We start from the raw sequence: 144,179 nt of genomic DNA, 5'->3' as shown, positions 1-144,179 counted from the left end.
CAAATCTGGTAATTATCTGGTCACAGATCTTAACTGCAGGTTTTTACTCAAGCAGATTTTATTATGATTTTTGTCATTAAATACATTTGCGGCTTTGCTTCTGTAGAGCGAGAAGTCTAGAAGAGGGTCTGTGCGTGCGTGCGTGTGTGCGTGTGTGTGTGTGTGTGTGTCAGTGGCTAATCCCGCAAACTACTGGACTGATGAGCTCCAAATGTCTTGTGCATGCTGCCAGTAGACCAATGAACTAAATCCCAGAATATCTTTCACATATATTTTATACTTTTTGAAATATTAAAATGTTAAAAAGTCTATGGAGAGGCAAATAACGTCATATTTGGAAGTCAATATGATCTCACATCGATATGATGTCACTGCATTAGTGTGTTAATATCTCGTCATGTCAGAATCAAATCAGAATAAGTGTACATTTTAAACATTCGTAGTTTTCAGATAAGATCTGATGGTAGCTGGGTGGAAAATGTTCAGAAATCTGGTGGTCTCGCCCTTGGTACTGCGGTAGAGCTCCTTTCCCGGCCGCGGTCGTTGTAGCGGTGTGAACGGATTGTGGCTGGAGTGGTGAATGTCCTTGATGACACGGTGTGCTTCGACTACCCACAATTTCTCGGAACAGTTCCTGGAGGGAGGAAAGCTCACCTCCCAGTATGTGTTCGGCCGTCCGCACGACTTGCTGTAGGGTTTCCGTTTGCGGGTGGTACAGTTCCTATACCAGGCGGGGACACAGCCAGAACAAGAGACTGTTAGAACGTCAGAGATCCACATGGAAGCTACGTCTACTTCTGCTTGATCACAGACAATCATTTAAGGACACAGGAATAAGTCATTGGTCTCCTCCTATACCCCATTCAGTGCAATTATAAGTTTATCTTGAGTTCAATTTATACACATTAAAATGCTGAGTACTCATTTAACTCGAAATTGAACAGATAAGGGTTCATTTTAATTAACCCATTGATATTATTCCCCGTGGACGTGGTGTGGGAATAAAAACACATCAGAGCAGTTCTATGTACTGTTGTTGTCACCATTTACATTAAATTAATTATCAGAGGAAATAAAAAAGCATTGAATCCTTGAATAAACTTGAGACTACAGCACCTGAATCGTTATGTCTTTCTACAATATGTGACTGTGGGTGTCCGTGTTGCCTTTGAGAGTTTATGTGTATTAATAGCTTCGTGGAAGAGTTGATAGATGCTACTGTAGGCGTGAGATCATGAGCATGGGCCTTTTCATTACAACTTTCACAGACATCCTTTCATTTCTGCTTATGTCGCTGTTTATTATTTTCAGATAATAGTATGCTGTCAGCCTCTCATTGTGGACAGTCCCTCTCAGCAGTTTATTTGATTTATTGGAGGCAAATTTGATGCCAGGTTTTCAATATTTGTCCCATGTGTGTTTACTGTAAGATAATTACTATGGTCATTGAATGCAAAGTCCACCTGGCTATTCCCTCCAGCACTCAGCTAATTATGTTATGATAGGACATAGTGACACAGAGATGGTTTATTGCTACGATGGTCTTTTGTAAACATACATTTATTTGACCAATATGAGGAAGAGAAACCTTGTCTCTGCCAATATCCCATCAAGTCTATTCCAGACTCCTGGCATTCATCCACTTCTACCATCTCTTTGAGGGATTCAGGATATTTTGAATGAAGGCTTTTTTATGTGATTCATTTAAAAATGGGAATAGTTTTCAATGTGCTTGCTCAAAATAATTCCCTGCTGAATTTGTGTGTATTTTTCTATTTTGCGTGCAACCAACTAGAGAGTTCTTTTTCTTTTCTAATATATTTACTAAAGTCCATATTCTTTTTGGAAATGGTCCTTCTAATTCATAGGCTAGTACGAGTGGGGCTAATACATAGAGTTGATCCTTTAAGTTGTTCTAACTTTGACATTTTGACATTTTGACCAAGTGATGGTCAAACAACCTCTAGGAAACAGGCATACAATACATTATGAGAGAGAGGTATGATGTTTGCGTTTATGATATGTGCAATTATGTTCTACTCCATTGTCCTGTTATTCAGAAATGTTGGAATTATATTCAAGAAGTTGATTGGCTGGCAGAAATTAAATTGGACATTTGGGCATGTTTGAGCGGGTATATGATGATAACTGGCATAAGGCTCATGCGTGATTAAAAGATATGATATGCACTTTGTGTTTGTTTATTTTACTGGTATGCCAGGGACAAACTTTCAGCCATCCTGCTAATTTATCCAGGATCAGTTCATTAATTTGTTTCCCCCATTAAATCATGTGAAATTTATTGAAACTAGAAAAAGTGCTCCTCGGAGCACAGTTCTCCGCCAGGACAGGTGTGGGGCAGCAATGTTCGGAATTCGCCAATCAAGATGGAATATGAAAAGTAGGACAGATCCGTCTTGATCACTTGACTATAGAGATGTTGTGTGATGTTTGGATTTTTTTTGTGCAAAAGATTAAGTAGTCCTGCAAACTTTGGAAGCCATTCTTAGCCAATAAGGATGGAATATGAGAAATCTGAAAGATCCGTTTCGTTTAATGACTATAGAGATACTGTGTAACGATTTGCGTGACGTTTGGACAAAATCTGTAGGAGTACTGTCAAAATTTTTTTTTTTGCAAAAAGCGGCCTCCTGGTGGCGCTATAACAGGCCCATTATAACAGGAAAAATATGGGGCAAAGGTTCGGCTCTGGCATCCAGGGAGTGTGTGTGCACAGTTTTGCTGCGATCAAGCTGTCCACAGACGGAGAGGGCACAGGACGGACGGACGGACACACGGACGGACGGACAGCTTTAGCTCAAAGCAATAGGTTTTGATGATATGTCAGTGAACTGGATGAGATCCTACCTGGAAGGGAGGGAGCAAGTGGTGGAAGTAAACGGCACCCAGTCCCCCCCCCTCCCTGTGACTTGTGGTGTCCCACAAGGAAGTATACTAGGACCTTTACTGTTCCTGATATATGTGAATGACATGTCATCGGCCTGCGAATGCAAGCTGTTCCTGTTCGCAGATGACTCGGCCCTGCTAGTCTCGGACAGGGACAGGCTGCAGGTTGAGAAAACTCTCAGCTCCGAACTCAACAAGATCTGCATCTGGCTCTCTGACAACAAACTTTCATTACACCTGGGTAAAACTGAATCCATCCTCTTTGGGTCCAGTCCTAACCTTAGCAAGGCAGAGAGTTTCACGATCAAAGTGGGTGATAATGTCATCAAAAGAAAGGATGAAATTACCTACCTGGGCTCCATCTTGGAGGCAAACATCTCTGGTAACAAAAACGCAGAAAAAGTGATCAAAAATGTCAACCGAACAACACGCTATTTGTGGAGGATTGATCGCCTAGTCAGTAAGAATACTCTGAAGATTCTTGCAGGGGCCCTCATTCAAGGTCATTATGATTATGCATGCACTTCATGGTATCACAACACCTCCAAGGCCTTAAAAACAAGGCTCCAAACATCCCAAAACAAACTTGTAAGGCTACTTCTTGGCCTCAATCACAGAACCCATCTAACCCCTGCTCATTTTGCTAGGATTGGATGGCTTAGGGTTGAGGACAGAGTACAGCAACTTGCTATGGGCCTGGTCTTCAAGATACACCACAACATTGGGATCCCCCTGTATTTGTCAAAATACTTCAAAAATGTTAATGAAGTCCATGATCATAACACCAGAGGCAGCTCCACTGATCATGTTCAACCCAGATTTGGCTCAACTAAGGGTATGAACTCGTTCTCATGCTATTCATCAAAAATGTGGAATGCCCTACCAAAAGGAGTAAAGGAGTGTAAAACCCTACTCACTTTCAAAACTGCCCTAAAGATACACCTTCAGGAGGCTGCAATTCGAAAATGGCCCCTGTCTAAGTCTTAACCTACCCCTCCCTACCCCCCCCCCCCTCCTTCATTTTCCTCTTTTGTATATATATATATATTTTGTTTTTTTCTCTCGTCATACCAGTAACCTGAAAGCTGATTGTATGACATTCTGTATAGTAGTGTGTATATCTGCCTGCCTCTTATATTTCATCATGATTTGTGTGCATGGGGTTCTCATCTTAAACAAGCGTAATGCTTAATGAGGGTTTCCAGTTTAGTAGACCTTGTATTGTGAATTTGTACTTCCATGTACTGTTATGTACTGTCATGTACTATTCTCATGTCTTTCTAAATAAACTACATCAATCAATCAATCAATCAAACAGACAGGGTGCAAAACATAGTCTCGGCCATGCCTTTCGGCCTGGTGGAGACAATAATTCAAGAGGGGCTGGATCACTGAGTAAGAGTGCATTCCACATAAATAAGGCTATAGTCCTTCCCACGTATTTGAGTAATGTAGTCTACATACTGTACTAATTTGTGAATAATTATGCTATGTGAGGCATTAGCCTATTTCCATACAGGCTACTGAAATCTTGCATGCAACAGAGTAGCCTTACATTATGTCAAGAAGCTGACAGCCTCATCTGCTGACAGGTTATGCATTAAAATGTAGAAGTCGGTTAGACTCAGAGTGAGTGGTAGTAAAGCACATTAAAGTTCGGGTTAGATTTATAGACAGCGGAAAGTTTGTATCAATGTAGCCTACTGTTGTCAATCACCTGTAGTTCAACTCCAAGTTTGAACGTTTTTTTAATTTCTTTTAGGTGAACCGTGAGCCAATAATAAAAATAAAAAAAGTATTCGGTTGACGTTGGAGTCTCTGAATATATTTGAAGAGGGTCGGGCCGAGTACTGTCTGATCAGATGCGGTCAGATGCAGCTTTAAGTACTGCGGGTGCGGGCGGGTGCAGTTTTCCAAAACAGGACCCGTGCAGGACTCTGCTTGGGTTCTTGTGTGTTGCTAGTGGGACCAACAAAGGAAGGATTGTTGAGACTCTGATGCTGTCAAACTCCCATGCATTTACATTTAGCTTTACACAGTAAAATATATTTATTAAAATGGAGCCCTTTTACTCTTACTGAGGACTTTGCTGTGGCTGTAGGCTTGAGACCTGAACTTGAATGAACTCAACAAGTTTCATGGCAATCTGACTAGTATATTTGTAACATTTTGTGCGCAAGTGGATTTTTTGGCCCAATAGTGGCGCTAGTCATTACTAATCACCAAAATCTTTATTACTAATATTAGTATTTTTCACTAAATAGTTAACGTCTTAAAACCTATATATTTAGTTGACCGGGGTCCCCCAGGGCTCTATAATTGGTCCTCTCTTTTTTCTCTCTCCTTTTTTCCCTCTACAGATACACAAGCTCAAAGCGTGTTGCGTTGCTTGCGACACATTGTGAGCTTGTAGATCTGCATTCGCCCCCAGAATAGGGACGCCAGGGTTCATGTGGTTAAGAGAAAATGAAAGCGAGAAAAAGATTAGGTGGTAACAGTGTAGTTTAGAGAGACAGGAAAGCAAGGGCAGAGACGGCAAAACTCATAGCAGAATCAGTTGAACTGTGTTCTAGCCTGTGTTCCAGACTGTGTTCATATGTTTTCCCCATGTTTGAGCATGTGTTCCAGAATGTATTCATATGATTTCACCGTGTTTTAGCCTGTATTCCAGAATGTATTATGATTTCCTAAACGGGTGACTGCAGATTATGATGCATTTCCCTGGTTTCCCACGGTATCAGTGTTTGCCAACTGTAGCCAATTCTCTGGCACTACCTAATCTCATGCATTTCATTGTGAACTCATCCATTCCCTTGCATGCCCATTTTGATAACATCGGCAGTGCAGAGATAAATGCTCTTTAACCCATTCAATCCGGGAAAGGCATCTGGTTAATTTTAAGATTTCTTTGGCTATTAAAAAAATAGCAGATATACAAGCTCATAGCGTGCCACAGAGTGCCGCGCTATTAGCTTGTAGATCTGTAATATTTTGAAAAATCATGAAAATGTGTGCAAATATTAGATTTTTTTCTTTTTTATATATATATTTTTGTTTGTACATTTATAACTCAATTCTTTGTTTCTGGGGGTCCCTGGAACTAAATATTTTACAAATGTTTGCTTAAAAAATATATATATTCCAAGATTTGCAAAAATGTTCATGATTTAAAAAAAATTGCAGATCTACAAGCTCATAGCGCGGCAGCTTGTATATCTTGCTATTTTTGAATAGCCAAAGAAATCTAAAATGGCACAGATACTTCCCCGGTCCAAATGGCTTAAAGGGGTACACAAACATAAAGTGGTTTTCCCAGTCCCCCCCCCCCCCCCCCTCCCCTCCTGAGCAAGTGGATAGCTGGGACAGCTAACGTGCATAAGAAATGTGCAACTCTATAGCTCCCTTAGGACATCAGGAATAAAATGAGTTACAATGGTGTCCTGTTGAAACACAGTTTGCATTGTTGTATTGAGCTCGCAATGCTGTGGGAGCTGGCTAGGGGAAAGTGTTGGATATCCATGTCACCAAAAAACCCACACAGACACCATACTAAACACTAGATTTCATATTCATATGCCTGTGTGCTGCCTTTGCTCTTCTGTGATGATAATGTTGCTCCATCAATCCTTTTATTATTCTCTCAGATCTCAGTGGAGTGTTTACTTACCCCGCCCTCTCTTTCTAATTGGCATTATCTGCTCTCCGTTGTGCCAGAGGCAGAACAAGTTAATTAGCGGGGAGATTTTTCATGAGTTTGGAAACAAAACATGAATGGAGATTAAAGGTAGGTAGCTCAGTTTCCCTACAGGCCCTTATCTAGAGGCTTGTCTAATGAAGTGCTCTGTTTCTAATCTAAAGACGGAGCATGTTCAGTCGTGATGAGATGACTGCAGGTGCAGAACCAAACTGGCCAAGTCAGATGGTGCTACAAACCAACCTTGTGATCCTATAACTGACCTAATGCTATTTCGTTTCATTTAATTTCCTTGATCCTTTTAATCTGAGAGGTGTTCGTGTTGATTGCTGGGTTACAGTATTTTACTTCTCCACTACGATATACTGTAGGTCCTTGAATCAGCTCCAGAATTACATTAATCTGGAGCACTTAAAGCAAAGTTACATTTCAATAGTTGCACTGTTGCGCTGATTATAAATTGACAATCCAAAATAATCTCCTCATAGCACAGTTAAACAGTTTCACCCATTTATGAAAGAAAACAAAGCAGATTATTACAATTTATAGTGAAATGTGGCATTTCAAAGACTTATTCCTTCATTAACCCTATGAAATAAAATAAAAGTTTACCGCTGTCTTCTATGTTGAGAAGTGTGGTCATGGAGTGCTTGAATTTCTTTCCTCTCTCTCTCTCTCCCTCTCTCTCTCCCTCTCTCTCTCTCTCTCCCTATCTGATCTATAAGTTGTAGATCAGCTTGTAGATCAGCTTGTAGATCAGATATTTTCAAAGCAGCTCTAGCAGATAGAAAATGCAGAACAATCCCTGCACTCAAGCATTCTGGAGAGCTTAGGATGAGGACAGAGTCTGTCACGCTCAATACAGCCTATGTGAGGAAGAATAATCTCTTCATGCATCTGATAAATATCCTCAAATAGCCTACCGTGATGTCGTGAATCCGTAGGGTATTATGCCATGCCATGTCTGTCTCTGTATACAGTAAAAGACAGAAATTAAATTGGACATTTGGGCATGTTTGAGCGGGTATATGATGATAACTCTCAGAACGCTCATGGATACTGGACAGCGTGATTAAAAGATATGATATGCACTTTGTGTTTGTTTATTTTACAGGTATGCCAGGGACAAAAGTCTTCCTCACACCTAATTCTCAACGGGTCTCTGTGATTCAAATTGTCCTATGATCAGCAGAAGTGAGAGTGTCTTGTGCCAATTGTGTTTATATAAGATTTTGGTTGATTCAAAGACAATGCATTGCGCTGTGCAGTGGCATTCGCTCCAAGTTGTACAAGTTGTACAATGTCCTGCCGGCTGCAACCTATGACTGATACAGAGTAGGCCTGGGTTGGCAACACGGCCTGGCGGAGATCTGTGCTCTGAGGAGCGCAATTTTCTAAGAATAAATGTCTTCACCTGTCATCTCATATCTTTGACGCTTGATTATGAATCCCACCAACGTTACAGGATATAGACCCGCCTTACCCAGCTGATTGGCTCCCTGTCAGGCATAGTTTTACTGAGGTTAGGGTTAGGGTTAGGTTTAGGCATAGTTGCAAAAACGAGAACTGTCAATCACAGCAATTACTGCCCAATCACAGCGGGTTCTGCCTAGAACTGAAGTGGGATCCATAATAAGGCATCTTTGACAGCAAATACTGGCTTTTGAACTGTTCCCTGAGTGAGGAAGAACTTTGCTTATCACTTTGTACTGTTCCATTTTAAGTGAGACGACTTGACCCGCACCTTTCACTTTAAAACTGTCCTTTCATCCCGGTGACAAATCTTTTGAGTCTTCATCATACAGTAGTAAACTAAATGGCTGGCATATTTGGCATATAAATGGAGACCTATTTGATGTATTCACCACCTCCGCATTGAACGTTTTGCATCTCACGCACGCACGCACGCACATATAATTACTTGTGTCAAGGGCCTTGAATTTGACATTTAATTTAATCCTCAGTGTCACAAAAGTGTATTATACCAGTTTGATAGGCCTTACGGACATCAGTCTGGTCTTCTTTTGAGGACTGCATGTAAGACAGTTTTGACTGCATTGCATTTGCTCAGCAACCACATGTTTGTACCAAGGACCATGGATGTGAGGGAGGATTGATTTGGCATCAGATATTACTGTGTCAAGTGCCAGGGGAAGTGATGAAAGGAGAGTGATAAGATACATGTCAGTGAATACTAATCAGAAAGCTCTCTTGCCCCAGCCAGTGGACAGATTGGAGAACTGTTCCCGTGTTTTGTGTGCCAGTGAGGCAGAGGTGCAGTAGTTCTTAGGCAGGTGTAGAAACAACCCAAATGGCTCTCTCTCAAGTACATCTTGAAGAGAGGGAAAGTCTTTAAATGTCTGGCTTTTTTTGTGTGGCTAATATAGGGCTAATTAGTTTTTTTTTAAAATGTTTATTTGACAGGGACAATACAAAAAACAATGTATCAAGTGCTCACAACAAAACAAAACATATATTTTGTTTGTTTTTATAACTTGATACATTGTTTTTTGTATTGTCCCTGTCAAATAAACATATTTTTTTATTTTATTTATTTGAATATTAATGTTCATATTCGAATATACATATTTCCCCAATATTCGAATAATATTTGAATATCGAATATTCGTTTACCAGCCCAAACATGGACAGAGGCTTTAATAAACTTAAACTGAACTATTGATCGTCCTTGCTGTGTTTAATTTACCACTTTTATCTGGCATACCTATTTTGGGCATGTCATTATAAGCAAAATAAAATCCAAAATGTTAAACACTTAAAACACACAAAAATAGCCACACCACATAGTATGACAAGCTTGTAAATAATACATTTTCGCTATACGTCGTGTGACTAAGTATATAGGGCTTAACGCTTACATGAGCTTGCTTTTCTGAGCTTTTGTTTAAACATAGTCAAGTGGACCTCTCCTGCTAGCTGTTAGTTGACGCACTGATATGACCTTCAGCTGACATTAAGTATTCTGAGACAGTTTGTCTTTGAGACATAGGCACTGATTTAAGGTAAGCCTACTGCAGGTAGATATGCCCTCTGCTGCTTTGAGGTGTGCTGCATGTTCTACGTGTCCTCCCACTTAATATATACTGTTACTGTCCTATGTTTAGGCATGTGGTCATTTTGTTGTGAAGCTTCGAAGGTCGTTTTTCGCTCTGTTTTGGTCCCTTTGTCGTCAGGATAAACCCCAGAGTCTCCTCAGCTGTGAATTCTACCAAACCATCTGCCGCAACAGTGTTTCGCGGCAGTGTTTAGTTCCTTCCACAGCAAGGTCGCTCATGGTTACTCTTCAGCATGTGGTGGAACTTCAGCTTGCGCTGATTGGTCATCTGGCCGAATCAGCCCTCTGCCTCTTAACTGTTATCTGGCAGATATGGCTTATCACCCTCTCAGTCCTTCTATCACTCTTCTCACACAGGTTATAGCTTGTATCACTCTCTTCATCCAGGACAAATGAAGAAGGCTGGGTATGTGGTAAAAGGCTTTATTGCTATACTGTACCAACACAGTTGTTAGGAATTTGTCTCAGTGTGCTTAATATAATAATTTAAAAAACAGATGCGCCACATAATAACTGCGCCAGTAATAAATCCTAAGTAGAAAAGCAGTTAAAAAGCACAACTATAACTACATTATAAATTAGCTGACCTCCACCCTCCCACCCCATCCCGCCCACTGCTTCATTGTACAGTCTAATATTGGCCCTTGGGATAAAGGAGTTCTTAAATCTGTCTGTGCTACACTTCTGTGATCGAAACCTATTACTGAACGCTCCTCTGTGAGGAAAGGGCTGTGTGCAGTGGGTGGCTGGCATCATCCAGTATGGATACTGTCTTAGCCAAAGTTCTCTTCTCTTCACAGAGTCGAGCTCAATCCCTATCACCTTGTCAGCCCGCCTATCAATCTGTGTCCCTCTGTCTAGCGTTGCCTAACCAGCACACCACAACATAGAAAAGGACGCTGGAAACCACTGATGGAACATCTGCAGTAGCTTCGTGCAGATTTTGAAAGAAGCCAATCTCCTGAAGAAATACAGCCCCCTGTCCCTTCCTGTAAAGACAGTCTGTGTTTTCTGACCAGTCCAGTTTGTAGTCAAGCTCCACCCCAGGTACATTTATGACTCGACCACCTCAACCGGGCCGGGAGGAGTGGTGCGAAGGCTCAACGACCTCCCGGGCTCCTCACTGGTAGGTGAGTCAATAGGATACAACAGCAGTGACAACACAGAAATGTGTGTGGGGACTGGGAAGGAATCAATTGGCATAACGACTAAATTGGGGAGAAAAAGCTAAAAAAAAAGAAATTTAGATACTGACCAAGACTGAACTTCTCCTATTTCTCCATCATCTTCATCTCCTTCTGAAATTCGTCTCTATCCTCATCATCTTCCTCTTCATTTTCTCATAGTCATGAGTCATCCCCTTCTAGTGAAAGCAAGGGTGCAGATCTCATTACAACTTCATGGTAGGAGGGGACCACATGGAATTTTCAAAATCGCTCACTGCATAAAAAAAAGAAGAAATGAAAAAAAAAAGAGCTGCAAACACAGTGGCAGCCTTTTCCATTCGGAAACCCGTTTCAGAAACCAATTGGAGCACAATGCTCTCTTTTGACACATAATTACATGAACCCTATAATCACAATGTATACTGTAGGTCCCTTACTCTTAAGCACCATGGACAGCAACACCACGGGCAGCAAATTACTAGCATATACTTTTGACAAAAAAATACAGTAGGCATTGTTTTGTTTTTTTATAAGACGGATAATAACAATAAATCACCTGGTCCTCTCTCTCTCTCTCTCTCTGTCTCTGTCTCTGTCTCTGTCTCTGTCTCTGTCTCTGTCTCTGTCTCTCTCTGTCTCTCTCTCTCTCTGTGTGTCTGTCTCGTGCAGGATTGTGAATGTAGTGTGTAGGCAGTGAAAGGCATGCGTTGTACACACATGCTGCAATGCATTTTGCATTATAACATTGTTGTACATGATTGTGTATCTATCACAGTGATTGATACGTAATGTTTAAGATTCCTCTAAGCACCTTAACGTCCATTGTCTATCATGCACAGTATAAGTATAACATGCACAGTATACAATACATTGCTGCTATGCTCAGGCACCTTAGTTTAGTTTTTTTTTAGTTTTTATTATCTCAGGTAATTTGTAAATATGTAGATAACTTGTCTGGCCTTCTGTTGCTCTCTTGTTTTGATCTCCTTCCCACTTACCCCCCACCCTCTTCTTCTCCCCCCCCCTCTTCTTTCTATGGAACTAACGTTGCGATGGGAACGATGTACAAAAAAGAATTTCACCCACTTTTTACCTTGTAAACCTGTGATGTGACAATAAAACTGATTCTGATTCTGATTACAATGTTAAAATACATAGGTTTACTGTATAACATAAAAAAGACATAACTAGCCATGAGACCGGCGCGCAAAAAGTGTTGTGTTTATGTATGAATGAATTAAAAAGTCGGATTCTACATATATGTTTTCAATTACTTAATTTTTTAATAAGTAATTTAATGGGGGAACAACTTCATGTCTTCATGAGTTGGATAGACTTCCCTGCGACCCCCTAAGTTCCATTTTGTTTATCAATCAGATTCTACCCATTCATAACATGCACTACAAAGTCATGGAAAAGAAATACAATTTACAAGAAGAATATGTTAGTGAATAAAAAAACACAAAACACAAGATACATAAAACATAAAAAGGTTAAAAGGGTAGGTCACTGTTGCTTAAAAACCTTTCCTGAATTAGCCTTCAGATCCCCTACAAGGCTGTTCCAGGTGTTAATATTTTACGTAATTAAGTAATTAATTTAATTAGATATGAATTAAAATGACAGGAGTCCATGGACCTGAATGTTCTACCTGGAATATATCTTGGCAGCATGTCAGTAATATTCTCTGGTCCAGTGCCACGAATGAATAATAAAACAAAAAAACTTACCAATGAGCTTATAAAGGGTGTGGCTCAGCACATATAAAGGCCAAATTCAACAACCGTGGGGCAAATCATCACAACACTTGCAGGATATGTACTTTAATTCATATTAATTAAAAGATAGGTGTCCATGGATCTGAGTGTGCTACCTGGAGTATATCTTGGCAGCATGTCAGTACTCTGGTACAATGCCATGAATGGTGAGCATTGGTCTCTATCGCCCTATAGTCACTGGAAATCTGCTCGCAAAGCCAAGTACTTCTCCGTACATGTACAAAAAACATATAAAGTGCTGACCCTGTAGCCACAGATGTTAACTCGACATAATAGGAACCTGTGTGCACTGTATTTGTCCGTATTATTTAATAGATATTGTTTTAATCCCGTCTGTGCCTGAACACCGTTTTATTTCCACGTTTACATCCTGTTTACATCTAGTGTCATTTGATGCGCCCGCCACTATCACCCATTGAGGAATACAGGGAATTTCCAACAGAATTCGACACTAACTCGATAAAATACGTCTTGATCCAAGGCTACTAATTACCATGATGAATGCCTATTAAATTGACAAACTTCCACTGCTACACAAACCTAATAAGAGATCTGCATAAGGATGTGTTATTAATAACGTAAAGTCTTAGCTTACAAATTACATAAAAGTTTGCAGTGGCATGAGGTTTCAAAGTTCCATCTCACTTGCTCCATAGTTTCAATTCCAGTTTATGAATATGTATTTTAGAAGCACCCTTGAGGTAGGGTTATTGACTAGAAATGAAGACATTTACTGCCGTTGCTGTCTTCCTGTCATCTTGTCAAATTTGAATGGCCTTGCTGAAGCTACAGTATTATTGCAGCTCTATTTATTGTAGTGCTATTGCCTCAAGTTCAAGGCACAGATTCAGGCAATGACAACCCTTTTATTGTGACAAGACTTCTTAATGATTTTCTTTCCTCATATGGAAACAGTTGCTAGGGGTGTGGCAAACTATTAGGAAAGCTATCTCTAAGTAGGCGTTGTTGTTAAATGTTATTTTTTTGTGTCAGTTTTAATTCTTTATTGTTGTTATTTCCTATATTATTGTACAAGACCATGTACGACATGGATCAAAGACATGGATCAAAGAAAAACAAAAACAAAAAGTTAACATAGCAAAATAACAAATATAGTAAATACAAAATTCGAAACAAATTCACACCATCACATATTTCAAACCAGTAACTTTTAATAATTTAGTAGTTTATCTCTGAACTACAGGTCTGTGTTGTAAGATCCCCCTGTATCTTCCAATTGTGGGTCACTGACAGCATTGTGTGTATGCCCTGTTGGTCTTTGACATTTTGTGAGGGAGAAGGATTGCCTGGAGATGTGACTAGAGTGCCCTGTGATTTTCTGACTGGGGGAGGTTATGGTGTGTGGGTGGAGGGTGAATGGGTTGTCAACCACTTTTATGTTGAGGGGGTCAGTTTGGTGGTGTTCGGCTGTGCCTTTTTCAAAGTTATATAAAATGTTTAAAATGCTTATTTTGGCTTATTGCCTTCTGTCCTTGTCCAGTCTGCCACATTGGCACAAGGCTTAGATGTTACGCTTCATCAAGTTCATCATCTGGCATAGGCAGTGTGGGAATTGGCTCTTGTAAAATGGACTTCAGCTGCTTCCCGGTGTCTGTGCTCCTTGTGTCTTTTGTAGCACATTATTCCACTGCTGGTCTGGACCTAGGGGGCCTTTCCTTCTCCCCGGAGGTTGTGGGTACGGGAAGGGATGGGGCCGGACTTGCAGATGTAGTCCTTTTGTATGCTGAGGAACCAATTGGATAGTTCCTCAGATCCAGATAGTGATAGTAGGGTACCAGATCTCTTTATGTCTGCCATATCCACTCTTGGTGGAAGTTGCTTTTTGAACTATAGGAAAGCAAACGACAGCAAATAATTTGCATATAGGCCTACTGTATATTTATCATCTCTCACCACCATTGCATTGGACCATGAAAAGTATAGTGTTGCTGTAGTCAGCAACAATACTGTTATCACATTGGTACAGACATGAATTCACATTAAACATTAAACTAATCTTTCTTCCCTCACAGGTACTTCTGGGTACTCACTGGTGAGCCTAACTTTTAGCTATATATCGCTAAGGCGCACAAATTTGCTAGTTAAATGGTGCAAAATAAGGCACAAGGTGCAAAGGGTTGTATTTAATATCTTAATTAATCATGGGTGGGTTTGGGTTGTAACATGAATTAAACCAATCAGAGTGTCATTTCCCATTGCCTTGAAGAGACAGGTGTGCATTTGCCTGCACCTTGCGCGTTGCTAAAATAGCGGATTCAGCCCGTTGGACTAGAAGCAAATGATTTTCTGCTGAGAAAACAGGTCGGCTTGTGCGCATGTCCGTATCGTCTGGCATGACCAGAATGGCTGCACAATGCTGAAAGTGGAACAATGATGCCAGGAGACAGGGACAACTAAAGCTTGCCAAAAGCATCAAGTGGAAACGGGAGGTGGTCCACTCTCAGTAGCCGTGCTGTTGTTGGCATATTTGGGCATCCTGTAATTTGTCCTCATTTACTTCCAAAAGATATCTGTGATATCTTAACATATCGACTTCATCATTATGTTCAATCTCATAGTTATTAGGTTCTTTATTTTGATTGATTGATTGATGTAGTTTATTTAGTAAGACATGAGAATAGTACATGACAGTACATAACAGTACATGGAAGTACAAATTCACAATACAAGGTCTACTAAACTGGAAACCCTCATTAAGCATAACGCTTGTTTAAGATGAGAACCCCATGCACACAAATCATGATGAAATATAAGAGGCAGGCAGATATACACACTACTATACAGAATGTCATACAATCAGCTTTCAGGTTACTGGTATGACGAGAGAAAAATAATAATATATATATATATATATATATATAAATATATACAACAGAACAGAGGAAAATGAAGGAGGGGGGGGGGGTAGGGGGGGGTAGGTTAAGACTTAGACAGGGGCCATTTTCGAAGTGCCATTTAAGCACAGCACAGCCGAGCAGCACAAAGAAAGAAAAAGAAAACCAGAAGGGCATGTGTTCACAAAATTCTTCAAGGACGAGAGGTCCTTGAACATATTTTCTATCAGCAATAAATTGTAGCCTACTTATTGAAATTAACAGCATCTCTGTCACTTCACCACTCTCCTTGTGTCCATGGTGCTGAAAGACACCACGGACACCACTGCTATTAATAATGTATTCATTTTATTTTTTAACCTCAATGATGGTGAGTCTCGCAGCAATGTCATCTGCCATGTTTAACATGAGTGATGTGTTGAACGTGATGTCCTGTAAATCCAGCAGAATCTTGATTGCAAGCAGAGTGTATGTACGTTGTGAACCCACTTATGTAGGTGCATCTTAGTAATCGCTTTCTGCTCCCTTTTTAGATAGCAATGCATCAACAATTTGCCTGGCCACACCTCATTTTAAAACCAACAAACCCATGGGCATACCGATGATTGCAAGAACTTTTGCTTCTTATGTGAAAATGACAACTGCATTGGTTGTAAACTAGCAATGGCACTTGGTTGCGCTGTGCTCCGTTTTGCACCAGTTGTATTGATAGGGCCCTTTGTGTTTAAAATGAACCTCTTGTAATGGTGCAAATCCTCTGACCAGTTAACGTTTTTGTTTTGTTTATTTATTTATTTAAAAAGTTTATGTTTTGTTTATTTTATTGACAAAAGGTTGTTGTTTCGTTTTCATTTTTAATTGACTGGATGCTGTATGCCGTTCCTGTGTTGACTTACTGCCCTGCTAGATCTGCTTTGTGCAACTTGACAGAGGGTAACTCGTATCCTTTGGAAACATCAGCAATGTGCCACCTAACACATTGCTTTAACAGCAGGCCAGCAGGCCAAGAGATGGTGAAACTGATATCAGGATTCATGAAAGAAGAAAGACAGAATAGGTCTATTTGTCCTAGACTGCAGAGTTACGTTTCATTATCAGTAAGTCTTTATGTCATGTGATTGAAATGGCTTCCCAGGTATTTCTTAGCACATAGTAATATACAGTATCTCTCCTTGCCTGTGACTCCCTGGACCTTCAAAGCGATAGTGTTTAGTAACAGAGCGGTCTTGTCCACAGTGACTGATTAGCCAAGAATCGTGTCAGTTAAACAACACATTGTGTTTTGTTGTGAAGTGCGAATTGTCTTGGCAGCCAGCTAAATAAAGGAGGTGAGGACAAAGAGTGGATTGAAGAGCTGACACAATGGGTGACTGTACAATGCGCGGGGAAAAGAGGCATTCCATCAGGCCTCGTCCAGACTTGTGATATCTAACCCAGGAACCTGCAAGGAATGAATACATAAAGAGCTGGCAGGAGGAGACGTGCTTCCTGTGATGATACATACATTATCTAGAATCGGGCCAGTCACAGACAGCCGGAGCTGGAGCTTGGTTGGCCAGTCAGAGCTGGAGCAAGAGTCAGAGCAGACACAGGAGGGAAGGGGACATGTCACATCCAGGATGGGGATCAGCTGCTGTCACTGCCTGCCTCTCAGCCAGCGGCCTGAACACCTGTCTGATCATGAAGCGGTGCTGGCTGTTGACCTGGAGCCCTCGGGACCAGAGAGGGAAGGGAGCCAGGCTGACACAAGGTAACACTGCAGAGGATGAGTTGGCCTAAATATAGAACAGTAGAGTGGGGTTGTTGTCTTTTTGGGGATAAAAGGGACAGTTGTGTATTGTAACATTAGGTAGGATTTCAGGATGCATGCGTTATGCCACGGTAAGGTCTCGCTGGATGCAAATGGAGTTGGTATGCAGAAAACAGCTGACCTGGATGACAGTGTTTAAATAGGATACATCTTTTTTTAAATTTTTATTTTTTACTTATTTTCAACATATTTATCACTCCTTTCATGTCATTAAAAGGAAGTAGCTCTATGTACTCCCATTTATTTTCTCCAGAAGCCTCAGGAGTTAAAATAAAACTGTGTGTTCCCTCCCCTCTGATTAAATTCAGATGATGGCTCATGCTGCCGCATTCTGACATAGCCCCAGTGTGACTTGAGCCACTGCAGATACAAGCAGGTTCCACACAGCTCTTGTCACTACAGACTATACAGTGCAGTGCATTAATAAGCACATTCTAAAATGACTTTTGAATACAATTAAAAAGAGAAAAGAGAACTGAGAGTAGAAAATAAGAATAAGCAATGTATATGTATAAAACTGCAGCAAACAGAAAAGTATTCAGCTTGCTTTGATTGAGTGTTTTGTGGTGTTCAGTTGTTGAGGCACCTGTGCTTGCCTGAAAGTCAGGATATTGCCAATAAAAAGCACCTCAGACCTCAGACCACTTGCTAAAGTGATCACATTGTAAAATGTATGACAAAAGAAAAGTTAGTGGATCTTGAATTTATCCGACATATACAGTAATCTCCAGCAAGTGCCCATCTAGAACAGTGTGAGTTGTGACCAGGCTGAACACACCCACCCTGGCTGTCATCTCCTGTGATTCATTGCTTTGACTTATACCATGCATATGATTTACTACAGTCAGTGTATTTCGATAGCATTATGGCTAATGCCAGCTGCTTAGTGCTCTTTCATTAAAGTTCTTTGATTCAGACCGTGGCCGGAGTGCTCTACTGTTATATATAAGATAATTCTGGCATTGGGTCTTCTGCCTCTAGAGACCCTTTTATACAAGGGAATTAAGTTGAATTTGTTAAGAAAGTTTGAAGCGTTAAATTTCCTTTTCTACTTTCCAATGTAAATTGGATTGGGTTACTAATAATTTCAGGACAGCCTTGGCTGGAGACATATTTTCGGGTTGTCCTCTCATCCGTTTGTCCGTCCCAACCTCGTGAATGCAATATCTCATTTGGCACAAATGTCCACTTGGACTCAAGGATGGACTGATTAGAAGTAGGTGGTCAATGGTGAAGGTTACTGTGACCTCACAAAACACAAGAAATAACAAAGTATGTCATCCCACATCAGGGACTGTCCCCGGATTATAGTGCCTGCTATTATTTGGATTATATTGGCCCTGCCAATCTTAAAGGACCATTCCACTGTCAATACATTTCATCATCTATTCACAACTTTCACCATTTATACATAAAAAGTCGATTTGACTTCTTAAAGTAATACTAGGTAACTTTTTCAACAAAACTAAAGTTAAATTGTATATATTTTGTGAGTGGCAAATGTTTCACAACACCCACTCCATGAATTTCACCCCCGAAAGCCTTTTATAAACTATTTTATATTGAAACGGTGGCTAGGGTGTCATTCCCACAAAAATGACGTCATCCGGCCGGAAAACGGAAACGGAAATGCACCGGTTTCCTGTTTGGCCAGGAACTACCGCACCGGTTTCCTGTTTGGCCAGGAACTACCGCGCTAATAACAAAAAGGAATCTCACGCTGTTTTTAAGAGATTGTAGGATTGGAAGATCGAAAAACAACAGCAAAAGAAAACACAGCTCACGGTAACTAAAGCTCCACTGGCTAAGAGAAACGATCCACAGATAGTATAAAACAATTAAAAGAACGCTTTGTGAAAACAAATGGAATTCTGGGTAACGCAGGAATAAACGAACGACCTGCAGTGACGGTAATGACCAGCAGAGGCTGCTAAAAATCGTTATTTGTGGACCTGCATTGTATTACTTTAACTTCTAATCAGTTCATCATTGAGTTCAAGTGGACGTTTGTGCCACATTCCCTCAAGGCGTTCCTGAAATATAACATTCACAATGTTGGGATGGACGACCCAAAAACGTGGGCATGATTGTCCAACGGCAGAGTCAAATAATGTGGCAATGATGTGGCAATAATAGGGCACTGTGGTGGATTACAGTAAAGTTTCAATGACATCCATTGACTTCCTTGATTAGCAGTAATGTCGAGTGTACAGTGATTTGTTATCAATGGGCTATACATGCCAGACCACCATTATGGACCTTTGTTAGTTTTGGGGCTTTTATCTATGTTCATTTATTTTAACCTCAAATGATTGGCCCTGCTTTATAAGGCCATTTTAGCTCTCCTGGTAGTGGGACTCATAAGGATGGCCATGTCGGTTGGTCCGTCAGTCCGTCCACCACTTTGGTCCCAAACAAGATATCTTGAAAAGTACTGGCTGGATTGCCATGGAATTTGCTGTGGCCTTCATGCTCCATGGAGGATGATCATCCTCATACTGATTTTGGTGACTTCAAGTTCATTCCCCCTATAGTGCCAACCATAGGCCAACATGTCCACTTGCACAAAAAATATGATGAAACGTATTGAGGGTGTATCCATGCTCAGAGGATGAGCCCTAACAATTGAATGACCCGATGACCTTTCCTGTAGCACCATCCTCAGGTCAAAATGTATGTAGTGTATGTATGTCCATTTAGCATACAGTATATGTATCTCATAATCTAATGTGAACATTTCAGTATGAACCTTACTGATTTGAGAACCCATGACCTTTCCTCTAATGCCACCCTTAGGCCATAAGGAACTAATAATTCAATTGATCTTACTTTAAAGCGTTTGCTGTCATCTACAATTATGTGTTAATCCATAAGTGAATATACAATATACCCCCCCCCCTCTCCATTTATGGGACTAGTAATTATCAAAAATGTTCCCTAATTTTTTCTACTTTTCTATTTGGGAACCCAGCATATGAAGCAAAATGCAAAAATGGTCACTGTGTCAATATATTCAGTTACCCATATAGTACTTTTCAATTCAGTAGTTTTATAGTCGGCATCAGTTTAAGTCTGTGGACTGTGAAGGGTGTTACTCTTTGTGGATTACGTGATTGAATTAGCTTGCTCCCATTAATAGGATATTGAGTGTGAAAAAGACAAATGAACAGCCTTGTCTGGTCAATGCTGGTGAGAGCATATATCTGGTGGTCAGGGCAATTTCATTCACTGCGGTATTCATTGAGCACATCGACCACATAACTGAGAGTTTTCACAACTGCTCCATTTTAATTTGCTTCAGACTAAAGACACTAAATTGTTTATTCATGATCCAATTGATTTCACCACTCCTCTACGCTACGTGGGTCTTGTAGTAATTATTATTGTTAACTGTGTACTCTTCCAAGCAAAATGTAAGAATTCATATAACTTGTGCCGAGTATGTATAGTTGTGAGTTTCAATTGTTTATTGAATGTTTTCAAACCAAAGGACCGTGTCACCGGTCAGAAACACATCTGTGAGTATATCACTGTCCTGTTCAGAGCACACACACCCAGGAATAATAAGTAATACATCAGACAAAGGCTTCAGACTGATCAAACAATGGGCTTTCTATTGATTGCTATAATTTATGTGTGTAATTATGGCTGGGGTGAGCAGTGGCTACTTGTCTTGTGGCTAGTTTCCCTCTGGCGTCCGTTATAACTCTGCTCCTCCCTAACTCACTGAGATGAGTGCGGCCGGAGGACAAATAGCACAGAGTTGGGGCCATTGCAGTGTCCTGGGGCATTAAAGACTTGTGAAATATCTGTAGAGGGAGAGTAAAGTCATCTCTGTCTCTATGAATCATCCTCTGATGAGTTGTAGTAAGTGCTTGTGTACTGTAAAAATCCTGAGTGTTTATTTACAGTCTCAGAGTGTACAAATGGATCCTTGCGGGTCCATTTGGTTGGTTCCATTTGTAAACTCTCAGTTACAAATAGATAGGCTACATTAACAGGATTTTTAAGTGTACTGAACCGTTACTGTGTAATCTGTGTATCCTTCTAGGAATTGCTGTTGAATCTTCAACCCCTTCCATCTTCTCTGGTTGTTTACACATTACATCATCGATCAGGTCAAATGCTGTCAGCGTCTTCAATGAATAAGTGTAGGAGCCTTTAAAGCTGCAATCTTTGTGGGATTCGAACCTTGGGTCCCCCACACGGGCACCAACATTTCTACTGCTGAGCTAATACAGATTATCACATGTTCTGTGATGCAGTGCCACCACAAACAATATAGTCTTATCAGTGTTATAATCTTTTAGGTTTTCTGTACGCTTCAATCTATTCAAATCAAGATTATACACATTTTATCATACTGTTCCATTCCCATAAAATGCACTTGATAAACATTTTTTAAATGTATTTATAAATGTAACTTTATTTCTAAATAAAATATTGTAATGAGAAATGTCCATCCATGCCTATGTGAATATGCCCCATATTCTGGAGCCATAGTTGAATATCAACTATGACCATAGTCTTAAAACACTGACCAAACAGTAGCCTATAAAGCAGCCTCGCACACTCGTTTCCTGTCATCTATATGTCTGTCTGTGGCCTATTGACCCAGTGCCTCAGCTCTCAAGTTCATTCTACCATAGTCTCTCTCCCATTCCCGCTCTCCATCCTTTCGTGAGGCAGCACAGAAAAACGTCAATTTCTACTCTGTCAGAGTTAAATTAACACTCAGGTTTTCATGGTTGGAGGGCTCCGGTCGAGACTGGCGAGCTCTAATTGCATGTGGAGACCAAGGTCAGCACTTTTTGCTAATTTGACAAGATAAGGTGTAGACGACCGCCCATCTGTGGTAACTTGAGAGGGAAGGTGGGGGCGGGGGTGGATGGTTGCTGGACAGAGGATGCTGCTAACCCTTCCCTGTTCCTGCTCTTCCATCCTCCACATACAGTAGTGACTAAAACAATGGATCACTATCATTTGCCCTTCCCTGCAGAGACCCAGCAGAGCTAAGTAGGTGCTGACAGTGTTACGTAGGGGGACAGAGAGCAGAGAGGGGGCTGAAACAGCAGTAATATCCTTTTCTTGATGTTGCACTCTGCACCCTTGCCAGAACACACAAACCTAGCTTTCTACGTGCACTCAACACATGCAGATGCTTCGAGTCAAGCAGCGTTGGACAGTGCTATTGTGTATTCCTGGTGGTTGATCTCTCTCCCCTGATAGCCATTGAGATTTGTGCCCGAATTGGATATTTGACTGTTTGAAACCGTCTGAGAGGCTGATTACATCGGGATACATTCTGGTGAGTAGTGAACTAGCAGGCTGAGATTTTGTACAGGAGCTAGCTAACCCAGGATTATGAGGTCAGTAAAGTAGGTGAAGTGCAGAGATGTCAGAAGAGGAGATAGAACATACCGTATTACCTATAGAAACAGGCAATACACAAAGGTATAGCCTAGTTAACAGATTTTTTGTTTAAATTCCGTAGAAAAATTGTTATTTTTACCGGGTGACACGGTTGTACGACAAAGTATGAATTAGGCCTAAGGTGCCTTTGATATGGTAAGGGCTATTTTGCAATAAGAAATTATTTAAATACTCATTTAATATCTTTACTTAACCACTTTAACTCTGGTGACCCTATTTTGTGCGTGTAATTATAGGCAAACTTCTAGAAAGTTATTTGAAAATACCAGATATTAAACCTCACAACCTATTTTTCAAAAAAAAAATTAAAATCTACGCGTCACGCTGCACATGTTGTGAGCTAAGATCGGCTATTTAGAAATAATGTTTTGATTTTCTTTTTTTTTGTGTTTGAAAGATTGTGCTTAAATGGTCAATACTGCCTGAAAGGTGACCTGTGTGATTATGACTGATTGCGTTAGCATCTGTGTTGTACTCATGGATGATAGATGGCCAATGCACTAAGTATCCTCTGCAAACAGATCAATAGCGATATATTATATATTATATCATATTTAGAGAGTCATGTTACTGGCTGTGGGCATGTTCTCATTGATCATATTTTCACCTTTTGAATAGTTGTTTTGTCAAATGGCACACTTTAGGTCATTTGTAGTCTAAAATGAATATTCATTTTCTGTATTATGGCTATTTATTATGACATGGCAACATCATGCATTTGCGAAGAATGTTTCTGCTTTTACATTCATGTCAATCAAAAACATTTTAGGCTTGATTTCAATAAATTGATTTTATCATTGGATCTATTTTTATTGCTCAAATGTATCTCTATTCTACAGCAATAGAAAACCACAGACCATCACCTTTTCTGTTAAGGCATAAGTGGGAGATGTAGGAGGTCTGAACAGCCCTTTAAGAAACCTTTAATGACATGCAAATTAGCAGCAGAGAAGAAGAGCACTGCCGCTGAACTCCCCCTCCTGTCTGTCTGTCTGTCTGTCTCTCTCTCTCTCTCTGTCTCTCTGTCTGTCTGTCTCTGTCTCTCTGTCTCTCTGTCTCTCTGTCTCTGTCTCTGTCTCTCTCTCTCTCTCTCTCTCTCTCTCTCTCTCTCTCTCTCTCTCTCTCTCTCTCTCTCTCTCTCTCTCTCTCTCTCTCTCTCTCTCTCTCTCTCTCTCTCTCTCTCTCTCTCTCTCTCTCTCTCTCTCTCTCTCTCTCTCTCTCTCTCTCTCTCTCTGGAAGCAGTTATGAAATGACCTTCAGAATGTGACATTTTGGTTCGGAGTGACCTCTGGCCTGGACAGATGGGCTGGGGGAGAGGCAGGATGAGGGGAGTGAATGGATGACTACTTTTTACCACCAGCAGCAAAACCGTTTTGGTGGCTGTGATGTCTGTTACATGTCTGATGTTGTTTGATAATGACAAGCATTAATCAATGCCTCCAAGAATCTGCTGATTTGCAATTGCTCAAAATGAACAGTTTCCTCAAATACTGCAGCCTCTCTGCGCCACAGAATGACAAATGGTCTAATCAGAGCGTTTGTCGTCAAGCATATTATTTGTTCTCCCCTTACACATTCATCCTCTGCAAATGGAAACACTGCACTCGCATGTCATTTTTTATCTTGGTATATCCGGTATTTGGTTGTAATAATCACAGGAACACCTGCGGCGCCTGATTAATTATTTGTCTTACTTTTTAGCAGGACAATGATATTATATAGTACTAAACTTAACTGTGTTCATCCCTTATGTTTTGACATAGCAATCTAGTTTTAGTCTCCTGCATAGTAAAGCCTGATTCACAATTCATTGCGATACAATGTTGCTTGTAGAAAATAACAGATTTTTACCCCCCAAAATTGCTTTTATCGTGTGGCTTTGCAAGAGGCTGGCCATCAATGAGAGTGTCTGTGTGTGTGGTGTGTGTCTGTGTGTATGTCTGTCTGTGTGACCGGAGCTGATCTCGCAAACTGCTGGACTCATCAGCACTTTGTATGCATAATGCCGCAAAAGTACCTCCACAAATATTACATTAACATTTTATAATGGAAGCCATGAAGTCTTAGACGTTGGTTCTCAAAGTGGGGTCCGGGGACCCCCAGGGGTCCCCATCAAAATGTGTTAATATAGCGTCACAATCATTTTAACCAATTTATCTATTTATACGTTGGCTTTTAAAAAATAGCAGATATACAAGCTCACAGCTTGTATATATAAAAAAATATTGAAAATGTTTGTAAAATTGTGAATAATTTAGATTTTTCTTTTACATAAATCTTCTCTTCTGGGGGTCCCTGGCACAAAACATTTTCAGATGGGGGTCCGTGGCCAAATATATATCAATTTGGGGGTCCTTGGCATGAAAAAGTTTGAGAACCAAATGGTCTGAGATGCACATTGCAGTCAAGTCCGAGATCCATACTGGAGCCATTCCATCCCAAAAGCCACATGAATTCGATTTCTTTAGTTGGAAATGGAATAAATCTGTTATTTTCTATGAACGACGCTGTCATATGACCAAGTCTAACTTAGGCTTTAATCAGCAAAGCAGGTAAGAACCGAGTGTAAATGAGGATAGGTGGGGGTTAAACCCGGAGAATAGAGTCAAACTGGGATAGCCTACATTGTGCATGTGCAGTATTAACCCATTCAATCCAGGAACGCATCTCTGTCATTTCAGATTTCTTTGGCTATTCAAAAATAGCAGATATACAAGCTCATAGCACGCTTGTAGATCTGCTATTTTTGAGGGAAAAAAATCGTGAAAATGTTTGCAAATCTTTGAATCTCAAATGCTTCTGGGGGGTCCCTGGAACTAAATATTATACAAATCTCAAATGTTCGCTTTTAAAAATAACTATTCAAAGATTTGCACACATTTTCACGATGACATTTTTTTTAGCAGATCTACAAGCTGCCGCGCTATGAGCTTATACATCTGCTATTTTTGAATAGCCAAAGAAATCTAAATGACACATGATGATGCGTTCCCGGTCTTAAAGGGTTAAATAGGATGAATGTGTGTGACTCATGGGATATGCTAATGAGATGTGGTGGACAGTGTAGATGAATGAGGAGGCATAGCAGACTCGTGGGATGGGAGCGCTGCCAGATGGATGTTTAACCACATTAACCCTGGCATCTCTGATTTGGGCATTATAGGCGGAAACGTTTTTTTTTTTTTTCTTTTTATTCTTCCAAGATTTTATTTATTTCAATTTCAATATTTAGTCAATTTTTTTTTGGGGGGGGGGGGGGCGGGGAAAGAAATAGCAGATCTACAATCTGTCGTGATGCGACACATTGTGAGCTGCAGGTAGTAGATTGGCTATTTTTGAATAGTCAATGTATAAAACAGGGCCTGAGTGGTAATAACCTGTGTGTGTGTGTGTGTGTGTGTGTGTGTGTGTGTGTGTGTGTGTGTGTGTGTGTGTGTGTGTGTGTGTGTGTGTGTGTGTGTGTGTGTGTGTGTGTGTGTGTGTGAAAATGTGTCAAGCTGGGGGCTTACTTTGGAGTGTTATTCTCGTTTAAGAAGGCATCGTTCACCTGTATCCCAGCTCCCTCTTCAATCTTTCTCATGTGTTGATATGATGACCTGGGCTGGTCATCAGTCTCGTGGAGTAAAGTACCAAGTCCCGTTCATAGTTTGTTGCACAACCACACTGATCGACATAAGTTATGTGTTTTCACCAGAAAGGTGTTTTCAGTTGATCTTTATCATCTTTATAGAGTGAAACGGTTGTTGTGAGACCGATAGAAATGAGTCTTTTGAGGACATGAAGGATCGTACTTCCTTTGCCTAGGGCCACACCTCACCCAACCCCATCTAGCTATTTCCCCTCAGTCTAACCTCTCTTTACTCTCAGCCCTTCATTCTCTCTCTCACTCTCTCCTCTTACCTTAATTCCTCTTAGTCTCTCAGCACTCCCTCCCTTCCCCTTCGTTTATTTTGTGTGTGTGTGTGTGTGTGTGTGTGTGTGTGTGTGTGTTGCCTCCCTGAGTGCAGCAGGGATGGAGCAGAGAGGATGCCAAGCCCAGGGAAGGGGCTCTGACGTCACAACTTTGCTGAAGAATGCACACAGCAGAGAGGGGAGGAGTGCAGGGGAAAGGGATGGAGATAGAAAGATAGAGAGAGAGAGAGAGAGAGAGACATTCGGGGAAGCAAATATGTGAGAGAAGAAAATGAACAAGGGCATCACAGGTTAGTACTTTGGCTCGCCGTGCTGTCCTGACAGCGTTTCCCTGTGGCTGTTTCCCTTTGCTGCAGTGGCAGAAGCGTCTGTGCTTAATCCTTGCCTCGTCACAACGCCAAAGCCCAACCCCTGCCGATACGGGGAGACCTCTCTATAGGCGTTCCGCTGTCAGGTGTGGGGGCTGGACGTTCTGTCTTTTAGGCCCCGCCCTCTGCTTTTCCCTCTCTCAATGGAAGCGCCGGGTACAGCGGAAGCGGGAAGGGGGATGTTTTGAATGAATCGACGCCACTGGGCTGGGAGGAAGACGTCAGCTGCAGCAGCAGCAGCAGCAGCAGCAGCAGCACTGTGAGCCAGGAAGCGTAGTGTGCTGCACAGCGCAGCACAGCACAGCACAGCACAGAGCCCAGCTGATTGCAGACCTACAGCTAACTTAGCATGTGGGGCCAGCGGGGACCCTCCTCCTCCTCCTCCTCCTCACACGCCCCTCACAAGAGGCAGTCGCTCTACTGTGCAGCTCCCAGGTGTGTATCACAGCCCCTCTCCCCGAGGACCCTCATGTTGTTATGTATTACTTCAGTAGCTGCTCTAAACGCTGTGTTTTGCTAGAGCTTGACGACTTGCTGCAGGGAAAGAGTGACTGCTTCATGCAGCTTACTGTTAAGCATTTGCATACAGGAAATTGGCAGACGGCGACGTTTATGCGAATGCCTAGTGTTTTATCGTCCTTTCTCGTGGCAGAGTAATAGAAAAATGGACTATTAGAGGCATTAAATGCCCGTGGAAAGATCCTTAATCATTTTACAGGGAAAAAGAGGGAGAGAGAGAGGGGGGGGGGGTTGGGAGACTCAGAGAGACAGAGAGAGAGAGAAAGGGGGAGAGATAGAGAAAGGGGGAGAGAGAGAGGAGGAACTCATGATGCTTCATCACAGGTCATTGGCTGCTGTGTTGATGTCAGTAGAACGGCGCTTTCTTGCTGATTGTGCTTGTTTAAAAACAGTACGGGACAGTATTAGAGCGCTGGTCCAGAGGCCCAGGTTGCTGTTTGTTTCACAAAGACAAGAGTGATGCCTTGCATGCTTACCTGGGTCACCTCGGTACACCTCAACACAAACTTCTGCCTCACAGCAAAGAGTGTTAATTTAACTCTCAGAGTCAGACTTAACACTCAGGAGTTTACTGTGTCGGGCCCATCCCACACACACGTCTGCTTGTATTGCACGCTTTCCTCATACACTAATGGACTATTTTATTACTCTGTCTGTCTGCTGAAGTGATCTGTTCCTTGCCTCATTGACTTGAGTAATGGCACTTTTCATCTCTCCCTCACCTGGTGAGTAGAGCTTTGGAGCATAGTGTGGTGTCCATCGTTCACACACAGTATTGTCATGGGTTTAGAAGCAGTTCAAGTCCTAGAATCTGCCATGATTGGGGATATGAAATGAATTTGGCAGCTTGTTATCATTCTTTCGGGGGCCTCGGAGTCAGCCATGGTAATAAGGTTATTTACTCCATTTATCATTCCTGCCGCTGCTTCTCTCATCTGTCAGCCCCCCCATGTGGAGGGCCCCCTCCATAGACCGTCAGTGACAACGCCAGACCACAGATTCTGACCTCCAAGCAGCAGATGACAGGGGAACGGCAGCTCAGCCCGGCTTACAATGAATTGAGATGATTTTCACTGCAGGTTATATAGCTGCTGTTGTTCCCCCAACACGTTCCAGATCAACATCACTCAACCTCTTGGGAGGTTAATCCTGCCCAGTATGCCATGTCTGTTTTAAATCTGATAAATGGCGCCTGTTGGCCCTCTGTTCTCGATAAGGTCTGATCTGGCTCGGGCTTCACTGGTCTATCCGGCCCACTTTTAGCTGGCCCCAGCCAACCCCTGGCCCAGCCAAGACCAGTCCATCTCTCCTTTGACCAAGGGTGACATGAGCGGCTCAGAGCCAGAGCTGTTCATTGGTATGCTTCGCTTGTCATGGTATGCTCATTTTTCAGATTGAAGTGGCCTGGTTTGAGTCTGTCAAAACAGCAGTTAACAAAGACGTGACCTCCCTCTGTACCTGGTTAAATAACGTATAGTGAGTTCATGTCTGTTTTGACCGACTCGACCACACTTCAGTCTGAAAAATTAGAGTGCATGGAAGGTACATGGAGAAATACAAGGCCCATGTTTCCCTTAAATGTGAGACGTGTGCGTTTCCAGGGAGTATTCACTTCTCCCAGAATAGATGTGATGATGATGATATCTAACAGACGGTTGAGGCATTTGCAAAAAAGGAGTACTTTCTTGATGACCTTTTAAATTCCCCTGATTGTGATTTAGATCGACCTGGGTGCGGGAGAGAAATTCCAAGGAAGGGGATTGTTCTCATTTCTCCGGCCAGTTTGGGTTTGACTTCAGGGCCAGATGTGGCTTAGCGTGCTGCTTCAATGCCTGACTTTAAAAGCCTCTTAACTTTTCCTCAGCCTCAGCGTGAGGGAACCTAAAATAGCCCCTGGATATAACACTACTAGCCAAGGGAATGTTAGCCTCTCCTTCCTAATTTACTGAACCTGTCTCTTTCATTACCTTGGTCAAAGTGGCATGTAATAGCCTGTGTATCCTAGGTCCACAGAGCGACACAGATTTTAAATCATACTGTACAATGTATCTATCGTGAATGATGATAAAATTGTGTTGTTCCATTAGAGCAGTGGTTCTGAACATGGGGTACAGAGACCCCAAGGGGTACTCTGAAAGTGTACAATTGGAACCAAATGAACACTTTTGTACACTTTCTGAGTTAAAATAACATTAAGATTGGGGTCCCAGAGACAATAATCTTATCACATTGGGGGTCTGTGGGCCTAATGCATGTCAAACTGAGGGTCCTTCAAATGAAAAAGGTTGAGAATCACTGTATCAGAGGATTATGACATAGTCTACAACACACACGGACAACATAATATAGAGAGAGAGCCACAGACAGTGTTTTGAAAGCTGTGCTGTTTAACTAAAGCAGACATAAAGTCCCCCCCAGTGCTAATGCTCTGCGATACATGACAAACAGGAGCATGTTCGAAGCGTTTAACTGCACCCCGGAACACTTTGTACACTGGCATGCTTTTCCAAGTACTGGGTCATTAGGTCCTGTGTGTGCATTCATGTGTGTGAGAGAGTGTGTGTGAGAGAGTGTGTGTGAGAGTGTGTGTGTGTGTGTATGTTTGTGTGTGTGTCTTGTTGCCATTGAGCATTGCAGTAATAGAGTAGAGCGTCGGCTTAACCATGTGTGGTGCTACCTCCCTGGGGTACGTGTGTTCAGAGACTGCTGGGCCCTGTGGTCTGTGTCTGCTCAGGGATGCTGTAATGAGAACTGCAAGCTCACTCCTCCCAGCTGAGAGCTCATCTCACTCACACTAACACACACGCACACACACACACACACTACTCAAAGAACTGACTCAGTATGCACGGCCAGGAGAGAGAGGAAGGGATAGATTGGGGAACAGAGGAGAGGAAAGTGCTTCGGATAAAGAGAAGAAAGGAAGAGATGAGTGGGAGATGCAGTGTCTCAATGTCAAATGAGTTATCAAAGATGAGTGCATGAATGAGGAAGAATACACTGTAAACCCCCAGGGTTCATTTAGCCACATTTAGGAGAGCCGTGTCCCTGCAGTATTTTGGGCATGTCATTATAGGTGAAGATTTGGAAAAAAAGTCAAACATTTCCAAAGCAAAAATAGCATTACAAAGCACCACGATGCTTTGTGAGCCTGTAGATCGGCTAGTTTTGCTATTCAGTGTATGGCAGAAGTATATAGGGTATAACCTCATGAACCCTATTGTCCCTATTCTGCACACGTCACAATAGGCGAACATTCAGCAAAAACTGGTGAACATTCAGCCAAAGTAGACGATCTACAAGCTCACAACGCCTCACAAGGTGACGCAACGCATATCGTTCAGCTTGTAGATTCAGTGGAAACGGAAAAAGGAAGGGGCCATGTGTGTGTGTGTGTGTGTGTGTGTGTGTGTGTGTGTGTGTGTGTGTGTGTGTGTGTGTGTGTGTGTGTGTGTGTGTGTGTGTGTGTGTGTGTGTGTGTGTGTGTGTGTGTGTGTGTGTGTGTGTGTGTGTGTGTGTGTTGGTCTTGACGCTGAATATGAAGTTTTAGAGATGTTACCTTGATTGCTCCTAGGGGATGTTATAGACAGCGAGAAGAGAGGAGGTAAAATAACAAGTATGCCGCAGTAAACTCTACATGGAGGAGAAAGCATGGAACATTATACAGGCTCTCTCCCTTGATCGTGGAGCCTATATACATAACAGTTCCTCTGGGAAGTTCAGTTCACGGAAGCACAAAGCAGCAGACTAATCAAGTTTTCCTTGTATTATGTGTGTTTTGCTCAAGTACAAGGACCTTAAAATTCACAGCTCGTTTAATGGAGCCTGAACAATATACATTAGGCTAGGAATGTAATTATGGTTCTTGAATACGTTTTAAGCCTTTTCTCTCGAAACTGTGCAGTATGGGGTATTTACCACACACACACACACACACACACACACACACACACACACACACACACACACACACACACACACACACACTCTGATCTGACTTAATATGTCAAGAAAATGATTGAACATATCCGCAGTGTCTTGCTTAGAGAGTACCAGGCAAATTACTGTAGATCTTTACTTTGTGATCCTGAAATGAAAGACATAAATAATGACATAACTTAGATCTCTATAACGTATCATCACTGTCGGGCAGAAACCTTGCATCTCCATATTTCATATTTTTTATTTTTTTATTTTGATTAATGCTCTATTTTATACTTTGTAGTATGACAGTGCAAATTAGTAGCAAAATTAGATGATCTACATTTATTAGCTACAAGCTCACAATGCTTGTAGCTAATATCCATTTGGAACACAGGTTCTGTTTTTCCATTTCCTGAAAAGTAACAGTTTTGTACATACAAGGTTTCTTGAGATGGAACATTTTAGACAGATTTAAACCCATTTGAGTAAATATGTCTTGTCACAGTGTGTGTGTCTGTGTGTGTTTTTAATGCTCCAGTGTGAGAGCAGAACAAGATAATGTGCTCCCATGTTGTAAGGGGATTTGTCGTGTTTCACGGCATGGGGTTCCATAGAATGAATGATTGTTAGGGGATCGAATGGTTCTTCTTTATCTCCCCTTCTCCCTGCCTGAGGACATAAGTGTCAGCAAGTAACATGCCATCCGTGAAATGCTATTGGAAAACAGGGATTACCTGAGATATAGATAACCCCTTTCCTTGGCCTCAGGCACAATGAAATGAAGCTACCCCCCTTACGTGCCTTGCCATTGGTTGAATCTGTAGAGGATTTATTGAGCTGGACTTATACTTCACCATGCCTCACATGCCGAAAATAGCAGATCTACAAGTTCATGATGCAATGCATTTTGAGCTTGCTGTTTTCGCAGCACTGGTAGGAATGAAGCATCAAAAATGGGTTTACTCGCTGTGAGGCATTTCACGTACTGTAATGGCATGTTGGATTAGCATAGCTACTGTACTATGTGCCTTTAATGCCGCATTCAGCAGAGCACAGCGTCGCTGTCGGGCAGAAAATATGGAGAAATCTCCATATTTCAACTTTTTATGTTTTTTGTCACTTATCCCATCATACGAGTGTCAAGCTGAAGTAGTGAAAATAGCCGATCTACACGCTCACAACGTGTCGCATCGTGCCGCATTGTGAGCTTGTAGATCGGCTATTTTCAAAATCTTCGGCCTGAAAAGGATATACAATGTAGACAGGCTATACAAGGTTTCCACCCGACAGCGACGACAAACCGGAATGCTTTCTAAATGATGTGGGAAAACAGTCTCTGGTCTGATATGAGCGATGTGGGATGATAAGAGTCTGCATCATTGTGTCCCCTGAAGCCTAATTCATATTTCGCCTGAATGAAAATAGCTATCTGAAAATAATAAATAATTCATGCCAAAGGTTGTAGATGGTAATGTCACAAGAGACAAGGCCGGAGCCCCATGGCTCACCTATATGCTCCCCTAACGATATAACAACAGGACAGCCTCTTAACAGGCTGCTCTGCCATGTGAACCTGTGTGCTTCCGGCCCTTATTAACCCTTTAAGACCGGTGGGAACGCATCTGTGTCATTTTAGATTTCTTTGGGCTATTCAAAAATAGCAGATCTACAAGCTCATAACGCGGCACCGAGTGCCGCGTTATGAGCTTGTAGATCTGTTATTTTAGAAAAATCGTGAAAATGTGTGCAAATCTTTTAATATATGTATTTTTAAAGCGAACATTTCTTTTCTTCTGGGGGTCCCTGGAACAAAATATTTTTAGATGGGGGTCCGCAGCCAAATACATATCATTTTGGGGGTCCTTGACATGAAAAAGTTTCAGAACCACTGATGCAGCAACATACTTTAGGTTTTTTCAAAAAAATGATTTAGAAGACATTTTGTAGAATCCTCATGTCTTAATGGGTTAAGCAACACCACCAGCCTTCACGTTACACCCACTCCACTACATTTACACATGGTGCTGTCTGTCTGGCACCAACCTGTGGGCCAGGGCCTGTGAGGAGATTGGAATTGGGGCCCCAAATAATTGCCAAAACACTAAGATTTTAATGATAAAAAACAAAAAAAACAAATCAAAAATACATATATATATATATATATATATATATAATGTAAAAAGAAATGTTATGGTATTTTTTTCTTTAAAACCTTGAAATTTTTGTTTTCATTGTGATACCAACAAATAGGAACTTAAAGTTTACTACGTTGGTTCTATTGATCCAAGCCGGCCCGGGAACACAGTCGGGTGATTTATCATTGAAATAATGCTCTGAAAATGCACGTCTGCCTTGGCCAAGATGAATTGGATTGGCTGTTTGAATCATAAAGATGTATGCTGATGAACTTTGGTGTGTGGTGCAGCTCCGACAAAGACTTTTGCACTGTCCTGTCCACCTTAGACCTGTGCTGCACACGCCGCTGTGACCTGTGCTACCGGGCTGGCTGCACTCGCTGTGAGGAGAGGACCATTGATTACATTTCATTGACCACCCATCAGGTCCATTTGTCTCTGCTTTCCCTAACTCTCCAGCCAAGCATAATGGAGGAAACCAATGCAAGAACAACTTTCCCTTTCCCTTCCATGACCTCTGTGGAAAGTTTCACTGATGCTTCGGTTGAGTTGAGGAAAAATACAGGTTAAAGCTCTATATTCTAATAGTAATCATTGCTGTGGGGTGTTTGTTCAGCAACAGGGGTCTCCCTGTCTTTCCAGCTCTTTAAACAGAACATATATTTTCAGGTGGGACACCAATTTCATCCAATCGGGAGAGAGAACCAATTTATCATCTTCAATTTTATAGAATTCCTGTTTGTTTCATCAATTTGTATTTCACTTGTTTATCCTGTATCCTGTATGAGTTCTCTCTACTGATTCGATGAAATTTGGTATCCTGACCCGAAAATGTATTTTCTGTTTACTAAAGAGCTGGAGACCCGGCTGTTACTAAACAAACACTATAGCAGCGCTACTCAACCCGCGGCCCGCGGGCCGCATGCGGCCCGAACGCAGCGTCTTGGCGGCCCCTCATGGTCAAAAAAAAAGAAAAAAGAAAAAAAAAAGAAGTTATTTTTAAGCACAGGATAAAAATATACATTTCCGTTCAAATCTATGGGTTGCTAAAAAAAAATTCAAAAACAAACATCAATTGTTACAGGTATAATGCATAGTTTTCTATGCATTTCGGTTTTTTTGGGGGGTTTGACCCCCATTTTCTTTCGGCCGCGCGGCGCGCCCAGGGTAGGTGTCCCTTTGTTAAATCTCTGGGAGTTGGCAACCCTAACCTTGCCATACCTTAGCTTTTGCGGAACTGATGCCACTGGACATACACACAAAATAAACAGGTACAGTGAAAAGAATATGATGTCAAAATGTACATTTTCTTATAACAATAACAATGCGTAGTGTGTGTTACAAAATCGAAAAATCCAAAATAGGACCGTCATTTTTAGCTTGCGGCCTCTTGGACTTTTGGTATTTTGCTGAGTGGCCCCTGAGCCATCTTAAGTTGAGTAGCCCTGCACTATAGCATGATTACTACGGCATATGTAATACTTAAAAAAATTATAGCGTTCAATACGAGCAGATATCCAACATGCTGTTGTGTTTAGCTTAGTTTATTAGCATTACAAAGGCTAACAGCTACTATTCCTGTTTTGATTTTTACTGTACTCATATTAGGAATATATATGATATTTTTTATCTGTTTTCCTAGTTTTCTTTCTATCTCTATTCTTTTCCTCTTTCTCAAAAACTGCAAATGATGGGAGCTTGTACGACAAAGAATTTCACACACTTTTTGAATGTGTAAACCTGTGATATGACAATCAACTTTAATTTTGGTCTACATAGAACAATACGATATAAATATATAAAATAAACACTGTTGTGTTCATTCTTACAATGATTTTTAGTGTGAACTCTCATCTGCTTGGTCTATCCAATGTTTGGATTTATTTCTTGAACAAACTTCCATCTAAAATGGTCTCAGCCTGTGCCAGCAATGATGACCTCTGTTCAAGGTTATACAGTATTTCTGTTCTGTTGCTGTTTTTGTCTGAGTTTGTAGATCGGCTATCTTCGCTATTTGTCAGACAGACTATATAGGGCTTAAGTGGTTAAGATCAGCCTTAGAGTTTCTAAATGTGAGCATGCAGGTATTGTGTTTGTGTGTTCAATCTGTTTATGTAGATTGCAGTACTTACACAGGGTGAAGGATGAGAGAGTCATGTCTCTGACACAGATCATTCATTTGGTCCTGTGTACAACCCCCTTGCTAGTTGATAGTTCTTTTATGCTTGAAGACACATGCACTAAAAATGCTCAGTCGGTATTGGCAAGTGACGACTGCTGCATGGGATTTCTACCGACAGCCTGCAGGTAGTAAACCTTTTGTTCTGATACGTTTATGTTCTATTCAACATCACATTTATATGTCATGTCTATTGAGATGTTATGGATTAATGCTGACTGCTCAGTCCAGGGAACAAAGATGTTGTAAGTGGTTCTGCTGGATTCTACTTCCCATAAATGAAGTGATGGCCCTTTTTACTGTTTCACTGACATTCAGATTTTTTTTAAAGCACTTATGACCTAAATACATGACGAATATCGCGGTGCGACGTGCTGTGACTTTGTAGAGCTGCTATTTTTGAGATATTTTGAAATTCTCTGAAATATATATATATATATATAGTATATATATTTTATTACATTTGTTTGAATTTCATTTCATTTTGCCTATAATGACATCCCCAAAATATGGACGCCATTCATTCTTTCAGAGTTGAGATATTTATAACTCCTTTAAGTGACTTGCTTTATATTCTGTAGGAAACGTCACCTCTGTGTGACATCTGCGCTGCAGGGCTGCTGTTGTGAATATCTAAGTGGCTTGGGGCTGTTATTTCCATGTTAGAACCGCAGGTTCCCTCAGGCATGAGACAGGACAACCAGCATAGGTAGTTTTATGTCCCACCTTGTTGTGTAGAGACCCAGTAGTGTGAGCTGCCTAAGAGGCTTTGTGGTGGACAACCAACTCCATTAGAAATGTATTGGGCCTGCTGTAAATCTGTTTTAACCCATTCAATCCAGGAACACATCTGTGTCATTTTAGATTTTAGCATTAGATTTTTAATAATAAATAATAATAATAAATAAAGGAAAGAAAGAAAGAAACACTATTTTGTACTTTGGCTATTCAAAAATAGCAGATCTGCTAATTTTTTTTTTATCGTGAAAATGTGTGCAAATCTTTGAATATATATATTTTTAAGGCAAACATTTGTAACTCAAATCTTTGTTTCTGGTGGGTCCCTGGCGCTAAATATTTTGAGATGTGGGTCGGTGGCCAAATACACATCATTTTAGGGTTCCTTGACATGAAAACGTTTGAGCACCGCTGATAATATAGCAACATTCTAGGACTTAGAAGACATTTGTAGATGCGTTCCCGCCCCGGATTGAATGGGTTAACCTGAGGACCATGTTGTGACAAGTGTGCCTGTGTTTTAATCTTAGTGTTCCTCATGTCACCTCTCCTCTCCTCTCCTCTCCTCTCCTCTCCTCTCCTCTCCTCTCCTCTCCTCTCCTCTCCTCTCCTCTCCTCTCCTCATACTGTAGTGCTGACTATGCTCTGGCACTGATCAGAGAAGTGGAGAGAAACATATCTAATCTGATGAGATGAGCAGAAAGATCCTCTGTACTGTGTGTGTGTGTGTGTGTGTGTGTGTGTGTGTGTGTGTGTGTGTACACATGTATTTGTGTGTGCCTGTCTGAGTGCTTTAGTACTCTTGAAGTGCTGTAAGTATAGATCAATAGTGGATTTCCTATAATAGTCCAGACTAGAACACAGAATGGAGGTGATGGAATGAGGAATTGATGCGATGGTGACAATTTGTCACCAATGTGCTCCATATGTGGGGAAAGTGTATACCTGTTTTTGTTGTCGAATATGCTTGTAAATAGCACCTCTTTAACTTGCACTGCTCATCTCAAACAACAAGTACTTTTCTATCTTGATTTTAGAATGGAATAATATTTTAATATTATATATTTCATTTAGATGTATTTATTCAGTGGCGAGGACACTTATCTATGATAGAATTAAAGATAGATAAGACATGTGTATAATGTGTGTCTGTGTCTATGCAGCTTTTGATTGATGTACTTTTATTTAGTAACACATGAGAATCACAGTACATGGAAGTACAAAATTCAGCTAATGTCAGAAATCTCTGGACCAATCATCGGCAAACCTTTCGTGCACACTGTCAGTAGGCTAAGGAAGACACTCCACCCCATTGTTTTGAAATAGGCCTCATCATGGCGATATACCATCAGCCTGCTTTACGTTTTGGATAACTCTTGAACCAAGATATTGCACTCTTTGCATTTATTCCTCCAGATTTTGGCACAAACTCACAGAGATCGCTACACATGAACTCTGGAGTCATGTGATAAACATGCATCATACAGATGTTTCCTATTTCATTCCTTTTGGTTATGAAGTTTGCGGAAGGCCAAAAATCATGAATCATGCATGTGTCCGATCGACCCCAAATTTGAGGCCTCTACACACAGTGTTTTCCAACCTTTTTGGTGCCAAGACACACCTGGCATAGCCAAAAGATCCCAGGGCACACCTAGATATACTACATACATACTGTACATACATGTACAAAATGTGTCACAATGAGCTTAATGTCCTCAAAGTCACGCATCCAACAAGCTTTGAACTGAGTTTTGAAATGTCAGTTGAAATGTCTTTTGTGGGGTAATAGAATTAATTGTTTTCATTTTTTATTCTAAATTTGAAACGGAACACCAAGGCATCTCAGACAGCACACTAAAGGGCCGCGGAACGGCGGTTGGGAAACGCTGCTCTACAGAATGCAGAGCCAAGAGCGATTTCACTTAGTAGTGCCACAGGGATGCCACAAATGCTATAAATGTCACAGTTCTTTTCACCAATTAAAGTTAGCGTGATCTCAGTCAGGAGTCATGTGACAATGAGTGTCAAACAGGTTTTTGATCTTCCATAGTGCTTGCCTGTAATTTGCTTCCAAATTAAGTGGGATGGGCAAAAAAACTGCCACTCCCAAAAATGCTTTCACGTCTCCGTATAGGGTCATGACAGCTACAACCAATGACTTGCCCTGGCTAGGAAACCCAGCCTGGCAGAAATATGCACTCTGTGGAGCACCCCTTTCTAGTTCCACCTAGAGTGTTGACTTTTAATATCATGCCTTTCATGTCTGTGCATAATGAAGATAGTGTATGTAAGTACAGCATTGTGTTGTTGATTTTTACCTCAGGGTTTTATTTGTATCTTCTGTGCTTGTTAAGTGCATGGTCTAAATCTCAGACTTCATCTTATCTTGTTGTAGCAGAATGTACTAGACACTCTGTTTCTGGGACTCAGTGTTTCACTGTCATGGCAAATAAGATTGTCAAAGCTCTTGAGAAAGGCTACAGATCATATCTTTGCATGTTATATTTCAATACAGATCAGCCACAGATATGTACTGTAATCAAAGCCTATATAATCTCAGGGTATAGAGAAAACAAGAATTTGATCCTCTGCCTCATTTCAGATTACTGTACTCTGTTTTTGCTGAGTATGGTCATTATTCATATTTATGTACAGTATATGACAATGACATTTTGTTTAGTGGTGGCGATAGGGTGGCCGTAACGATCTGAGACGAGATGTGGCTGTCACCTCATTACACTGGCAAATAAAACCTGTGCATCAGCCAATCTGATTGGCTGACTGGAGAAGATCACGTCGTGCCACATTTCCCAATTACAGGCTGCAAATAGACTGCAATCAAGATGGAGTGGCCCATCCAAGTGAAAGAATTGAATTTTGGAGCATGCAGTGAGCTAGCATGTATTCCTTCCTGCCTGCCTTCCATTCCAGTGTGTCTGTGAGAAAGGCTATGTCAGCTGAAGAAAGGCCAGGCAAGCAATTATAGTGGGCTGAAAGAGAAACGAATTACACTGATGATGGTACAGTATGAAGAATAGGAAACCAACGTCATGGTGCATTGCATTCTGGGTAGAGGTGCCTTGTGTTGCCCACTTCACAATCCTAGAATCTATGGGCTGTGGTGTACGTGAGCACAGAAAATGTATTAAGACTGAGAAATGTCTGCAATATTGAAATGTAAAAGTACACATTTATTATCTATGGTTTTGTCCGCTTGTTCTCAAAGATGGCATAAACCAATTTCAGTTTTATATATATTCTACAAAATATTTCTGTTTCATTCGAACCCAGGTCTCCCGTGAAGGAAACCAAACATCAAAAAGGGCAATCCTCCTGGCAAATATTAGTCTTCTGATCTTCAATTGGGGCTACTACAAGGGCAACATCAAATGTAGCATTTGCCTCACATTTTTTGTAAATCATTTATGCACAACAGCATTAAAAGCTTTGCTTATTTGTTGTCATGACATCAGAGGTCCTACAGACAATCACAAACATGCACACGCACGCACGTGCATGTGCGCGCGCACACACACACACACACACACACACACACACACACACACACACACACACACACACACACACACACACACACACACACACACACACACACACACACACACACACACACTACAGAAATGGAACTGCAGTTTTTGCTTAGGTTTATAATTTTCCCAAGCCTTTTGTGTTTAATATTTGTTCATTGTGTAGTCCTTGTAGTGTTTTCTTGTGAGAAAGGTGATCGTTTGGTTTAGCTTTATATGTGCCTTCGAGACAGGTGTGGTGCAGTCTATTTTTGGCAGGCAGTCGTTTTTCAGCAAAACACCGCCACTGCGTCATTGGTGAGGTGGGGGTTTACCACCTCACCAATTACTATTTGCTTTTTGGTGTAGATTAGGCAGAAAGGGGTTTACAGTACTTGCTGTCAAAATAATTATGATTGTGTTTGTCTTTACTGGCAAGTAATTACAAGATTAGTGGTACAATCTTTTGGTGATACATTGATATCTCAATGTTTACAATTGCAGATTATTTACATGTCATCAGTTTATTTTCTTTTAATTTAATTGGAATTAAAGAATGTAAACCATTATGGCAGAAATATGATAATCATCATTTAAGATTGTAATAACCCATTCATTATTTTTATTGTCTCCGCCAGGCCGAAAGGCATGGCGAGAGAGTATGTTTTCGCCCCTGTCCGTCCGTCCGTCCGTCCGTCCGTCCGTCCGTCCGTCCGTCCGTCCGTCCGTCCGTCCGTCCGTCCGTCCGTCCGTCCGTCCGTCCGTCCGTCTGTGTGTTAGCAGCTAATCTCTGGCACCGTTGGCCCGGTCGCTCCGAAACTGTGCACACACACTCCCTGGATGCCAATTCAGAACCTCTGCCCCAATTTTTTCACATGGGCCTGTTATAGCGCCACCAGGAGGCCGATTTGTGCAAAACCCTTTTTTTTTTACATTACTCCTACAGATTTTATCCAAACGTCATGCAAATCGGTACACAGTATCTCTATAGTCATGTGATCAACACAAATCTGTCCGATTTCCCATATTCCATCCTCATTGCCTATGGTTGGCTTCCAAAGTTTGCAGGATTGGTCCGTTTTGAACAAAAAGCCTCAAACTATGCACGCAGCTTGCGATTTCCGTGAATTTTCACACGCACATTCCCACTAGGCCGAGGAAGAAATGCCACCCTTTTCACATTGGCCTGTTATAGCGCAACCAGCAGGTCTAATTTAGCAAAACACATTTTTGGAACAAAATGCCTCAAATCATGAATGCAGTGTCTGATTGCCGTGAAAGACCTAAGAATAAATGGCACCCTTTTCACATTGGCCTATTATAGCGCCACCAGGAGGCCACAATAACGTACCTGACCTGGCGGAGACCTGTGCTCCGAGGAGCACTTTTTCTAGTTTAGCACATTCCATGCCAGAGTTTAATCTCATAATGTACTCACCAGTGCCAGCGTTTTATTGTTGTTTTTTTGTTTTTTTCATGTCGCCACAGACCTCGCTAAATAAGTTAAAAGTGCGCGTTCATTTGGTTCTAAACACACGGCGGATCCGTGAGAAACGGCCAGCGAAAATAGTTTCCAAATCCGTGCCGCCATCTTGAAGATACAGCCGATCAACGGTAAACAGTGATCAGCGAGGAGAAAAACAACAACCGAGAAAATCGAGTTTTAAACAGGATCCCAGACAGGAAGCGGATACGATCGAAAAAACCGGAACCCGAATAATTCTGTTTCCGACCGGAAACCGGAAACGGAAATGGATCAAAAAAATTCGGAAAGTGCACCTGGGGCAAAATCAATGGGAATCGGCGGTTCGCGTAGATCTACGCGACTGGCACGCTGCGGCTTTAAATAGGTTCGCGTAGATCTACGCGATTGGCATTCAATGTGTTAAAATGTTTTTGGTTGTCAGTCTCGACTCACGTACCTACATACACCAATGAACATGGTGCTTCTCTTGTCAATGCTCAATGAGCCTCTGGGGCTTGGAGGTCAAACGACATTGTGTTGGTTTAGCAGAGACAAAGTGGTGATTGACTTGGGATTGGCTGAGCCATGATTCGGCGTTAACCTGTGATTGCTTATAAAGGGCCAGCAAGTTGCATCATGTGTGTGAATGACTCAAGCTCTATAATGAGCCCTTCTCTGTAATCGGTATTGATTTGCTGATCACAAAGGGTTGGTGGGCAACGAGCATTAGATGGGGAGCTGGCTGATAGAGGAGAAGGGTGACATGTGACAATCGTTCAAAACACCGGTGACAGCCATGTGATCGGTTAAAGATTAATGCTTGAATTTGCATACGTTTATTTTACATATTCATGAGGGCACAGGGACATTTCTTCAATAAATTAAGGAACTGTTCATTTCGCAGATGCAGTAAGTTCATTCACCACTTTTTTCATGTCAACAGCATACTGTATGTGGAACACATTCTCAGGTGTACGATGCTTCTGCTGATGAGGTTCTTTAGTAGAACGTGATGAGTTTGCTAATCCAAACCTTCAGCCCAGCAGTCAGAGATGCTGGATGAAGTGTGAGTTCAAGGGAACACAAGGGGAAGTGGGCAACAGGACAGAGAATTGTAAGCTGCAGGAAATGTGGAGTTTAATTTTCCATGCTGCTGAAAGGTACATCTGCCAAGCTGGACCAAGGGTCATGGCACTCTAGCAAACTCTGCTCCTGTGTTGTGAGGCTTAGTGATGATGGGGGCTGCTTTTTCAGCACAGTATTTTTCGGCTTGTTGCCAACACTGCAGTTACTGTTCATTTGCTCTCGATTCTTCCAGGAGATATTGTTTTCTTTGAGACTTACAACATATTTAAGACTATTCTCAGAGCTTAAAAATAGCATGTTTTGTGGGAGTGCCTGGTGGCTCAGCCAGTTAGTGCACTGACCATTGCTTGTTGTGGGTTGTGAGGACCCGTTTGAATTCAACCTCTCTCATGTGTCTGCACCCTCTCTGCCCTTGGTTTCCAGTCTCTAAACTCTTATCTAAACTAGATAAGGTCTCAGGTCAGGTAGGTTATTGTGGGCCAGCAATATTTGTAATTCGCCAATCAGTATGGAATATGAAAAATCGGACGGATCCGTTCTGATCACGTGACTATAGAGCACCGAAGTCTGACGTAATTTACACATCCTACCTGGGTCGTGGTTTTTCCCCCCCGTTCTGAATTCCCATAGACGTGTTAATATCGCGTCAAATAAGAACTGTGTTGCAAAAATAAACAAATGACCCCGGCGGTTTTACTCTTATGGATATGAACCATCAACTGACGGTGAGAAAACGCTAATGTTACTTCCGACGAATTAGTTACATTTTCGCCAGAAACAGTCCGTTTCAAATATGAGTGACTGACTATCATAAACGATACAGAGCCACCTCCCTGACAATATCGCCGAGACAGTTTGTTTATTTTTGGACCACAATTCTTATATGAGACGATTCTAAGATGACCCAATGTTATTCTCCATAGCGAAATTACTTTACGAACCAGGGGATGGACGAGTGACGTCAGGACTTCTGTACTCTATAGAGATAATGTGTACCGATTTGCGTGATGTTTGGACAAGATTTGTGTAATATAAAGAATTTGTTTAGCAAAAATCTGCCTCCTGTGTCGTGGCATTTCTTCCTCGGCTTAGTGGGAAAGTGTGTACAAAATTTCATGGAAATCACATGCTGCGTTCATGATTTGACGCATTTTGTTCAAAACGGACCACTTCTGCAAACTTTAGACAATTATAGCCTATCAGGATGGAATATGAAAAATCTGAAAGACTCGTTTTGTTTAATGACTAAAGAGATACTGTGTACCAATTTGCGTGATTGCAAAAATTGACCTCCTGGTGGCACTATAACAGGCCCATGTGAAAAAGTTGGGGCAGAGGTTCTGCTCTGGCATCTAGGGAGTGAATGTGCACAGTTTTGCTGCGAGTGGCCCAACAGTGCCGGAGATTAGATGGTCACAGACAGACGGACACACGCTCACATACGCACGGACGGACGCAAAACATAGTCTAACATAGACAATTAAGCATAAAATGATTTTTCTTTTTTAAATAAATGTTTTTCATACGTTGGTATTGTCCATATTGGTGGATTTGGCTCCATATCTTTACAGAGAAATTGCCACATTTTGAGAGAGAACAGTATTACTAGCCGGGGCTCCAGAGGTAGCACTGTTGGTAACTATAACTTTGTTATTAGTTTGCACCCTATTTTTATTGTGTTGACCGGTAACAAGTTTAGACTTACTTGCACATTCCCTTGTACCGCAACAACAGGTTCTGCGTTAGTCATTGTGGTTGAAAGTAGCTCTTCTTCTTAAAGGAGAATTTCGCCCTAGGCGTTTCCTTACCGTTATTTGAGGTTGTTTACTCATCTTAAAGGAGAAATCCGGACATTTTAAGTGTTATCTTTGATGTGTCGCTTATCACTCACCATCCTTGAAAGGGACGTTGTTATTTCAGAGAAGCTCCTGAGAAGCTAATGCTAATGCCGAACGAGCTAACGCTGTTTGCTTATTTCTCTCCCTGGCAACACCGAGTTGCCAGGTTCTGGGAGAGAAACAAGCAACCAGCGTTAGCTCGTTCGGCATTAGCATTAGCCTCTCAGGAACTTTCAGTGCATGTTTGAGTATCATGAGACTCTACAATGAGTAGTAGTAGTAGAGAAAAAAATAACTTTGCATCGGTTATAATAGACGAATTTCTCTTAGCCACGCGCTCCCATTATGCCAACGGAGGGGGTCGAAAAAATTACGACACGCGACTCTCTGAAATAACTCAACGTCCCTTTCAAGGATGGTGAGTGATAGGCGACACATCAATGATAACACTTAAAATGTCCGGATTTCTCCTTTAAGAGTGGTCCAGGACCCCCAGTTCATAACGAGTGATGTTATCCATTTCGGGGACCCCCCCACAGCAGCTCAGAACGGGAGTCTTTGGTGCTTGGCTAAATCCACTTATTTCTGTCGCTCAAATAGTTTTTTTCTTGTACTGTACATATCTGTCGTGTGTCTGATGTCCGTGCAGGGTCATTGCTACTGGGCAGCCGCCATTCAAGGGACAGAAATAAGTGGATTTAGCCAAGCACCAAAGACTCCCGTTCTGAGCTGCTATGGGGGGGTCCCCGAAATGGAGAACATCGCTCGTTATGAACTGGGGGTCCTGGACCACTCTTAGGATGAGTTAACAACCTCAAATAACGGTAAGAAAACGCCTAGGGTGGAATTCTCCTTTAACTGGCTCAGTCGGTCTCTCCCTGCTTACAGTTGCAGATTCCCTGCAGCCTGCACTCTTATCATCAGTTGAGTTGGTACCTCTCGTTGGCTCTCCCTCTCCACCAGCATCCTCCTCTCTCATCTTTTTTTCCTCCTGAATAATCAGCTATACAGCTTCATCTTTGGAAGGCGGTAACAGACTAAATGGATTGTTTCACACGTTTCATCATCAGTGCCGCTACACGCACGCACACACACACACACACACACACACACACACACACACACACACACACACACACACACACACACACACACACACACACACACACACACACACACACACACACACACACACACACACACACACACACTCTGATGTTGAAAGTGCAGGCAGGGAGCGTGCAGGTAGGGAGAGACCGGCTGATTCAGTGAAGAAGATAAAGTTCTACTTTTAACCGCAATGGTTGACACAGTACCCGTGCCGGAGGGGTACCAAAACAGACTAATGATCATCATGCACCATGACTGAGACCGTGACCATATGTGAACTTTTCAACTTTCAAAACTCTCAAAACATTTTCACAGTTTGGAGCCCTGATTACCAGCAATAATGATGAATAATCTGTGTCGTCTTGCCATCGGCACTGGCAGTATCATGATACTATGTTGGTTATCAGTTTGGTTGTGAATGATTAGAATAAGGCCTAGGCTTGATCTGTGGCATTAAATATTAACCTGAAGCTGCACATCTCTTCATTGATTTTGTCCACCCACCCGCTAAAGTATGTCCTCCTCTGAAAACTTCCTAACTTTTCTTTTGCCACAGCAAATCCCAGTGTCTATTGATCTCCGAGATAGGTACCTTTGAAAGTCCCTTTATTGTGATGGTCGAAGGGGGGATAAAACCGCAGTTTCTTTGATGAATTATCCTTTATAAATATTTATTAGTTGGCTAATTCTGTGCCAATGGAGTAATGGAAGTGCTGATGTGCACACAGTCCTGGATCTCTCCCTCCCTCCCTTCCTCTGGCCATTTACACGCCCTCCCCCTTTTTTTGGAATAGATGCAATGACTGGAACAATGACAAGAGGGAGCAGTCCAGTTGATAAGTGATGAACACCATTTGTAACCAGGAGCAAAGCGTCTCCTCTGCAAGCTGTTAATATGCAGCGAAGTGGACCAGTTGAGGATGGGAGATGGTGTGAGAGGGCCTCTGAGGTAGTGAATCTCAGTAGTGACAATGACATTATTTTATATTGAGCTGATGTGGGAATTAATTGAATTTTTAATATGGAGTAATCAAAATTAGAACAGACTTGGGAAAGCAGAAGTGACCTAATCACCACTTGCAGAATGAAAGGAGGCCAATGTGAGGGGAAATATTTGACACCTCAAACTTTAGCAAGAGCTTAATTAAAAACTCACATGGGGTGAGCCATACAACCATCTCTTGTTCTAGGATGTCTGTTCATTCCTAATATATGGCTAATTATATCATTTTGACCATGACCTTGATTGTGACCTTAGTTGAACTTTATATGTGTATATATTCATATAAATATGACATTTTTGATCCAAAAGTTAATGATCTGCTTCAGGGCAGCCTAGATCATTCCCATCAAGTTTCAATTAATTCGTATCGTAACACAGGGTCATAATGTGTGGCCGCATGTGCTGTGGAAGAACTGAACATATTCATGCTGCTAATTAGGCTCTGTTTCTCTTCATGTGCTCAAAAATATTTCTGCCAGGGATGATATAATTATGTAATATAATTATAGTAGACAACGACAACACCCTCTCCATCTGTTTGGTCTCAGTAGAGCATGTTAAGACCTGTCTGGGTCACTCTCTGCCCTGTGTGCTCAATTAAATTCTAATGTGTTTTTTTACAGACCTTTAAAACGCTCAATATTTAGTCAACTTGACTGTTGGCTCCGTACTTGATCTGCTCTTTTTCCCTCTACACCAACTCTCCGAAAATAGCAGACGTTGCGAGGCGTTGTGAGCTTGTGCTGGGCGTTGTGCTTGGGCGTTGTGCTGCTATTTTCGGCTAATGTTCCCCATCACACAAAGATTTGGCGGACCCCCTGTAGTAACTCTGAGGACCCCCTAGGGGTCACGGACCCCCTGTTGAAGACCCCTGCTTTAGAGGTATATGGAGTTGTTTGGCTGCTGGTTGCTTGGTTACTCAATAGAGCAGTGGTTCTCAACATCATGTCAAAAGACCCTCAAATTGAAATGTATTTGGCCGCAGACCCCCATTTGAAAAAATGTTTGCCAGGGACCCCCTGTAAGAGAAGATTTGTCAACATTTGTCAACATTTTGCGAAAATAGCTCGTCCATAAGTTCACAACGTGTCACATCACGCCGTGTTGTGAGCTTGTAGATCGGCTATTTTCGAAGAGCCAAACATTTTTATAGTTTTAAGTGTTTCAGCTGATACTCATTTAGGTGAGGACCCCCTGCGGATCCCCGGACTCCACTTTGAGAGCCAGTGCAATAGACTTAGGATCACAGTGCTGTCCTGTTTAATTGTAACCTACTCTACATGCATTTTTAAAAAGTATTGGATTATATGAACTTCATTATAATAGAGATTCTATTGCTGACTGTAAGCAACGTCCAAATAGAGCATTATCACACACATAGGTTTGATCAAGCCAGAGCCTTGCAGATGCCCAATTCATAGAATGCACACTGCTCTAGAACGCACACACACACACACACACACACACACACACACACACACACACACACACACACACACACACACACACACACAACCTTATTTTTCACATTTCATAATACATTATGGAGAGATTGTATGGATAATTTCCCTGCAAATGTCAGGAAAATTAAGTAAAGTTGTCTGTTTTAAGAAAACACATGAAGGTCAATGTACTGTATATGTTACATGTTTAGAGAGTACCGATCTCCTTAATAGCTTACTACAGTACTATTTTCTTACAACTTGTGTCAAGATATACTGTTCTCTGCATTGTCAGTGTAGCTAAATTCACATTACGGTATGTTTCTAGAGGACCATGCATGGTAGCTCTTTCTGATTGTGTATGACTGTTTTAAGGTCCTAACACACTCACCCATTCATACTTTCTTAACGGTCTGTCATACAGCCAAATGACAGTCATAAAAGGGCCTTCCCTGGCACCTCATTTGCTTTGTCACAGGCAATATAAAAATGTGTCATCTGTGCAATGCTATTTTCATTTGGTTTCACAATGTGTATCATAGAACAGGGGGGGGGGGGGGGTTAGCAGTGGCTCAGGAGCTAGCACGCCCTCCTGAGAGTTGGAATGTTCCTGGTTCGATCCCCGTGTTCCCGTCGCAAGACACTGATCCCCTAATTGCTCCCTGTGTGCTCGTCCGTGGTGCTGCACACTGCCCCTAATAGGATGGGTCAAATGCAGAAAAGTAATTTCCCCACGGGGATCACTACAAATACCCTTTAGATACTCCACCATTTGCTCTGCAAGCCCTATGAACTTTAAAAAAAATGGATTGGATCAAGTTCCTAACCCAAATGTACATCAAATGATTGCCACAGTGTGTTCTCCAGTGATCAGCAGCATGCAACATTGATGCACAGTTAGTTGGGTGGTACTTTATCCCATTAAAGCCGGGAACGCATCTTTGCCATTTCAGATTTCTTTGGCTATTCAAAAATAGCAGATCTACAAGCTCATAGCTACGAGCTTGTAGATCTGCTATTTTTGAGAAATCTTGAAAATTTGTGCAAATCTTTGAATTTGCTTCTGGGGGTTCCCTGGAACAAAATATTTTGAGATGGGGGTCCGCGGCCAAATGCATATGATTTTGGGGGTCCTTGACATGAAAAAGTTTGAGCACCACTGATATTGCGACATATGTTTTTTCAAAAAACAGAAGACATTTGTAGAATCAGCCTCAGGTCTTAAAGAAAGATGTCTTGATAGTCCAACACTTTTAACAGCATGTCATACATAATTATTGAGACTACAAGGTTTTTAATGTGTGTGCGTTTTCTATACAGTGCTGATTGATATTTCATGAAACTTACATAATGAAGAGCTTGCACCAAAGTGTTCTTCTTGGTTTCTGATTGGGTGGTGGAGTGTCAGCTTCAATATTTACCGTGGGTCAGTGTCAATACCACAGGTTCTACTAGCATTCCATGAGATTAGTTTGATTTCCTTTTAAGGACAGGTCATAGATCAATGTCAACTCAATGTTTAACCATTTTCAACCTGGCTTCCTTATTTCATAAAGGTTCTATGACATTCATTTTCACTTTTTTTTATTTTTTATGTTTTTTGGGGGGTTTTATGACCTCATTTAGGCACAAAAAAACTGTACTTTGAACATTCAGTGGATTTTCTGTGGTCTGGAGTTTTCTGAATACTTGGGCTGAAAAGTATTCTGTGATTGGCCCCTGGACCCCATGTCACAGTCCATTAATCCCGCCCCCTCTCCTCTCCGCCCCTCCCCTCCCTATCCATTCCTTTGGGGGGTGCGGAGCAGAGGCGATGATTGACAGTCAAAATCCCTCAACAGCGACACCCGCAGGCAAAGATTTCTTTTTTCATTGCAGTTGAAAAGGATTTAGAAATCAGAGAGAAAGAATCCTGCCATGGATCACTGGAGTGGATTTTTCAGTTAAAACACTTTTAAAACACGTTTGAAGGACTATGATAAATACTTTTAATGTGTTGTAAAACTGAATGTCATGAAACCTTAAAAAAAAGAAAATAGCAAAAATGGCAGATCTACAACTTCAAGTGTCATGTTGTGAGCTTATAGATGGTATTTTAGCAATTTTTGAAAAAAGTATAAAACATTTTAGTGGTTAACAATGTAGCTCCTACAGTATATGTCACTGAAAGGGTTTCAGAGACTTTCCAGGAGGATTGTTTACTTGTGTAGAATATGTACTATTATTATTACATCCATAAGTTACCCATAGCCTACAATTTGTAACAAGGGCCAAACTATTGGATTGTCTGGTGCGTAACACTGATCCATTGGCATGAATAAAATTGGGAAGCAGCTGCATGAAACTATAATGCAGTGACTCAAGAAGCTATGCAAAAACTTGCTGACAGTTGCATGTGTGTGAGCAACAGTTAAAGGAAAGTTACCTATTCAAAAAGTGAATGTTTCAGCAGCCAATCAACCTGAGCCTCTCGTTTCTCAATTCTCATGGTGAAATGTCAAAGTTCCCTTCTGTATTCACCTACCTCCAGGCTGCCACTCAGAGACCACCAGTGCTACCCTCTGCAGTCTGCACAATTAATCCAGAATAAAGGAAAATCATAAAACTTAGCAATGAATATTATTTGGTCAGCTGTTACTGCTTGTCCTCATATCCTCACCATTACACATGAACCCATTTAGACCTGGAACGCATCTGTGTCATTTTTTGATTTCTTTGGCTATTCAAAAATAGCAGATATACAAGCTCATAGCACGGCACTGAGTGCCGCGCTAAGAGCTTGTAGATCTGCTATTTTTGTAAAATCGTGAACATTTGTGCAAATCTTTGAATATATATGTATTTTTTAAAGCGTTAGGATTTAGAAAACATTTTTTTCATCGGCCTCAGGTCTTAATGGGTTAAAGCTGCAATCTGTAACTTCTTTCATGTCCAACTCGGGCCTCAGCCCCCCATTCATGCACAATTTTATTGTTGAGCTATAATGGAGAGCGCGTTTGGGAAGGCGAGTTATTTCCATTTGATACAATACCTCTTGTCAACCAGTAGCCAACCGGTCAGAGATGTGAGCCTACTGATGACATTAATTCAATATATGGTTCAATAAACAGAGCATTTAAAAAAACTAAATCTAAATCAACTTGCCGCTGGAACAGCGGCAAGAACGGCCGCTGACAGACCAACAAAGACATAAAGAAAATGTTAAAAACATATTTTTCCACCAATAGCATTCATTACAAATCATTGTGATTATTAAGCAAAATAATCAAGATGATCATTTTAGCCTCTTTCCTGCAACCCTAATGCTTGATTTCTACTTTGTCGTACAACGGTGTCACATGCCAAAAATAGACAAGCTCATAAAGCAACGCACTGTGAACTAGTAGATCGGCTATTTTCAGCATTTAAAACCATTTGTACAATGAAGTATAAATTGGGCGCAACCCAGCATATTAAAAATACTACACAGAATGCATTTTTAGGTCCATTTCACAATGTAAGGATTCTTTGAAGATGCAGAAACACACACTGCCCTAGGGGGAAAGTGAAGACCATTGATCTGAGTGGGAAGCAGAACTTGCTGACTACTTTTTACAGTAAGAAGTGGTTGAACTGTTAATTTTTTTTTGTCTCCAGCCAGCCACATAGCCTATAAATAAGGAGGTGTTTCCTCTTACAGCAGCTAGCTAACATTCTGAGCTCGAGCTGAAATTAGGCTAATTTTGATTCAGCGGGACTGGAGGAAGGAGGGCGAGGTAGATGGGGGGAAACAGAGGTAGAGAAAAGGGAGGAGAGGGAGGGAGCCTGATAAGCGATCTGATAAGCGGTGAGGCGTTCCCCGTGATGGTAGTGTGGGCTGCTATCCAGCGCTCCACCCTGCTCCACTAGAGTGGAATCTCCACGAGGCACACAAGGCGCGCTACAGAGGCAGACAAGAGAGGAGATAGAGTTCCCTCTCCCGGCTTTCGTCGCTTTGCTCCACCCAGATGCCAAATGGCTTTGTGCATCCCCCCTGCCCTACCTCTTGTATGCTGCTACTGCCAGGGAGAATCTCTTATGACCTGCAGCTCGACAGTCCTCCGAGGAGCAAGTACGTGATTCCCACTGCAGGTGAGAACTTTGTCAGAGAAGCAGCGGAGAAGAGTGATAGGGGAGGAACTGCATCTGCAGTTAGTTCACGCAAGAATGCTGCACAGGGGAAATCATTGAATATGAGTTCAATTAACACCAAGGATGTGTAGGTTTGTTAGTTTTTACTGTTTGCTGAAATGTTTATTTGGGTTATAAGAGGATGTTGTGTTTTTTTGCCTTTATTTATATATATATATATATATATATATATATATATATATATATATATATATATATATATATATATATATATATATATATATATTAAAGTGTGTGTGTGTGTGTGTGTGTGTGTGTGTGTGTGTGTGTGTGTGTGTGTGTGTGTGTTCTCTCACTGCCTTCCGTCCTGTGTGCACGCTGCCGTCCTGTGTGCACGCTGCCAGGTCTCAGTCCCATCATTGGAAGAGGGATTGCCATGTTGTTACCGGCCTGTTGTTTTTGCTGAATTGCTCTGGGATGCCAGAGCTGAACCATCTACTCCAGAATGTTCCATTTGAGTAACAGTGAGGGAGCGGGAGGGAGGGAGGGAGAGAGAGAGAGAGGGAAAGAGGCAGAATGTTTGGGAGTTGAGTTAGAGTGCTTCTACAGCGCTCTCAGAAGAAAGAATTTCTAAGCTGAGAAAATACCTTGAGAAGGAAGAGATTTGACTGAAATCAAGGCTTTGCATTCTTTTCAGCTGGCTTTATATGAAATTCAAGTTCTCACGTCATTTCTCATCTCTATTAAGTTACTACTGTAGCCTGTCGCTGTATCACAAAGACATTTATAAGGCATAACCCAAACTATCGATGCACTGATTTGGATGAACAATTTCTACAAATATTTGTTTTGGAAGGTGATTTCTGTGGAGGAGTTGTTCTTCCATTTAGGCAGCATAACAGGGATGTTCTTTTTCCACTTGTGTGTCTAACCTGGGCTGGTTTACACTGTGGTGACACTTCTATGTAAACACTGCTACATGGAGAAGTGTTCGCCTGAGGCACTCTGCGAGGAGAGCTGCCAGTCATTCTCTTCCCTATCAGCATGGATATAAACAGAAACATGACTTGACCTCAAGGGTGATGTTTTACTTTCCTGACAAACACACTGTAAACGTTTGGGAGGATCCGTCGTTGGCCAGCCTGGATTTCCCCAGAAACCTGGATGCTTTCCCCTGTGAATAAAGCAGTGCAGCTCTCCCATTGGTTTCCTATATTTCAGCCTAAAGGTCATTACACACCGGCGATTATGCGTATATACGCAAAATTCGGACTCGTTCCGAATAAATAAAAGACGCTTTTTTCGCTTCGCTTTTTCGCTCCGTGGAAGCTTGCATTGACTTTATACGGTTTTAAAATAAAACGTATTATTCGCATGGAAAAATCGCCCCCGGTTTGTAAGGAGCTTAATTGCACTTAAAGGACCATACTGGAATCAATACATTTACTGTCTATTCACAGCTTTGGCCATATATCATACTGTAAACATAGAGACCATTTTCATATTAATGGCTTCATTTTTAGAGTTTGTGTTTGTTTACATTTTCTCCCAAGTCATTAAAATATTACTGAACATACCTGAATAATTTTGTTCGTAAATCAATGTTTTCTCCAGGGACTATTCTCAGCTATGCTTAACAATCAGTCAGTGCTTTAACAATTTAAACCCTATATATTTATATATTTTTCACAGTCCCCCAGGGGTCTATTCATGGCCCTTTCCTTTGCCCCTATACTATACACCATATCTCTTCGTCAAAAATTGCCGATCTACAAGCTCAGAAGATGTAATGTCGGAACATGTTGTGAGCTTTTAGAACGCCCACTGTATTTTCACAGAATGTTGGCCTATTTTTGCTGAATGTTCACCCATTATTACATGCACAGAATTGGGATGCTAGGGTTCATGTGGCTAAAAATAATTAAAATGCAACAATAAGTTAACATAACTTTGACAATAAATAGGCTCTGTGCATAACTGTAGTCTCAGTTTTTCAGAAGGTAGCATATCTATTTACTGTTCCAGTTCATTTTCCCATAGTTTCGTTGGACCGGCTTAGCGGCAGATTTGAACTGGAAACACATGTGAAGGTCTCATATTTCCGGTTTAAATCTGCTGCTGAGCCAATCAAACAAAGCTATGGGAAAATTAACTGAAATAGTTATGCACAGACACGATTGCTGTGCATTTATTTAGCGTGTTGGATTACCATCTCATGCAAGTTTAAAGTCTCTGCAAGTGCTCTGCAACAATCCAAAAGCTTATAATACTGAGCTCCTGCACTTAAAGGCACTGAATAGCTGAGTGGAGCTATTATATGCCGACAATTTTATGATGTCACAAAAACATACTGTATGGGCCAAAAAGAATGACGTGGGCACAGTCACACATGCGTAAATTAAACATTTGCCTCCCGTTCACTTTTGGTGCATGTCATTTGACTGGACCTCAACCAATAGCAAATACGTAATTTTCGCACTATAAGCCGCACCTGAGTATAAGCCGCAGCAGCTAAATTGAATGATTTGTACATATATAAGCCGCACTGGACTATAAGCCGCAGGTGTAAAATCCATAGATTTAGGAGGTCCCCTAGTGGCCGTTAGCTGTAAAAATCCATAGATAAGCCGCACCGTTATATAAGCCGCAGGGTCGAAAAATGGGAAAAAAGTCGCGGCTTATAGTCCGAAATTTACGGTAGGTGTGGTTGGCCCCACTTGGCTGTCACTGGCTGTAGTTTTCTGTGAGCCAAGATGCAGGAGACAACCACAACCACTCAAACGGACAACCCAGCAAACTGATTTCCGTGTGCATTTACATCCTGCACCACCCACATTCAGCATGACAAGATAGGAATTACACCTCGACAGGCAATGGTCATTTGCCTAGATTCAAATGCACGTGAAGGTGCCCTAACAACTTCAATTGTCCTGCAGAGGTGCAACACAACGTACTTGAGTGTGAGGGAGATGTCATTCAAACAGATCGAATGACAAGGGCCTCGGGTCGGATTCAAACCCATGTGGGCTGCACAAGGACTGAGCCTTAATGGTATGCACTCTGCCAGGTGAGCCACTGTGGCACCCCCTTTTTAAATAATGAGCTTGTTGACCAACTGCACAAGACCGTTTCTTTCTAGGCTAGATTAAAGACGCACTGCCATGATTTTGTTACTTTTTCTGTTTTTCATCAATCTCAAGAGACAATATTACTCATGTATGTATTTTCATTGTAAGCAGCAAGCTTCTCTGGCAAACACGCGACGCTGTATCAGTGCCATCTATCTACCTCCCGCTCCCATCACTTTGAATTAATACTGAATCGCATCGCTAATAATACTAATCATGTCGCGCCTGATGTGAATGCACCTCGACAACCTGGTAATGTATAGTCAAGAGAATGTGGAACTTCTTGATAATTTATGTAATCCATATACGTTTTTTTCCCCAGCCATTTCTAATACTAAGAGAAGTGTTTCAAAAGATCATGTCCACTTGGCAAAGGAGACAGATGAGTTGAGAGATAAGTGTTTTGGGTGAGACTACAAGTGGACAAAGTCAAAGCCAGCTTTTGGATGTGTCCACAGAAATACACTTTTTTAACAGTGTATTTTTTTTTCTCCAGTTCTGGAGAAAAAAATCACACCCAGTGTGAAGTGGGCGGTGTGGTCATCACAGTGGTCATCATAGTGATGGAAGCTCACTTCCAAAAAAAATGATTTTTGGAAGTGCATAATCCTATTTATAGGTTATTAATGTCATCGTGTGTCTCGCTAGCCAATCACAGTGCTGAATAGAGTCAGCCAATAGAGTCAGCCAATCACAGTACAGCTAGGGGTCTACTAATGGGCCAATCACAGTGCAGGAAACTAATACTAATGAGGTGTCCCAACCCCACTTATAGGGGCGGCTACACCGCCCAAAAATGGATATATAACAATAATACCTAATCATCATCATTACGGGGTAATAGGCTTGTGACACTATTTATAAAAAATACTATACATTTCTGTGGTGGTATATACTGTAAGAGATGATGTGAATACATGGGTTTTCACCTAATCACTCAATTTCATAGATTATAAGGATGAATACAAGATGTTGTTGCTTCATATATGCTTTAGAAGAAAATACATTAAATTGAAGAACCATGGTAGAGAAACCTTCAACATGCTGGAATTTACATGTGGGAGACTTAAAAAGCTTGTCTGTAGCAGGAGTTCATTACCCCTGTAAGAAGAATGTAGTCGGCACTGTGGGTAGAAATGGCATCTCTTGAAACAAACACATCTACTGTACTGTGCTGCGGTATTTGTTCACTAAGTGGGGATGCCGTGAATTCCATGACAAATAGTTCAGAAGTAATGCAGCTGAAACAAAAGACTCCGAAAGAATGCAGAATCCTAATTAACAAGGGATGCTGGTGCATTGCTGTATGGGACCAATGCAGCTCAGCAAATCACACGCTGTTACTGGGAACAAAGCCCAGGCCAGGCCATGCCACTGATGCCAGGCCAGGCCAGGCCAGGCCTCTGTGTGTGTGTGTGTGCACACATACATGTGCGTGTATGTACACACATACATGTGCGTGTATATACACACATACATGTGCGTGTATGTACACACATACATGTGCATGTATGTACACACATACATGTGCGTGTATGTACACACATACATGTGCGTGTATACACACTGAAGTGTGAATGTTTTGCACTGATTGTTTATGTTCCTTGTCATGTTAAGTGTGCGTAGGTGCAGAATAATGTCGGACACTTTACACCCATTCCCGTTCTACCCACCCTGTGAACTTTGGAGAAATGTCAAGTCATAAATCTCTTTGATTGGCTTCCTCTGCCTTTGCTGCATGATGATGCAATGAAGCAGCATATTCATTCGTCCCTGGACCCTGCACCTTTTCAGTAGCAAGGCTCTGCAGCTGTCCTTCAAGAAATGCATCCTTCAATGTCATTTATTGATGTTTGATATAAATGAGGATGTTTAGCACAACTATTTGTGTGTGTGTGTGTGTGTGTGTGTGTGTGTGTGTGTGTGTGTGTGTGTGTGTGTGTGTGTGTGTGTGTGTGTGTGTGTGTGTGTGTGTGTGTGTGTGTGTGTGTGTGTGTGTGTGTGTGTGTGTGTGTGTGTGTGTGTGTGTGTGTGTGTGTGTGTGTGATAGAGCAGTGTGAATTGGGCATCTGCAAGGCTCCGGCTTCATCAAACCTGCATTGCAGTATTTACTCTGTGCCATTTTGCAACTTGTGTACAGTATTCATCATGCATATGTCTTGGTTTCTTTCAAGATTAGTTTCATGGCGTTTCTGCCTTTATTGGGAAGTACACAGGGAAGTGTGAGACTTAAAAAGGAAATAGGGAATTATAATTATGTTATATGTATATTATGTATCTTACACGCAACACAAGCATTGTAAGCATAATTCAGTAGCACTAGCCTGCCGCTCCCCTAAATGTTGTACTTAGTGATGAATATTAAAGTACAAAAAATAATGAATTATTTAAGTCATCCGTCGGTTCATCTATTGAATATGGAATCAAAAGTATTGTACACAGTAAAATCCTCGGTGTTAATTTATCCATTTGTACACTCTCTGAGTTAAATGAACACTGAGGATTTTACTGTTTAGTGCTACTCCCCAAACAGCTCTATTATCCCAGCCAGAGTGGGAGGACTCATTCAGTACCTTAGCATATTGTCGCTGTCAGGTCGAAACCTTGTATGTCCATGACTTTTCAGGAAATGGAAAAAAGAACGCTGTGTTCCAAATGGATCCAATGTTGACATGTACTGTAGGTACTGTAGCTCTTGTTAATGCTTTTCATTGGTTAATATTTATAAAAACTCACAGACAGACTTGACGTCCCTATTTTAGGCATGTCGTTATTGTAGGTGAAAGTTTTCAATTCCTTGTTCAAAATGTTTCTTTTTTAAATATAGCGAATATAGCATCTCTTCAAGTTCAAGCTTATAGATGGGCTATTTTTGCTACTTTTGCACAACATGTCATACAGTGTGTAGAAGTATAACATAGGGCATTCATTTATGAAAAAAAGAAACATTAAAAGATGAATTATGGAGATACTGTACACGTTTTCTGCCTGACAGCGACGATTTGACATCTCTCCTGCTACAACTGAGACAAATGGTCCTGCCTCCTCACCTGCTACGCTTGAGTAGTGAGTTTAGGAAGACCTGGACATTAGCAACCACCAGACATAAGTACACTGTCAAATCCTCAGTATTCATTTAGAGAGTGTAACTGTGCTTTACAGTTTGGCCCAGCACCAATATAGGGCCATGTTCATAGTGCATTAAATTGTAAAGCGTAAAAATGAGACACTTGTGGACCTTCTCAGAGTTTATTTAACACACTGAGAACATTTATTCAGTGACGACTATGCTGCTCTGACAATGAACTTGTAGAACGGCTATTTTCCGCAAAGAGATTTGGAGGGAAGAAAGAAGGGGGCCAAGCACAGACCCTGCTCTATTAAGTATAGGGTTTATAGGGTGGTTAATGATGCCTTAGCCACAACACATGGAATCCTGTGGGTGTAAGATTGGTGCTGTGACCCAAAATGGGTTTCCCGGTGTGGGGAAGAGGTCAATGGGAGGCGAATGTAAATTACCCTGCCCGCTCATAAGCCTAATATGTCCCCTGGGCAAGGGGGATTCCCCTTTGACTGAGAAATGGACGCTTGGTTTCCCACTCTGGAGACCCGGGTTCAAATCCTGGGTGTAAATGAGCAGTTAATCTGTTTGTCTCCTGACCCATGATAAACCTTTTGCTGTTATTGTACTGAATGATCAGAAGTTAAGTGCATTTTTGTGACAGGCCATGTCCACTGACATACCCTTTTGGCCATCAATAGAAAACCAAGACTGCCCAGCTCGCTTTACTTCCTGTATCTGTGTGACGAAGGTGGCCTCCCCTTTAGGAGACCAGAAGTAGGTTGTGAGAAGTGAACGGGGTGCGGGGGGTGGGGAGATGAGGGGATGGAGGCAGAGGAGAAGCAACAACGCCCACATAGGAGACCATTTGTATACCATGATTTCTTATCTAGTGGTGGAGCGTGGGATGGGTTATCTGAATTAGTGATGTTTGGTAAAAGTTCATCAGTTCTTCGTTGGGCCAGAAACAACCTTTCCACTGAGTTTTTTTTTATATCATCCTCATAAACAGATGGACACAGTCAGATGGACAGACGGGTCAAAACATTTGTGGAGATAACAAGAACTCTACCACTCAATTGCAGGACACACCAATAAACAAACAAAAAAGTAATTTAAACTTGAATGTTGTGATGTTATACATTAATGTATGTTAATGTAAGATGTGCAGTCCCTTATAATAAATGATTATTGTCTTCGCCAGGCCAAAGGCGTGGCCGAGACTGTTTTCGCCTCTGTCCGTCCGTCCGTCCGTCCGTCCGTCCGTCCGTCCGTCCGTCCGTGTGTCATTCTGTCTCCAGCTAATCTTTGGAAGCTAATCTTTGGCACCGTTGGACTGATCGGTGTGACACTTTGCATGCACACTGCCTGGAGGCAGTGTGCTTAGCATTTCCCTTTGCCCTGGTTCGTTCTGGTTCTTGTCAGATCATTCATGTACCTGATTGTACATGGAAAGAAGCTTTTTTGCGGTCTATTGCTAGTAGCTTTGAGACTGCGTAGGTGTTTTCCATGCGGCAACATCTCAAACAGTCTGTGGTTGGGATGGTTTTGATCTTTGATGATTCCTCGTGCTTTGCTGACACAGCGTTCGCCGTACAGGGCTTGGATGGGGGGGAAATCACATCCGCTGATGCGTTCGGCTGTCCGCACAACCCTCTGCATTGCCTTGCGGTTGAGCTCGGTGCAGCTGCCATACCAGGCAGTGAAGCAGCCAGTCAGGATGTTCTGTGGTGCCTCTGTAGAAAGCTCTTAGGACTTTTTTACCCATGCCAGCTTTCTTCAGTTTCCTGAGAAAGTAGAGGCGTTGTTGTGCTTTCTTCACCACTCGCTCTGTCTGTACTGCCCAGGTGAGATCTTCAGTGATGTATACCCCCAGGAATTTGAACTTTCTGACCCTCTCCACTGCAGCACTCCCGATCTGGATGATGATTTGTTGATATTACTCCTACAGATTTTGTCCAAACCTCCCCCAAATTAGTACACCATATCTCTATAGTCATGTGATCATGTATAATGTCAGATGTTTCCGATTCCATTCCGACAGTAACTTATACACAAAACTACATACAGTCCTGCAGGCACGTACCTTCATATAGCATTTTCTACTAAACACACTTGTGCTGCTCGTACAGATTTTGTACACTCCCGCAAATCAACATATTGTGTCACAAAATGTTCTGCCCTGTCGGAGACCTGTGCTCCGAGGAGCACATTTTTCTAGTTTACAGTATTTTGTTTTCTGCATTTCTGATTTATTTCCGATAGTGACAGTGTTATAAAAACCCTTCAGGGTCTAGGTTTGGGTTTGTAACAAGGATGGAAAACAGGTTGTTGAGCAAAGGTGTGCAAATAAGGGAGGCCACACAATGGTTTGAGCAAAAGGTGCTGGGTGCTTTTACTCTTCAAGCAGTATTATTTACAATATGTACATTTCGGTATGCACAGGGCATAAGGTTTAACCAAAACAAAAGTAAGCCACTACCAGGGACTCGGGTGTTGCCAAAATAACAAACAAAACAGCTAGGGAACAAAAGACAGCTTAACTACCTGACTAAATTGTAACTAGTACAAAACAAAAGACTGCCTACCTAACTACACTAACAATGACCAGTGTCAAAATACATAGGTGGCAAACACCCCTTACCTAGTGTGCTTAATGTTCTTCCTACGTGATGGCTATGTACAGAGGCCTCTGTCTTTCCTGTCCCAAGGCAGCAGCATACACATATCAGGTTAACTGTAGAACACTTTCAGTAGCTTCTAAGGTTATAGTCAGGGGATATTAAAAAAATCTTGGAATAAATTCCTTACCAAAAAAAATCTTCACCAATGTGTTTGTAAAGGTGTCTAGTAACACATCTCACAAAGACTGAAATGCAGTTTCCCTAGGAGAATTTTTGACAGCTGCTGAAAGTTGGGGTACCCACCATTTCCCTGCAGGGGAAAAAAAAGCAAATTTTAATTCTGTTTTAAGTAGCATGTGAGGGGTCAAACTAGGGTGTTTTTATGATTCTGAATCCATTGCAAGCATTTGTTTTGCACTAAAACCACTCCTTGGGCTAAAAACGGCCATAGCCATCCTTTTCCAGGTATACTTTTTGTGTTAAGGAGAATTCCGGACAAATTAAGTGTTATCTTTCATGTCTCGTTACTCACCTAGCGACGTAAAAAGTGGCGTTCTTTTTTTCCATATATTACCTGTCGTCATTTTTTAAACACCCTCCGTTGTTATAATGGGAGCGCGTGGCTTAGTGAAGTTCGTCTATTATAACCGACGCAATGTTATTTTTTTCTCTACTACGATTCATTGTAGAGTCTCATGATAGTCAAACATGCGCTGAAAATTCCTGCGAGCCTGCCGTTAATGGCGAACGATTTAACACTGGTTGCTTGTTTCCAGAATCTGGCAACACGAGTTGCCAGGTTCTGGAAAGAAACAAGCATCCAGTGTTAAATCGTTCGCCATTAACGGCAGGCTCGCAGGAATTTTCAGCGCATGTTTGACTATCATGAGACTCTACAATGAATCGTAGTAGAGAAAAAAATAACATTGCGTCGGTTATAATAGACGAACTTCACTAAGCCACGCGCTCCCATTATAACAACGGAGGGTGTTTAAAAAATGACGACAGGGGAATATATGGAAAAAAAGAACGCCACTTTTTACGTCGCTAGGTGAGTAACGAGACATGAAAGATAACACTTAATTTGTCCGGAATTCTCCTTTAAAAGCCCATTGAGATTGGGCTGTTTTTAGCCCAAGGAGTGGTTTTGGTGCAAAACAAATGCTTGCAATGGATTCAGAATCATAAAAACACCCTAGTTTGACCCCTCACATGCTACTTAAAACAGAATTAAAATTTGATTTTTTTTCCCCTGCATGGAAATGCAGGGAAATGGTGGGTACCCCAACTTTCAGCAGCTGTCAAAAATTCTCCTAGGGAAACTGCATTTCAGTCTTTGTGAGATGTGTTACTAGACACCTTTACAAACACATTGGTGAAGATTTTTTTTGGTAAGGAATTTATTCCAAGATTGGAAATTCTTCTGCTAATATCCCCTGACTATTAGCTCTGGGCATATAGATGCATTCAGGTGAAATGTTGGTGAGAGAGTGAGCTGAGGTGGAACCCAGCCTTTTATAGGCAGCAGCTGGTGGTGATTGGATGAAGGTGGGGCCAGGTAACAGTTTGATTGACAGCTGATGGGTTGGTGACTTCAGACCTGTAGTGAGTGACAGAGGGGAGAGATAGACAGGACAAAACCACAGTAGCAACCATAGTGGAACATAACAGAAAGTGAATGAGACACAAGAAAGGCAAGAGAGAGAGAGAGGGAATGACATGCAGCAAAGTGTCGGCTCCTAACCTACGCCAGCTGCACAAAGGTCTAGAGCAGGGTTTTTTCAGCCCAAGGACCCTCTAACTGAGAGACAGATGAAGCAGGGACCCCCACTACATATTGTATAAATTTGTGTTGCAGATTAAAACATTTCATAGATTTCATAGACTACGTTATCTTTTCTATTAATATGTTTGATTCGTGCTAATGTGTATGTTCAGACAGTTAATCTTTCAAACCCTCAATATTTAGTCAACTTGACTGTTGGCTCTGTACTTGGTCTGCTCTTTTCCCCTCTACACCAACTTTCCGAAAATAGCGATCTACAAGCTACAAGTTCACAACGCCTCGCAGCGCAAGGCGTTGTGTTCCCCATCACACAAAGATCTGGCGGACCCTCTAGGGGTCCCGGACCCCCTGTTGAAGACCCCTGATCTATAGCCTTATTTATGTGGTATATATGCTCTTACCAGGTGTGCCATTAAATATTATCTTTCAAAACGATTCCTCTGAACCGACTGTGCTGCCGAATTTCCATGAAGGTACAGTATAGTATCAGTTTTGTACCACTGGTTGTTGTTGGTTTGGTGACATCATGCTCACAGTGAATTTACCAATGCAGTATTTCTCACCGACTGTTGAATTTGTTGGTGCAGTGTGAAAGATGCCCTCTCTGTTGTGTCTCATCACAGTCCATCAGACTGTATTCTGCATGATCTCAGATCCTAGGAACATAGAGTACACGCACGTTTACTTAGTGTAGGTGATTACTCTTCAACACAGCCATTGGGAACTCAGATCTTTGATGTTTCTTAATTTATGAAAACTTGTTGGAATTAATAAAAAAAAAGGTTTTGGATGTATTTGCAAGTATAGAAGCAAGTTATCTATACATTGGTCTTTCACAAGCTACAGGAATTGTCTGTTTACTAATGGAGTGTGTGTGTGAGAGTGTACATATTCCATCTTGGCACTATAATGGAATTACTCTCCAATGGCATGTGTTGCTAAGTTCATTCAGCAACCAGATCTTTTCTAGTACATCAGAAACTTAACAGATGATTCATTTGATCCATGGTTGGTTGACCTTGAGAGCATTAGATTAGCACCATATTATATAATCAGTCATAGTTATAGTAATAATCATAGTTTATCGTACATCAGTCAAAAAGAGACATCTTGTTTTCATTTGCTCCCCAATTTAGTGATCATCACCAATTTCCCCATGTGTAGGCCTACTGCACAACCACCAGACATACTGTCTGATATTGTCCTGGGGAGGGTGTAGACTACAACATGCATCCTCTAGCCGCCGCTGTTGTCCTGGGGAGGGTGGAGACTACTGGGTAGGGTGTAATTATAACTGTGTAGGGTGTAGACTCCAACATGACTCCTCTATCCCCCCCACTGTTGTCCTGGGGAGATTTTAGACTACACTGTAGTCACTACAACATGCCTCCTCTGATAGACCACCTGCTGCTTTTCACAGCAAGGAGAGCTAATACAGGAAGTGGGGCGACCTGGTTGCCAAGTGTTTAGGGCTCATATGGACGCAAAATGCCCTTATCAGCGATTCCCTGGTTAGATTCCTGCCCGGCCTGACCACATGCTGTATGTCATTCCCCTACTCTCTCTCCACATTTCCTGTCTCTATCAGCTGTTTCTATCAATTAAGGTTTAAAAATGTTAAAAAGAAAAAGAACAAGAGAAAAAAGGCTAAAAGAAAGTGCCAGAGAGTGGTTTCATATTGTACAGTATGTTCTATTATGGAACCTGGGTAACCTATTGTTGAGGTGAATGCAGTTGACAGGACCTATCGCTCATAGCCACTAAACCAGAACACACCATGGAATTACGCTTGCATGGGACAGGTATGTCAATAAGTGCAGTAGGGGGAAACCATTTTCTAGGATGATGTTTGTGCTCTTCTGAACACAAATAGTCAACACCTGTCTTTTTCTCTTATTTTATCCTGTGAAACTGAAGCATTACATGCTTTAATGTCCTTGTTAACGCAATGAATGGTCCCACATAATTCAAATCAATAAAGCCTGGAGAGCTGGCTAATGGAGAGCGCTGAATCTGAAGCTTTTCAGTTTCTACACGCGTTTTGGACCAGCCAAGAAAAATCCTGTATAATTTAGAAGTGATTTAAAACGTAATTAAAAAAGTACATTTTTTTTTTTCTCCAATAATATTTGTATAGATTTTTTCATTTTATGACAAAGACAACACAAACACAGACAGCTCAGCTCAGACACGTAACAAGTTGCAAAACAAAGGACACAGATACATGCATACACTGTGCTTGACAATCTATAGATGGGTGAACAACTACACCAAAAAGAAAACATTAACAGTATTAATAACCACAACAATACTTTATTTTGTATCGATCTTATCGATCAAGGTTAGCTGTGTCAGCTAATTGAGGACCAATAAATTGCAAATATGGGTCCCAGATTTTATAGAAAGCATCAGGTGTGTAGCAGGCAGATTAGAAATTCCAACGGCATGCACTGCATGATTATTTTTGTGCCAATCTTTCTTTTTTTGTGGTTTCTAATTAATCCAAGACAACAAATCATTTTTCCTTGCGGCATAAATTTAAATATTAAACAAACGTCTATGGAACAATCTTTTTATCAGGAAGACCCTGAATCAGACACATTCAACACCCAACCAATACCGTTCATCTTATTACATGACCATACAGTGAATATAGTCTCCCTCTTCAATCTTACACTTAAGACAAAGAGGTGATAGACTAGGGTTCATTTTATGGTGAAGGCTAGGTGAGATCTGTAATCGTTATATGGTTCTCAGCTGAATCGACCAGGCTCTATTACACACAGAGAGTATTTCACACCAAACCTCGTCTGCAATTTCAACCCCAAGATCTCTTTTCCATTTCCTCTTAGAATCATGGGTGTTAACAGTTGCATTGGATCTTAACAGGCCATAGCAAATGCTAATAAAACCCCTTGTAAAATCCATTGTCAGTGCTCTCTCAAGAGAGGCATCTATATTAGTTGATAGTGTTGTGCACCGGAGAATGAAATGAAAAACATAAAAAAAAATCTGAAAAGAAGATTACTGCGAAATAGATCATATTTTTGTTGTATTTGATCTTGCTGTTATACCACCATCTCTCCAAGAATTTAACCGAGGGTCATTAAAGTAATACTAGGTAACTTTTTTTTCCACCAAAACTAAAGTTAAATTGTATATCTTTTGTGAGTGGCAAATGTTTCACAACACCCACTCCATGAATTTCACCCCCGAAAGCCTTTTCTATTATAATTTATATTGAAAATGTGGCTCTGTGAGCCTTTCCCGCGAAAATGACGTCATCCGGCCGGAAAACGGAAAAGGAAATGCACCGATTTCCTGTTTGGCCAGGAACTACCGCACTGGTTTCCTGTTTGGCCAGGAACTACCGCGCTAATAACAAAAGGGAAACTCACGCTGATTTTAAGAGATTGTATGATTTGAAGGTCGAAAAACAACAGAAAAAGAAAACGCAGCTCACGGTAACTAAAGCTCCACTGGCTAAGAGAAACGATCCACAGATCGTATAAAACAATTAAAAGAACGCTTTTTGAAACGCTTCCGTCTTCCGGTGAAAACAAATGGAATTCTGGGTAACAGAGGAATAAGCAAACGGCCTGCAGTGACGGTAATGACCAGCAGAGGCTGCTAAAAATCGTTATTTGTGGACCTGCACTGTATAACTTTAAGGCCAGGAGGGAAATCTGGATTCCATTGAATTGAGGTGAAAAAAGTTAATCTTAATTTGACTCTAGTCATATACCACAAGTTAGGCCTTGTACTGGAAATCAAGAAACTTGACAGGTTCTTTTAGTAAACCCGATCTACTTCTAAGAATGAGTGCAGGTGCATGGCGATGCGGCCATCTCATCAAGCAGAGACGTGAGTAAATGCCTTGATACTAATTTTGTTTTCTTTGAATCCTTTTCTCTTCTCCCTACCTCTGTTCTTGCAGCCACAACCAGAGGTCTACGTCGTTTCGACATCCTGTGACCGGACAGATATCCCCTGAAAACACAGAATACACACTTCAGGACAGGTGAGTGTATCTTTTTTCTCCGGCCCGGAATGATGTTTATAATAGAGCGTGCTGCGGATTAGTGAGGTTAGCCCAAGGTCACGCAGTGGGAGTCTGAAAATAGACAGGGAAATAGCCTGCCATTCTCCCTGACGGGGCAGATCAGGGAGAAAGATAGTGGTCTTGTCTGCAGGAATTTGCAGCATGAAAAAGGGGGGCATGGACCTGGAGAAGGCTTTCTATTAACTTCAATGCAATGAGCAGTGGTGAAAGTCGTAACACTAAAGGATGAGCGGTCTGATTTTTTTTTAATGGAAATGGATTTATTCATGACTGCCATGATATATAACCACCATGACGTGCGCTTGCACCTCCTCAGCTTTCAATCCGGGGACACTTTTCAAGTGTTTTTCTTTAGCTTAACAACCTTAATAGAATTTATGGTAATGAGCCAACTATCACTCACATATGTCTCTGAGTGTATTCATGGCACGCCTGAAGCTGTAAATCTGTAACATGCATTAGAAAGTCATTCTAATGATGGTATTATTATTATTATTATAATTATTATAGTTTAGTTTTTTTTGAGTGGCACAAATTTTCTTCATGCGGCAGAGGAACCTGACTAAGAAAGTGATGAGCTTCATATTTGGCTTTATACTATACAAATGTATATACATTTCACAGCAGCATGGCTGTGGGCCAAGCCGCCTAGAAAAGGGTTTGTCTGTATGTGTGTCCCCTCAAATGTAAACCAATCATTAAGTGCATGATGTCACGAAACAGAAGCACCTCCAGCCATGAAAGTCTGAAATGCCTGGTGAAGTTTATTGTTTAAACATGCAACTTGTTTAAACAATACACCTGGTGAAGTAGAAGGCAAACTTAAAAAAGAGTGGGAATGCAAATGACCACTGTCTTTAGTGTCTTAATTACTCAGCTTTTGTTGTTCTTTGTGAAGCATTTATAAAGATTGCTATATCCATTTTCCCAAATGAGGCGTAGACTGTCACCACACTAAGACATCCATGCACACAAGCAGCCAGCCTGTGTATAGGGTGGCTTCGCCACAGTCCATGTTCTGAATCTACATTCAACCTTTACACCGCCGATCCAACTGATATGCCCATATATGGGCATGCCAATATATGGGCATATACTGATGACATCAGGGATCTCCATACAGTATATGGGCATAAAGAAACACAGGTAGACAGACAGATACAGAGATCTCCATATATAGGCACAAAAGGGACACAGACAACACTATGACTCAGACATCTGGGTCATAGTGTTGTCTGTGTCCCTTTTGTGCCCATATAAGGAGATCTCTGTATCTGTCTGTTTTTACCTACAGTATATAGGTTGGATTGGCAGTGCGACGTAGGTGTGAGGGCTGTGTAGCGCCCCAGACATCTAGTGCTAGATTGATTCCCATACCACTAAGAGGGATACAAAGTGAATAGTGTAAATTAGGCTATGGGTATGTGATGAACATACCCCCCCCCCCCCTGAGGGCCACGCCCAAACGTGTGGCCCTCAGTTTACACACATTTACACTCAAAGGACCACAGTGGAGAAATAAGGTCTAAAGCTTTTGTGTTTTAGCCTTTAGACAGATCATGTACAAATATATGTTTTTGTCATATATATATATATATTTTTTGTCAATACAAATGTCAGTCAATCAATCAAACATACAGTAACACATACCACCTGATATGCCTAACCGCGGTTGGATGAATGCCTGGGTGATGAGGTTGTTTTCATATTTTCAAGACTGACACGCCCTGTTAAATCCAGAGACACACAATTGTACCAGCATTTACTATGTTTCTTCTATAGCATAATATTTCTGATAATTCTTTACGATGAAAGAGCTTGTTATAGTCTCATAATTGTATTGTTATTCTTTAGAAACAACAACTAACTTGTGAAAGATTATGACAGCTTTACAGTGGAATTGAAGCAGCAGGTGTGTGGTTGTATTTAAGTTAGCTGGTGTTTGATCATTGCATTGCGATAGCTAAAGCCCAATTTTTACTTTCTCATACGACAGAGTATTTAAATTAGGCATAACCCAGATTCCACGTGCAGGCCAAGGGGCAGGTTGAGAGACAAGCATTTGAACTCTGCATTCTCCAAGGTGTTTTGGTAAGACAATGCAAAGCTGGGTGTGAACTTGTGATTCATCTCCACACTCCACCGCATTCCCCTCTCACCCTCCATCATCCTCTGTTCGGTACTGTTGAGCCGGGATTTGTACCGCATCAGGGGTTTAAAAGTTAGAATGCCCATACTTGCATATTTCCAGCAGTAACAGAACTCTGTAAATATACACCTAATCCCGTTAAACTTGCCTGAGAATAGCATGCAGCCATATGCCCTTCCCACAAGGATATGAGAAGACTCCTGTGTTTACTTAGAGAGCTTCACTAAGCCCCCTCAACTTTGCATATGTGTACAATTTACCAATTACAATTTAGGCATGTAGCAGAGCGACTTACACTAAGCAAGGACAAGTACTAAAGGACTAAAGTTTAGTGCATATTTGTAAACATATATACATTACTAAATAATTCATACATTCAATTACATACAAATAAATAATAATAACAATAATAGCATTCATTAATTCAATGAAAGTTAAATGTCATCTTTCAAGCTGCCCCTCTATAATAAAGTCAAACGCTCTAAATACAAGAAATACAACTGGGACAAAGGGACATTGTGCCTAAAACATTTTTTAGAAGAGGGTCTGTGTGTCCTGGTTACTTGTGCATGCGGCTAGTAGACCAGGAAAGTAAATCCCTGAATATTTTCCTGTTTTATACTTTTTGAAATATTAATAACAACAATAATAACTTTTTATAACTTAAAGGATTTTCATGACATTTGGCACAAACTTCCACTTGGACTGAAGGATGAACTGATTAGAAGTAGTTGGTCGGGGGCACGGTGGCGCAGATGGTAGCGCTGTTGCCTCACAGCTAGAAGGTCCTGGGTTCGATTCCTGCCGGGGACGCTGTGGCTGCTGGGGCTGTGTCCTATCCTCCGCGTCATCAGTGCCCATACCCTAGGTGGGGTTGGTGAAAGGGCCTCTCTGTGTGGAGTTTGCATGTTCTCCCCGTGTCTCCAAGGGTAGGTACTCTCACAAAAACATGCAGTAATCCTGGTTGCTATACCGCCTCCCCCTGGTCAGCCTCCATCAGCGCCTGATGGAGGGGAAAGGAACTGGTTGGAATAACGTGTTCCTTCCACGCGCTACGTCCTACCGGGGAAACTCCCCCATGTCGGGTGATAAGAAGGCTTGTTAGCTCTCATGCATTGAAGGAGGCATCTCCCTAGGCTGGCAGAGTTAGTGTAGCGCCCAGGATTACTTAGACAATTGGCACTGGGTGAAAAAATGGGGTTGCAAAATCGTGGGATAAAATTTAAATTAAAAAGTAGTTGGTCAAAGGTCAAGGTCACTTTGACCTTATGTCTGTCCCAAACTCATGCATGTGATATCTCAGGAATGTCTTGCGGGAATTTCATGACATTTGGCCCAAACGTCCACTTGGACTGATGGATGAACTTATTTGAAAACACCTCACAAACAACTCACAAATTGATTCACAACATAATATACTATATAAGTCTGGACAGACATGGATGTATATGGCAAGTGGTTGGCAGAGGCAACCACGATGCAGTACAGTATGTCTTGTTCATTTGAATAGAAAGGGGCATTTTTAGCACCAAATGTACGCATACTACCCAATTTAAATATGTGCTGCAAATAGCACCTGAGTACCAAGACGCTATTAGCTTGGCAGTGTATTTAAAGGTGCATTTCTTTTTGTCTTATTTGCGCAGGATTAGTGGCCGCAAAAGCCACGCAATCCATTTGTGAATTCCAGTGGTGGAAAGTAACTAAGTACATGTACTGTACTTAAGTACAAATTTGAGGTACTTTTACTTTACTTCTAGATCTGCTATTTTCAAAAGATTTTTATACATTCTAGACATGATAACTTGTGAAACAGGATATTCTGCATAATGAGTACTTTTACTTTTGGTACATTAAGTATATTTTGATGCCAATACTTTTGTACTTTCAAGTAAATCTTTAATACCGAACTTGTACTTGTAACGGACTATTTCTACAATAGGGTATTGATACTTTTACATAAGTAAGAAATGCGAGTACTTCTTCCAACACTGTTGAATTCTCCCCTAAGATGGTAAACAAAATGTATCTTTATCTCTCTGCATTTGACTGTGTAGTAGTCTGGGTTCCAGGGTCAGGCGGGGGGGGGGGGCATCTGCACGCTAGTTCAGGTTACTTTTGTTTATACTGCTGCTGTAACCTCTGTCAACCCTTTTGCTTTGCATGGTGACTCTTGTCCATGTCCTTGTCACAGTTCAGTTGGAGGATTAAAATAAGCAGCAGCTGCAGTCATGATGAGGAACGTTTGCTATGCGCTGATGAATTTCACACAGTATTACTGTGTTTTCTATTACTGCCGCTGACTGTCATTGTGGTGGTTTGGGTTTCACTGTGTTTAGACCCAGATCTAAATGAGATAATACAGAAGTAGGTCCCACCCCTTCCCCCTCATCACAACGTCTCACTCTGAAGCATGTAGAGCCCTCTCTCTTCCCAGGAGACAGGTGTTGTATTTAGCCCGGCTGAGGCCAACCAAGTAGTAGTAGTGTTGTTGTAATGAGGACAGCGGGAACAGATGCTGTCAACCACTCTCTCCCCCTTATGACATAACAGAACAATGGCTGCCGTGGACAGGGCGATATGGACAAAAACAAATAACACAATATTTCTACCTCAATATTGACATTCTCCTCGATATACTATTGATGCTGTCACAAAATCTTTACACAATGAGATTTTTGCTAGTCATCAGTAAGGTGACTATCAACGGTAAGTTCAGAAAATGACAGCACTTTACTGTAATGCAGACTTTAAAACCAGGAAGAGACAACACTTATATTACAGTGTTGATATTACGATGTCCAAAATCAGAAACAATATTTAATCTCATATCACAGTATTATATCAATATTGATACCCAGCCCGAGCCACTTGTGACAAAGACGGCTGTCTATCTCTCTCAGGTGGTACCCTACTCTCTCTCTTTGTCTCTGTCTCTATCCTCTCCCCCTTTCTCTGTCATATGCACTTTGCAAGGTGAAACATCAAGCCTGATTTCTACTTAGTTGTACTCTGGTGTCGCATGCCGGAAATAGCTGATCTACAAGCTATTGGCTTGTAGACAAGCAGATTGGCTACAAGCAGATTGGCTATTTTCGGAGGGTGACACCGTGCAACGACATATATATCAAAGCCTCACTCCTCTCCTCCACATCCTCACAGCAAATCTCCCAGGGAACTGCTCGAATGACAGTGCGAATAAACACCATGAAAGCTTCACATAAAACAGTAGAGGATCCCCTAGGTGCTGTGGAAACATCCTGTAAAAATGTTGGCTCGGTTCCAGACCGAGGCGCCGAGGAGCTGTGCTTTATTTTAACTGTGGTCCTGTTTTTCTTTCTTCTTTTTTTTTGCTTCAGTGACACACATCCGCAGCTCCTCTTCTGTAGCTTCATAGGACTGCTGCAAGGCAGGAACAATGCTCCTTTCTATCCCCCTCACAGGACAATGGGTGGAGGTGGGGGTGGGAGGGTGTTGGTCAGTGTTTTTGTCACTGGTTGACCTCGTAAGTTGATTAGTTAGCTGTGGAAAACTGGTAAATCACCAACAGCACTTGTTAGCTTTAAAATTCCCGCCTGTTTCTTCTGTTAAACCAAGCTGCCTCTGTCCTATGTTCTGATATTGGGTCTTCATGGAGCGTACGAGTAAAACTTTTTTTTTGCCATTTTGACCTGGGAGAAGCTGTTGCTTGTCTTCATTACTATGTTTTGGCCCGAGACTATGTTTTGGCCCCTGTCCGAGTGTCCGTCCATCCGTATGTGTGAGTGTATGTGTGAGTGTGTGTGTGAGTGTGTGTGTGTGTGTGTGTGTGTGTGTGTCTGTCTGTCTGTGTGTATTTGTTGGACCGATCGGCGTGAAACTGTGCACACACATTCCCTGGAGGCCTGAGCAGAACCTCTGCCCCAAAGTTTTCACATTGGCCTGTTATAGCGCCATCAGGAGGCCTATTTTTGCTAAACTTTTTTTTTTTATATCACTCCTACAGGTTTTGTCCAAACATCACTCAAATTGGTACACATTATCTCTATAGGCATGTGATCAAGACAGATCTGTCAGATCTTTCATATTCCATCCTTATTGGCTAAGATTGGCTTCCAAAGTTTGCAGGAGTGGCTCGTTTTGAACAAAATGCCTCAAATCATGAACGCAGCGTCCGATTGCCGATTCCCACTAGGCAGAGGAAGAAATGCCACCCTTTTCACATTGGCCTATTAAAGTGCCACCAGGAGGCCTATTTCTGCTAAACAAATGTTTTGCTATTACTCCTACAGATTTTGTCCAAACATCACGCAAATCGGTAGACAGTATCTAGTCATCTGATGATAGTAGTCTGATTTTTCATATTTCTACTACCTGGCCTGGCGGAGAGCTGTGCACATTTTTCTAGTCTTTAATCTATATATATATTTTTTTACATTGAGGCTCCCTTCCAGGACAGGCTTCAGACTTCAGATTTTATAATGTAACTTTTGTTTAATATAACTACTAATCTGGAAGGATGCTAGCCGGGAATGATGCATATTGTAAATGCATGCCCCACCCAGTTATGCAATACCTGTTGTACTGTTGTTGTCGTTGTACCCGTTGCCAGGGTACCCATCACCCATAATACGTAGACTACTACTCTATGATGTTGGTACTATGATGTCATATTGATGACCTCAGGGATCTCCATATATGGGTACAAAAAGCACACAGACGGACTTGCCAGACGCCTGCGCTTGCATCACTCGCTCCCCCCGTCCTCACGTGAGTCGTACATGCAGCAGCGTACACATCTCTGGCAAGCAGCTCAGCTGCATGTTAACAAAGTTTTGTGGTGCGCTTTCGATTCTGGTCGGTAAGAATATCTTTAGACATGTTATAATCTCTTCTTTTCTGGCAAATAATTGTAGAGAATGTTCATTCTGTCTTGTCAAACTGCATATTTAATATGGGATGGCAGGGCCCTTTTGGTCCTCAACACAACAGTTTTTTTATGACATCAGGGATCCTCATATCTCCCTATCTAGTCGATTGGTCAAACAGTTTCAGAGAAACTTTTTTTCATATTAGTAAAATTTCCAATTTCCAGCGTCCTCTTTAAGCTGCTTTGACATCTTATGAGTTCCACTTAAGGGTTCACTTCAAGGACAAGCAATACACTTAATGCTAACCCATATACAAAACCATATTGCACTGTTGCAATTTATTGTACATTTGAGCCACGTATAACTGTTGACCCCCCCCCCATGCATTATGCATTATGGGCCTCACAGCCCATAATGCAATGCTGTGAGAATTGTATAGGACCTGACGTTGACTCCAGCTTCCTAGATACATTTAATGAGCATGCTCATTCGCCCAAAGTAGAGCTAGGGAGACAGCTCTCTCTTTAATTAGGCTAATAGCAGTTTTATCTGTGAAGCATCATTGAACACACTTGCACAATAGCAATGCCCTGTGTCCCACTGCGGTGCAAACGTAGATTTGTCCCAATCCAGTATTTCAAATGTCCCTTACCCTTAACACTGCATCCATAATGCATGCTTGTTTGCTTACTTACGTACTTACTCTTTATCTGCATGGAGTACGAATATAACTGCCAGTGTACTGGAATGGAAATGATCTTCAATGGCAATTTGAGGCCAGAAAGACTGTGATGAAAGCTTGGCTAGGTATGAGAAAGGCAATTCAAAGACATTATTTGATTTTAACCACTCAGTGAGCTAGAAAAGGTCATATTTCTTCCACGTAGATTTAACTGGATCCATTGTGTGTGTGTGTGTGTGTGTGTGTGTGTGTGTGTGTGTGTGTGTGTGTGTGTGTGTGTGTGTGTGTGTGTGTGTGTGTGTGTGTGTGTGTGTGTGTGTGTGTGTGTGTGTGTGTGTGTGTGTGTGTGAATATATATATGCGTGTGTGTGTGACAGAAAGAGATCATATCGTTGCGCGTTCTCTTCTGGGTCTGCTGGGTTCTCTTCTTTCTCTTTGTTATGGTCGTTATCTGGGTGTGTTAAAACTCTCTGCCTCAGGGTAAGTGTCAGGCCAAGTGTCAGTTCAGTGTCTGGAACAAAAAGTCTCACTGTTAACATTTGCACAGCAAAGCCATTGGCTGTGCTTGGTCGCGTGGCGCCGCCAGGAAGTGGTCATATCCTTAACGTCTGGAGGCTTAGCACAGAAACTCACTCTATTCACCTGCACATTCCCAGCACAGAGGCATGAGATGGAATGTAACTCACTGGCAAGCTACCAATACACAGTCAAATCCTCAGCGTTAATATAACTCTGAGAGTATTCAAATGTAACCAAATGAACCCGTAAGGGTCCTCAGGGTTAATATAACTCAAAATCAGAGGTGGAACATTTTTTACTTAAGTAAAAGTATCAATACTGCAATGTATAGATACTCTGAAAAAGAAATACTCTGTTACTTGTTACAAGTAAAAGTCCGGAATTAAAAATGTACTTTACTGTATTCGTATCAAAACTGTACTACTTACTTAATACCAAAAGTAAAAGTAGTCATTATGCAGCATGTCCCATTTCACAAGTTCAAAGATGTTCACAATGCGTCACATTGCGACGCATTGTGAGCTTGTACAGTAGATCGTCTATTTTCAAATGGCCAAAATATATATTGGGCTGAAGTGGTTAATATATGTTTTGTGATAATAATCTAAATCTGAAAAGTAACTAGTAACTAAAGATGTCAAATAATTGTAGTGGAGTAAAAAGTACAATATTTGCCTCTGAGATGTAGTGGAGTAAAAGTATTGCAAATTGGAAATACTGAAGAAAGTAAAAAATACCTCAAAATTGTACTTGAGTACAGTTCTTGAGTACATGTTTTAGTTGCTCCAAATGGATTTGGTTACATTTGTAAACTCTCTGAGTTACAAATGGATAAATGAACACCGAGGATGTTACTGTACATACCAACACTCCATGTGCTTTTCTATCCTGCCTTCTTGCGTTGTAGGTTAGAAGCACGCATGTCCAAGCAGCTGGCCAATCAGAGGACTCCCAGCACGTCCCCCGCGGCTGTGACCTCGACAACGGTGGACGCTACCTCAGGGCCAAAGGTGGGTTTCACGTCACGGCCTCAGTGCTTTGGAGAGTACCGTGTTTGGTTTGTGCCTTCTACCCGTGTCTGTTCCACATTTCTATTCCTAGCATCAATTAGTAGTTGAGGTCCTACAAGAAATGTCCTCCCAATGTTGGAATTCAAATTGCCCTTTCTTTTATTCAGGGTTTGATGCTTGATGACATTGATTGAATGACCTCAAAATTATTAAGTATAACAATTCTTGTTAGGGGGTATTTTGCTTTCATTATAATTTGTTTCATGCTTAATGCTCAGGCGGGCAAATGGGTTTAATCTCCTCCAGACCTCTCTCTCATTCTGATTAATGGCTAGTAACTGTAATAGTTTAGTGATTTTTCAAGCATAAGGAAACTCAATTACAAATCCCCAGGGGCTTAACATGGGTGTATGTGCATCTATCAGAGGATCTAATGGTGGAGCAATTATTTACCGTGAGATGTTGTGTTTTGGATCTATAAAAAATATATCGTTTTAGCTTTATCATTGCATTGTCAGAGAGGAAGTTACCCTGTACATCAGAATAGTGTAATGAAGAAAGCATAGATCAGAAAGCATCAGAAAGCATTTGATCCATATTTTAACCACATTAACCCCTGGTGTCATTTTATTATTAGATAGCAAAAATAGCTAATATACAAGCCGATCTACTGTACAAGCTCACAACACGTTGCGACACGCCATTGTGAGCTTATAGATTTTGTCCTACGCACCTCGTCAACATCATCATGTTTAGGTGTGCTTCTGCCTTTGCTCAAGACTTGAAAACACTCATCCCTGGTTCCGGTGACTGATGTTGTCTTTCTAATGAATGGGGAGACCTTCATTTTTCAATTAGTGATTTTCATGCATAGACTTAATGGATTTCATGCATGGACTTACATGACTCCTTGATGCAATATTACATTACAGGAAATAATTAATATAATAATGAAATAGCTAATAAAAAAAGTAAGGTTTCCCCATTCATTAGAAGGACAATATCAGTCACCAGAACCAGGAACGTGTGTTTTAAACAGCCTGATCTCCAGAGATTACCGTAACATTGCACGGAACGAGTGCACTTCATTCCGTGGATAGCCGCCTCGGAACTCCCGAATTGCGTGCATATGTACGGCGAGTCCCACGGTGGGCGCAACCCGGAAAAACCCGGAAGCAGAGCAGTCCCCACAAAAAAAATTACGATTCTGTGCCTATCGGTACATAACTCAAACGGCGCTGAGTAGGCACAGGCGAACGTCCCACCGTTCAGGACGGCAACTCGGTCGCCTTAGCTCCCTCGGTGGTCCTTCACGGGGTGACAGTTCGCCTGTGACTGCACGCCTCCGAAATGGTTTTGTCACAAAGGGAGCGCCGTACATATGCACGCAATTCGGGAGTTCCGAGGCGGCTATCCACGGAATGAAGTGCACTCGTTCCGTGCAATGTTACGGTAATCTCTGGAGATCGGGTTGGTTTTAAACTAGCCCGAAGTTGAATGAGCTTATATAAGATCAAATGAATATCAAAATTCTAAATATTGAATCAAGTAACTTAAAGGGATGTTTCACAAAATGTTTGCCGTCATTTTAACGTCTCCTCAGGCTTTTGTGAGAACCCCAGACAGTTTTTAAGTTGTCCACTCCTATTTTAGGATTTGTAGAAAAACATATCTAGTCGGATTTCTCATTTGTTTTGTGAAAACGAGCCTTATTCAACGGGCGATAGCAACAAAATGGCCAATCGTGGTTAAAAAAAATGTTCCTCCGGTGGATAGAGGAGACCCTCCCCCACCCCCCAGACGCTCTGCAAAGATCGTCAAAATAAGGTTAAAAAACGCTGGCATGGGGATGAAAAACGATGTTTAATCTCAGGCAGTCAATGTGTTGATACAATTTAAGAAAAAACGTTTAACATTATAAAAAATAAATGAAAAAAGTAATTGAAAAAACACGGCCCCCTCACACATTAGAAGGTAAATATCAGCCACCAGAAACAAGGATGGGTGTTTTCGATTAATCTATCATGATTAAAATGTATAGGAAGGGGGCGTGTCTGATAAAATGAATATCAAATATCTAAATACTGAATCAAGCAACTTAAAAATTGTCTGTGGTGCTCACAAAAGCCAGAGTAGACCCCAAGCATGTTTGAAAGTGAAATATCCATTTAAAGACAGTCTGGAAGGCGCCCGATAGCCAAGTGGTTAAGGCGTGTAGGCTCTGATGCCTGACAGTGAGTCTCCGGTCGACTCCCAGGCCAGGCAGACCATTTGCTGCATGTCACTCTCTGAGACTCTCCTTGCTTCCTGTCCACTCCACTATCAAAGGCAGAAAAAGCCAAAAGAAAATGACTTATTTTTCTTTACTGTCTGGGTTGCACACAATAGCCCAGGTAGACCCCAGAAGTTCAACACATGCCTAGTGACCCCTTAACACAGGTGTGGCTGCTATTAGCCAGCTAACTAACCAACAACAAAAACAACCAACTAACTGCATCTCTTCCCTTATTGGCTGAGAAAAGCCTCATCCTACTTTCCTACCTGTAGAATTAGTGTGAGAAGACTTGAGCAGACATGAGCTGTGTGAAAACATTGGCTGGGTATAATAATCAGGCGGTGCTAATCAATAACTGTAGTATGATTACAGTCTTTAAAATACAAGAAATTGCACCTCACAGTATAGTGTCCGTGCTTGCGTGCGTGCGTACATTTGCGTGTGTAAGTGTGTGTATGAGCACATGTGCGAGCAGGCGTGTGTGACAGAAAGAGATCATATCTGTACACTTTTAATTTTGTGCTAGCCTAGTGGTCGATGGATATGGGTTTTTCAATGGCCAATGCGATACTGATATTTAGAGAGCAAAATAAAAACAAAATAAATGTACTGTTCCAATAGCCACTGACAAAGATGTTTGCGTGAAGTGACGTCATGGGTGACGTCATGGTGAAACAGGAAGTCAGTGTTGTGTAGTTTGATGGTTGCAGTAATGAGTGATCTAGATCACATCACATTTAGACACACACACAGACACACACACGCTCAGACACTCGGATACAGACGGCTCGCTGCTTAAGTGGATCTCTGAGGTGTGTCCAGTGGATGGATCTCTGAGCTGTGTCCAGTGCATCGAGCAATAATAGCTAATATACAAGCCAATATACAAGCTCACAACACGTCGCGACACGCCGTTGTCAGCTTATACAGTAGATTGGCTATTTTCACTATTTGTCTTGACAAAGAATATAGGGCTTAATGGGTGTGTGCACCCCAGATAGTTTTTAAGTTACTTGATTCAATATTTAGATGATATTCAAGCCATTCAACCATTCAACTCCCTGTTAGACTCATGTTTGTCCTGTTAAAGGTCTATGGACCGAAATGAAACATTTTTTTGCAAGGTCAAAACAGTGTGCGCTTTCCCTTTTGTGCATTTGGACAATCGAGGTGTAGAGAGCAGGTCCAGGATGAGTGACAGTGGGAAGAACAATCCGTTTCAGCACATCACTGAGTCTCTGGACCCCGACGCCCCTGACCGGCACTTCTACAATCTGACAAAACTCGGAGATCCCAGATATGATCGTCTTCCCTTCTCCATCCGGGTGCTGCTGGAGTCGGCGGTCAGGAACTGCGATGAGTTCCTGGTGAAGCGATCGGACGTGGAGAGCATCCTGAACTGGAAGCACACACAGACCCAGAGCGTGGAGGTTCCCTTCAGACCCGCCAGGGTCATCCTGCAGGACTTCACGGGTGTGCCAGCGGTGGTGGACTTCGCTGCTATGCGTGATGCGGTGATGAAGCTGGGTGGAGACCCAGAGAAGATTAACCCTGTGTGTCCTGCAGACCTGGTCATTGACCATTCCATCCAAGTGGACTTCAACAGGAAGTCTGACAGCATGCAGAAGAACCAGGACCTGGAATTTGACCGAAACAAAGAGAGGTTTCAGTTCTTAAAGTGGGGTTCCAAGGCGTTCAGGAACATGCGTATCATCCCTCCCGGCTCGGGGATCATTCACCAGGTGAACCTGGAGTATCTTGCCAGGGTGGTGTTTGATCAGGATGGATTCTACTACCCTGACAGTCTGGTGGGCACTGACTCTCACACCACCATGATAGATGGCCTGGGAGTGCTGGGATGGGGTGTGGGCGGGATAGAGGCGGAGGCAGTGATGCTGGGTCAGCCAATCAGCATGGTTCTTCCTGAGGTGGTGGGATACAAGCTGTATGGGACCCCCAACAAGTTAATCACCTCCACTGACATCGTCCTCACCGTTACCGAGCACCTGCGTCAGGTGGGCGTGGTGGGGAAGTTCGTGGAGTTCTTCGGCCCCGGCGTGGCCCAGCTGTCCATCGCAGACAGAGCCACCATCGCCAACATGTGTCCGGAGTACGGAGCCACGGCGGCCTTCTTCCCCGTGGACGATGTCAGTGTTCAGTACCTGGAGCAGACTGGGAGAGACGAGGAGAAGCTGGCCTACATCGTCAAGTACCTGAAAGCAGTGGGCATGTACCGAGACTACACCGATGTCACACAAGATCCAGACTTCACACGGGTGTTTGAGCTGGACCTGAGCTCCGTGGTTCCTTGCTGCAGCGGACCCAAGAGGCCCCAGGACAGGATCGTCGTGTCCGACATGAAGACAGACTTTGAAGCTTGCCTGGGAGCAAAGCAAGGGTTCAAGGGCTTCCAGGTGGCCTCTGACCGCCACACTGCTGCGGTCCCCTTCCAGTACAACGGCACAGAGTACACACTGTCACATGGCTCTGTGGTCATCGCTGCCATCACCAGCTGCACCAACACCAGCAACCCCTCCGTCATGCTGGGGGCCGGGCTGCTGGCGAAGAAGGCCGTAGAGCACGGTTTGAGTGTGAAGCCGTACATAAAGACCAGCCTGTCACCGGGCAGCGGGGTGGTGACCTACTACTTAAAGGAGAGCGGGGTCATGGACTACCTCTTTCAGCTCGGATTTGAGGTGGTGGGCTATGGCTGTATGACTTGTATCGGAAACAGTGGACCCATCCCAGAGCCTGTGGTCGAGGCAATTACCCAGGGAGATTTGGTGGCCGCAGGGATCCTGTCAGGGAACAGGAACTTCGAGGGGCGTGTCCACCCCAACACGAGAGCCAACTACCTGGGTTCGCCACCCCTCGTCATCGCCTACGCCATCGCGGGAACCGTGAGGATCGACTTTGAGACGGAGCCGATAGCTGTCAACGCTGAAGGAAAGGAGATCTTCCTTCGGGACATCTGGCCCACCAGAGAGGAGATCCAGGCTGTGGAGAGAGAGTTTGTCATCCCCTCCATGTTTAAAGAGGTCTATGAGAAGATCGAGAACGTGAACAAACGCTGGAACGCGCTGAACGCTCCCTCTGACAAACTGTACACCTGGGACCCCAGTTCCACTTACATCAAGTCTCCGCCCTTCTTTGATGGACTGACCAGGGAGCTGCAGCCGCCGAAGTCCATCAACGATGCATACGTGCTGCTAAACTTCAGCGACTCCGTCACCACGGACCACATCTCTCCTGCTGGGAACATCGCTCGCAACAGCCCAGCTGCACGCTACCTCACTGGCAGGGGTTTGACCCCACGTGACTTCAACTCGTACGGCTCGCGGCGAGGCAACGACGCTGTCATGGCCCGCGGAACCTTCGCCAACATCCGCCTCTTCAACAAGTTCCTCAACAAACAAGCACCACACACACTGTACCTGCCAACCGATGAAACGATGGATGTGTTCGATGCAGCGGAGAGGTACCAGCAGGCCGGCCATGCTCTCCTCATCCTGGCAGGGAAGGAGTATGGATCAGGCAGCTCCAGAGACTGGGCTGCTAAAGGTCCCTTTCTTCTGGGTATTAAGGCGGTTCTGGCAGAGAGCTACGAGAGGATCCATCGCAGTAACCTGGTGGGGATGGGCATCATCCCTCTGGAGTACCTGTCGGGGGACACCGCAGACAGCCTGGGCCTGACGGGACGGGAGCGCTATGACGTGGCCATCCCTGAACAGCTGACACCCAGGATGCTGGTCGACGTTAAGCTGGACACGGGCAAGACCTTCCAGGTGAGGATGAGGTTCGACACGGACGTGGAGCTGACCTACTTCCACCACGGCGGCATCCTCAACTACATGATCCGCAAGATGTCCGAGAATTAACCTCAGGGCTCTATGCTAGAGTCTCTTCTCTTTTCGCTCTACATTAAAGATCTTCGCTGAGGGTGGCCAATCTACAAGCTCACATCAAAAAAGACACTGCTGAAACGCGCACAGAAATGTTTTGGGTAGAATTTTCTTTTGTTGTCGTCGTTGGTTTTACAGTTCTAGAATTAATTTACATGCAATATTTTTTTTGTTGTGAGTTAATTTACAAATGGAGAAATCCCATCCTTGGAATAATACCAACATTCAAGCATTTTAGTGTATTTGTTTTTCTTATTTTGTTGCTTTTTTCTGAGAATGCTGCTGTTTAGTGATGTATACAGTAGCAAAACTTGGTAGACTTGGTAGCAAAACATCTGGAAACTCTGGAAATGTTTGCACAAGTTGCGTTGTGGTTAAGTTAACGCAAAGATCGCTATTTGAAAGTTTCTGCAAAAATCGCACAACATCGTGATAACACTAACAGTTAACCACTTTAACCGTTATAGGCAAAAATATTCCCAAAAAAAAGCCGATCGACAAGCTCACGTGAGTTGGAATTCGGCTATTTTCTGCAGTGCAACATCGACTAGTAAGTGTCTCTCAAGGCTCTATACTTGTGTATTTTCTGTTTTCTGTTATTGTGGGGGAAGCTTTCGCTGGAAATCGACAAGCCGATCGACAAGCTCACAATGTGTCGAGTTTTTTGCGTCGCTTTGTGAGCTTGTCGATTTGCTGCTTTCTGCTAAAGCTTTCCCCACAATACGGATGCTGGGGTTAATTCTGTGGTTAATTCTAAAACAGTATGAGCATCCTGTTGCACTGCACATCACGTTTTGCCCTGGTCCTGGTCCAGCAAGAGGTGGACCAGGGCAAATACTGCGGCATGGTCATGCTGGACCTCCAAAAAGCTTAATACACCGTTAATCACTCTATTCTGATCGGTAAGCTAAAAGCAATTGGTTTTGATAGTACATCGGTGGACTGGATGCAATCGTATCTAGAGGGGAGGGAACAGGTGGTGGAGGTGAATGGAACTCTGCCCCCCCCCTCCTAGTGAGCTGTGGTGTTCCGCAAGGAAGCATACTAGGACCTTTACTGTTCCTAATATATGTAAACGACATGTCATCAGCTTGTGACTGCAACCTGTTCCTGTTCGCGGCTGACTCGGCTCTGCTGGTCTCGGACAGGGACAGGCTGCAGGTTGAGAAAGGTCTTAGCTCTGAACTCGATACGATCCGCATCCGGCTCGCTGATAACAAACTATCATTACACCTGGGAAAAACTGAATCCATTCTCTTTGGGTCTAGTTTTAACCTCGGCAACAGCTGACAACTTCACAATCAAAGTGGGTGAAAATGTTAAATGATAAAGAGGAAATTACCTACCTAGGTTCCATTTTAGAGGCAAACCTTTCCGGTGATAAAATGGCAACAAGAGTCATCAACAAAGTCAACCAAAGAACACGTTTTTTGTATAGGATTTCCTCTCTAGTCAGTAAGAATATTTTGAGGATTCTAACAGGGGCCCTCATCCAAGGTTACTTACACTATGCATGCACCTCATTGTACCACATCACCACTAAGGCCTTGAAAACAAGGTTCCAGACATTCCAAAACAAAGTGGCAAGGCTACTCCTTGGCAAAGTAGTGAAGGAGTGTAAAACCCTACTCTCCTTCAAAACTGCCCTAAAAGAGTACCTTCAGGTGGCTGCAATTCAAAACTGGCCCCTTTAAAAGTCATAACCCCCCCCCCCCCCACACCTTGAACCATTTACTGTACATATTTTATATGATGTTCTGCATAGTAGTGTATATCTGTCTATCATTTAATGTCACTATAGGCTGCCCTAACGTGTCTCATATCTGGCATAGAGGGGCGGGTTCAAAAGCTCCGGAGAAAAATTCCGTGAGATCCTATTGGTTCACCAATCTGTCCGTCAGCCCCCACCCCGCCCCATGCCCCTCCTCCTCCCCAATGTGTAGCATTGAGAGCCCTGACGTCACAACATTTGGAGCGACGCCCACTGCACTCTGGTTGGTTGGGGAAATGAAACATTTCCTATTCCAGTCGCGTCAACAGGCTGGTCCAGGCTCTTATTTTTTAGCAAAACTAAAAAATTAAAGCCTGGAGATCGAGGCTAATGTCACTATGAATTGAGTACTAAAGGACCCCAATTGACTGGGGGTTTTTAATCCTATTTAGTTGACCTTTTATTTGAACTGTATTTTCATGTGCTTTTTTCTGAAAACTTTTAAATAAAGTATTCAATCAATCAATCAATCAATCAGATGGTTGAATTCACATAAATGGCCGATGCCAATAATCTCAAAATGCCAGGATATCGGCCTGATTAATCGTCCAGCCAATAAATTGGTCTGACCGTGTGTGTATGAGAGATGTCGAGCCCCATCTGGCCAACCCCCTACTGTAACTACTATGACACATTAGCAGTCTATGCAAAAAGTCTATTTATATTTACTTTGTAAATAGATATCATGCTGATAGAGCATGACTCAAAATCACTTACTCATGCATAATGATCGTACCATAGTGAAAATGAAGTGGAGAATCACATAATTGAGAGATATTTTCTGCATGTTCTGCATTATCTGGTGAGGCTTAGACAAAGGCTTTCTTAATATTCCGTTAATGTGAGAACAAGATTATCGTGTGTGCAAAAGATATGTCTTATAATAAATCATTTTTGATACTGATTCTTCAACATATCACAGTAACAGCCCATTCAGCAGAAACTCATTTGCCAAATGCATAGAAAGGCTTTATAGCTACAAAACATATGAATGGGATTTCCATCTTTTCCTTATCGTGAATTTCCACAAATACCACTATGTGTTGGTCTTGAGTGAAATAAAACACATATATTTTTTGTTAGTCTGGTATGCTGACTTGACAGATTTATGTCAGCATGTCAACAGTCAATACAATAACAAGAACTGAGAGCAATGCAAAACAGGCATGAGGAAAGACGAATGATACATTATATTATATGGTAATTACATTTTTTATGTTTTTTGCACCAGGAAGGAAAAAGTTCATATGATTAATGGAAAAGTTTGAGCTCAGAAATAATTGGTCTGGTAGTTTAAAAACAAAAGCTAATTTTAAGGACTTGAAACACTTGGTTCTCTGGAATGTATAATATTTTGCAATGCTACTGTATAATTGTCTTTGTTTCTAATGATCCACTTCTGTGCTCAGCTCCTGTGGAATTCTCAGGATGCACTCTTAGACAGATCCCTACTATTTTCCCCTTTGGGTAGCCATAATGATGTTGTAAGATATTAACCAGCAGCTAAACACCATCATTCTCACTAACATTTTCTTTGTTTCGGTAGGCACAGGTCCCCAGAGGTGCAGGGAAGGTACACAGCTTTGGCAAAAGGGACCATGCGATTAAGAGAAACCTTAACATCCCTGTGGTGGTCAGAGGCTGGCTCTACAAACAGGTGAGACAAGGTTTCTCAGCCCCTGTAGATGAGAGATTTATAGACTTGCCCACCTACTGCACATTAATCTCAAGTAAACATGATGTCAAATGTGTCACATTGTGGAATGTCAATCATCAGTGGCCGCACAATGCAACGCAGCCACCGTCTGCTCTCTAAGGTGACAAACGTCAGTACAGCAGGCGCATTGGGTCTATCTGTCTCCATCACAGTTATAAATGAAAGTGACCTTGTGGACTATGGCTGAGTAAACCAAATTATAGCAGTTATCATTCCTCATTATCCACTCAGCCCCCTCGCTGTGTCTCTTTCTTTGCTGACCCAGTGTAGAGAGATGGTCCCTCCTAGTGTAGACACTAGAGCATGGGTCTTCAACGTTTTTCCTGCCAAGGACCCCTTAGTTGAGAGGGAGATGAAGCAGGGACCCCCACTACACTTATACTTTTTCATAGATTTCATAGATACAACGCCTCCCAGCGCGAGGCGTTGTGAGCTTGTAGATCTGCTATTCTCGGCTAATGTTCCTCAGAATAGAGATGCTAGGGTTTAAGTAGTTAATGTAAAAAAAAAAAAGAAGCCTAACACACAAAGATTTGGCGGACCCCCTATTGTAACTCTGAGGACCCCCTAGGGGTCCCGGACCCCTGTGTTAAAGACCCCTGCTGTAGAGGATATTAGTGGAAGATATCCAGGGTTAATCTCAGACACAGTGTCCTCCTCGCTCAGGTTGCTGATGGGATGTTGTTATTGGAAATGGTGCGGTTGATCCTGCATATTGATACTGGTCTTGTGTCCAACATGTCTTAATACTTTTATTTGAACATGATTAGCAAATGATCGATGAATTACTTTCGGCAATGGCTTTGCTAAATGATTTTGTACAGTACTGTAGTTGAAAGTGAAGCTTCATTTCTGCAAAATACTATGTGTATTGTAGATGCAGGGCACTGAGTGGAGACAAAGTGAGAACACTGCTCAAGCAGTTACTGTAGATTGCATCAAGCTGTATTGCTGTCCAATTAAGTGGAGCTGACTGTATTGCCTATTCACCATCATTGAGCTGTATGGAATGTAAAGTTAATGGCAAACTATGTCATTGTTAGCATATAGTCTTCACCTGCTGTACTGTATATGGCTACGTCCTATATTAAAATTGGCTAATGGCGGGGCGAGCGGGCGGGCGGACCACGTCCACGGCCACATCAGCATGACTCAGACATAACCATAAACAACCCCGATACGCTCATATATAGGCAGGATCACGGCCACGCCACTATGATTCAGATAGACAGACAGACAGATAAATGAAATCCATATATGGGCACAAAAGGGACACAGATTGACGGTACAACGGGTTCTTTGACAAAGCCCCAGACACTATGACTCAAGCATATCAGTCGGATCAACGGTGCGACGTAGGTGTGACGAACCTCTAAAGATTTAAAGACATTTGTACAAATTAGACATTAATTTGCTAATTCCATTTCTGTTAGTACTGGTGTTTTTGGTTATGACCAATCAGGAACTGCAGCCACATTGCCAAAGGTTCTCAATGTCCAACCCTATTGCTGGCATGCAGTTCATGCGAGTAGTCTATCTGTGCCACCTCTGGGATAAGCCTGGGGGATAGTCTGAAGATTGTGACCCATTTCCACAATATCACAGGGTCTCAGTAGATGATAATCGCTGCAGCGCTTCATGATTACTATAGCAGCATTGCATGAACAGGCAATTAATTAAGCCTGAGTTATACTTAGTTGCGTATGGGTGACGCGCACCGAAAATAGGCGATCTACGCGCCACGCTGTGATGCGTTGCCAGCTTCTATAGATCTTCTTTTTTCAGTGCGCGACACCCACATGCAACTAAGTCTAAATCAGCCGTCACTGCACAGTGCTGTCCTGCTTGATTTGTGATACGGCTAACTGGTCCTGTTACTACATGATGAGGTCACATCGATGGAGATTGCATTACATTTTTAATATAGGCATTAAGCTGATGAAGATATCGGGAGTGAATTATAATGAGTGCAAAATGTTAAATATCAATACTAGAGTCAGTTAAGGAAAGGCACAATGACGTCACGAAAATCATAATCAACTTGATTGAGACTTCAGTTAAAGATCTGTGACCAGATAATAACCAGATTTGTTGGAAATAAATGAACACTGGGAGGAGAAGGAGGAATTAAATGATTGTTTCTACATAAAACTGAACGGTGAGGACTTTACTGTGTAATGATATGCATGAAGAATTCTCCTTCCTCCGTCCTGTATTAAAGGGCACTGCGTCCCCCAACTTGAGTTTTTAATTACATTCCGTGAATTAAAATGCAAAGCTGCTACAGTGAGGGCTCATAAATACATTGTTGTCTTTCACCCAGGACAGCTCTGGAATGCGACTGTGGAAGCGGAAGTGGTTCGTTTTGTCTGACTACTGCCTGTTTTATTACAAAGGTGAGTCCCAGAAAAGAGCACAGTGTATATGGCGTGTATGTTTAATAGGAATTAAAATGGTCACGGGATGCGTCCTTTGGATTATGAAATCACACAGTTAATAATAATAATAATAATAATAATACATACAATTTATATAGTGCTTTTCTAAATACTCAAAGTCGCTTTACAGAACAGAAACAAAATAAAAACAACTTTATTAGGAAAAAAATAGTAAAAATGTTAAAAACTAAGAAGACAAAAATGTTAAAACAAATTAAAGGTAGATAAGGGGGATTTGAATTAGGTAGGGAATGCAAGTCTGAAAAGGTAAGTTTTGAGTGTGGTTTTAAACGTGAACGTGGCGAGGATGGGGGTTGGCAAGAGTTAAATTGTCAGTGTTCATTTATATATTTGTAACTGAGAATGTACGAATGGAACCAAACTGACTCTTACGGGTCAATTTGGCTCAATTTGTAAAGGGTTAGGATTTCACTATGCAGGTTCACACTCCTAACGCAAACACCTCATTAATAAGACAGTGCCAGTGGTATGTGACAGTCTCTCTCTCTCTCTCTCTCTCTCGCTCTCTTTCTCTCTCCTCTCTTCTCTCTCCTCTCTCCTCTCTCCTCTCTCCTCTCTCCTCTCTCTCTCTCTCTCTCTTCTCTCCCACACATCTCATCTCACCTTACTTCTTTTTTTCATTGAGTAACAACTTATATCATATCCCTGTGTATAATCCTGAGTACGACATTATGGGATGCTGTGGCATCGATTGGAGTTCTTCTCCTCCATTAATCATACTGAATAATAGATAAGGTTTCCCGTGCCACCATATGCCCTCATGTGGTATCCTTGAATCATCCTTGAATTATGCCTCGCCAATTATGCTGCTGTATCGCTACCGTAGTGAAACATACAGTACTGACAGTAAGAATTTGTGTTGTTTTTGGGGTACTGTTGTGTATTGGGTTTTTCACGTGTGATTGTGTCTGTCTGTCTGTCTGTCTGTCTGTCTGTCTGCATATGTGCCTGTGTGTGCGCATGTGTGCGTGCATGTGTGTGTGTTTCGCAGACAGCAGAGAGGAGACAGTGCTGGGAAGCATCCCGCTGCCCAGTTATGTCATAGCGCCGGTGGAGCCTGATGATCATATAAGCCGCAAATACGCTTTCAAGGTAACAGCCAAGAACAAGGTTGTCAGTACTGCTGGATCAGTATGCACCTCCGTCACTGTTGGCGTGCCTCCGCGCCAGCCAATTAATCTGTTTCTTGAGTGCGAGCATTCACGTAATAATTAATGGTCTGAGAAATAGCTTCAAACAGCTACTTCTGTTCATACAGTATGTGTTATCTGCCATTTATTATTCCATAATACACTTTGTAGCTGCATTTACTGATCAATGTTTTCGGTCTGATGTACAGTAGTGAAATTGTAGCTCTTGTTGTACCTGTCAGACTAGGCTCTGCCTGGGGTATCAAACATACTTAATAAGTCTTCCATTACATGCTCACAGCATGCCTGCTTTGACTTAAGTGCCAAAGTCGATTATTACTGAAATATTGGACCACATAATAAGCATGGCCTGTATTGAGTGTGGTTTGCTGCGCTGTCAATCCCTCCCTTGTCCGCGTCAATAGCCCATTGTTATTACTATCAGTTATCACCGTTCACAAGTTCCCATCAAAAGCAGTGTCTATAAACAACCTGCTCAGGCTTCACATCGGAATAACAATAATCCACTCTTGATTGCGGAGTAGTGATGACAAACTGTGCCATTATTGCATAGATTTGGCTTCTGAAGGAACAACCCATATGCTCCTCTGGGATTCTGTGTTTACTCAGCATGTTTTAAACCCAGTAGTCAATGCACAACTACCACAGAGGTTTTTGTAATTGTATCTTACACTTGCTTGAAAGGTGAGGGACGGAGCTCTTCCCTGCGCTTAGCAGACTCTTTTTTCACTTTCGTTCACTTTGGGGAGTGGGGTTAGTGTCTAATGGTTGCAGTGTACAGTGTTTACATGATCCATCTCCCTCTTGGTTGAAGCACAGTGCTTGATGGAAAGAACAATTACTCCTTGAATGTACGATGTGCTACAGTAGCTCAAGGGTTTTCTTTTGCAATATGCGTTGGTCCTTTGTACTTGGGCCTTTTGTTCCTTTGGGGTCAGGGTGTGTGTACACAGTAAAATCCTAAGTGTTAATTTAACTCCAGTGTGTACAAATGGAACCAAATGGAACCTTCCTTGTCTATTTGGTTCAATTCCTACACTCTTGGAATGGATAAATGAACACAGAGGATTTTACTGTGTGCGTGAATACACCGTATGTGTGCCTGTCTGCCCACGTGTGTGACACATATCCCCTGATCCTCAGGTTCTCATTACACAGAATTAATGAAGAAAGAATCCATTTCTTTCCATACCACCTTCTCCTCCTCTCCCCTGCTGGTGGAGTATATATTGTGCAGCCTATTTATAATGGACTCAGTCAGATGATCTGTGCAGTGTGTACAATTGCACATTACGGCTCGGCCAATTAACCACATTGTATACGGAACCTCTGCTCACCTTAGCTCCCTGGGCAATCACATAATATGGAGCGGGATATTTCATTAGATCTGACCTGAGAGCAGTTCAATTACAGCTAAGTGTCACAATGAACATAGCACTTAGCATAACTTAATCTGCCAACTGGCATCTTTTGTGACATGTACTGTACATACGGCATTGCACTTTTCTTTTTGAAATTAAATATCAGACATTTGAAAAGTTACGAGAACAGTTCCTTGTTCGATTTTTCCAATGTGAATGAAGCCTCTTTGTGCTGCTCTGACATCGTATAATGTACTGTACCATCATCTTACTTGGAATAGTGCTTCGGCGTGCTGTGTAAGTGATGTGACTGCCTAGTAAATCTAATCAACGCTTTTAGATGACTTCTGCCAACCGACCATACCCCGGGGGTCATTTCAGTTCTTTATGAAGGAGTCAACAGTACCTCCCTGCTGTTTTCTGTTCTCCTCTGTTCGCTCATTTCTGTGTCTCTCTCGTTCCCTGTTGCTCAATTGCCTCCCGCCGCGACCCGCTGTGTGCGCACGCGGGCGGAGCGAGCACTGTTCTCTGCAGGAGGCCGTCCTGAAACGCACAGGCCACCTGTCTTGCATGAATAGGTATTTGATTTCACCTCAGCCTCACCTGTGAGTCACCTTCCACAGCTCATGTTGTTTCATCCCATGCTAACGGCCAATGAATGCACATTTTATGATGTGCATTAATGTCAGATTTATGGACATGGATGGACAATGCCAATGCTGAGCTGAATTAATTTATTTTTTTTGCTGTGAATTGTTTGGCTGTGAATACAAACTAACAAACTAACTTATAAATAACCAGGCTTCTACTCACACTATTTTGGTTCTGTGTTGCTCACTATGGAACTTAGCCACGATGCAAAAGTTTTTTTTAAAATAAACCAACGTTTCGACAGTGAAGTCTGCCTCTTGGTTTGGACCCTGAGGAAGACTTCACTGTCGAAATGTTGGTTTCTTTTTAAATAGACTTTTGCATCGTGGCCAAGAGCTGTGCGGCCTCATCCTTTGTCAATACTGTTACCTGCCGTGGCGAGCACCTCATCAACACAGGTGTGCGCTCCCTCCTCTGTGTTTGGCTCACTATGGAACTAACATTGCCAGGAATTGGGATTAAAAGTAACTTCTATGGGTTTGGACTGTATGGATGGTAGCTCTGGTATTTTCCCCACCAAGCTACATGTCACTCATCGCATTCTCATCGCCATGGGAATGGTGGGATAACGGGGGTCTCACGGTGGGCTGCGCCATCTCCTCCCAGTCCCAGTCCCAACCATGTGTATTCACACTCCTCTCTGGTTTCATATGCTTTCTTTGAGGGCTCATCATCGCCATCATTATGCTGCATTCATGTTGATTTACCTGCTATAACGGGGACTTTGTGTTTCTGATTTGTGGCGACCATCTCATCTGTTTTACCTTACAGAGATGGGCTTTACACATATGTCCTGCAGGTGAATGGATCTTTAGTGGAAGGATTTATAGATTTTGTTAAACGATAAAAAAAATACACATTATGTACCAGCTTCTGGTTCATATTTTGCCTCTGAACAAGTTCAACTCAAAGGTTACATGAAATGTGGAGAACCACAGTTCCTGTGCATTTGCTGTCGCAGTTGCAAAGTGCTACCATCCTTTTGTACTCACATAGTGTAATGGGCGGGCAAATACAACTTAAAGAAAGATGTCCTTCTTTACAGTTATGCCAGCTTTGCATGCATTACATATCTCAGTGAGTAAGATAAAACAACTTTTGTTGAAATATTGGGGAAAACAGTCATCAAGCGGGATCATATTAAGGAAGAATCACTGCATTTTAAAAATGGATCAAAGGTTGGGGCGCAGGGTCTCCATTCACTCACTGTGAGTGTACTTTTTGCATGCTCCCTGCTGATGTTCTCTCAGCACTTCTCTGTTGAGAATTCAGCAGTGATCACACTCTGTCCATGGTGCTGTATAATGCACCGCTTTACAATCAAAACACGTATTTGCTGGCCATTGAACCAGCTAAGATGATCACAAATTACATTTTAATCATTTTGCAGACGCTCTTATCCAGAGCGACTTACAAGTGCGAAATCAGCGTAAGCATGAACCCTAGTACACAAACAGGGTAAATAGTCCCGTAAGTAGAGTGCAAAGAGAACTGTAATGGCTCAAAGAAACTCTGATAACAGGTAAACATCAAACCTAAACAACTTTTCAATAAGGAGAGGTCATGTTGAAAGCATAACAATATTGATTGAGATCAAGGTTACACGTTTTGGTGATTAGACTCCATTAACCACTTAAACCCCAGCATCGGTATTGTGGGCAAAGCTTTCGCTGAAAATAGCAGATCGACAAGCTTGTCGATCGGCTATTTTCAGCTAAAGCTTTCCGCACAATAACAGAAAACAGAAAATACACTACTATTGAGCCCTGAGGGACTAGTTACCCATATGGGGTTTAAGTGGTTACAGCTCACTTCAAAGGGAAAGGCTCGCTCAACTCGAGGACAGTCTGGAAAAGCTCAAGAATATACTGGGTGCAGATTCAGATAATACGTACTCCCTGTAGAGGTCTTAGGAGTCTTTTTGAATGCAGTTCCAGTTCCAGTGCCTAACACTGACGAAGGCCTGTGTGCCGAAACACGTCTGTTTGGTAGACTGCTGCTGCGGATCATAAACATTATTAAAAAAGACTCCTAAAACCTCTACAGAGAGTGCAGATTGTATCTTCCTTTTTGCTCCATTAAAGCTAACAGGATGATGAGCCTATGATGATGATGATGGAGAGAGACCCCCCCCTGGAGACTAGACACTGGTGGTGGTGATGAAGACGAAACCTCCCCTCCTGTTGAACTCCTAGACAATGGAGACCTCAACATGGTTGAGATGGGGCAGGGTTGAACAATGCTCAGTATGAAAGAGAACAGGTTCAGTGGCAGTGATATTTGTAGAATGGAGACCATCGCCTCATTGGCCAGGAGTGCATATGCTCAGAATTGTGAATTAAAGGTTTTGACAGCATGAAAAATGGAAGGGACATAGTGGAATCCCCAGAAAAAAATTAAAGGAAGCTGAATGAAAGCGTGAGAGAAAAACATATTCCTTATTGAAATCTCACCAAAGCTTAAAAAAACTTTCACCAAGCAAAAAAAAAATGGAATCAAGAAATGTTTTAATTTTCTAAATCTTTTCATGTCAACATTGTGATGCAACAAGTTATTAGCTTGTAGATCTGCTATTTTTGAATAGCCAAAGTATATAGGACATAAGTTGTTATGCAAGATACCACAGAATCAGAAAGGTAACATGATTATGCTGTACAGTTCTGTGGTCATCTCCTGCTGTTTGTGTTACAAATAGAATGAGTTTGATCCGTGATAAACCTTTGACTTGTTTTACACTAAAATTGAGCCCTGGAGAAGTGTTAGACATTGATTGAATTTTGTCAAGTCATGGATGGTTATGCATGGACACAAGGATGTGCTACTTTTTACACTTTATTATATTATTCTATACTTTATTACTATATATTTTCAAATACATTTTTTATACTTTATTTTAGGTCATAGAAACGGTGTCAGAAACATATTTAAAGTCCTGGTTTAATGTAGGGGAAATTCCTTTCTAGTTGGATAGGATTTATATCAGAGTTGAAACTCCAGGCCAAGCGTTGCGATTGTGTGAAAAGTGCTGACCACTGTTGTGCTGTGGTCTGTGGAGCACTTGGCTGTCTCTAGTAGAGGGTGCCCCGTGCCCAGGCAGGGTGGGGTGGGGGTTTGGGATTTGATTACCATAGTGCTCTCCTCTGTGGGGGGGCAGATTGAGTGACCAGACTACGAAGTGAACTTACTAAAGTAGAACAGAATTCCATAGCAACAAAACAAATGCTATTCCAGGTAAAGTGACTCTCTCTCTCTCTCTCTCTCTCTCTCTCTCTCTCTCTCTCTCGTGTGCGTTATTGTGCGTGCGTTATGTGTGTGTGTGTGTGTTATGTGCTATTGACTGAGAATGCTCACTGCTTTTTGTTTGCTGTTTTCGCTGGCTGATTTCTCTACTCCAATAAGAGTTGTAAAGAAATTGCACTGAACTGTGGATGCTTTCAAGCAAAGTAATCTCCAAACTAAACCCTCATTATGCCTGTTTGCATGCCATGGCCAGCTTTAAATTGCACAACAGGGTTTATTATGCACCTTTTGCTTTCATTCTTTGTTCTTCACTAAAGAGTGGCTGTAACTTTTCTAAAAGCTGGCAAATTAGCAAGCAAATTGGGTTTCTCACAAGTGACTGCCATTTTTGACTCATCAACACCACTGACAGCCACATTCTGTTGTTCTCGTGTTGCCCTCGTGAAGCTTGAGGTTGCGCGCCGGTGTCACGCACCAGAAATAGATGATCTACAAGCTCACCAACGTGGCACGCTGTTGTGACACGCTATGAACTCGTAGATCGGCTAGTTCCGGTGCGCAATAACCGGCACACAACTAAGTATATATCAGGCCTAATGTATTGTTTTTTTCCATCTCTTTCTGATAGGCGAGCCACACTGGAATGCGCTCCTACATTTACAATAAGAACTCTGTGATTGGCTCACAGGCGGAGCACTGTGGGATGCGAACGTACTTCTTCAGTGCGGACACGCAGGAGGACATGAACGGCTGGATCCGAGCCATGAACCAGGCCACGCTGATGCAGCACACTCACACCGTCAAGAGGTTAGCCCCTCTTTATTGACTTGGCTTTCAGCTGCTCTCCCACCGTAAGGATTCAATTACGACCAGTGACTTCGCTACTGATGCCAGTGGAGCAGCACGACAACACAAACACATTTACACATCACGGTACCATGCAGACCGCTTTTGTATCGTTCAACTAAATTGCTTTGTTTTAACCCATTCAATCCGGGAACGCATCTACAAATGTCTTCTAAATCCTATATCAGTGGTTCTCCCAACTTCTTCATGTCAAGTATCCCCAAAATGATATGTATTTGGCCGCGGACCCCCGTCTGAAAATAATGTTTGACCCCCGTCTGAAAATATGTTGTTCCAGGGACCCCCAGAAGCAAAGATTTTAGTTGAAAATGTTTGCTTCAAAAATATATATTTTCAAAGATTTGCACACATTTTCATGATTTTTCAAAAATAGCCAAAGTATAAAATAATGGTTTAAGTGGTTACACAGATGCGTTCCTGGTTTTAATGGGTTAATATCCTTTGCAGATGTTTGTGCCAAGCATGTATGTGTTTTATATAGGCTGTCTGTAGTGTTGGTGTTGCAGTTAGTAGGTAATGGTGGTGTTTTCAAGGCAGCATAATTTATTACCCCCTTTTGCACCTCAATTTAGTCAGCCAGTGAGGAGCCCCCACCAGGAGGACATAGAGCCTTCGTTCTACTCCTCCCGCCCAACACTCCCCGCTGACAGGTGCCGCCCCAGCCTGTAGGATTACATGCAGTGACATATATCTCCAGGGCAGGGATTTTGCCACTGCGCCAACCGGGCAGCATGGTTTTTTTAATAGACCAAGTACTTGAACCACTTAAAGCAGCACTCTGCAGCTTTCATGTCCCTATTCACCTGTTTCCTAGGCTTTCCACTTCCTGTGTGTTTTTCACTTCCTGTCGATTTGATCCAATGAAATCCAATGAAACTGGTCCGATGACTAATGATATCCAATGAAATCCGACAGGAAGTGGAAAACACACAGCCTAGGAAACAGGTGAATACCCGAGACTGGGTACAGCCACACATGAGCGCCAACTTGACGCCCGGAAGTCGGAAGTCCCGTCCACTCCCATGTTATAGGAAAAACCGGACCGGAACTTCCGGTTTTTAAAGGAGAATTCCGGACAAATTAAGTGTTATCTTTCATGTCTCGTTACTCACCTAGCGACGTGAAAAGTGGCGTTCTTTTTTTCCCTATATTCCCCTGTCGTCATTTTTTAAACCCCCTCCTTTGTCATAATGGGAGCGCGTGGGTAAGGGAAATTCGTCTATTATAACCGACGCAAAGTTGTTTTTTTCTCTACTAGTATTCATAGTAGAGTCTCATGATAGTCAAACATGAGAGTAGCTAGCCTGAGAGGCTAGCGCTACTGCCGAACGATTTAACACTGGATGCTTGTTTCTTTCCAGAACCTGGCAACTCGTGTTGCCAGAATCTGGAAACAAGCAACCAGTGTTAAATCGTTCGCCATTGACGGCAGCCTCGCAGATAGTTTCAACGCATGTTTGACTATGAGACTCTACTATGAATACTAGTAGAGAAAAAAACAACTTTGCGTCGGTTATAATAGACGAATTTCCCTTACCCACGCGCTCCCATTATGACAACGGAGGGGGTTTAAAAAATGACGACAGGGGAATATATGGAAAAAAAGAACGCCACTTTTCACGTCGCTAGGTGAGTAACGAGACATCAAAGATAACACTTAATTTGTCCGGAATTCTCCTTTAACTTAACATGGGAGTGAACGGGACTTCCTACTTCCGGGCGTCAAGTTGGCGCTCATGTGTGGCTGTACCCACTCAAACCCAGGTCCCCCACGGAAGTGCTGTTATTTACCACTGAGCTAATAGAGCACACCTGCTTGCTCAGGGGAAGAAAAAATAAATGTGACCTTCAGGCAGTACCACTTGTCATCCAGTAGTGGTCAGGCCCTACCACAGGATCTACATTTCTCAATAGAAGAGCAGGGAGACCACCGCAGTTGTGCTATATTGTATTAACATACTCTGCCAAACAGATTGAACAAAATAAAATGTTATTCACTAACAAAGTTACATAGTGTAGCTCTAAGCCTTATATACTTCGTAATACAACATATAGTGAAAATAGCCGATCGAAAAGCTCACAACGTATCACGATGCAATGTGTTGTGAGCTTATAGATCTGCTATTTTTGAACATTCCGATGTTTTGTCATTTCTTCTTAAATTTGCTAAATTATTGAAAGATTTGAATGACATTCAACTTTAGAAGCAGACAGTCAATCCCAGCAGGTCCAGTTTGTGAGGCATATCCAGAACTGTTTTGGTCCGCTAGAATGTCAGTGGTGTGTACAGTTATTATGGTTATTATAGTTTTTAAATCTTAATTTAAATTTGTATTACTTTTGACTTCATGTTTACCTATTTCAGTTTTTATAGTAATATGGGGTAGTCAGGGTTGAGATTCAAAAAGCTCAGTAAAATAGCAAAAATAATCTACAAGCTCACAACACATAGCCTTGCGATGCGATGTGATTTACCATTTTTCTATAGCGCCACCCTTTGGCCAACAAATACAATAGGGTGCCTATGCACTGTGTGCTTGACCGCCCTCTAATAATTCCCACTGGGGAAATTCAGTTTTCAACATCACACAGCTGAGTGCTGCTCAAGTGGGCAGACTTGAGCACAGGGGGTGAGCAGTTAGAGGTTAAGTGTCTTGTTCACCTTGACATAGGGCTTGAACCTGGGACTGTCTGTTTCACAGGCAGCCTATCTACCCATTCGGCTATGGCCCCCCCAACAAATAGCAAGATAACCCCTTTACAAATGACACCCTACAACTTTGTGACATTACAAAAGCATTTTCCACTACAGAATTTAAACATCTGGTGGTTGTGATGCACTCCTAAACCAGCCAGAAACCAGGTGAGGTGAAGCGAAGCATTTGGATATGTGGTGCAATCATGCCACCTAGAGGCTAGAAGGGCTCAATGGCCAAGGGTCCATAGTTTCTGGTTTGGGAGGCAACCATGACTCATTTTTTACTTGAATGGAGTACCTGATGGGAGGAGCTACATTTATACTGCATTGCACAATGGTGTTGCTTACCGACAAGAACTGTTCTTCAAGCTAACTTGCAACGTAATGTTAGCTTTTAGCGCATCACATCGTCTCATCGTCATTTATAGGCTATTACACATTTTAATTAACCACTTGAGCCCTATTTTGTACTTTGTCGTACACCGGTGTGGTGCAAAAATATCAAAAACTTCAATGGTGGCTTGGTAGAATAATCATTACACTCTGCTTGAACCTAAAGACCCTGACTCTGCCAAGAAAATACAGACCTGGTTGTACCGTAGAACAGACATTATAATAGTAGTAGTAGAAAACTGGTCTCCTCAGAGGCCATTTGTTTTGCGCATTGACGCATCACAAATTACAATCATACAAGCAAATTATTTACTAATAAATAATCAATGATAAACATATTTGCACTCCTGTGACCTGTGTGAGATAACCATGCCAGAGCATTCTTCCTTTTTGTCATTTTAAGCATCCTTCAGATTTTGTATTGGTGAAATAATGTCAATTGCCATGAAATATCTTTAGCATTTTGTCAGTTGTGGGAATAACTGTCTGGAAATGAGTCATGGTGAATCATACAACCTAGTCACGTAACAGAGAGAAAGATGAATGAATTTGACTGTAGTGCTAAATTAATTGAAAGTTCTGCTAATAGCATAGAAGAGCTGATTCCCCCAAGCTATTTGTTTATAACAAAATGACAGTCATTTTGTATCCACATGGGGACTCTGTGTGGCTTCTCTGTTAAGAGCTCCTCCCTCCTTTAAAAACATGAAATGATGTGGGTGTTATTGAAAATCTTCCTCAGCAACTAGGCAATGAATCAGATTATTTATACAATTATCCCATTCTGTCAATGGAGTAGGAAATTACATCCTGGATCACGTCAGGTTAATTGGAGTGCCCACTGTGGCTCGTTATCCTCTGCTTAATGCTGCGTAATCCCCCCCATTTCAAGCTGCATTTCTTCATCTATTCTGCCAAAGAGGGTGAAGCTGTTAGATAAATAGTTATATGAAGAGGAATTAATTCAACACTAATCTGTGAGAGTAGCTAGGCTAAGTGAGACAGTTTGTCAGGCCATTAAATACTTTGAAAACCACACAACACAGTGAACAGAGGGACTATTATAAGGTACTATTCCGCTATCATTTTAACCCATTAAAATGGGTTAAAATGAACGCAGAGGGAACGCATCTGTGTCACTTTTGAGTTATTTGGCTATTAAAAAATAGCAGATATACAAGCTCATAGCGCGGGCGAGCTTGTAGATCTGCTATATATTTTTTTTTACGTAAAAATGTGTGCAAATATTTGAATATGTATATATTTTTAAAGCGAAAAATTGTAACTCAAATCTTTGCTTCTGGGGGGTCCCTGGAACAAAATATTTTACAAATGTTCACTTTAAAAAAATAATATTCAAAGATTTGCACGAATGTTCTTGATTTGAAAAAAATAGCAGATCTACAAGCTCATAGCGTGGCACTCGGTGTCGTGCTATATATATTTATTGTAATATGGCACCTCTCACTCCATCGTCCTTTCTTTTTTTTGCCAGAGAGTTGGAGAGGTCCGAGAAGACGACTCAGCAGGCGGTCCCGCAGACCAACCACGTCAATGTCAGCCAGAGACCAGACCGAGAGGAACCTCACGAAGACGCCAGTCGACTGGCTCCGGGAGAGGAGGTCAGGTACGGGTTGGAGATCCAGGTGAGGCCCTCCCAGCTGGCCACAGAGGCAGCAGCGCTGGAGGGGAACTCTCCAGACCCGGTCCCTGGCACCTCTCACAAGAACAGCCAACACGTGGTGGTGCAGGTCCCCCTGCCACCTGAACAGAACGGAAACAGCGCGCATAAGAGGGGCTTTGTTCCACGGACAGACACGGAGAAGAAGGTGACGAGGAAAACTGCCCTGTCGCAAGTGGAGAACTGGGTCAAAGTTCAGAAAGGAGACCCTGCCAAAAGGTCAGTTAAATCACTTGTAACCAATTTGAGTCAAATTTCATCATATTCAATTTGATGCCTTGCTGAGAAAGAACAAAATACTAAACATAGAGCCAACACCTCCCTCTAGTGGCCAGAGTTGCATTTTTCTCACAGGACATCATTCACATCAGAGGGTATTGTGAACATAACACAGTGTGCATCCCACACAGTGACCATGTGCTGTTGATAGGAATCTAAAAGGTGTTTAATTTTGCCAGTGGTGGAAAAAGTACTACATTTCTTTACTTAAGTAAAAGTATCAATACTGCAATGTAGAAATACTCTGTTACAAGTAAAAGTCTGTAATTAAAAATGTGCTTGAGTAGAAGTACAAAAGTATTGGTATCAAAATATACTTAAAGTACAAAAGTAAAAGTACTCATTATGCAGAAGGTCCCATTGCACAAGTTTGTTACATTACATTACATTACAGTCATTTAGCAGACGCTTTTGTCCAAAGCGACTTACAATAAGTGCATTCAACATAGGTAGGCAAGGAAACTACTAATCACCAGAAGTTTTAAGTGCATTCTCTTCTAAAGCAAGCAACTAAGAGTATAGCGCTTAGTTGCGAGTAAAGCTCTAAGGTAAAAGTGCAATATATCAGCTACCTACTTTCTTAAACAGATGAGACAAATAGGAAAATCGATTGAGCAAGAGCTAAAACAAATAAGTGTATCGAATAAACAAGATCCAATAAGACAAGAGCTCGTACAAGTTTTCAAATGAAAAATATTTTGAAAATAGCGCGACGCATTGTGAGCTTGTAGATCGGCTATTTTCAAATGGCCGAAATGTGTATAGGGCTGAAGTGGCTAATGCATGTTTTGTAAAATAATCAAAACTAACCAACTAAATCCAAAGTAACTAGTAACTAAAGTTTTCAAACAATTGTAGTGGAGTAAAAGTTCAGTATTTGCCTCTGAGATGTAGTGGAGTAGAAGTAAAAGTACTCAAGTAAAGTACAAATACCTCAAAAGTGTACTTAAGTAAATGTACTTAGTTACTTTACACCACTGACTTTTGCCCTCAGTGCTCATTCTGCAGTAGAGTACCACCTCCCCCGACGGACGCCTCCCCTCCAGCTGAAGTCCAGTGCAGTGGAAGCCTCTTATCAGTCGTTGCCAAAGACCACCTGTCTCCCGTCCGCCAGCGGCTCCCCACAAGTGGCCCGCAATCTCCCCAGTGACTACAAGTATGCCCACGACCGGCTCAGCCACTTCCGCATGTCCACAGAGGACCGCGTGGCCAACAAGGAGGGCATGGTGTGGCAGCTGTACGAGTGGCAGCAGCGACAGCAGTTCCGCCACGGCAGCCCCACGGCGCCCGTCTACGCCGGCCCCCCCGACTTCATGGACACCGCCTCTTTCAGGGTCACCGTGGAGATGCCTCGTTCCATGTCGGTGCCCCCGTCCCCCTGCGAAGTGCCCGCGTCCTTCAAACCGCTGTCCCCGCGGAGGCCGCACACCCCTTCGGACAGGGTGACGGTCAGGCCCCTGGACGAGGTGGCGCCGGGGGACGGCGGTCGAGCGATCTCCCCCGGACGTGTCTGCACCCAGCTCTCTCAGGTAGGCCCGCTTAACGGTAGGCTAGTTAAGAGTCGTTAACCACTTAAGCCCTGTTTTATATTTGGCTATTTTTGGAAGAAAGAAAATAAGAAAATTAAATAAATCTGATTTTGGCAAGACTGACGGGCTCCTAATAAATTACAAATTAAGCACTGGGTAAGACATAAAGGTGCGTGGAGGAATTTGAGTTCAGCACAGCAGCACGTGAGACAGAGTTCAAATCACTCTGCTTTACCATTAAACAAGAATAATTTAATGTCAATGTAAAAGTAAAAAAGGCCTTGTACTTGTACGTAAACATCAACAGATGGACTGGTGAGTGTAAGTGATTCATGGGCACTCCACGTGTCGATGACTATTATGCTAATTACTTGTATTGATGCAAAGTTAGACAACTTGATCCTTAATTAATATATTGCCTCTGTCAGGTGGAAACCAAATGTCCAAAACTGTTACTTCTCAGGATTCAAATTCAAAAGTAGCAGATCTACAAGCTCAAAACACGTCGCTTCGTAGCCGTGCTTCGAGCTTGTGGATCTGCTGCTTTTGATACTTTTGTGTGACACTGTAGTATGATCAAGTAGGGTGTTAATTTACCTAAAACATACACAAAAAGTTAGAATATGGAGATAGGAGGTTTCTGCCCGACAGCGACGATATATAATGTAACCAAGATTGTGCCTTTTGTCACATGTCTGGCATGGTTAGAGGCGGCAGTGGCTTGGATCCCCGCCAACGTCCTCCGGGCTTTAGTGTCGAAGTGTCATTGATCAAGATACTGAACCCTGGGGGAGCTGCTTAGTAGTTGTCCACTGATAGCTAGAATGGGTTAAATGGGGTTAAATGTAGTGGTGGAAGAAGTACTCACATGTTTTACTTGAGTAAAAGTATCAATACCACAATGTAGAAATCGTCGGTTACGAGTGAAAGTTTGGTATTCAAAATGTACTTGGTAAAAGTACAAAAGTATTGGCGTCAACGTATACTCAAAGTACGCAGAAAATGTCCCATTTCACAAGTTTTCAAATGTATAAAATGTACCAAAATCTGTAGAAAATTGCAGATCTACAAGCTCACAATGCGCCGCAAAGCGATGCGTTGTGAGCTTGTAGATTGGCTATTTTCAAATAGCCTAAGTAAATACAGGGCTGAAGTGGTTAATGCATCTTTTGTAATGATAAATCATAATCTACAAAGTAACTAGTAACTAAAGTTTTCAAATATTTGTCGTGGAGTAAAAAGTACAATATTTGCCTCTGAGAGGTAGTGGAGTAGAAGTAGAAGTATTGAATCGGAAATACTCCAGTAAAGTAAAAATGCCTTAGAATTGTAATCAAGTACAGTACTTGAGTAAATGTACTTAGTTTGGCCGTGGACCCCCATCTCAAAATATTTAGTTCCAGGGACCCCCAGAAGCAAAGATTTGAGTTACAAATGTTCGCTTTAAAATATATATATATTCAAAGATTTGGACAACTTTTCACGATTTATCAAAAATAGCAGATCCTACATGCTCATAGAGTAGCACTCGGTGCTATGAGCTTGTATATCTGCTATTTTTGAATAGCCAAAGTATAAAATATGGATAAAGGGGTTAAAATGATTGTGACACTCTCATTTTGCGGGGGACGCCCTGGTACCCCCCCCACCCCCAAGGACACCTGGGGGTGACCCCACTTTTAGAACCAATGCTTTAGACTAGAGTAGACTTGGGAACCAACGGTTCCTGAGTCATGTGGCCTATATGTGGCCTATATCTCCTGTTTCCTTAGCGTGAGGCAGCTTGATACACAAGTACACCCACTGGACATGATGCTAGTATAATCGCACAACGATAATATGTGTTTTAGCGTGGTGTAAATGGCAGTATAGCCTGTCATCAGCGTGGGACAGCGGGCAAAACAAGATGTTTCACATGTAACTCGCCAGAACCCAAAGCACAAAGGTTCTCATTCTCACGGTAACTATGGATTATGCTTTCGTGACGTTCCTTCCTATTGAGCTTCGGTTAAAGGACATTATGACATTATGAGTTAAGTAGCAATGGAGGGTCACCATGGGAAGCCCAGCATGAGAAGAGTCTAGCTTCCCAGCACAAACACTTTGATGCTCATGTGAATCACACAGCCATTCACACAGTCCACGCCCAGCCTGTTTTTTTGCAGGTGGCGTTAGTGTGTGTGTGTGTGTGTGTGTGTGTGAGAGAGAGAGAGAGAGAGAGAAAGAGAGAGAGCGAGAGAACACAAGCTCGCCACCCCCCCCCCCCCCATTCGCTAAAGCCAGATTTATACTTGGTTGCGCTCCCGTGACGCTAACCGAAAAACGCAGATGTACAAGCTCACAAAGTGTCACGAATGCGATCCGTCGTAAGCTTGTACATCTGCTATTTCTGCGTGCGCAACACGGCACGCAAACCAAGTATACATCAGGCATCGTCCCCAACGCTCCAACATGCACACACTCTCACATGTGCATGCACAACACACACCACCACCGCCATCACCACAGAATACTGAGCAAGGGGCCGTCCTGCCATCCACACCCTACGCTGCTACTACACCACACCCTCCACATGTGAGAAGCTGTCTCTACACCCCATCACCACACTGGCCAGCGCACACAAGTTTCAAAACCAACCCATCGGCTGTGCACAAGTAAACAAAGTGAAGGCAGACTCTCTGTTTCCTCATCATTCACCCCCCTAACACCAAGTTACTAATTACGAGTCGCAAATAGAATGGTCTCTCACACAATTATAATAAACACTCATGTAATAAACACTCAGAGGAAGATGCATTTTTAACAAAGGGAGCCACAGTGATCTCACCAAATAACATCCAAGGAAGTGATGGTTTATGGGAGCTAAATTTACTCTGCAGATGAACTTCGTTTCGGTGGACCCAGCATCTTTAAGGCTGATGGTGCTCTCTGACTCGAGTGCTTCTATGGAATCGAGCGCTTCCATGGACCTCTGTGGAATACCATTAAAGAGTATGTGTTATTAGCAGCTAATCCAGTTTGCCCAGGGCTTTTCAGCATCCAATAAACATTGCAACTCTATCTCAAACATCAGCAGCGGTCGCTTTCTTCTGATCTCGCATTTAAATAAAAAACCTATTATACAGCAAAAAACATAGTGGCATGGGAATCTCAAAGGGAATGGCTTACAGTGCTTCTCTTGCTAGTAGCAAACAAATGTTATTTTAAGAAAGCAGGTTTGGGATAATTTATGTGTAGTTAATTAAATCTCTTGTTGTTTGTGTCCTTTTAAGGTTGTGTGATAGGCCTAGCTTCACTAATTTTGTGTATTAAGCAAAAATGTCAAATTTCCCAAGCCCTGTAGCATCTCGGGGCAAACTCGGGGCACACCTTGTTTCAAATAAGAGTAGGAGGGGATAGAACGGAGAAATGGATGGATGAAAAATAAATCTGCTGTGCACTCACTTTTCTTTGCAAACTTGCAAGCAGTGCCTTAACCACTTAAACCCCATGTACTTCGTTTTACCTTAAAAATAGCAGAAATAGCCAATATACAGTACAGACTCACAATGGGTCGCTTTGCAGTGAGTTGTGGGCTTGTAGTCGCCGAATGTTTGCCTATTTTCACAGAATGTTCACCTGTTTTTGCAGAATGTTTGCCTACAGTATAATATGCCCAGAATAGGTTCATAGGGTTCACGTGGTGAACTTTGATACAGTCTGACAGGATGGTTTGTTGTAGTTTTTTATGCTAGCAACATCAGCTATAGCAGAGATTGTAATCACATTTGAACATTCACTTGTAATTTGGCATTCTGTTTGATTTGATTTGATTAACATGATTTGTATTAAGCTGTTGAGGTATCTCATCTCTTCACAGACTTCTCAGATCGAGAGAAGGTCGATGCCAGCCATGGGCTACATCACACACACTGTCAGTGCACCCAGCTTGCATGGGAAAACGGTATGTTTAAAATCTTTGGTAAACATTCATTTTTAGTATTATTATTCTTTAAGTATTATTATTCATTTGGTCTAGGGCAGATCTATCACTAAATCATAGATATATATTGTATACAGTATATAGGCTCTAAATACTAAATAATATCAAAGCCAGAAACTAGTTAATAAGGATTATGAGGTTATGAAAATATCAAACATGGAGCTGCTCTATAAAGGTGTGACTGGGAGGCTGGTTTTGGGATCCCTCAGCTCACATTAGTACTCTGTGATGGTTACATTTTAGAATTTTTTTAATATAGATAAAAATGCTATCATTGTGGTTCTGATTAGCCATTGTATTCTTGACAAACACCCTGGGCTCTCTGCCAGCTACCTTTATCATCTTAAACAAAAGATTCTTCCTAAAGCAGCTGTAGATTTTACATCTTCGTGATACAGTACAGAACCAGGAGTCAGTGGTAATAGGCTCAACAGCACCTAACAGTAGCTAATGGACCGAAAAAAGTTGGGCTTTACTGCCCTGGTGGCATGGTTCTGAAATTTGTTTTCTTACTCTACTGCCACTTCACCGTCCCCTGACCCCCCCCGGCCCTTACACACGGGCCTGACTCCAGCCAGAGGAGCTCACCTTGCTCCTCATTCAGCTCCGGAGGCACCAGGCCAAGCTGGCTGGTGTGCACAGCCCCAGCGACACGTTTACTCACCTGCAGCATCACCAGCACAACGGCCTTCTGGGCACCAGGCTGCAGGTCAGGGGCAACTCGTACCTCCCCAACCTCCCCTATAAGCACGCTGCAGTGCAGCCCCATGCCAGTGCATTGTGCTCCTTCTGCTTCCCATATCAAGCCCATGTCGTCTTTCCCCGTCATTCATTAGTGCTGTGTGGAATTGCTCTGTCATTGCAGTGTTGTTCAGCATGGCATACACTGTCAATTGCAAATTGTCCATCAGTTGCGCACCAGTACTTTTTTTTTTTTTTTTTTTTTAATAGTTGGCCTCATCCATCTGCCTAGTTCAGCACTTACAGTATAGAGCCTTGTTTAAAATGACAAAAACGCATACAAGTATGCCACACTCCAAGCATGTTGCTTGTTGACTGTGCATTTTGCCTGGCTGTATTTTACACTTTTCTGATGTTTGAGGCCGCCCTATAGAGCACCGAAGTCTGACGTAATTTACTCATCCTACCTGGGTTGCGGTTTATTTCCCCCATTCAGAATTCCCATAGACTTGTTTAATATCGCGTCAAATAAGAACTGTGTTCCAAAAATAAACAAATGACCCCGGCGGTTTGACTCATATGGATATGAAGCATCAACTGACGGTGAGAAAACGCTAATGTTACTGCGGCCAAATTAGTTACATTTTCGCCAGAAATAGACTTTATCAAATATGAGTGACTGACTATCATAGACGATACAGCGACACCTCCCTGACAATATCGCCGGGACAGTTTGTTTATTTTTGGACCACAATTCTTATATGAGACGATTCTAAGATGACCCAATGTTATTCTCCATAGAGAAATTCCTTCCGCAACCCAGGGGATGAACGAGTGATGTCAGGACTTCAGTACTCTATTGACTTTAAATACTAGGGTAAACACAGGTGTTACCAATGATTGGGCATTATGGTCGCGCAAAGACGTGCTGTTTTTGCTTGACACTGCTACAGTGATAACACCTAGATCATCTCTGATTTACTCTTCTAGAGATTTCCTTGTAAAACTAGAGCCAGAAGCCCATTTACGTATCTAGATGCTATTACCATAGACACTCCTCTCCAAGTGTCTCTGCAATCTGTCCAAAGCGATGGGATATAAACCAGAGTGGCGTGCCCCATTGTCTTTTATCTTGACTGCAGTCGATGGATGATGATGGCCAATGATATTTAATAAGGTTCCATCCCATTTAGTGTAGCAGAGCCTTTCTAGTGAGCCATCATGTACAATAGCAGCACCCTGGCTCTGTCTGATGAGGAAGGGAACCTTAGTATCACTGGTAACAGCTGTTTACCCCACTATTTCATGTCAAAATGGCTGCTGTGAAAAAGGTCTAACAAGAGAAATGTGTCATAGATGCAACATTTGTCTCTACGGTTCTCGCTAGAGTTTTATATCTCTTACTGTGGGTGAGAGTTATGACTCTGAAATAGCACCAGTCCAAAAACATTGCATTGCTCTCAGACCTGCTGACCAGAGTGAAGCTGACTTATGTGCAAATAATGTCGGCTCCAACTCATCTCAGCGTCTAACTACCCATTAAGACCTGAGGCCAATTCTACTAATTGATATATATCCCCCCCCCCCCCCAATCTGAAAATGTTTTGTGCCAGGGACCCCCAGAAGAGAAGATTTGTGTTAAAAAAATGCAAAATTATTAAACATTTTTCAAACACTTTAAAGATTCTTTTTTTTTTCAAAACTAGCAGATGTACAAGAGCTTGTAGATCTGCTACTTGTGGATCTGCTATTTTTTAATAGCCAACGCTAAAATCTAAAGACAGACACAGATGCTTTCCGGGTTTTAATGGGCAGCTAATATCTCCATCCATGTGCTGGCCGTTACTCGCCTTAATTGTGTAGTTTAAATACTCTATTTTGCCAGAGGTGACAACAAGTCTCTGCTGTACTCCCCTTTTTTGAGCTATACACAATACCTATTTTAAGAGACTCAAATGTTGATCATTGAAACACAATCTGTTACTCAGATGTTTTTTTTCCCCTAGTTGATTAATATGCACTTTTATCAAAGCATGAACAACAAAGTTAACAACCCTTGAAGAATCCTCCAGGTATGCCTCATCGTTTGCAGCTTCATTTCATGTTGACTGTTTCTTTGATATTTATTATTCTTCATTAGGTCCCCTGTTAGCTGACACCTTAGTGAACGCTAGTGTGCCTGGGCTCCACACATACAGTACAGTATAGTACAGTACAGTACAGTACGACAGAACCTCATAACAATCACAATAAAACCCTGTAAAAACATACTGACAAAAACTGATTAAAAAAAGCAAGCAATACACTTTTAAAAATATAATTGGTTTAATACAAAAAAGCAATCCAACCATTTATTACTACATCCCATTCAAATAAAAATTATAAGAGACATGCAAGACACAACAATGGAATACTGATGAAATAGCAGAAATAAATTGTCTCTCCACTGCTCACTTAAAGGCTGATGACACTTACCTCCAACTGAAGAAGGACCTGGAGTATCTAGATTTGAAGGTGGGCTCACAGAAAGTTAATTTCATTTTTTTCTCCCTCCTCTCCTCCCTTGTCTGGACTGCTACCTTGATCTCCTGTTTCTCCTTTCACCCACCCTCCCTTTTTTGTCTTTCCTCTGCATACGCCGGTGTCGTCTCCTGTGTCGTTATGATGTAAATCAGTGATTCTCAACCCAGTTTGATATGCATTAAGCCACTGTCTTAATTTAACATTAAGAGGATACAAATGTTCACTCGCAGTTACAAACCCGTTAAGGGCCCATTTGGTTCCTAACTAACATTTATTTAGTCCCTGGAAGCCCTCAAGGACCCCTGGGGGTCCCCGTACGGATTATTGAGAACCAATGATGTAAATTAAACTAACATTTTTATTGTTCTTAAAGGACTACTTCACCCATTTCAACCTATATTCATATATCCTCACTAATGCTCATAATAATATGGTACCATTTTTGTCTACTCAGTCTGTGTCTCAGGAGAGCTGTGGACAGTTCAGAAACCGCCTAGCGACATCATCGATGGGAATCCAAGCTAATAGAAACTGCTGGCTTTCTATTCCTGGAAAGTTAGCATGCTTTAATGGAAGCCAAAACGATCTAAATCTTGTTTGAAAAAAAAAGAACCCTGCCTAGCGATGATGTCACTGGTAGGCGGGTTTCCGAACTGTCCACAGCCCTCCCCTGAGACACAGACAGAGTAGGAAAGAATTGTACCATATTATCATGAGCATTAGTCAGCCTATGAAGATAGGTTGAAAATGGGTGAAGTCGTCCTTTAACTTATTTCTGTTGTTGTTGTTTTCCTTCCTTTTGCTCTTGCATTAACACCCTCTTTTTCTTTTTAGCATCCAACAGCCCAAACAACTCAAGTGACAAGAAGTGACACTGAATAACATGTTTTCCTTTACTCACGGAGTCTCCTTTACTCGCGGAGTTTCCTTTACTCGCAGAGTTTCCTTTACTCACAGAGTTTCCTTTCCTCGCTGAGATTCCTTGACCTCGCTGAGTTTCGGTGTCCCACTGTCAGTGTGTTAATATATTTGGCAAGTGAACAACAGTGCTGTAGGTTGTTCCACATGACTATATATGTCATGTGAACTTCCTTATTACCTTCCTTATTTCACCGTTGTTCCAAGAATCATTCTCTAATTACCGTTGTGCTTGAGCAAGATCCCTTTTTCTCATTCTAGCTGTCAAACATTTATCTCCAACAATGACGCACATTCGATCCTGATTGATTTGTATGTGTAAACACCATGACACCTTGACTGGCCACCTGTCTTCTTTTTTTTTTTTTTGGAGTGGAAGGAGGTCATCTGTGTACTGTAGCTATGCCGTGTAACACGTCTCCATTTCCTGTTTCAAACCAGATCCAATGCATTGACCCGATGATCGTTTCAGTGCACAATGTACTAGAACACTCCACTCCAAGTTTTGGGTACAGTTGGAACGTAAGGATGGTGTGCATACAAAGTGAAACAGACCATTCCACTGCAAAATGCAATGCATCCCTGGTCATGTGTGGTGCCAGAGGAGGTTATGTAATGTAATGTTGACGTATGCATACCATGGTTCACTCATGGGGTAATATTGTAATGCAATCATCACATGTGATGATGGGGACTCTGTATCCCTGCATGTGGGTAAACACTCCTGGATGTATTGAATGTTGGTTTGACACATTGAACACTCACTTTTTTGTTGGTGCTTCTTAGCGATTACACAAGGGTGCTCTTTAACGAATGCCAGTGTTCTGATTATGATACAGCACAAATATACAGTTTAAATCTTGTGCAAATGATACACTCTTACATGCTCATTCAAAATCAGATTTAATTTAAACAAAAGCACATCACATACGGTACATACAGAAGTAATCCATGCTTGAGTGCACATTCTAATGCATTCGCTGTTTTGAAAAACCACACGAATAAAAAAAACGTCCTTCCTTTTTTTAACCCCCTAGTTGATGAATCATAGTAACTGTGTTTGAGGATAATCCTCCATCGTGGCTCATTTCAAAGGCATGGTTGTTAAACCTGCCATAATTAGCAGCCAGGAAAGAGCAGCTTTGTGGTTTTCACTTAACTGTAGGTCTTCCCGAAACTAAAGTTTGCAGCTGCTCTCTCCATCAATATTTTGCACAGCTTCTGCACAAAGTTTCATTATGTTAGCTTTTGCATTTCACAGTGTCCACCCGGTGACTTTTATTGTTGTTTTGCCCACACATTTGTCTGTGCTACAGCATTATTTTATCCAGATTCATTCAGCTTGACTTGTAAAGATGTTTTACTGTCTTGTATTGCCTGAAACGTCATGTGATTGTTTTTGAACGTACAGTAAGTGGGAGTTTCACATCAAGATCATTAAACCATGTTATTGTCCATCTGTTGGTGTTACAATTTTAATTCTCATTTGTGCCTATGGGGCCTTTCAGGTCACTGGACGTGAAAGCTTAAAGGAAAGACCATCAAGACCGGTCAAAATAGCAGAAAGTGATGCTGATGTAAGTGAATCATTCCCATCCTCCACAACCCCCAAAGAAGCAGGTTCATAAGCACCCAGTTTATCTATCTCTTTTCTTAAAGATGTATCATTTCCTACTCTGTGCAATCCACCACAGAGAGCCGGCTGAGTTTTGTTTGTGTTAATTGTGGAAAACGGAGAGCGTGCATACGTTGCAACACTGTGGAGATGCACATCCTCACTGCACAGTAAGGGCCTGAGACTATCGACCACAGCTTTTATTTTCAAACCTGCAATTTAAAGGGAAAAATACATGTAATGGGAGTTTTAGATGTTGAGCTGTTAAATTTTTCAGTTTGATTTGACTGATCCTCCTATTCTCATTCTTTGTTTTCTTTTGCTGAATAGAGGTAAATAAGATGGATGTCCTGGCTTTTCATCATTAGCATTGTTCCACTTTAACAATTTATAAGTAACTGCAAGTGAATTTGTCTGAACAATGAATATTTCATGCAATTAAAAGCAACAATATAAGGCAGCAAAATAGAAAACAGCTTAATTATTAATTGGACAGAATGATAAATAGAACTGAGGAAAAATACACACTGTGTGAGGAAAAGCGTAAACTAGGCAGTCTTGTGTTGTTTTCACAAACACATAACCCATTTCTGGGAAAACAAATATGTCACTCTCAATAAGCACGGCTTTCTCAAAAAGTGAATTTGAAAATATGGATTTTTGATTATGATTACTTATAATGGGCATTACCCAGCGTTCACCCTCCCGACAGTATAAAGGCCCTCTTTGATATCTCACGCTGAGCGGAGGAGTGCAATTCCTCAGGGCTTTTCGTACAGATGGGTCTTATTGACATGTATACAGACAGTGAAGACTACAGTAGACGATCAATTCATCTGATCTGGCACTGCTGTTAAAGCCCTTTTGTACTTGTGTGCACACCGAAATTAGGCAATCTTAAAGCTCACATCGCATCACAAAGTTGTGAGCGCTGTGAGCTTGTATATCAGCTATTTTCCATGTGCAACACCGCCACGCTACCAAATATGAATCAGGCCTTATAATACAGCTGAACGGAGACAGGCAGGCAGGGGAGGGGCAGGCCTCTGATCCAGATGTAAACACACACTGTATTTCACCACATGCTGCTATTTTGTTGTCTCTGTAATCCTCTGTTCTGCCCTAAACTTCTGAACTCTGTGATAGCGTGCAGATGATGTAAACGGAGAGAATCAAGGAGATGTGGGCCTCTATGATGCAGAATAGTATTCATCAGACCGTTTCTTTTCTTTTCAATTTCTCTGCTTTATATTTTGTGTTGGTTTTGCTTTCTATCATAGGTGAAGTTAAGTCGACTGTGTGAGCAAGACAAGATTCTACAGGAGCTAGAGGCCACGATACGCAGTTTGAAGGAAGACAAGGTATCCCTATTGTTTTTTATGTAGTGTGTATGTGTATGTGTGTGTATATGTATATATATATATATATATATATATATATATATATATATATATATATATATATATATATATATATATATATATATATATATATTTGAGCGGAGTGCATGTGTGTAATGTATATCTGCATGTTCTGTGAATTTGTCCTGTTTTATGACAGTGTCTGCTCTGTCCCCCCAACCCAGGACAAGTTGGAGTCGGTGCTGGATGTGTCCCACCAGCAGATGGAGCAGTACCGTGACCAGCCGGCTCACGCTGAGAAGATAGCCTACCAGCAGAGGCTGTTGCAGGAGGATGTAGTGCACATCAGGGCTGAAATCTCCCAAGTCTCCACAGTAATGCCTGGTTTATACTTGGTTGTGCACAGTGTCACACATCAGAAATTCCGATCTACAAGCTCACAACGAGTCACGATGCAACGCGTTGTGAGCTTGTAGGTCGGCTATTTTTGATGCACGACACTGAGTCAACTAAGTATGAAATTAAGCCAAGAGACAGTGTTCAAGGTGCTTACACTTGACCAACGATCTGCGCTGTTAACACTACCGGGCGCCACTGCACTTAACAAAACAATACAATAAAAAACTATGACTCCATATAAAACGAATAGGAAAAACTACTGCACTACGGCACAAATATGACTATACATTAAAAAACTAAACTCAAACTATGACTCTATAGAAAAACTATGACTCAAACTATGACTCCTTAGAATAAGTATGACTCAAGAGATATTGCTGCTTGTCATGTGTAAGCACCTTTATACTTAAATCCATAACAATTACACCGTTACTCCTATTCCAAAGTTTCTCACAAAACACATACAGTATGTGCTAATATGGGCATAGGGGATTCATTATTGTGGCTGTGTTTGTGCAGGAGATGGAGAATGCATGGAATGAGTACAACCGGCTGGAGAGAGATGTAGACTGGTTGAGGTCAGCCTTGCAGGGTCAAATGAACCGCAGTGGTTACTCTCAGGTCTGTGCCACAACGACCACCATAAACAGCATGTTTATGTACATACTGTACAGCCACACAAGCAACAAGCACATAGTACACGCAGAGGCAGAGACATTGATTTGAAATAGTCCCTGGAGAAAATATTGATTTATGAACAAAACTTAAACATCAGTGACTGCACAATGATGTTTAGCCAGTTATTCAGGTAACTTTTCACTTTTTAGTGACTGGAGAAAACTTTGACAAATCTGAGGAAATTATCTATGTTTATGTGCGATATTATGGCAGAAACCTTTAATAAATCATACCATCACCATACAGTAGGTCTTGATCTGATATGTGAGCTGCCGGACACATTGTCTGTTTTGTTAAGACCAGACAACTGAAATGAACTTTCATGAGAATAATATAGTTCCTAGTATGCAAATGACATGAGCATAGAGAAAGCAGAAGAACGCTTTTTAAATCAAAGGTGTGTGTGTGTGTGTGTGTGTCTGCGTGTGCGTGCGTGCGTGCGTGCGTGTATGTATGTGTAGCAGGAGAAGGTCCAGCTCAGAAAAGAACTGTGGAGGATCGAGGATGTAATCGCAGGCCTCAGCTCCAGTAAAGCCAACTACAGAGTCACTATCTCCTCTGTGACCAACCCAGGTGAGAGGAGTGACCAGCCTTCTCCTACCCACACGCACTGGAAGGCTGACAGAGGTAGAGATGAGCTATGTTTGAACATATACTTATTTCCCCTTTCATTCTCTTTCCAATACTTTACTTTTTCTTTGCTGTCTTAGTTTCGTCTGGGTGGGTAGGTTGGTGCTAGTGGGATTACTTAGGGCCCTATTCCAGGTTGAAGTTGCTAAAGCCACTAATATCGGATTTAGGACTAGGCAAGGGGCGTTCCCCTTGCTATTCTGGGACATCTCCCTTACCCGCTAAACACTTGCGCTACCTGTTACATTATGCATAGGTGTTGTTTGGGTGTTACAATGATAAAACCAATCACGTGCCAGATGCCATTAATTACCTTTAAGAGAAGACTGCGCTAGCCATTATCCCCAATCCAATCTTACGCTCTCCTATCTCCCTGCCTGCAGTGTTTTCTGGTCTGATTATTATAAGCCACATTGGGCTTGTTTTTCTGAAGTTGCTTGTAAATAATGGTAGAACGGTTGTGAGCTTGTAGATCGTCTATTTTCAAATAGCCAACATATATAGATATGCACATTGTTTAATCAACGACATATATAGGTTTGAAGTGCTCATGTGGTCTATTATAGTCGCTTCTTTTGGGCTTGTTTTCATAGACCTGGTTGCTTATTTCTCGCAAATTCTGGCAACAACTCTGCAGTTGCACTGTGGGTATTTTACATGGAGCACACACACCCGAGGTTTGGCTTCTAAGCTCTGGACTTTGATTGCCTTTCAATAAAACCACATTTGATAGACATAAGTATCACCTACATGTTACTGATTAGAGATAATTTTATATTTTTGTAATCAGTTCATTATTTCCTGCATAATTGATGAATAAAACTGACGTGTGTAAATTGGAGCATTGCATTGCGCGATGCACAAATTGTCTTCTTTAAATAGACTATCATCTTATATAAACACAATTGACACAAGGAATTGACACCCTCCCTTCTGCTGATTATAGTAAAATTAGAATCACAGAGATTTGTTGACAATGATAGCCTAGTAGAGAGAGGTGCGAGCTGTGCGTCCTGGCCGTCTCCACGAATCCATTGCAGTCTGTGCGCTCTTGTGGGTGGTTTTAGAATCCGCTGTGTGCTTTCCCAAAGGTGTGTGGGCAGAATATAACGGGTACGGGTATAGCTTGGCACAGAATAGAGCCGTTAGACTGTCTTCATTCTTCAATTTTGACATTGACCATGACCCTTTTGCCCTAAAAGGGTAATGTTCTCACTTCAGGACCAGCCTAATCATCAGTCCCAGTCATCTGCCCATCTGTTCTGAGGTTATCTTGTTAACAAACAAATCAACTAATGAATACAAAAATAGAAAAGAGAGAGGCAGAGATGCAGTTTGATACTGTACTACCAGAGTGATATTTTGTCGCTGTTGGGCAGAATATCCCAAACCATTCATTTTCAGGAAAGGGGAAAAAAGGACCTGTTTTCCAATGGATCCAGTATAGTTATTATTTAGTCACACTTTCTTGTTAATACTTTTCATTGATTAAATATTTAGAAAAACGGCCGACAGACCTAACCACTTTCAACCTGGAATCTCTACTTTGGGCATGTCATTATAGTCAAAAAGTGTAAAGAATTTTCAAGATTTTTTTCAAGATGTTTCAAAAATAGCTAATACAGTATAGTTGATAATGCAAGCTCACATTGTGTCACGATGCGATGCATTGTGAGCTTGCAGATATGTTGATTTAGCTACTTTTGCACAGCAGTGTCATATGATAAAGTATCAAATAGGGCATTCAGTTATGAAAACATAAAACGTTGAAATATAGAGATACAAGGTTTCTGCCCGACAGCGATGATTTGCTATACTGATGCAATGCAGTATGCTCAGTATACAGTATGCGGTCAAGTCTTTTTTTCCATAACATTACAATGTACAATTTAGGCATTTAGCAGACGCTCTTCTCCAAAGCAACTTACAAGTGCCAAATCAGAGTAAGCAGAGTAGGTATGAAACCAAGTAAAAAACAACAGGGTAAACAGTTACATAACAACAATGTAGTGCCTCACAGATACTAGGATACCAGGTAAACATCAAGCCTAGAATCTGTCTAAACAACGTGCTATCTAAATAAGTAATATTTGTGGTCAACACTAAAAGCTTATACTCGTAAGTACTCGTGCTAGTGCTAAGGTCTAGGACATTCCCTTTGGTTAAATGAAAAAATAAAAACGGTTAAATCACGCAAGACTGTGCCAAGTCTAGTATGTGTGCATGTACTTATTCAACGTGTGTCACATATCTCCCTAGAGAGGAAACTTGTGCCTTCAGTCTCGGTGTCGTCAGTGCCTTCTCTGTCTGGAAGCCCGTCTGCTCTGGAGATGAGGCTGTCCCAGCAGCAGCACAGCCCCCACCTCAGCCCCACCAGCCAACCCATCACCACTGGGTCTACATGGGTGAGTCACCTTCTCTCCATCCGTGTTCACACGGGGTTTATGTCATCTTTTGTAGGGGTGCAACAGTGGTAGGGGTGCAACAGTTAAATAAAAAATTAAGCGACAATCGAGAATTTTATAAAATGATCGATTAATTAATTCATAATTAATTGTATTAATTCATAATTAATCCCTATTTTGGGCATGGCATTATTGGCAAAAATGTTCAGAAATTGTGAAAAACGTAGATCTTCAAGCTCACAACTATTTTCACTATTTTTGGACGACAACGCTGTGCAACAATGAAATTGGGCTTAAGGGCTTAAATATATATATATATATATATATATATATATATATATATATATATATATATATAATATATAATATATAAATATATGAAAATAATCGATAGTTGCAGCCTTGATCTTTTGGGACGAAGCCTTGAAACGCTCATACGTGGTAACGCTAAAAACACTGCAGCGGCAGCTGCACCGTTCTCTTGGTATTCAGTTATTCTGATTAGCTGTTGTTTATGCAGGGGGAAGAGGACGCCCCTCCGAGACCACCCCTACCTCAGCTCTACAGCCCTGATGAGCACCCCCCTGCTGTGCCTCCCCTGCCACGGGAGACCACCGTGATACGCCATACCTCGGTACGCGGCCTCAAGCGGCAGTCTGACGAGCGCAAGCGAGACAGAGAGATAGGACAGTACACCAACGGCGACAGCAAGGTGCTTTTTTTTTTTTTTTGGCGTGACCTGTGTGCCTGTTTGGATTGTGTGTTGGCGTGCCACTGCCGTACAGGTACGTCTGTTTGTAAGCTCGCCGTGTGCATCTTTCTCCAGGTGGAATTGAGGCCCTTTCTTAGTGAGCCTGAGCTTGTGGGATTCCGAGACAGCTCCAGTCCCATGGGGATAGCGGCTCTAGGACACGAAGGAGGTTGGCAGACGTTACCTACTAGAGGTGAGAGGGTGATGGCTCAAATTAAATACAATTATCTCCAGTCGGTTTGTTAAGCTAAAGAAAATTCTCAAGTAAAATACTTTTTGAGTTCACTCAAAGAAAATCTTATTTTCTATCAATTACACACCCCATGAAGCCTGGAATTCATGGAGATTTTTTAGTTTTTGTCGCATTCCTAAGCCAATAATTTGAGTCTCAACTTTGAGTCTCCTACCGGAGGCTACCGGAGACTATTTGAGGCTCCATGGGGTGAGTGATCGATAGAAAAAAAGTCATTTTGGGGGTGAACTATCTCTTTAAGTAGTCATACTTGCAACAAATGTGTGAAAGGCTCCCACCCAGGCTGCTTTGGCTGTGGCGCCAACGCTGGGATGGGTGTTTTCATGTTTGCTGGCGTTCCCTCAGGGCTGGCTGGATCCTCGTCCAGGCTAAATCAGTCTACAAACATCTCTTCATATGTGACCCTCCGCAGAGCGACGTCTGCTGGCGGCCTGAAGGTGAGGTTCAATTAAGCTGAACGACTCAAAGGGCAAAAAGAGGATCAAAAGAGATTACCCAAGTTATAATCAATGGAGACATAGCACAAATGCAGTAGATACAAGTTAAAATGGGTGTCCAAATATACCTTTGCGGCCGTTAATAATTTACATCTGGTCGGCCTGCCACAGTAAAGCCTATATCTTTTTTAAGCATTGGATGTTATGTGCTTTTTCCAAGGGAATATCCAAAGTTGTTGTAAATTCATTAGCCAATACATCTAATGATGCTCTTTGCGGTGAGATCAATTTTTTTTTTACCCCAAAACTTTTCTTATAAAGCTCTTTTGTTCATAGAGGTGAGAGGTGACATTTATTAAGATCGTTAAGGCCATTTAGCCAAAGGGGACAACAAACCCAGACAGTCACTCCCACCCACAAGTGTTCAGTGACAGATCAACATGGGAGCATATTGAAAGCGGATGCACTGCTCGTCAGCTCCACATGCACACGTGACATGACGTGTGCAATGACTCAAATATAAGTATAACATCCGAAGCATCCGAATGTTGAAATTATGTTCGAATAGCAACATGTGTAATGAGCATCTAAGTATTCGAAATGCAGGTTATTCAACAAATAGCTCTATATTCCGACGATCAAATGTAACCAATGTACAACCAATTGACCATTTGGTACATTTGGTTGCATTTACACTATGGATTTTGCAGTTTAGTTCCTCCATGTCATCAGCATACATCAGGTGTCTGTTGTAAATTACAGTGAACATTGGCAGGTATTGTGAGTAAATGGAAGTAAGTTTGAATATCACTGAGCGTTCCTTTAAGTTCCCTCGTAATCATTACCTCTATTGCACCTTTCGCTCTTGCCCCCCTCCCTCCAGTGGGTGAGGTTCTTGTCTCTGTGTCTAGGGATGGATCGTTTATTGTGATAAAAAAAACACTCCTCCGTCAACCGTCATACACTTTGATGAATTCTTTTTTCTTGAGCGGCAAATTCAGTACCACTGAACCCCCCATTCTTGATAAAACTGACCTGTAAAGAGCACATTTGGTATGCTCTTATTTCACTCTATACAAATCAATTCGGCAAAAATAGCAGATCTACAAGCTCACAATGCGTTGCGAGCTTGTAGATCGGGTATTTTTGGCGAACATACCCACCAGAATAGGCATGCTGGGGGTTCAAGTGCCATTTTTTAAGATTATCGCAATATCGTTAATCGCTATTTTTTTTTACCACAATAATCGTGACATCTAATGTTCATATCGTCCCATCCCTACCTGTGTCCTTAATGCATGAAATCTCTCCCTCTCTCCTTCCTCCTCGTCCTCGCAGGAGAAACCAAAGAGTGCCTTGGAGCGTCTGTACTCTGGGGACGCAGTGCAGCAGCAACAGCAGCAGCTCAGGGGGAAGATGAGCGCCGATGAGCAGCTGGAAAGGATGAAGAGGCACCAGAAGGCCCTCGTCCGCCAACGCAAACGCACCCTGAGTCAAGGAGAGCACCACGCCTCTTCGTCGTCCCAGGGCAACTCCCCTTCCTCGCGCCCAGTTTCAGCTGACCTGGGATCAGTACGTTACTAAAGCAATGTCACACGACGTCACACTGTAATGTATGAGGGCAAGCAAACCATCCATGGGGATCTAGTAAGGCGTGCACTTAACTAATATCACGAGATACTTTGTTTACCTGTTCCCGAGCAGTTGATTTGATAGAGCATATCAAATAAGATTTAATACCCAGATTGGCAATGAGATGAGAGACACAGCATGGTTGTTGTGTATGTGGATCTACCTGTACTGTAGGGTTTCCTAAGCAAATCTGGGCTAGATATCATCTGGATATCTATATTTCCTATACTGTATTTCCTACATTTGCTATATTTCCTACCATATTTTGCCAATGGAAAACCAGGAAGTTAAGTTCCCTTGCAAGAAGCCGCAAAGGTTGCACCAAAACTAACATTTTAACGATTTCAAACCAGCAATGTCTTCAAATATTGTAATTACAGACATGAAGCGTTGCAGTGCGAACAAACATGCCCGATTTGCCACATGCCAGATTTGAAAATAACATGTTTTGATTTAGTGATTGATGCACCAGAATACATTGTAGGTTACCTATGTATGTACAATAGAGATCATCGGCACACTAAAGTGAAGCTTTTGATTGGATTTTGGTCAAAGGTGATCAACTATGTCTGGAAAAGATAGGAAAATGAGATCCAGGTCAAATTTGGCCCAAATTTCCCATTCATATTTAGAGACATTGAATGACAGTCTTTAACTGTTTGTTAATAAAACCTGTTATCAATGCATCGCAAGCTATAATACTTGGTTGAATATCATTATTGAAAAAAGGTGGAATACTTACAAATATCATGTATTGTTAACCTCATTAACATTTCTATGGTATACAATGATGTTTTTAGATTTTTGTTTTGTTATTAGTTTAATGTTTATTCTACCTCCTACTGTTTCATCGGTCATACCTTCTAACCTCTCCTTGTTGATCTGTCTCTGTGGTCTTCTTACTCACAGCATGTAAATTAATAACTATCCACCTTCAATTCTCCTTTCCTCTTTCACTGATACAAGCTGTCAGTATAGGAGTCTTTCCTGCCAAAGCCTATTCGTCCAGTAGTTCAGATACTAATGTCCCCTTTTTTTTCTTCACAGAAATGTTAGTACTGTCACTAAAAAGGCCTAATTGTGTTATGCTCTCAGACAGCATTACAAAGTGTTACACTAGTGTACTGTATGTTCGTTGTTTCTGTGTGCGCCTATACACACACACACACACACACACCATAAATGCAAGGACATACAGTACTGTACTACTTACTGTTACTTTATACTGACAACATTCACATAGGGAACAACATCTATTTAAGAGTGGTCTCTGCTATCACTCTGTAGTTTTTGTAAAAAATGAATTATAAAACAATGTCTATTAAACTACATTAATTAATGTGTCATTAACTATGGCATTTATTTAATATATTAAGATGTAAAGTGATGACAGTGTTTACTGAGCTTTTGTTTATCTAATATTAGCTCATCATCGTCAAGACCTCCTTGTTTTCTACTTGTAGAGGTTTGCCAATGAGAAATAAAAACTTTTCTAATGAATACATTCTTGCCATGTTTTCCTTCATTGCATTCATATATATATATATATATATATATATATATATATATATATATATATATATATATATATATATATATATATATATATATATATATATATATATATATATATATATATATAGTACATTATAGGGTTTTTCCCTACAGTGTTATATGTTGTGGAGTATGCACAATCTGGGCCCAAGCATGTTCTCTGTGTGAGAACATCAACCACTTCCCTTGTACTCTTTCCCACTATCATTATATCTTCTTTATCATTGCACAAGATGATAATGTGGAGCATGCTGTGATCTTCAAGCTTTTGATGTGGTATCAGTCTCTTTGCTGTATTTCCATGCATGCTCTCTCTCTCTGTCTTTCTCCCCTCCTTATCTCTCTCCAGCTTTATCACTCAAGCACACATTCATTCATACATACAGTATACCCTGAAGCCTGTTTTAATATGCTCAGGTACAGTATGATAATTGACAACTGCTGTATGTGATGTAGTGGGTGTGCTTATTCATATGGAATAATATGAAGGAAAGGGTGACTTGTGAAGGCAAGTGAATTAAAGTCTCCATAGTAAGTTCTTCTTCAACTAAATAATTTGAAGACAACAACCTGTCATTTGATCTTAGATTGGTGTTCTTGTGCTTGCATTGCTTTGTACAGTGGAGGCGAGAGCAGGAGTTTGACCTGCAGCTGCTTGAGCGAGCTGTACAAGGTGAGGAGGCGCAGGCTGTTAGGAGTGTCCAGGGAGAGGAGAGACCTGCGGAAGTCTTTGAAAAGCCACGCTCACATTCTGACGAATGGCTGACCTTCCGCTCCATGGCCACCACCCCTCCCACCCACGAGGTCGACCTGGAACCACTGGAATATGACCTCGACCTCAGTAAAGAGGTACGATAAATGATCCATGTCCAAAGAAAGAGCTTCAGTGAAGCTGAATCGCTGAATCACCTCACCCTTAACAAAGATTAAGAACATTATACCACCACAGGTAGTTGACCTTGTATTGGAATGTTTAAAGGCTTTCTAATATCTCACAGTATAGCTTGTGTGTTATTGTTGCTTAAGTTATTATGACTTTCTTTTGTATGATTGACAACTTATTTCATACTCACTGTAAAACTTTAAGATTTGACTCCCCCAGCTCATATTAACATTACAGAATGTGTCCAATGAAAGCTAATATCTCGGGGAGCACGGTGGCGCAGTCGCTAGCGCTGTCGCCTCACAGCTAGAAGTTCCTGGGTTCGATTCCCGCCGGGGGTGCTGTGGGCGCTGGGGACGTGTTCTCTCCTCTGAGTCATCAGCGCCCATACCCTAGGTGGGGTTGGCGAAAGGGCCTTTCTGTGTGGAGTTTGCATGTTCTCCCCATGTCCCCTAGGGTAAGGTACCCTCACAAAAACATGCAGTAATCCTGGTCTCTATACTGGTCAGTCGGGGCGCCTGATGGAGGGGAAAGGAACTGGTTGGAATAACGTGTTCCTTCCACGTGCTACGTCTAACCAGGGAAACTCCCCCTGTCAGGTGATAAGAAGCGGCTTGCTAGCTCTCATGCATTGAAGGAGGCATGAGCTCGGCTCTAGGCTCTCCCTAGGCTGGCAGAGGGAGTGTAGCGCCCAGGATTACTTAGACAATTGGCACTGGGTGAAAAAATGGGTTACAAAATCGTGGGATAAAAATGTAAGTAAAAAAAAGAGAAAGAAAAAAAAAGCCAATATCTCATGGTAATGACCACATAATCTGGTAACACATTCATTGTAACTTGGATTGCACATTGGGCCAACGATATACAACTTTAACAATAACTGATCATTTTAGCATGCATCAAAATAGACTATGGTATGAACACAATGCAGTACAATTAAAATGACTAAACCTCTTTCATGAATGATTTTACATAGTAAAACATTTTGACTTCCAAAATACTTACACATAATGGAATGTGTTGCATTGGTTACGTTATGTACACTCTTGTATATAAATGAACACTCGGGATTGTACTGTGTAGTTGTCCAAGCCTCAGAAGGTGTTGATCCCAGAGCGCTATGTGGACTCAGAGCCCGAGGAACCACTCAGCCCTCAGGAGCTGGAGGACCGCCATCGCAAGGTAGAGCGCATCAAGAACATCCTCGCCAAGTCCAGGTAAAAACAACCACAACAAAAAAGAATAACGTCGCTGTCAGGTGGAAACCTCACACTTCCAAAACTGTTATGTTTCAAGAAATGGAAAACATAACCTGTGTTCCAATGGATTGTGATGTGGTTATTATTTAGTGACAAGCTCTTGTCAATACTTTGCATTGGTTCGATATTTATAAAATAATAATTACGCCTTGTGAGATTGTAGATTTGCAACTTTTGCGTGACACTGTTATACGACGTATGGCATTCATTTATGGAAAAACATAAAAAGTTGTGGAGATACAAGGCTTCTGCCCGACACGACGGCATGTTTCATGTCCATGATGCGGTGTAGTAGTAAGTACCGGTAGTCAAGAATAAAGCTGGGATGTACCTTTCCTGTTGTTGGGTGACAGCGTCCAGAACCTCACAGCTCCTCTGTCTGTGGACAAGCCAGAGATGGGACTGCTGGCCTTGGACTCGGCTCTGCAGGAGCAAGAGAGGATCATCACCATGTCTTATGCTTTGGCCTCTGAGGCCTCGCTCAAGAGCAAACAGGTTGCAGGTAGATACATGCGCACACACACATTTTCTGTCTGTCTAATATTTCTACTCTCTCTCTCTCTCTCTCTCTCTCTCTCTCTCTCTCTCTCTCTCTCTCTCTCTCTCTCTGTCAGTGAAGCCACTCAAGCCAGCAGGACCGGCCGCTGCTATAAGCAATAAGCGGTCGCTTAGGGCCACAACCACTAGGGCTTTTTTTTTTTTTTTATGTACTTTCATATTGTAATTATGTCATGTATCTCCTATCCAACAACTAGCGTTATTATTTTGATATTGAATAAAAACATTTTATCTCTTGACATAATGATTTTATAATGGGGGTGTTTGGGAGGGGGGGGCACAGGCGCGGAGATCCCGGGGGGGACGTGGGGGTTTTGTCCCCCCTAGCTTCAGATTGGACCCCCCCAAGTCATTTAGTAAAATGATAAAATATAAATGTTAAAATAATTAATTATTTGATAATAAATCAGTCAAATCAGGCAAAAATAAGAATTAAATAACATAACCCTAACCTAACCCTAACCCTAACCCCAAAACCGAAATAAACTAACCAAAAACCGCAAAGAAACTACCAAAATCCGCAAATTCGCTTTGCGTGTGTGCACATTTTCGGCGCCCGCGCGCGGCCAACCCCTGCCAGCCTCAAGCCAGATCCCCGCCCCTGGGGGGCCACCCAAAAAAATCTTGCTTAGGGCCACGAAAACCCTGCAAGCCAGACAACATTAAAGGGATAGTTCACCCCCAAAATTACTTTTTTTCTATCGATTACTCACCACATGGAGACTTGAATTCATGGAATTTTTTCCCTCACATTTCTAAGCCAATAATTTGATGACCGGCATCAGTTCCAGTAGGAGACACAAAGAGTCTCCTTTGTGTCTCCTACCGGAACCACTGCCGGTCATCAAATTGGCTTAGAAATGCGACAAAAACTAAACAATATCCATGAATTCAAGTCTCCATGGGGTGAGTAAACGATATGAAATAAATATTTTTTGGGTGAACTATCCCAAAGGCTGAAGGTTTCTTTATGTTACATCTCGTGTATAGGTACATAAGAGTAAAATAATTTTTTGTCTGGTTCCTCAGACATTGTAGCAGCATTAATAATAATAATAATGGGAGAAAATGAATAATCAAGAATATAGCAGTATTTAGAAATATAACAGCTTAATCTTCCTATTGCTTAACCACTTATACAGTACGCATACTTTGTTGACCGTGATCCGGGGTCTATGGTTGGTCCCCTCCTTCTTAATCTCTTAGCCGAAAATAGCCGGCCCTACAAGCTCACAACATGCGGGTTCATGTGGTTAAGGTGCTTGAAGGTACTGTGTCAAACTTCTGTGAAACTCAGATAATAATGTACTGTATTCTGCTCAAGAATATATTCAAATAACTCTTGAATTACTTTCAATCTCAACTGCCAATCATGCCATTTAAAAGTTTTATTAATATGCATTTTACTTAGTTCTGAGGTATTCCATTCCTTCGTTTAAATACGAGTGTGGCAATCCCCCATTCTACAGAAACACTTTCAGAAATAATCATAGCGCCTGATGAAAATTAAAATACCAGCACCGACAGTATCTGTAATATCCTCCCGGCATCACATTGACAGCCTTTGGTTGAAGGGGGGGTTTATGGGAAGCTGCCTTTCAAGAATACTGGTGTAGAGATGAGAACGGAATAGGTAGTGAGCCACGCCATCAGGTCGTTCATTTCTAAATAACTGAACATTATTCCTTATTAGGGAAAATCTTATGAACCAAGATAGTCCCTAATTGCAATCCATGTAGAGTCTTTCAGATGGGGGTGGAATCTCTTGATGAGACCATTTTTGTGTGCTGATCAATGACCCAGTCAAACTATGCTCCCTGCATTCCAGAGCTGCTTCTTTGAACGTAGCTCTAAAAACCTGCATAAAAAGAACCTTCTGCTCACTTCTCATCTCTTTCATATTCTGTAGCAGGCAGGCAGGCAAGTTCATTTTTACAGTAAGAACACAAGATCTTCAGACGAGTCTTTTTTCTCTTTCTCTCTCTCTCTCTCTCTCTCTTGCACACATGCACATGTGAACACACACACACATGCACACGCTCACACGCACGCGCACGCACGCACACACACACACACACACACAAATCTCTGTCAGACACAGTAACACTCAGTACACGATCTGTCAGTATGTGAGGTAGCTTAATATGCACAGTGAAGCAGAGTCAACAATTATAACATTATTTCTAGCACAGAGAAATGTCAAAGAGTATAAATTGTGGCATCTTGTCAGCAGAGTTTGAATCTGAAAAGATAATTTTCCAAGGGTTGATGGCAACATTAAATTGCCAAAGATGGACGTTGCATGGAATTCTATTACATATTTACGTTTCTTTTTTCTTTAACTACATTCTTTAGTAGTTTAGTAGCAGTTTATTATTAACAGCCTTAAAGAAAGAATATTGTAACAAGATGTTAAAATGGCATAATGTTCATGTTTTAGGAAAACATTTAGTGCTGGAAAAAAGTATTTTCACAATTTTTGTGATCAATTTAACGCACATTCCCCTACCTACAGTATCTTGGTGCTGAGCCAAACTGTAACGCACACTACCAGTTTAAGAAAGGAAGGCTCGCAACACCGTCCGTACAATACATTTATTTCAACAACATTTCGGTCCTTACCGATCTTCTTAGGGTAAAGAAATCAATCAATCAATCAATCATGTTTTACCATGAACACCACTCAAATAGATGATTTCTGTGATTTTTGTTGATCTGACGAGACTATTCAGGAAGATACAGTACTATACTCATCAAACCATCACCCTATAATAGTCATGGCGGCAGGACATTGTGTGTTCTGCATAGGGTTCCAGGTTGTTTGGTTGCTACTCTTTTAAAAAGTGTTCATTTAACTGTATACAAATGGGTCCATTTGGTTCCATTTGTACACTTTCAGAGTTACAATTGGACAAATTAACACTGTACTGAGGATTTTACTGTGCCAATGGACCCTTCGCTAAGCCCCACCCTCTCCACTCTGTGACTGGTGGTGCGAAGTTAGTCACACCCAGGCCTGGCAGCGCCTGGCAATCTCTGCTTCTCACCCATTGACTGTTAAATGATGGCTTTTCCCCTTAAAAATAATCGATCATTTCAGGAGCTTCAAAATCTCTTCTAAATCTAGTCAACAAGGCCTGCAGTAGGCTATGCACTGGACAAATGTGCATGACATTATTTCAATAAACTAAAAACATGGGAAATATTAGAGGGAGTAATAGCCATGGATACATGACGGTCGACTGTCACGACCGTCATGGATGAACTTCAACCTGATGTTTGCACTTTCTCCATTTATGGCCCGTACTGTACATCTACATAAACGTTCATATTTCAAATATAAAGTGCTTATTTCATGGCCACGGATGTTACATTTATGTACGGGCTCTCAGAAGTACCCGTATCATCCGTATTGTTCAATAAAAAGCATTTTAATCTGATCGGTGGCCATTTTCTCCTTATGCTTTCAACTGAGCGACCCTATCGGTTGGTAGGTGTATTGCACTCTGATACATTATGAGAAAATGGCCACTGATCTGATTAAAATGCTTTTTATTGAACAATACAGAATATACGGGTACTTTTGAGAGTCCCGTGCATAATTGTAACATCCGTGGCCATGGGGTAAGCACTTTATATTTGAAATCTGAACGTTTATATAGATGTACGGACCATAAATGGAGAAAGTGCAAACACCAGGTTGAAGTTGATCCATCACTGTAACAGGAGTTTTCATGTACCGCAGGGTAAGACTGCAGTAGCAGTTAATAAATAGATGAACAAATGAATTAATATACTTTAACTCGCGGAATCCGAAACAGGCAGCGCTGTGATTCTGAATTGTGTTACGATTACGGTGATTAGTAGCCTATTATTGACACCACCTGGGCGAGTGAGTCGTGTAACTTTCCTGACGTTAAGCTGTGTATGTGTTCAACAACACAGCCATGCAGCCTTGCAGTTTAAGTGCAGATTTCAGCTTGGGAAAAGCAGCCTCCAACGGGTTTGGGTACGTGGTTCATAGTCACCATTGCGTTATCGTGGTATTCCTATTCTTGCTATTATGTTGCAAATGATTGTGTGTGTGCGGGCGAAATAACATTGACAGCTATGGCAGGTGACGAAAGCTTGCCAGACCTATGCCAGGCTAACAACGGTTGCTAAGCTGCATTGGACAATCGCTTTTGGGGTGGGGTTTAGCGAAGGGTCCATTGGTAGGCTAGACTTTTATTACATATCATGCGAAGCTAAAATAGACCGAAATCTTTAAAGGCCAACTCATGTCGAATGGGATTAGATTTTATCCATCCATTTTTAGGTTTCAAAGTAGTCCAACTGATTATTGCCATTAATAATAATAATATTGGTCACAGAAAAGGTGAATAAACAAAGTGCATTTTCAGAGCTTCAGTGACCTTTCTGTTTTTATTACAACTTTAATTAATACGTATAGAAATAGGCCTATGCATAGCATACTGTATGTTTTTATGGTGCTGAATTAACACCCACATTATTTTTTCTTATTTTTTTGCTGGCACCTATTAGTCATGTCAGGATGTATTTTCATTTACTTTTCTACAATCCCACTATTCCTTTTCAAAATGTTTGCTTTTGTGGTTTATGTTTGTGCATAAATGTATGTTAATTTTATATCATTACTATTTCATTGTAAAGGCTCCCCAGTTATGAATTGCTCCGCAAGAATATGTCATTGCAGACATTACATATAATTGATTCACCATCATTTTTGTTTCAAAGGAAGTGCCTCTGTCACCCAACCAATTGTGCCTGTAATGCTGGCTGCGTTATGCTAGTAGCCCAGCTGTAGGAATGGAAAAATGATAGATTGGTGTGGTTTCATTGATGAATTTTAGTTAAAGGATAAGGTCGGTGTCATTTTGTTGTCCACAAACCTGTTAAAACCAGGCCCAGACCTGCCCTGTTGCTTTGGTCAGCATAATTCACCATTGAACTAAACTTGGATCTTGTGAAACAACTTTATGAAGTGAGCTTTTGCAGTCTCCGTCCCTGTGCATGCACACTGCCGTGTTTACATTCTGGAAGGTCTCTCTGTCCCTTCATAAAGTTGTTCCAGGAAAAAATTGCAATGCCCCAGTGGCTCTTGGATGTGTTTTAACACTTTTTGGGAAAACAATGGAGTTCTGTGACTTCCAGTTATGAGCTATATTTGGTTTGGCAATGCACCGTACAATAACAAAAAATATGTATCTAATTAGAGTAGCCTAGCCTTATCCTGTAATGTTAGGCACTATTATTCTTACGTTTAGGCATGTGTTTGATGCACACTTCCTTGGATCTACTGTAACACTAACTACAATGCTGTGCCTCTTTGACTAATATTGACAATGCAATTTTCTCCCTCTGTGTTCTTCTTCATCTCCTCCTCTGTAGTCCCACTGCAGGCTAACCTCCCCTCTCCTCCTCACCCACCCCCGCCCCCACCTCCTCCTCTCCCCCCTGTATCAGGGGCGCCTCCCCCTCCCCTAAGCAACGGATTTCACTACACATTTGTCTAATCAGAGACACAAAGTAAGGCCTAGCCGCATGTTTACGGTGCTAATGTGATCGGGGCTTTGCTAATTCTCTCTTAACAAGGGACTTGTGTGTGCTTTGCACTTCATTGCATGCCTACTGCTCTGTTGTGATTATAAAGTATACACACCTCATCTAGGATAGTAAAGACCCCCCTCTACTCCCATTATAATCAACAACAGAGACATCTGCAGGCAGTCTGTTCATCCCACTGTGATAATTGTGCGCACATCTCCCCCCCCCCAACACTGCCAAAATATTTATGGTTGGTTAAGGCAGGAACAAGCTAAAACAAACATCACTAGTTGTAGCATTGTGTATAATTAACAACAAAAGAGTGAGACACCTTTTGCTTTAGCGCCTTGACAGTTGAGCAGACTGCACAGCTGCATTACACAGCACACACCATCTGTAGCCTGGTAGCAGAACCGTGTCACTGCTGTGACTGTACACACACAGACAGTGCACACTGCTTTGTTTTACCTCTGTATTCATAACGCAACATCCAGAAGACAGTACTAGTTGTTTGTAGGCCCTATGGCTCAGTTATTTACATTATGACCACAAAAACATCCATTAATAACATCTGGCCACCCTAGATTGTGCACTCTCTCTGTTTGCTGATGTCATAGTTGTGGCGACTAGTTATTTGGTGTCTTTAACCCTTAAACCATATGCTTATTTTATTCCCCATCATATGACAGTGTCGAAAGTAGCCGAGTTACAAGCTCACAACTTGCAGTCGGCTAGCAACGCCAACTATACGACTAAGTGTAAATTAGGCTTTACTGTCTTCAGGATCATGACTGCTCCATAACTGTGAATGGAGTTCATACAATATGCATGCGTTTGTTTGCATTTGATGTGTTTTTCCATGTGTGATGTCTTTTTCTTCTCTTCAAATCTTTGTTCTGTGACTGTTTTATCTCATGTTCAGCTCTGCTGTCAGTGCATTCTTTTTTTTGTTTCACTGCTTTGATACAGTTATTTTATCTCTATCAAAAAAAGGTGTACTTCTACAACTTTGTGATTTGAAGCTGCACTTCAGCTGATTTTACATATAGAAACAGTTAAAAACAAGACTGGAAATAGAATCTTATTACACGCTTGAAGTTTATAAGTTTAATAATAACGTATTTACTGTATGTGACTGTAATCTGCCCAAATACATTTGCCGAAAGATCTATAATTATGGGCCTTTTCAACCAATTTAATATCCAAAGCAATACCAACATTGCACCAAAATATTAAAGAGGGAAGTCCAAATACCAATATGATCATTCTGTAAGTGCACACATTTTTTGGAGTGTGATGCTGTATTCACACGTGTGGTGACAAAGCAACTGGTTATACTGTAAGTAATTTTTAAATGAAAGCTAGCAACATGAAGCTACAAAGTCTCGCCCCACACTTGCTGTCACTGTGTGATGGTTGCGATGTGCTACAAATCAAAGTTTAGCTGGCCTCAACTTTTTTCAGCGCTCCAGTGATGCAGTGAAACATCAATCAATCATATGTTTTTGTTTCACCATTTTCACTCCCCTTCTGTTTCCCCACAATTCCTGCTCCGTTCTGTAAATTCTTGCCGATAACCTGTGCTCCTTTTCATTTACGTAGTTTGGCTTGAGCAACACTTCAACGCCAACTCGGCAGACAGTGTGTACAGTAGCTGGCCATGCTTGTCCATTTTGTAGCTTTGTTGCTGCTAGAGTGAACACAGCATTTAGTGTTCTGACATTTCTTCATTCAAACTGAAACCAATTAGCTCATAATTTCCACATACTCTCTATGTATTAAACAGGAATGCAGAGCTCACATCATCTCACAATATAAAAAGTAACACATTCATTCATTCTGGCCGGCTGTGAGCTGGTTTGGTTAATCTTGGTTTTCAACGTTTTTTCTTTTTAATATTTTTTGGTTTGTTTTACATGGTTTAGTGTGTTTGCTTTGCCCTTCTCTAGCCTGGGATCTTGGCAAATACTTTCCTGACTTAAAGGGTAAGACCACTTTGGTAGAGGTTTGGGTTGTGTAGTTACCTTGCCATGATGTAACTCCAAAGGTGGGCAAGAAATCAAAAATAATTGCTCCATTGATTAGAAATTGATAATTCAAAATATGCTCCTCATTGACTTACATTGTATGGTAAAACAGCTCTCAAAGTCACTCTTTTAGCACATAAATGAACACAAACTAAGCTGATTCAGACAATATAGAGCATCATCAAACCCAGTACTGTTTTGTTTTTTTTTATAAAAATGTCAACTTCCTGTTGATTTTACTATTTGAAGATCTGGATCCGGATCCGCGGATCCAGTCCAGGTTTTCTACTTATTAAAAATGGCAAAATTAACAGGAAGTTGACATTTTTTATTTAAAAAAAAAACAGTACTGGGTTTGGTGATGTTCTATATTGTCTGAATCAACTTTGTTTGCGTTCGTTTACGTGCTAAAATAGTGACTTTGAGAGCTGTTTTCAATTCAAGTCAAGTCAATGGGGAGCATATTTTGAATGATCAATTTCTAATCAATGGAGCAATTATTTTTTATTTCTTGCCCACCTTTGGAGGTACATCATGGCAAGGTAACTACACAACCCAAACCTCTACCAAAGTGGTCTTGCCCTTTAAAGCCCTGATCAGGAAGAGGTCTTTCAGTTTCTGTTATACTGTAGATATTGAATAAAGAAAGACCAGAGTTTGGTCATTGCACACACGCACACGCACGCGCACGCGCACGCGCACGCACACACACACACACACACACACACACACACACACACAGGAAAAGGCAGGAAAAGCAAGAAAAATGCCCCACTATATGTCAAATCTTAGCAGAGCTCTTATGAGAATGATCACTTTTTGTAAACATTTGTTCTAGAGAGGAGTAATTTATATGTTTATTGTTTCTTGTGTAATCATGCTATAGTTTGATTCACATTAATGCTTTCAATGAGAATAGTTGACCCCATGGGCCTCGTTGTTCATTCTTAAAGGTACAGTCCTCCTGTACTCTTTGTGCAGTTAGAGTGTCACTCAGAGCATCTTTCTAATACTATAGGTTCGTGCCGCTACGCAGCCCTCACATCTAGAGTCTACGTCGCACCGCCCATCCGACTAATATGTCTGAGTCATAGTGTCAGGGGCTTTGGCAGAGCTGTCTGTGTCCCTTTTATGCCCATATATGGAGATCCCTGATGTCATCAGTATATGCCCATATATTGGAATGCCCATATATGGGCATATTGTTTGGATCTGCGGTTCTGGACAACTGGATATATACGAACTACTCGACAGTGGACACCGCACTCCCTGCCAATAAGTGTGCCAAGTTTGGTCGGTTGGTCCTTTTTATGCACATGACCATATATGGGCATAGCAGTCGGATCTGTGGCTCTGGACAACCGGATCTCTGTATCTGTCAGTCCTTGTCCCTTTTATGCCCATATATGGAGATCGCTGATGTCATCAGCGTATGCCAATATGGGCATGCCCCCTTTTGTGCCCATATACGGAGCTGACTGATTTGTTTGCGCCTGATGCCATGACGACACATTGAGGTTAGACCACACACGTCATAGTAACATGAGCGGGACGACGTGGTCCGCCGGCCTGCCCGCCCGCTGGCCAGTCCTGCCTTAAGCCAATTTTAATATAATATATATTTTTTTATAATTTCATTGAACTCTTAACCATATACTCTTCATTCATGTACTTACCAATGTTCATCTTGTGACTTTTCCCTCAGCTCAAGCAATTTCTGGACACTGAGGTGCTATTCCATAATGACAACACTCAGCAACATGGATTCTCAAAGAAATTATCTTTTTATTTGATGTGGACAGTTACACTGTTATTATAGAAGAGGAACTGTAGAAAACACTTAGCCTGCACTCTGAGGCACTTGCAGGATTGACTTGGTAAAGCATTTTCTAGTTGCTCAAAGCTATTTTCCTGAAGAAAACAGGACCCTTTGCTATGGAGGCTGCTGTGCTTAACTTTGGATATATCTAACAAATCTTAATCCAATAATTGAAAGAAGAAGAAAAAAAAGGTTTTATACATGTTATTGCACTTTTAACTGTATACTGTAAGGATGTGAAGAATTGAAACTGAAATGCATTGAAATGCATTTAATGTACCTACAGTGTGATCTTAATTGGAGACTTGTTCTTTTTTCAGACATGGAATGTGAGAGTAATCATCTTATGGAAGGATCTAATGAATATATATGGTACAAAATGTGTTATGACGATAGTATTTTTGTCAAAACTCAGATGATATTCTTACACCAAATCACTTGAAATATGTATATGTATCTAGCACTGCCAGTCTCTTATTAGCTTGCCAAAATGAATTTTATTTTTGCTTACATCAGGATGAAAATAACCTTTAACATGATATTTTCTGTATTTTCTGTATGACTGTATGAGGAAGGTTGCACAATGGAAATTTATAAAAATGTGAATATTAAAGATATTAACATATTATGTGGCTCATCAGACATTTTCAGATAATATAAATGAGGTTGACCATTCCATATTGTTCAATATTAAATCTGCCAGAGATTCTGCCAGGGTCTTCAGCCTTTTTAGGTACAGTATGGGCAATGGATATGACATTTTCATCTGTAATTTTCTGTAGTGGTCCTCATAATATTTGTTAGTAGAATATCACATGACATGGTTAAGCTAAGTTTGATGAAGTTGATGTTTAGTAGTCTCTCAAACAAGACAACTATTCCATAGTCTTCAAATGCTATATAGAGTCTGTAACTACCCTCTGAAATCAGCGTACAGGAAGTTGTCACTGTTCCCACAAAAGTAGACCATACAGGAAAAACGATCACAGTCCCCACAAGAGTACACTAATCACAGTGAACCACACAGTTCCACTAGGGCCGCTACCCAAATCACAGCTCAGCTCACACAGCTAAGCTTATATTAGCACATTAGCGCATTGGTGCTTTCTTCACAAACTACACACTTTAATTACTTGATATCCATAGCAGATTGTAGATGGAAGCCACGCTGTTATTAGACTTGTGCATATCTCTGTCTATACTATATCGCAATATGCTACAGTATAGAAGGAGATATGCCATGGCCATGGACATTTCACTGTGGAAGAGTTCTGGAAACGTTTTGGAAGTTTATCGAAAAAGAGTCGGGACCCTGACAAAAGTAAAATACAAAATGCACTATATGTAAATTATAGCTCAAAGATTCTCTTTTAGATCTATAATGATTTTTTTGACCCATGTCATTCTATTGGGGTGGCAGTGGTTCAAGAGGTAGAGAGGCTGCTTGGGAAACGGATCCCCGACTCCCCTGCTTTAGTGTCAAAGTGTCCTTGAGCAAGACACTGAACCCCTAACTGCTCCCGATGAGCCTTGCATGTTTTCCTCTGCATGGATGCAATGTAATGTAATGCACATTGTAAAGTGCTTTGGATAAAGGCACAATATAACAGCACATTTACCATTTATTATTTGTAAAGGGAATCCAGCTATGGCACGCTCAAAGGAAAAATCAGGGTGAACTTGTAGATCAGCATTTCCCTCTCTTTTTTTAAAGTACTTACAGTAAGGGGTTAAGGATGAGAATATGATAGTTCTATTACATTGTATATGCCAAGTGTATTTGATATGAAATCAAAATTAGGGGAATTATGCTGATTTAGAAAGTATGTTAAATTATTACTAGATAATATTGTCCATGAAATGTCAATTTACTAATCTCATGAATCATGTTTAAATCTTAGCAGGAAGACAATTACTGACTTGGTTAAAAGCCTTTTTTAATGGAGGCATACATTATCCATCTGTTCATTCCATTCATGTACAAAGGAAAGTACAAAATGTGCACTCATCATAGCTCCAAGATTCTCTTTGAAATCCACATTGATTGCTTTGACCCATTAAATTTCATTCTATTATTTGAAAAGGGAATCCAACGATGGCATGCTCAAAGGAGGTGAACTGTCAATACAAAAAGAGAAAAAAAAGCTTCTTGAAATGTTTCTTAAGTTCAAAGCTTTTCCATCTAAAAGGGCATTTTTAATTCTGTCTCTACATGTTCAACCAAGAAGGTGGGATGTTAATAACTGGAATATGAAGTATAGAATTCGCATCTTTAAATCATGAACTATGTCTCCAATCCAATTGTAAAAGGAACCTGGGAGTAATCTTCATACATGTTGAGGATTTGAATAAAAGAAAAGAGAATAGGTTGTTTTGTACAGTTCACAACACAAAACATATACTCATGTTTTATTAATCACTTAAGCCCTATTTTATATATCATTATGCTGGTGTAGCACGGCGAAAATAGCTGATCTACACACTCAACGCGTCACATTGCGATGCGTTGTGAGCTTGTAGAATTGTAGCTATTATCTACCATTTTGCATCAATATATTTATATATTCTTAATAAAACAGTTTGCCTACGTCCAAAATAGGGAACATGGTCAACATTACACATACACATCATATATTGACAACAGGCACTGTATGACATTTTTATGGCTGCACTGCCAGTTTCTTTTTCTAAAGAGTATGGCTGTGCCATTGCAGCTCCCTCCCAGCTGAGAACTTCATCGTTAATTGGAGAGTAATTACTTAGCATGGTGTGCTTTGAAAACACCTGAGAGAGGGGATGCACCTCCCTAAGCACCACAGTGGGAGCTGCCATATCCCCTCTGCCTCCATCGCTTCTCTAGGACTGGGGGCCCCACAGTGCCTGCTGGCCCTGGTGGGTAGAAGACCCATCACATCCTCTGTTATTGCTTATTTTGCAATAAAAATTGGATGTTTTTTCCCCCCTCCCCTTCCCTCCCGCAGAAATGCACCCCAGACCCTCCACTGAGGGTTGTGGCATTTCCATGTATTGACGTTTGGCTGGTGGTTCATATACATTTGTTATTCCATGCTCTGGACTTCAAAGGGAATGAAATGGGGCCTATTATGCTAATTGGGTCCTGTTCTGTTAAACGCAATCAAGGCCTCACACATTAATCCTTTGCTAAATACTGGCTTCAGGAGGGCTTTTTGAGATGCACACTAACTAAGAAAAACAAACTCTGCACTTTCCAAGCCAAAAGCACAAGTACTGTTCTTCTTAGCCCTATTGCCATGCAATATTTGTATTAATATTACATATATATATATATATATATATACAATATTGGCATTTAGTTTTTTATGTTGCCTATGATAACAAAACCAAAATTAGGAATGCCAGTTGATAATGGTTGAAATTATAGTTATTGTCAAAAATGTCCAGAGGGTCTCCTTTATATCTAGGGTTGAAAGGAATGGCCTACTGAGACCATGCTGTGAATCCTGACCTTGTTTTCTGGTCCATATCAGTCTCAGTACTGCAGTGAATTTGCAAGATATCCGTAATCTTTCCCTTGGCAAGAATCGAGAGTGGTAAACGCATTGATTCCCCAGGATTCCTAAAAGCATAAATGAGATACTTGTCATGAATGTCTGAGGGCCAGACAATGAAAACACTGTCTCTACTCCATACACCGTGGGGATGCCTATTGTAGTCCAACTGTACATATGCAAAACTAAGAAATCCAATACAAACGTTGCTTTGATTCTAAAATGGTATGTTATGCTCTTTTATCGTCTCAAGCTCATTTTTTAATATGTAAGGATTGGCATTGTGAATTGTTGAATTATTGAAGAGTTTGGAATCACTGAATATTCTCTCTAGCATGCATGCATACTATAAAAAGAACAGATGAAAAACTGCATCACAGTCATATTGTGCATTCATCCACTGTTAATGGTAACTAAAACAGTAATTTTTTTTAATCAACTTTTATTTGAAAGATTATATAAATCTTAGATGACTCATCAGCACGACACTACAACTCCTCTGCGCATATGCCAAAATGCTGTGTTACACAAAACAATAAATTACTCTGACGATTCCTTAAACGGAAAGCATTTACAATACCTACAGTGATGGGCTTTTTGTACATAAAAGTGAATGCTTTGTACATGAAGCAAATGCCCCTGGGCCTCATCTTTAATCTAACAGTTCCACGCACATATTTTCACTGAGCTAAGTGAAATGTATTTCACACAGGCCATTCTCACTCTTGTGGGTAACGATAACACTTTTGCTTATTGAGCAAATGCATTTACAGAAAGTACACACAGCTAAATCCAGAAGGTTAATTTAACTCTTTCGAGTGTAAAAATGTACCCACTCTCATAATTAAATTAACACTCTGGATTTGATCAATGCAGATTTTCTTATTTTATGAGTATACAAATTATTGATTTATATATATAAACATATTGCAGGACAGGGCATATTGCTTATAGATTTACTCATTTACTTTAGTCAGAGCTGATTATATCTTCTCCGACAGAGCCGTACGCAGGCAAAGGCAAAAGAGTTGCTGCAGGCGGGCGCTGATAGCTGAGTGTTTAAGGCGTGTACCACATAGAATCATTCGGTAACAGGAAGGGTGGGCACCAAAACATTCTGGGCACTAGGGGGAAAAAAACTGGGCACCTTGGAAAAGTGGGCACTAGGGAAATCTGGTCACCCAAACAGAGTGGGCACTAGGCCTCTGAAGAGTGGGCACTAGGGAAATGTTGGCACCCAAACAGAGTGGGCACCAGGTCTCGGAAGAGTGGGCACTGGGGAAATGTGGGCACCAGTCAGAACAGAGTAGGCACCAGACCTCAGAAGAGTGGGAACTAGAGGGAATTCAGGCACCAAAATGGGAATACTTTGAAGTCTGGCATAATGTATGACTGGAATGCAACTACATTCAGATGATTTTACTCAATTCATAGCTGTCAGTCAGTTAAATGTTTGGCAAAAATTTATGCTTATACATATGTGGCTCTTCCACTTTTTGGGTTCTGCAAAACGCCCACCCAGCGCTTGGGGCCAGACCGGTCTGCAGAAGACACATGATAATGTGAATTCCTGTGACCGGGATGGTTTACTAGGCTAGCAATTCAGGAGTTGAACAAAACATGAATCAAACTGTTATAGCGCCACCATAAGGCTGATTTGAAAAATGTATGGTGGCATATCTTCATCAAGCAAGTAGGAGTGTGTGTGCAAACTTTCACGGCAATCAGACTGCGTTCATGATTTGAGGCATTTTGTTCAAAACAAGCCACTCCCGCAAACTTTAGATGCCAATCTTAGCCAATCTCAGATATATGAAACATCGGACAGATCCGTCTTGATCACATGACTATAGAGATACTGTGTACTGATTTGCGTGATGTGTGGACAACATTTGTATAGGAGTATAATATAAAAAAAAATGTTTAGCAAAAAATCGTCCTCTGGTAGCGCTATAACAGGCCGATGTGGGGCAGAGGTTCTGCTTAGGCATCCAGGGAGTGTGTGTGCAACTGTGCACAGTTTCACTTCGATCGGGCAACAGTGCCGGAGATTAGCTGTTCACAGATGGATGGACGGACGGACACATGGACGGACGGACAGGGGGCAAAACATAGTCTCGGCATAGACAAATATACAGTATATAGGGCCATGAGATACTGTATACCGCGGTATTGTCTTATATTATACGGCCTACCATACCATAATGTAAAATTCCATACCATAGGGTCACCAAATTCAGGCTGTTAGATTATGAAATACTATACTAATAAGAGCAAAATCAAAACAAAAGATCTGAACTCAAATGAACTGACTCAACTGACTTACAAGACACATCAAGGACATACATACTGTACTAGCCCAGATGGTCCAAACGGGAATGTCACATACTGTATATGATAATGGGCAGATACAAAATTTAACAACATCAACAAGAAAATGTATTATTAGTTATTATGCCTTCTTTTTACCCGCTTAGCGAAAGCTGCGGGTCTATGAAGAGGCAGACCTACGACTCATCATTCGACAGATTTGTTCGACAGATTTGCGTCATTGGCTGTCGTTTAAGCCAATGGGATACTTTCCCATACTCTGAACGGGCGGCCTCGTCCTCCCAAGCTATGGGACTATGCAGTCCTCCGAGCGCTAGCCGAATTTGGCTAATAGTTAGCTTGTATGATGTTACTAACTAACTGTTTTTAGCCAAGCGCGCTAATGTCCGCTCCCCATTAGTTATCGACGCAATTCGCGTTATTACTCTCGTAATTTTCATGTATTGTACATCCCAAAATAAAATGTATTAACCATGTTATGGTGCTGTAATGACTTTATATTTTCTCAACATAATACTGTCTTTCACACGGGCCTTGGAAAAGAGGATCACTTCCGCCATTTTCTTCTTCGTTGGTCTAAACAATGACACGCTTGCCAGATTTTGAGAAACAAATAAGCAACCAGGTCAATGAAAACAAGCCCAAAGACTTAAGTGACTATTAGGCTACATGAGCACTTTAAACCTATATGCATCGGCTATTTGATAATAGACGACTTGGCAATAGCCGATCTACAAGCTCACAACAAAATAATAACAAATAACAAGCAACTACCTACATTTACAAGCAACTTCACAGAAAACAAGGTCGCTTGTAATTAGTATACATGGCCACACTAGTACGAGTACTTTTCCCACCACTGTTGCTGTTTTTAACATGACTGCCCTGTTTACACATGAATGAATACACACTACAACCAAGGTTACTGTAGCAACATTTTTCATGTAAGGTATGACGCTAAAATCAGCTGCATTTTATCAGAAAAAAGCAGATCTACAAGCTCACAACGCATCGCCGCCTTGTGAGCTTGTAGATCTGCTATTTTTTATTATGACGTTTTATTGAATACTTCATTTACAAAAGACATTAATGAAACCAAATGGACCCATTTGGGTTTTTCTTTCATGTAAGCCAGTAGTGAAAAGGGCAAACTTGCAGTTATGCATTACAACTCAAGCCTAGCTGTTTCAAACAGTGAAATCAAAAGACAAGTTGTGAGCTTCACTTTTATAAAGGGTTAGGGTTACATTGCAGTATTGATACTTTTACTTAAGTAAAACATTACAGTACTTTTTCCACCACTGTTGATGTTTTTAACATGACTGCCCTTACGCTACCTGTATTCTATGGACTCACTTCGTTTATTGTGAAAATAGTTTCTTTCTTTCATACATAAATGAATACTAACTGGTCACCACCGGTCTTTTGTCCAGGAACAATGCATACAACACTATCAACCAGTCCTCCTGGGTGTGTGTGTGTGTGTGTGTGTCTTCATTTTTGTTGTTCATACATTTCTAAGTGAAACACTGTAGTTTTGACTTGGGTAAGGGTAGGCTACATTATGAAGTAACTATATCAGCTGGTGAAAATAGCAGATCTGTGAGATTGTAGATCAATTATTTTCACTATCATTGATATTGTACACACACACACACACACACACACACACACACACACACACACACACACACACACTTTATATTGGTAGCCAACCAATGAACCTCTGTGGAGTTATTTTTGTTGCATTCGAATGGCTGAGATTTTATTTTAATGACAACTTTTACATTTTGTGCTGCAGATTGGGGCAAAAATAGCCTGCCGCAAGCGGGTATATTATGACTTTGTCATTTCTTGTTTCTGTTAATAAGAACAACACTGATTTACAATGATGTGGGGAGCTACTCAATCTCCCTGAGGTCTAACTCATCTGTTCCTTCCAGGGAGTTGGTACCTTCCAATCAGCCCTCTACCTGAGCTTAAAATACCCTTTGTTGTTAAAACCAAATAAGTAAGAGAGGTGACAGTGACAAACAACATAAGAACTTAGAAATGTGCACTCAGCTTATTATCTGAAACAAAAGCTTTGTGTCATGTGTCATCCAGTTGTGGTATGTGTGTGTATGACTTCTGGAGGTCAACAAAATGCTGAAACTAAAATAATACCAAAATAATTAAATACATAAGTTGGTGTAGCACAGTTTACCTACTCCTTTATAATCCTCCTAAGGATAATTCCTTTTAACAGGTCGTTCATGAAAGTCCTTGCGGTCTTGTTTCCAATGAGAACCTGTGAGCAATTGGGGTTAAGAGTCTTGCTCAGGGACAAATTTCATATCATCGGCGCATATGCTGGGATAGCCTGGAATCGAACCTGGGGCAACCAGGGCCTCTGGTTCCCTAGGCGGGCTCACTAACCACTCAGCTATGGCCGCCCCTCCTAATATAAGTTAGTTGTGTACCTGTGTACCTGACAAAGTAAATTCAACTTTCAGCTGTAATATACAGCTGAAAAACAAACCTCAGTTGACTGTGACATATCATTATTTATTCATATTAAGAGCTTTCATAACATGGGAAACAAAGCCATTGTTCAAGAATCTCAAATGTGTATGTTGACTATGTGAGTGGGTGGAGAGAGTTATTTAGAGACAGGTAGGTTATGCAGTATACAGGCTCAATAAGGTCTGGGTGTGTCCTGTTAATCCCTTTGTTTGAGAGCATGCTGCCATACCAGTGACTTTGTTTGAGATGATTCAGTGAACTTGTTTAGCCACTGTGTATTGTTTGGACCTGTTTGACATACCACAGAATAGATTGGGTGCAGATAATGCACTGTGTTGGAGCCACTTAGTAAGCAAACAGTTTATTCTTCTTTCTTTTCAAGATCGTTTTATTAAGTTTTAATACAAGGCCCAGGGGCGAGTATACAGTACATAGCATTTTCATAAATTGTAACACAAAAGGACAAACAGAATGTACATATACCACATTCCCCTATCCCACCCTCCCCCCACCCTCAATCCCCACGACAGTTGTAGAAATAAGAGGAAAAACAAAAGGCACGAAAAATAATCAGAACAGATAGAATAAGACAGATATTAAAAAATAAAAAATAAAAAACTTTTTAGGTTTGCTGTGTGTTGCAGTCATAACAGGAATACGCCACACCATGCAGCCTGTGTGTTGTGGTAGAATGTCATAAACGGACCCCAGGTCTTATAGATTTTTTTCTCTGAGCCGGCTATTGAGAATCGCAACATCTCCAGTTTAAGACAAAGAGTTTATTCTTAAAGTATATCACTTTTGTATAGGATCCTGATGAAGGCTTGAAAGATTCCTTCTTTACCATAGTGGATGCATTAATAATGTAAGCTAACTCCTGTTGCTGTAATTGTATGTTTTTCTATGGACCATGAGTCTGCAATAAAGACATTAATTTGTTAATTCATTCCTGTACTCATTGATGATTATTCTTAGTTATATTGTATGCACGGCAACACATTCATTACATTTGTCGTGCACGTGCGTGTGTGTGCGTGTGTGAAGATAGAGAGACCAAGCTAAGAGAAAGAGAGGTGTACTGAAAAATGAAAACTATATTGCATTCAAACAGTATATATACACACATGTTTTTTTTATAGTTGTATTGCAATAATTTGGTGTGGTTGTCACAAAATCCCAAAGCACACCACACCGTACCTGGACTTTTCTCACAGCACACACCGTTTGGGAACTACTAGACTATACAACCTTTTCCCCCCAGATATATTTCATCATTAATCCAAATTCCTAATATTCCATTTAATCTCAAATATCTGTGGATTGCAGGTAATATAAAAGGTGTACAATTAATTACACTGCAATTAATTAGGTTTTAGTTACAGACTATGTATGAGAATTGCAGCTTAGATATTTGTAGTATTGTTGATACAGGCTGTATGATGATGTTCCTGATAGTATATAATTAGGATTGGCATGTTGCACTCCTTATTTCAACATGATTAATCAGTGGTTCTCTGGTAACTTGAAAGGAAATATTAGATCCTGACTAAACTTTGATGAAATCTAGAGTTACAAGTGAGAGATTTGGGCCAGCTAATGAGAACAGAGTGCCCCACTTTGCAAGTCCAATTGGGAGAGACATTATTTGCATGTATGCAAATCAAGCTTGAGTTAATTGCATAACTTGGCATTCATTAAATATTGACTAATGGTGGTTTTGTGGATGGTGGTTCCTTATGATTTCTTAGGATATTTTAAATAAATAAAAATACATTCGGATATCAGAAAAAATAGTCAGTGGATGAAAACCACAACCACTAGTTATTTTCTCAATTGGCAATTTAGGGTGGCCACAGCTCAAGATGATCTTATTATATTTGAAGAAATAGAGCAACACATGTTGATGATTTTGCACAATTTCCCTCTCGGCTGTATAGTCTTGGCAATAAAAACTAT

The 144,179-nt window shown here is 41.5% G+C and overlaps 2 protein-coding genes across 8 annotated transcripts; both read left to right on the top strand.

Annotated features, from left to right (window-relative positions):
* The first annotated feature begins 27,325 nt into the window (after nt 1-27,325).
* On the top strand, nt 27,326-134,368 carry plekha7b (pleckstrin homology domain containing, family A member 7b). 7 transcript variants are annotated; one of them, XM_080437354.1, is made up of 26 exons: nt 27,326-27,434; nt 66,615-66,698; nt 75,848-75,950; nt 85,445-85,555; nt 87,939-88,011; nt 89,066-89,166; nt 95,106-95,284; nt 99,931-100,335; nt 101,390-101,924; nt 105,784-105,867; nt 109,048-109,101; nt 110,470-110,550; nt 111,537-111,605; nt 112,924-113,004; nt 113,229-113,378; nt 113,923-114,024; nt 114,543-114,654; nt 116,971-117,116; nt 117,637-117,828; nt 117,943-118,060; nt 118,466-118,557; nt 119,896-120,129; nt 122,365-122,592; nt 123,710-123,843; nt 124,239-124,387; nt 133,744-134,368. In XM_080437354.1, exons 1-26 carry the CDS (start codon nt 27,349-27,351, stop codon nt 133,764-133,766), a joined length of 3,726 nt encoding a protein of 1,241 aa, XP_080293480.1. In that variant the 5' UTR covers nt 27,326-27,348; the 3' UTR covers nt 133,767-134,368. The 7 variants fall into 7 exon arrangements, with proteins under 7 accessions (XP_080293480.1, XP_080293477.1, XP_080293478.1 ...); XM_080437351.1 differs by having other exon boundaries at nt 118,391-118,557; XM_080437352.1 differs by having other exon boundaries at nt 114,543-114,708.
* On the top strand, nt 79,409-82,157 carry LOC308091721 (cytoplasmic aconitate hydratase-like). The gene has a single exon (XM_080437409.1). It carries the CDS (start codon nt 79,416-79,418, stop codon nt 82,101-82,103), a length of 2,688 nt encoding a protein of 895 aa, XP_080293535.1. The 5' UTR covers nt 79,409-79,415; the 3' UTR covers nt 82,104-82,157.
* Nucleotides 134,369-144,179: the final 9,811 nt, after the last annotated feature.

Source organism: Gymnoscopelus braueri, assembly GCF_963280865.1.
Source record: "Gymnoscopelus braueri genome assembly, chromosome: 1".
NCBI classification, from domain to species: domain Eukaryota; kingdom Metazoa; phylum Chordata; class Actinopteri; order Myctophiformes; family Myctophidae; genus Gymnoscopelus; species Gymnoscopelus braueri.
Note: the sequence above shows the minus strand (reverse complement) of the source record. Positions and strands in the feature narration are given on the sequence as shown.

Excerpts from the sequence above, each read along its gene's own strand:
- plekha7b (XM_080437350.1), top strand. The coding sequence starts at position 27,349 with ATGTGGGGCCAGCGGGGACCCTCCTCCTCCTCCTCCTCCTCACACGCC. Across the intron at positions 85,556-87,938 it reads GAGGCTGGCTCTACAAACAG|GACAGCTCTGGAATGCGACT; the intron begins GTGAGACAAGGT and ends TCTTTCACCCAG. Across the intron at positions 109,102-110,469 it reads TGGAGTATCTAGATTTGAAG|ATCCAATGCATTGACCCGAT; the intron begins GTGGGCTCACAG and ends GTTTCAAACCAG.
- LOC308091721 (XM_080437409.1), top strand. The coding sequence starts at position 79,416 with ATGAGTGACAGTGGGAAGAACAATCCGTTTCAGCACATCACTGAGTCT.